Source organism: Grampus griseus (genome assembly GCF_964374135.1).
Source record: "Grampus griseus genome assembly, chromosome: 11".
Taxonomy (NCBI): domain Eukaryota; kingdom Metazoa; phylum Chordata; class Mammalia; order Artiodactyla; family Delphinidae; genus Grampus; species Grampus griseus.
The window spans coordinates 98,126,750-98,268,016 of record NC_139005.1 but is presented as its reverse complement, the minus strand read 5'-3'; the positions used below and the strand labels follow the sequence as shown (position 1 = coordinate 98,268,016).

The 141,267-nt window shown below is 54.8% G+C and overlaps 1 protein-coding gene across 3 annotated transcripts; it reads left to right on the top strand.

The window, feature by feature from the left end:
- Positions 1–37,141: 37,141 nt before the first annotated feature.
- PHF21B (PHD finger protein 21B) lies at positions 37,142–129,947 on the top strand (the record flags this gene model as incomplete). 3 transcript variants are annotated; one of them, XM_082666590.1, is made up of 13 exons in its annotated part: positions 37,142–37,195; positions 38,055–38,120; positions 106,299–106,391; positions 108,420–108,770; positions 111,098–111,238; positions 119,398–119,449; positions 121,806–121,882; positions 124,145–124,199; positions 125,285–125,307; positions 126,311–126,469; positions 128,063–128,138; positions 128,466–128,569; positions 129,729–129,947. In XM_082666590.1, 13 exons carry the CDS (start codon positions 37,142–37,144, stop codon positions 129,945–129,947), a joined length of 1,470 nt encoding a protein of 489 aa, XP_082522716.1. The 3 variants fall into 3 exon arrangements, with proteins under 3 accessions (XP_082522716.1, XP_082522715.1, XP_082522717.1); XM_082666589.1 differs by having other exon boundaries at positions 110,963–111,238; XM_082666591.1 differs by lacking the exon at positions 37,142–37,195 and adding an exon at positions 37,868–37,885.
- Between the last annotated feature and the right edge of the window lie 11,320 nt (positions 129,948–141,267).

Sequence of the window (141,267 nt, the reverse complement as noted above, 5' to 3'; positions counted from 1 at the left end):
AGGAGATCATTCCTGTCCAGGCTGCCTTCCAGGGTGCATGCGAAGCTTTGTGAGAATAATGTGCTGTCCATCAGTAAACCCCCTTATCACGACTGTCCTGTCCTTCTTGACTGAGGTCTTATCTGATGGGTGGGAAGTGGAGGCCACCACATCACCCGAGGGGCCGTCCTTTGCCCCACCCGCCCCAACAGGAACCTACGGTGCTCCCTGACCTTGGGTCTGAGAACAGCACCAAGTGCTATCCTCATGGAGACGGAAGGGGCTCCCGTCAACCGTCAATCGCGGTCGGGGGGCCCCAAGGGGCAGGGCGTGCGGGAGTACAAAGCACCCTGAGCAGCATGGGCCTTCCTCATAAAGGGCCAAATGAAGTACTGAAAAGTGTAACCAAATGACTCTGAGAGACCAGTGACCGGAGTTGGAAGGAGAGTCAAAGGGTATCCCCTCCACCCTGGGAAGGGCGGGATTGCTACCCGGATGCAGAGATGCGGCTCGGAGGCCCCCTGGACTCGGCCCCGCTGTGCCCCACTCCCTGACCTCCCTCCTCGAGAAAATCCAGAAGATGTGGGCTGTAAGATCACTCTAGTCACTTTTAGTAAACAGGATCACTTTAAGATTCTGATCATTACTAACAAGGCTTTAAACCCAGCCCTGCTATTAACTAGAGCAATCCAACAAGAGAAAATGATAAAATCTCAAGCAGACGGAGAGGAGAGGAGAGGGATGGGGCAGGGGAGGTGGTGGAAATGGGTGAGCACAGAATTCAGGTAACAACATGCATGGCGTCTCTACTTAGAATGAGGATTTTAACTGATGGTTTAGCTGATGGTTGCTAATATTTATTCAGCTCTTACCGTGTGCCCGGCAGACTCTAGTGCTTTCCTGGGTTCACAAGTTTAGTCTGATTAACGACCACCCTTGTGGCCTCCACATCTGCTCTTATCCCCAGCCCTCTGATGAGGTAACTGACGCTCGGAGACATGAAATGAATTACCCAGCATCATTCTGCCCATAAGTGGCTGAGTCGATAAGATCATCTGTGTGTGTGTGTGCGTGCGCATGTGCGTGAGACAAAGAAAGAGAGCTTGTCATTGTCTCTTGATTTCCAGAACCTTCCCCTCTGAAACTGCGGTATCCACAATGCAGCTGATGAGAATATGAATGTACTTCTTGTGGATTTATTTATTCGGTCGATAATAGACTTGGTATCTTCTTAGGCTGTTTTTGACTCTCATATTGCTGCACTCTGCTTCATAATCATTAGATTCGTTTAAAAAAAAATCCAGGACTTCCCTGGTGGCGCAGTGGTTGAGAGTCCGCCTGCCGATGCAGGGGACGCAGGTTCATGCCCCGATGCGGGAAGATCCCACATGCCGCGGAGCTGCTGGGCCCGTGAGCCGTGGCCACTGAGCCTGCGCGTCCGGAGCCTGTGCTCCGCAACGGGAGAGGCCACAGCAGTGAGACGCCCGCGTAATGCAAAAAAATATATATATATATATACAGCCGTAAAGAGTTAGAGATGGGGGGACTTCCCTGGCAGTCCAGTGGTTAAGACTTCACCTTCCAGTGCAGGGGGTGCAGGTTCGATTCCCGGTTGGGGAGCTAAGATGCCTAGGGGCCGAAAAACCAAAACATAAAACAGAAGCAATATTGTAACAAATTCAATAAAGACTTTAAAAATGGGCCACATCAAAAAAATCTTTTTTTTTTTTTTTAGCTGTGTTGGACCTTCATTGCCGCGTGTGGGCTTTCTCTAGTTGCAGCTAGCAGGGGCTACTCTTCGTTGTGGAGCACGGGCTCTAGGTGCACGAGCTTCAGTAGTTGTGGCACGTGGGGTCAGTAGTTGTGGCGCATGGGCTCAGTAGTTGTGGCGCATGGGCTCAGTATTTGTGGCACACGGGCTCAGTAGTTGTGGTACACGGGCTCAGTAGTTGTGGCTCATGGGCTCTAGAGCACAGGCTCAGTAGTTGTGGTGCACGGGCTCAGCTGCTCCGCGGCTTGTGGGATCTTCCTGGACCAGGGCTCAAACCCATGTCCCCTGCATTGGCAGGCAAATTCTTAACCACTGTGCCACCAGGGAAGTCCCACACATCAAAAAATTCTTAAAAGAAAAAAACAAAGTCAGAGATGGCACACAGAGCAAGGCAGTGCCTTTGGAAATCATCCTGCCCAGACGTCCCTTATTTGAAACTTAGGGACGCTGGGGAGGCCGGGAGGAGGGAAATGAGGTGGTGAGGGCAGCCTGAGCCTGAGCCAGCGCCGATTCAAAGCCCCCTGGCTGCGCCTCTGTGACCTCCCTCCTGTGGCCCCTCCTGGGACCCCTCTCCCACCCCACCCAGCCAACCCCGCTCCTCCTGTGTGGTCCCCGCTGTCTGGCCCATGGCTGAGAATGCCTGAATCTACCCTAAATCTCTCCCTGCCGCTGAGACCTCTTCATTTATTCATGCAAGAGACCCTCCTGAGGTTGTTCCCTGGGTTGGGATCCAATCCCACACGAACAAGTGACTCCCCACCCAAAGGGGGCTTGAGAGCCCCTCGCAGTGCAGCCCTGACGCCATCCACCACTGCCCGGATAATCCTCGGTGGAAACCCCAGTGTCAGACGCCGCGCTCTTTCCCCTCTCCCCCGCCCTCCCACCAACAACCTCCAGTCCCTGCAATCTGCTTCTCTCTGGTCCTCAGTCCATCCACTTCTCTCCAAGCTGGGAAAACTCCTGGCATTCTCTTCAAGGCTCATCTTCACATCCCCACCTTCACAAAGCACAACCTTCCCACCAGGTGGGGATCCCCGGCCCCTCCTTTGGCCGCCGTAGCCCCTTATTTCTGTCTCTGTCCCAAATCCCAGTCAGGGTCTGTCTTCTTAGTGCAGCACCTGACACCCTATAAACACTGAGCAAACATTTGTTCCATGAACAGATGCGTGGACGAGTAGAATCTATGACTTCTAATGCTCTGTAAAAGCCCTTCCACGCCATTGGCTCTCCCGACATTATCATATTCTTGGTCGAGGTAATTGGGGAAGATGGTATTGTTCCCATTGTACAGGTGAGGTAAGTGGGTCCACTACACCTGGGAGCCAGGTGTGTGCCTTTCTCATCCTGCTCTGGCTGATGGTCAGACTAGAACGACACCTGCTTGGTCCTTGGTGGAGAGTGGACACCCTGGTTGGGATGTTAGTGTCGCTCATCGGATTTTTTGGTGAGGGTAAGTTCAGTCTGGACACGTAGATTTTGAAGGTCTTGTAACGCTCCGATCTGAGATTTTCTGTTGACAATTGGTACAGCATTAAGGTGCTTTCAGATCTTACATTTGCAAGTATCTGTTCATATTAGACTCGCAGAACCATGAGATTATACAACTTTATACTCAATAGATCATAAAGTTTTAACATAATTAAGAAAAGATCTAAATATACTCACAAGAATATGGAGGAATCTCCCAGAAATTATGTCAAATGAAAGAAACGAGACACAAAAGGGTACGTACTGCATTATTGCACTTATGTGAAGTTCCCAGACCAGGCAAAACTAATTTATGGGGACAGAACTCAGAACAGTGGTTGCCTCTGCAGGGGTCGGGGTGGAGGGGATTGAAGAGGCACGAGGGAACTTTCTGGGGTGGTGGGAATATTCTAGATCTTTATTGAGGTGTGGATTCTATGAGTGTGTACGTCTGTCCAAACTCATAGGACTATACTCCTAAGATCTGTGCATTTCCCTGTGTGTTGACATTTGTATTTGAAAGATAAAGAAGAAAAGCTCTAGGGATCCCCCTCCCCTCTATGTGAACGTGTCCCATGTCGGGGAACCCACTGCCTATGTCACAAGACACCACCTGGTGAGAGCAGGGACCCTCTGACATGGGCCCCAGGGGGCCTCCTCCTCTGCAGCCCACACCCACCCAGCCCCCACCCAGGCCCTTCAGGGGCAGGAGAGCCGGGGCTGCCGGATGGCTGAGGGACCAGCTTTGTGACAGCCAGGTGAGCGGGGTTTGGGCTGAGGGGCTGAGCCGTCCACGTGGGACTCGTGCTGTCGGTAGCTTGCACTATCTGTAGGACGCCATGTCTTCTGGGTAGTGAGTCATCCTTTCTACTTAAGTACATCAGTGTCTTTAGAACACAAAGCATAGCATGAAAACAAGTTCTGCACATGGGGAGGGAAGGTGTTTACATCCCAGACCAGAAACCAGTAACTTGGAATCCCGGAATTTAGGAGCTGGAAGTTTGGGGGCCACTGAGATCCCCATCAGACACACACACACACACACACACACACACACACACACACACACACACACACACACACACACACACACACACACACACACACACACACACACACACACCAGCCCCTATTCTTGTTCAAGGGGCCATGCAGAGCCTGCAACATATTCGGCTATCTCTTCATGGATCACGTCTTTTTCTTTGGAGGGTAGGTGTGACTTGGGGAACCGTCAAAAGAATGTAGATGAAAAAGAAACTCACGGTGTAGAACCCTGCATAGTGTGACCGCAGAGGGACACACCCAAGGTGACCCCCGCTGGGTCTGCCCTGGCTCATCCCCTCTCCCTGGGTGTAGGTATGCCCTGGGCCTCGCTTCTCCCCAGAATATGGAGACAGTGGCCGTCCTGGGATCAGGATAGTCATTTGTCAAAGGTTTCAGGATGTCACGCCCTTGGTTATACCCCCTTGCCTAAGACTCCCTCTGGGCAGAGGAAGTGGGAGACCCTCCCTCACTGGCTTTGGGGAAATAGGTTGCCGAGCTGAGAGGGTCTGCAGGGGATGCGGGATGAGAGCTGCAGGGGCCTCTGGGAGCTGAGAACACCCCCCGCTGACACCCAGGAAGAAGACGGGACGCCAGTCCTGCAACCACAGAGCACTGAGCGGGCCTGAGGCCGGACCCTGGCCTGGCGGGCACCTTGGTGGCTCCTGTGAGACCCGACCGGAGGGCCCACTGAGCCGGCTTCCCAGCCGCAGAAGCTGTGAGATAACCAACGTGCGCATCTTTGCCAGGTTCGTGGGATTCAGCACAGAGGAACAGAAAGCGAATACAGCAAGTTACCATCCTACACAAGGGGGCTTGGTGTTCGTCTCTAAATCCTGGGAGGATACGGAAGCTAGAAACCAGGAAACGCTGGTTACCTGTTGTGTGTGTGGCGGGAAGGTGACAAGGGCGCTGGCGGAGAGTCTGTACTCCACACCTCTGTTTACCTGGCTGATTTTGCAAAAAGTAAATGTCGAAACCTATTCAGACGTGAGTAAACTGGTGGTGATTGTGGTGATAGTGATCGAGCCACTGTCTGAGGGACCACCTGTGAAATAATTCATTTAAGCCCTTCACACCCCTGTGAGGTGGAGGCTGTTATCACCTGCCCTGGGGAAACTGAGGCCGCATAGCTTCCTATCGCCCCTGGGCTAACAGAACCCTGCCCCCGACCCCCCGTCCTCCGGAGCTGGGCTCTGGGCCTGTGTCCTGCTCTGCTCGGCCGGGTCTCAAGTCCAGGTCTTGCCGAGGATGAGGCCTGAGAGCCCGCCGTTAATGCAGGCGGGGCAGGGCGGCTCCCAGAGGCTGGGGAGGTGGGTGGAGGTCACCTGCAAGGCCTTGGGTGCCAGGGTGGCTGTCACAGCTTGGCAGACTCCAAACCTCACAGCCTGCCGTTAACTTTCAACAATCAGACCCGGGGGAGGCTCCTTCACATTCTGGATCCCGACCTTTGTGATCCACGTCTCTACGCGTTAGCATCCGCCACCGTCCCCTTCACTCATTCCTGAGTCTGCTTTGTTAAAAATTCCAGTGGAAAAATCTCCTTTGATTTTAAAAAAATGTTTTTTCTTTAAAAAGGAGTTTGTATTTCTCACCTTGTCATTTTACACATATGAGTTAGGTTTCGTCAGCAGATTCTTTGAGTTTCTGTATTTCATTATCCTTCACTATTTTTGGAGGTCCATACGCAAGGATTGTTTCACAGGTACCATGTCTGATCTCAATGTGTTTTTCTTTGGTTAATAAAAACCACAGTTTGAGGGCTTCCCTGGTGGCACAGGGGTTGAGAGTCCGCCTGCCGATGCAGGAGACATGGGTTCGTGCCCCGGTCCTGGAAGATCCCACATGCCGCGGAGTGGCTGGGCCCGTGAGCCATGGCCGCTGAGCCTGCGCGTCCGGAGCCTGTGCTCCGCAACGGGAGAGGCCACAACAGTGAGAGGCCCGCGTACCGCAAAAAAAAAAAAAAAAAAAAAATCACAGTTTGTAAATCAGGCATAAAAAAATGGCATTTCCCTCAGCTCCCAGGGTGACGCAACGGTAAATTCAGCAGTTTCTGTCTTCCTTAACTTTTGTCCTTTTATTTCTTTGTCTGAATTTCCCTGGGGAAAGCCCTCCAGATAATTTCTTTAGGGGATAAGGAGACCTGTGTTTCTGCTGGTTTTATTTTCATGTCCACGTGCGCCTGCAGAATATCTCCACTGTGTCAACCGGCTGTGAAGCATCTTTCTTAAGTACCCACCCCACCCATGGGGCTTTAATTACACTCCTCTTCTCTCTCTCTCTTCCCCTCCCTCCTGGTGGGTCGTCTTGAATCATGATGGAAAGGGCAGTGGAGCAGAGGGGTATAGAGCTAAAGACACTGAAGTTTGACTCCTGGGTTTGCCGCTATCCTGTTCGCTTTGTGTCCTTGGGTAATTGCTAAACCTCTCTGGTGCTTGAGTTCCTATTGTCAGTGGGATCATCTCTGCATCTGTATAGTGTTGCTGGGACAAAGGACCTCTTTACACGAGATGGTTGCTATCACGATTGTCGTGAATAATCCTTAATCAGTGCTTGGCACACAGAAACTAGCTGTTAGGCAAGCCTCCTGCAGTGGACCGACTGCCAGTGTGTCTGATGGGTCATCGTGAGATGGTCTACACAGTGAACAGGTGGTTATGGCCAGGCGCACACCAGCCTTGAGGTTGACTCTCCTAGTGGACCTGGACAGCCTGGAACCCTTCTTTCTTTACTGAGGCACAAAGGTGCTTTCTGCTGCAGCAAAACCCAGGTGTTCACATTGTTACAAGCTTCAGGGACTGCCAAGGTGAAGGTCCAAGGGGTTGCAAAGAAAATATTGTTGGTCCTTACACGTCTTGGTTATGTATTTAAGATGCAGTGGCAATTTCAGCACTAGATGAGGAAATTTTACTTGCCTGACATCTAAGTGCACACACAAATACTGCCACATGCTTGCTTGTGAAAATCCACATGTGCCTTTGTGCAAAGGTACTGGGAACCAGTCAATCAATGTACCAGCCCAGACTCTCGGCTGGGTGATGGCTTTGTCCGTTTGAACATCTGTAGGTTGGGTGGCCCACTCGGTTCACAGGCGGCTCTGGCACACTAGGGTGGTCCCTGGGCCCTGTGAGTGTTTCCTGTGACCTGCCTCCCTGGCCACAGGAGATTGGTCCATGGAGTGACCGACCGTTCACCCCCATTACCTCCCTTCCCTCCGGGTCTACGAGGATTAACGATGTACACTGACTGGTCACCACCGTCCCTTCGCTCCCCAGTCCTGGGTGATACAAGAAGATGGGCACCTGCCACTGAGCAAGTGATATGTGACCTGAGCCTTAGAGGTCGGGAGGAGGAGAAAGGAAGAAGGGTGAGTATCGCAGGATATGCTGGGGAGAAGGTGCAGAGATTCAGGGCCCTACACAGGTGGGCTCGTCACCGGGCGGCGTCTAACCTCGCCACGAGGAGGCCACCAGCAGCTCAGGCAGCGGTCGACCCAGGCCCTTTGCAACCTGAGCAACTGAGCAGCTCCCATGGGTCACAGGAAGGTCTGAATCCCAGAGCCCCACAGACCCAGCTGCCGCTCGGTGCAGGCAGGCTGGAATCAACTTGCTTTTTCCTGGAATCTTACGCTGAACAAGCATTCCTGGTCCTTTGCTCTCCCTTCTCCTCTCTCTCGGGGAACTGGCAAAGCAGAGGCCCCTGGGGTGTTTTTATTTTCCTGGAAGCTGAGAGAACTAACGTGTGCTATGTGCTTTAGTGTGTGATCTTCATAAAACCCGTAACTGTGTTAATTTAAAACCAATTTCATTTCCTTTTAAATGTGGCAAAGTCGCCGGTCTTAATTCAAGGACTCCAGCACCTGAGGTTTGATGTGGTAGGCGGGTCACAGGGACAGAAAGGAAAGAAAAAATGCCACTTGGATGTACTGAGACCCCCAGGGAGACCCCCGGGGGGGAGAAGCCCTGGGGGATTTGAGGTTTCCTTTCAGGTTAAGGAAATGTTTCTGATGTTTCCCTTTGAGCAGAGACCCTCACTGGACCAGAGCAGCGGGGTGGTCCAAGCAAAGAGACTTGGAGTTTAGTTCCCTGGGATTTGCTCTGAAGCCCCCCAACGCCCTCAAGCCAGGAAATGCTCTCAGGGGCTCTCCTAATGCCACATGGGGTCCCCAGGATGGAGTCTGGGTCACAGCCAAGTGTGTACAGTGATCTGGACTTGTAGAATCTTTGAATCTTAGACTCAGGAGGCAGGGACAGTCCTGTCTCTTGCCTGCTTGAAAACCAGCCCCGGGAATTCCCTGGTGGTCCAGTGGTTGGGACTCTGAGCTTTCACTGCCGAGGGCCGGGGTTCAGTCTCTGGTCAGGGAACAAAGATCCTGCACGCCATGTGCTGCAAGGCCGATAAGCTAAGATAGGAAAACAGCCCCTTAGCAGGGCCTCTTGTGCTTGCGGGACCTGGAACCAGACTTGCCCCACACCCCAATCCTCTGATGCTTCAAGTGCTTCTCTCCTGAACGGGCCAAGCGTCTGTCACCTGCAATGACTGTCCATAGCTTTTGGACCAGGGCCCAGGCTCTCCTTTCTCCCAGCCCCACCCTGCCAACTCCACACTCCCGCCACCCCCAATGTCTTTCCCTGCTGAACCCCCATTCTCAATTTCACTTTGGAGCCTTTTCTGTTCTTTTGCTCAGAACTTCTCCCCAGTCATCTTATATTTCAAATATCAATTTAAATGCCACTCCCTTGGGGAAACCCTCTCTGATCCCTGGAATCTATCGAGGGCTGGGGCCGGGGGCTGCAGACACAGTGCCTGGGCTCCAGGGGCCCGCAGCCTGGTGTGGCTGACAGAGCTGCAATGGGGCAATGACAGGGCAGCAGGAGAGGCCCCGACAGGGAGGCACAGGTGTGTCGAGCCCTGAAAAGGACGGGCGTCCCCTCCCTGGGAAGCCACGAAGTTGGCCCGAGGAGACGGATAAGGGACTTGGTGCCAGAAGAATGGCCCTGAAAGTGGAGGACCCGGAAATCGGTGAAAGGGACAGAAGCGCCTCCGAACCACTGGCCCCATCAGCTTGTGCTTGGGGCCGCCCGATTGCCATTCCAGCAGCTCGCTTTGCAGCCCAAGCTCAGGGTGCCTGTCACCTCGGGTGCCAGTCGGTGGGAGACACAGGGCTTGCAAACCGTGTACCTCACAGAGCCTTGTCCTGTGTCTGAAACACGCCGATGTCCCAGGAAGAGGAGATGCTGAGCACAGGTGACTTGGGAGGGCGACGCCGGCACTGCGGGAGCACCCACCCCTGGAGGAGAGCAGTGTTTTCTCCTGACGTCTTTCCCCACCGCAGTCCCTCCCTCCTCCTAACCTGCAGGAACCCTCTAAGCTATTTCCCCCTTTGCAAGCGACCCCACCCCTGCACACCCAGGAGCTAGTTCTTTCTAGGTGAACAGAGAACAATGGCACCTAATTAAGAGTAGACGTGCTGTTGCGGTTCTTTGAAACTTATTTCCCTCTGCAAGTTAATAATCCCTACCGATCACCCCTTTCAGGGCAAGTAATTCACCCTGGGAGACAGTGGCAGTGTGCACTGTACCTGATTCACCTTAAATGGTTTTGAACTTTTAAAGTGCCCCCCCTTTAATGGTGGTGTTGAAATAGCTCAGGATTCTTATAATGATTGTAATTACAGCTGCTGTTTAGTTAGTACCAATGATATACTAGACACTTCACTTCCGTTCTCTCAGCTTCCCAGAACACCTGTGCAAGTCAGGAATTATGAGAGAGAGAGAGAGAGAGAGAGAGAGAGAGAGAGAGAGAGAGACAGAGGGAGGGAGGGAGGGAGGGAGGGAGGGAGGGAGAGAGAGATTAGGGAACTTCCCTTGTGGCACAGTGGTAAAGAATCTGCCTGCCATTGCAGGGGACACGGGTTCAATCCCTGGTCCAGGAAGATCCCACATGCCACCAAGCAACTAAGCCCGTGCGCCACAACTACTGGGCCTGCGCTCTAGAGCCCGCGAGCCACAACTACTGAGCCCGCTAGCCACAACAACTGAAGCCCACGTGCCTAGAGCCCGTGCTCCGCAACAAAGAGAAGCCACCGCAGTGAGAAGCCTGCGCACCACAAGGAAGAGTAGCCCCCGCTCGTCGCAACTAGAGAAAAGCCCGCACACAGCAATGAAGACCCAACGCAGCCAAAAATAAATAAATAATTTTTTCTAAAAAAAGAAAAGGTGGAGAGAGATTAGGGGTGGATATCTGAGAGTTATCACACGGCTTAAGGTCACACAGCTGGACAGATTTGAACTAAACCTGCCGGCCATGCTTCCTCCATCCCAGAGTGAGTCTCTGATTCAAGCATCTCAGAGCTAGGAAGGACCTTAATCTCATCCCCATCCTGCAGGTTTTACAGGTGAAGGCGCCCACCGTCTGGGGGAGATGAGGACAACTGCAGAATTCAGAGTCGTTGGGGAGGGGGGCCCCAGGGGGCCATGCTGGATGAATGAGGATTTGGGGATGTCTGTGCTCGCTGAGTGGGGGCTGGGAGGAGGTGGAGTGATAGCCCGCTGGACCTAGGCCAGCAGAGACCTACATGCTGGGGCTGAAAAGGAACAGGAATGTGCCTGGAAGGGGACAGACTGCTGCCAGGCGGGTCTGCAGAAGGAGCAGGCGGGCCAGGGCCACCAGTATCACCCCCGAAGCTCCCGCCACCGCACCGCGCCCCTTCCGGCCACCTGCTGTGTCACTCGCCTTGATGTCACAGGTGTTTACAGCGCTTCCAACGGGCAGGGTCCATTGTAGATTCCTGTACTGTTGGGTTACCCAGATCTCTGTGCTCTGCAACGAAACCACCACTTAGCCAGAAATCAAATAGTAGCAGCAGCAACCAAGCGGGCGGGGAGGAGGGGGAGGGAGGGGAGAGAGTGCAAAGGCCCAGGGGTGACATGAGTGTGAGCTTGGGGAACATGAGGGACTGCTGGTGTTCTGTGTAGCTGGAGTGACCGGTGAGGCCGGGACGGGAGGGCGCCGGCTCTCAGAAGCTCTCCATCTGGGGGCTGATGACTCTGAGCCGGGGAGGGACGTGTTCCCATGTGGTGACTGAGCTGAAAGGAGGCGGGGATGGGGCAGCAGGGCCACAGGAGGTCTCCAGGTGAGAGAAGCATCTGGGTAGTCGTGGGCACGGGAAGAGCCCCTTTGCCGTGGGACGTGGGGCCTCACTGTCTGGCCCAGGCTACTGAACAGCATGGGTGGGGGGCCATTCACCCAGGTCCCAGATGCAGGGGAGGAGGGGGCTTGGGGAGAGGGGGTGTTCTGTTTTAGACACGTTCTGTTTGCTTCTCTGGGGTGACATCCTCACAGACATACCTGGAAAGTGCACGTGAGGGAGGCCACCTGCACAGAGACGGAAATCTGGTAGCAAATGGTCATTTCCCTTCCCCCGGTTCAGACAAAATCCTAACAGCCAAGCATGACAGCACTGAAAGCAATATTAACAATATTAACTTTAATATATATATCAACATGTAAATATTTATACTTATTTATAAATTTTTGTTTATAAGTACTCAAATTTAATATATTGTCTATTATATATTAATACATATTATAAATTCATAAATATTAAATAATCTTTAAAAATTTTAAACTTAGAGCAAGATTTAAAGAAATTCCTGTACACGATTTAGCTCCCTTGCCCGGAGTCTTGAGTTGGCACTACTCTGCTTAACCCCACACTGTTTGTTTAATCCTAGGCTCGAGGCAAACCATTTCCGATTCACTTTAGTTTGTTTTGTTTTGTTTTTTAAATATGTATTTATTTATTGGCTGTATCGGGTCTTAGTTGGAGTTCGCGGGCTCTTCGTGTGTGGACTTCTCTCTAGTTGCGGCGTGTGGCCTCAGTAGCTGCAGCGTGGGCTTAGTTGCCCCACGGCATGTGGGATCTTAGTTCCCTGACCAGGGCTCAAACTGGCGTCCCCTGCCTTGCAAGACGGATTCTTAACCCCTGGACCACCAGGGAAGTCCCCTGATTCCCTTTAAACTGCTCATCTCGTCCTCGCTCCATCTCAAGGGCCCCTCCCGCTTTGACTCCAGAGCCACTAGGACCAGCTTCCTCCAGGTGATGGAGGTTTGCTCTGCCATCCCTCTGGCTCAGCACTTCGTCTGCTTGTCTCCTGACGCGAAGCAAAATGAAATACTCTGGAAAGCAGGGGCCTCCTGGTGATCCCCCGAGCGCTCTTCACATCAGCTTTGGACAGATATCCCAGAGTGTCCTGGGGTAAGTCCTCCTAGCCTAACCCACCCTTATGGCACACCATACAGGCTTGGCTTTCCTTGTTTCCTCCCCGGCTTTGCCACCCGTGGTGGGTAGAATGGTGGCCCCCGAAAGATATGCCCACATCCTAACCCCTGCGTCCTACGAAGGTGACTGAAAGTTCTGGGACCGATTCCGACGTGGAGCGGGGTTCCCACCCCTCCAAGCAGTGCCCCAACACCAGCGGGGCATCCTAAAATTCACCTCAGTTCTGACACTATCTACCCAGAGATGGCAACGGAGGTTAAGGCTCCGTTCCCCAAGGCCGCCCCACTTCAGTGCCAATCTCAAGTCCAAGTTCTTACCTGTGCTTCCAAATCAGAGGTTCCCGTGACCCCCTCCTCGGGTTCAATTAATTTGCTAGAGTGGCTCTCAGTACTCAGGAAACCTGCTTACCCGCTAGATTACCAGTGTATCACAGAGGACATTAACAGATACCAGTCAACAGCCGGATGAGGGGATACACAGAGCGAGGTCCCGAGCAAAGGAGCTTCCGTCCTCATGGAGTTTGGGGCCCTGCATCGTGGAAGCCTTCTGGTTCCCCAACCTGGATGTTCTCTGCACGCTCTCCTTCTGGATTTTTATGCTTTATTTTAAGCTTTATTGCTTTGGCACGGTTGATTACATCATGGCATTGGGCGTTGATTCAACCCTCCAGCCCCTCTGCCTGGTCCAGAAATCCTGGATGTGGGGCTTGAAGTTCCAACCTTCTGACCACGCACAGTTGGACCCCCTGGTAACCAGCCTCAGCCCTGGGTTTCCAAAAGGTGCCTCATTAACATGGCAAATTATGCCCTTAGTGATTTTGACGAAGGGGTACGTACCGTCAAGCGCACATCCTGGAAGAAGGTTACCGCTATTCTCGAGGAACAGATACCTTAGTTAATGGTTTTAGCGCTTTTCTGAGTATGGGAAGATGCAAGAATCCAGGTTCATAAAAAATTTCTCCTGAAAATATCGAACTCTCTGAGGGCCACTTCCATCAGTTTTCCCAGAGCACAAAGGGCCTCACCCCGATCTTTGCCCTGAATTCCTTTCAGGGTGTATTGTGGCCACTACAGTGCATAATGCCTTGATTCTTGTAGAACTGCAGGGTGGGCAGCATCCTTTAGTTTATAATCCCTTCCCTTTCGATCTTAATCTCAACCAAAGTTTGGGAGACATTTCTCCACCCGTTTGTCCCACTGGCCTAGGAATGCTCACTCCCAGGTCAGGTGAGGATTTCATTGACGGGCCACTCGATGTGCTATTGGCACCAGCCTCTGAACCACCTGTCTTACGAGTCTGTCAAGGAAATGGTTCCCTCTCGTTGCCTCGTCCCATAGCTAGAGTTCCACTATGACAGTCATTGATCTTATAGGACTATGTATTTGGTCAATCATTGCAAGTCGCCTGATCATCGTTAATTTTATCTGAGGCTTGGCCACACATCTGGTGATGCAAGAAACAACAGCCATGCATTTGGTGATGCAAAATAGGCAGAATACAAGTAATACAGCTGGTGACATTAATTAGGTCATAAGGAAGTATTGAAGCTGAGAACTTCCGTTAGGTGCAGCCCAGTATCTCCCCAGTCATCTGACCAGTCTGTTCTGCACCCGTCGTTATCTTTAAGGGAAATGTCATGTTGGCGCTGTATGTAAAGGTCCCCAGAGATATCTGCACGTACAAGGTGAGTGCTGGGTCATCGCGACCCCATCACGATTGAGAAAGGAATGTTATCTCCTAAGGAGTTGCATGGCTGGGGCCAGAGGAAGGAAAATGGATTTTTGTGGTTGAGCAGGTATTTCTGCTGCTGGGGACGTCTGGCTAATGCAGATGCGCGATGCACACTAGAGGACAGGCAGGAGGCCCAAACGGGCCGAGTAAAATGTTATGTTTAAATATTTCTTGTGTTGCCTTAAAGTATGAATTTTTATTTCATCACCTAACACATCGCCTGTCACAGTTAACCTTCAAAAGAGTTCACTTTGGGGGTGAAGAGTGGGATACGTACATTCTCATTCTTTTGGTATATCTTTAGCCAAACAGACCTTAGACATTTTTTATTAGAATTTGAGGAACGCCCTCTTGCGAGCTGGCCTTTCAGCAGGACAGGTGCCCAGATTACTTCTGGGTCTAGCTGGGATAAACGCCTGCAGGAATCTGCATGTCAAGAAATGAAAGTTTATGCAAAGGCAAGAACAGACCTGTGGAAAGAGCACAGAGTTATTATAATCTCTAACTGAATAGAGAAATAGAATGTAACGCATATGAGTTGTTTTGTGGTGGATAAATAGTGAACAGGGTATAACTAAGATCTATATTGATGAATTTTTTAAAAATCCACAGATAAGTTGTCTCACCAAAAACTTTTTTTTGGGACTTCCCTGGTGGCGCAGTGGTTGAGGGTCCGCCTGCTGATGCAGGGGACATGGGTTCGTGCCCCGGTCCGGGAAGATCCTGCATGCCGCGGAGTGGCTGGGCCCGTGAGCCACGGCCGCTGAGCCTGTGCTCTGCAACGGGAGAGGCCACAGCAGTGAGAGGCTCACGTACCACAAAAAAAAAAAAAAAAAAACTTTTTTTTAAGAAAAAAGCTTTCTGTTGTAAATAGAAAAGTTTGAAGTCAGGAAACAAGGGACAGAATAATCAAGCAATTCTCTGGAGAAGCCTCCAAGAAGTATGGCTGTAGGAGGACCCTTCCTAGTGATTAACATTTAATCCAGTCTCGGGAAAAACCTGAGTTCCTGTTGCTCTCTCTTCTGGGAATGACCTGCCAAGCCAAGAGGGAGAAACTCAGTCAGCCTCCTAAGGATGCTGCGGGGTGGGGAGCTGGCAGTGGAGCCCCAGGTCCGCAAGCATCACTTCGTGGCTTGAGGGGAAATAACGCCGTCCTGCTGATAAGATGATGACGCTGAGCTATCAGTTATGACTCAACAAAGAGCGTCCAGAACAATGGCATGTGGGGTGATGGAATTCTAGAACTGGAAGAACATGCCGACGGTTGGATTTGATCTCTGTTTAACAGAGAGGAAGCTGTGTCCTAGAGAGGTGAACTGACTGGCCCAAGGTCGTCGTGTACCAGAATCAGGCCTCGGCCAAGGCGGGTCTGGCCTTTGTCCCCGGCAAAACTTTACATTTCTTCTGAACCCTAGGCATTTCCCGAGGGTAAAATTTTATTTTTATTTTATTTTACTTTAATTCTTTTATTTCCCTAAAGAAATATAAATTTCTTTCTTATTCCTGGAGTTTCCCTCAGACCACACCTTGCAGTTTATGGTGATAAAGGAAGCTCACGATGGGCTGCAGAACGGAGCCCCAGTGAAAATCCTGGACGCTGAAGCTTGGCTGGGCTTCCCAGGGTGACCGTGCTACGTGCGCATCGTCACACGTGGATGCTGGGCCAGCAATGCATCCTGAGGCCGATGGAAGCTTTGAGTTTGGAACTTTCCTGGACTCCACCCCACACATCTCTTCCTGGGGTCAGTCTGTATCCTTCCCCTGATAAACCATAACCATGAGTATAACAGCTTCCAGTGAGCTCTGCGAGGCTTCCAGGGAATTATCGAAACTGGTGGGGATTTGGGGAACCCCTGAACTCGCAGTTGGTGTCAGAGGGGAGGGTGGCCTTGTGTAGCAGATTCTCTCATACTCTGTAGTTGACCTTGACTCCCTGAGGTTGGGATCAGCTGTCCCGGGCAGACAGGGCCAACTCCGGGAATTCACGTAGTGAGTTTTGACTGAGCCGGGCTGGCGTGCGGAGCAGAAGGGCCCTTTAGATGATGCCAAGGCCAGTGGTGGGACGGGGTGGGCAGAGGTGGAGAGCCTTGTGTGCGCAACTGAGTGGAGTTAGAGGACGAGAAGACAGGAGCCCCTCCCAGAAAACAGTTTCCACGTTTGCAATGCAGAGGGGAGCCAGGCCAGCTCCTCGTGAGTAAGGCTCTCCAGGGTGGTCAGAATTCCAGGGAAAGGCAACCTTGGGACTGAAGGGTGTCCACGGTTTGCAAGGGCAGAGGCTGGTGACTGCGAGGTGAGGGGCTGCCCGAGTGACCCTAAAACCAGGAAGGACACACATAGTCCACATCCAGTCTGGACCCCAGATCTGTGTTTGTCTCCTATTACAAATTATCCAAAACAGTGGCTTAATTAATACAGCATTGTAAATCAACTATGCTTCAGTTAAATAGTGAACGAATATAAATAGCTAAAAACATAACCGAGTCATAGGAGTAGAACCATTAGTTAATTAAAAACACAAACAAACAAACAAAAAACCCCACAGTGGCTTAAAACAGCACGAAGATATTCTCTTACAGGCCTGGAGGTCACAGGTCTGAAATCAGTTTCATGGGGTAGAGCCGAGGCGTTGACAAGGCTCCGCTCGGACCCTCTCTCATCTCAGTGCCAATGACATTCATCATCGTCACAGTCTAGTGTTGAGAGCGACACACAGTGCCTCCAGGCAGCTCCCGAGCCGCGGCAGGACTCCGCTCCGTGGGGTCCTGGGAGAAGGCTCGCTCAAACCTCTTCCCTTCCTGGTCAATCGCCGGCCTCATGGGTGTGCACCCTGGACAGTTACACAGGGTCTGGCACTCAGAAGGAGTCCATGCTGGATTGAATGCTCTGCTGTCACTGCCTTGAAATTCTTAATCATTTTGTTTGTTTGTTTGTTTTTTGCATACGCGGACCTCTCACTGTTGTGGCCTCTCCCGTTGCGGAGCACAGGCTCCAGACGCGCAGGCTCAGCGGCCATGGCTCACAGGCCCAGCCGCCCCGCGGCATGTGGGATCCTCCCGGACCGGGGCACGAACCCACGTCCCCTGCACCGGCAGGCGGACTCCCAACCACTGCGCCACCAGGGAAGCCCTCTTAATCATTTTTGAACAAGGGGCTTGCGTTTCATTTTGTACCGAGCCCTGTATATTATGCCACTGGTTCTTGCCCAGCCCTAACTCCTTACCTCCAGCAAAGACACCTAGAAATGAACTTCATAGTTTTTTGGACACTTGACGTAATTTTGGTAAATGTTTCATTGCATTTTTCTGGCCTAAGCATTCATAAGTGTTATTACTGTCCCTGGGAATAAAGTTTCTGGCAACAAAGGATGTCCTTGTAAGGCGTTCTTTTCATTAAGAGAGGCAATATTGTCAATGAAGATACAAACACAGGCACCATTTGAATTAGGGAGTGATTATTCCCATTAAGAAGACGTTCTCATTTTTAGAAAATGATTCCCTATGGAATTCCTTTAAATAGCCCGCTTTCCTAATGCATTTTTAATGTGTTTCAACATATTAAAAATTATTTACACGCCGTCCTCCCAGGTCTGTTCATTTAACCAGCGCGCTGACTCCCACTCGGTGTCGGCCCTGCAGTGTTCTGGAAGGACTGTGGCGGCAAGGCAGGGGAAGAAGGCGGTCCCTCCCAGAGGAGCTCCGCCTGTTGGGAGAGGCCCGCCCTGCGGTGAGCAAGGGGACAGGGGGGCGTGTGAGCCCAGGGAAGAGTGCAACTACCCAGGGAGCCCGGGACGTTTTCCCAAAGCAGGGGAGATGCAGATGGGACCCGATGGGATGCCCTGGAGCTTGCCAGACGGAAGCGGGCAGGAATGCGAATTCCGGGGACAGAGGAGCTTGTCACAGGGGCTGAGGTTTGAAAGTGGGTGGGGACTCTGGGAAGACCCCAGGCCTGTGTGTGGGGAGGAAGGGGGTCGGCTTGGTTGGCTGCAGATCAAGGGTCCTCGTGGTAGTCTGAGGAGGCAGCCATAGGGCAGTGGGGAGAGAGGAGTGTCACCCCCAGAGCTGTGTTCCAGGAAGAGAACTGCCCATGGGAAGGCAGATCAGAGCCTCAGGATCCTGGATCTGCGGGCAGCTGAGAGGCGCTGTAAGGTCATCGGAGAACGGTGGGGCCCGGGCTGGCGGGCGCCCTGGGGGCTGGCACGTAGGAGGCTGGCAAACAAGACCTGCGGATGGCTGACCCTCAGAGGGTCCTGAGGGTAGAACGCGTTGAGGGGAGAAAAGACCTTACCTGCTGCCCGCCCCATCACATCTCAGCATCGGGGCAGGAGGGACAGGTGTCAAGGGAAAAGGGGTCCAACGGGCCTGGTCCAAGTCAGGTCTCAGGGGGAGGAACTGTGTCCCCGGTGTCACAGAGAGCCTGCTTTGAGGGCCCCAAGCCAGAAGGCCCTATTCAATGGGTCAGGACAGCACTTGTTTCATTTCCCACAGGTGCTCCTCTCTCCTCCAGCCAGAGTTCCGTGTGACCAGAGCCTCTTGCAGACCAGACGGGGTGGGAACCCCGGACGCCATGGGACAAGCAGGGCCATCTCTTCCCCTGGGTGGGGGAGACCCACATCTGGCTACGGCCAGTCCATCGTCAGAGATGCGGAAGTGCTAGAGCATCACTACCCTCCCCGGTCCTGGGGTACAGGCTGATCTCTCCCCTTTTCTTTTTCATTCAGAAACAGCTACTGTGTGTCCGCGCTGGGCCAGCTCAGGGTGTCCCTTGTCTGTTCCCAAGCTCCGTTTCCCTGTCACTGGCCAGACAGTGAGAGAAATCCAGGCTGGCCTGTGGGGCTGGGGAGAGGGCAGCCCGTGGTTTGGGGGGAGCAGGCTGGTCTGAGAAAATGAGGCAGGGGTGGCTATGGCCACGGGGAGGGGTGATGCAGCTTCCCTGGTGGTGGCCAGGCCCCTTCCTGTTACAGACGAGGAGTCTGGCTTGGGGAGAACAGCAGAGCATTTCAAAAGTCTCCCAGCAAGGAGGGTATAGGGACCAGAGGGGAGACCCTGAGCTCGGGGTCCGCCCCCTCGGTCCCCAGCTGTGTCCTGCAGTGGGAGGTACCATGGCCTCGTGCTGGCGGAAGTTGGAGGTGCTGCCCCCTTCACCTCTTACCTGCAAGGACCTCGGCAAATGCTTTCATCTCTCGAGCCTCAGCGTTGTCACCTGGACCGCAAGGCTCAGAGGCCCCTCCGGCTCCGAACCCTCGCGGGGTCACATGGGGATCAGACCAAACGGGGTGCCTGGCGGTCCTCCGTGCAAGTTCCAGACCAAAGCTGTCCAGGCCTCCCCCAGGGGCCGGCTAGTGCCCTGGGCCACCCGGACAGAATGCGGGGACAGGCCGCTTCCTCTGGTAGAGGCAGCCAAAAAGAGAGGACACAAAGGGCCGGATGCAAACATTTGTTCCCAAGGGAAATGGGTGTTGCTGGCAAACTGGAGTGTTCTCTTCTGCTCTCAAAGCGCACCAGGTCAAGCAGACCCAGGATGAGCCGCCGGGCGAGTTATTGGTGTGACACGCATCTGTGGCCGCCCAGGAAAACAGCATGTAAATATCACCCAAGATCAAGGCCGTTCACTAGAGGGCCCGGAGCAGGGGTCCGCCTGCACCTGCCGAGGAATGTTCTTCGCGCTGGGACAGGCTGTGGGGCCAATGATCTGGTTTCCTTTGCGGAAATTTGCAGAATGTGGACAGAACTGACTTTCCTTCCGCGGGCTGAACAGAAAGAGCACCTGACCAAGATGCTCCTGTTCCGAGTGTCTCCGCCTTCCCGGGCAGGTGGGAGACTTGGGCCCCCACGTGAGACCCCACCAGGGATGGGTAAGATAAGTCCTTACAGACGCTGTGAACACAAGTGCCCTGGGCCAGCCTGGCTCCAGCCCCCTGCTCTCGTTCACCCCTTAGCAGCCATCAGGAAGTGAATTCAGTGTCTACCCCAGACCTCCGACGGCCATGGGGTTCAGCAGCCCCTCCCTCCCCCAAAGGGGCACAGAGATAACATTTTGATGAGTCCCTCTTATGCAGCAGGCCCCCTGCTCACTGATTTCATTTTGCAGAGTGGACACTGGGGCTGAAAGTTCAGGCAGCTTGCCCAGGTGCCCCACTTCATCGGGGAAGGCTGGTGTGGTAGTCCAAGGGGAGGACGGGGTGTGGGCTCAGGGGAGCCCAGACTCCGGCCCAGGTCCACTGTCAGCTCACTTCGAGGACATGTCAGCATCCCGGGGTCTCAGTGCCCTTGGATGGTGAGACAGAAGGAACTCATTCCAGACTCCCCACCTCACAGAGTATTGAGAGTTTCTAGCGAAAATAAGGTCACGGCCGCCTCAGGACATCTTGGTTCCCAAAGCAGTTTTCATTTCAACCCTCACTGTAGTCTGTGGGTGGGAGGGGGCAGGAATTATCCTCCCCTTCAGAGGTGCCCCAAGCACCCCGCAAGTCCAGGGACCAGTCCAGCTCACCTGATCCCAAGTGTGGGCCCACGTGTGGGTCCACATGACCCGCCGGGCACATCACTGCCCCAGGTCCTTGTCCTACGCACAGCTCAGCCTCTGAAGGCGGTGATGTCCCTGCAGCCCCGAGCTGCAGTCCTGACTCCATCTCTCGTAGCTCTGTGACCTTGGACAATGACCTTTCTGAGCCTCGGTTTCATCACCTATAAAGTGAGGATAAGAACTCTGAGCTGGGGACTTCCCTGGTGGGTCCAGTGGATAAGACTCCGCACTCCCAATGCAGGGGGCCCAGGTTCGATCCCTGGTTGGGGAACTAGATCCCGCGTGCATTCCACAACTAAACGTGCCACAGTGAGGATCCCATGGCCCGCAACTAAGACCCGGCGCAGCTTAAATAAATATTTTTTAAGAAATGATGAATATTCTCTTTCTGACTTACTTCACTCTGTATGACAGTCTCTAGGTCCATCCACGTCTCTGCAAATGACCCAATTTCATTCCTTTTCATGGCTGAGTAATATTCCACTGTATATATGTACCACATCTTTTTCATCCATTTCTCTGTCGATGGGCATAAGTCAGAAAGAGAAAAACAAATATCGTATATTAATGCATATATGTGGCGCCTAAAAAAATGGTACAGATGAGCCGGTTTGCAGGGCAGAAACAGAGACACAGACGCAGAGAACAAAAGTATGGACACCAAGGGGGGAAAGTGGCAGCAGCAGGGGTGGTGGTGGGATGAACTGGGAGATTGGGATTGACATGTATACACTGATGTGTATAAACAGATAACTAAGAAGAACCTGCTGTATAAAAAAGAAAAGAAAATTCAAATAAAACAAACAATGAACGTTAAGAAAAAAAAAGAACTCTGAGGTGGCAGGGTGGTTGTAGGGAGGCATGATGAGTACAGAAGTCCCAGCCCAGCACCTGGCAGACAGTTGGTGCTCAATTAACAGCTGCTTTGGTTGATGTCTGCAAAGATGACACTTGCCATGAACACGGAGGCTTTCTGACAGCGGCTCGGGGCTGCTCAGAGGGTGCTGCTGCCTTTGCGCGCCCTCCCTCCCTCCCTTCTCCCTCTCCCCCTTTCTCCCTCCCCCCTTCACCCTCCCCCCCTTTCTCCCTGCCCCTTTCTCCCTCCCCCCTCTCCCTCCCCCTTTCTCCCTCCCCCCTCTCCCTCCCCCTTTCTCCCTCCCCCCTCTCCCTCCCCCTTTCTTCCTCCCCCTTTCTCCCTCCCCCCTTTCTCCCTCTCCCCCCTTTCTCCCTCCCCCCACACACCTCTCTCCACCTGCCCTGCTTCCTCCCTTTCCTCCTTTCACACATGTATTTGGAGTTCTAACTTGCCAACTTGTAAAAAGGAGTCAAGGTGGCCATTAATAAAACAAAACTAGTATAATCACTACAACGGGGGGAAAAAGAGAAGCCAATGTCCCTGGAGAGGGGCAGTGAGTGACACTGCCTTCAAGATCCTGGTGAGGTGTAGCGTCCACCCCTTTACACGGAAAGTGTTTGAACGCAGGGCTGTCCACATCTTCTCCACGTAGAACCAGGGTGCCTGGGGCAGGTCTGGAGCTGGGAACCTTTTCAGGCCTTCAGGTCTTCCTGTCACCTTCTATTTCCAGGTGGGAAGGCTGAGTCCCACGGTCAGCGTGAGATGGGACCAAATATCACGGCTCTGGACGGTCTGAAGCACCGTGGGCGTTGGCTGTTCCTGGCTTAGCAGGCAAACACCTGAGACAGGAAGGGGGCACGATTTCCCGTGTGACGGGGCAGCTCTGGGGAATCTGCTTTGGTGAGAATTCAAGTTGCAAAGTCTAGAGAACATGACGTGGAGTTGCAGTTAGTGGGGATTTGCGGCTCTCGGCCACTCTCTGGGCTGGAATTCACGCGTCATCCAAGCCCCACCTCCCACATCGTCCATTTAGAATCAGACTTTGGGAAAATCACACTGAACCTGAATCTTGGTGGGGTCTTTCCTGTAAAATAGAAATGATACTTCCTCCATCTGCTCACGGGACTTTTTGTGAAGGAAAGGAGAAGGATGTTGAAGTATTTCTTAAAGCACAACACTGCCGCCAAGGGTAGGATGTCACCAGCCTCGCTTGCCTTGTCCGGGCTCCCCTACCCCATCCATCTGTCCATCGCTTGTGACTGAGAATGCCTGGAAGTTCTGGTTCCGCCTTGCGCCCTTCCGCCCTGGCATCCGTTTGTGATTCTTGCCCCAGGTTTCTCTAAGACTTCCTTACGTGCCTCTACTTGGTAGCCTATCCACACGTCATTTCATTTTTTTTTTTTTAGATTTTTTTTTAATGTGGAACATTTTTAAAGTCTTTATTGGATTTGTTGCAGTATTGCTTCTGTTTTATGTTTTGGTCCTTTGGCCGTGAGAAATGTGGGATCCTAGCTCCCTGACCAGAGATCGATCCTGCACCCCATGCGTTGGCAGGCGAAGTCTTAGCCACTGGACCACCAGGGAAGTCCCGACACGTCCACACTGGCTGCTTGACTTGGATTTGTGTAAATGGACTGACTTCTACATTGTGGTTCTTCTCCGGGTACGTGCTGTCACACATCCAATATCCTACGGAGAATATTAAGCAGAAGAAAGGCTTTAAATAACGTAAGAACTACCAAATCTCTCTGCCCTCATTTCTTTTAATAAACTAAATTCCTTCCCTCCCTCCTAAATATAGTGCCGACTGTATCCACTCCTGTTCACCTGGAGTTAGGGAAAAACAAACCCTTTGATAACAAGCAAACTCCTGTTAAAATTTCCACCCTGTACTTTGGGGCTACTCCCCAGATTCTGAGCTCAAATCTCAGAGTTCGGCTCCGTCGAGTTTAGCAATCTTTGCCCACAAGGCAGGAACCGAGCATCATAAGCCCCACCCCCTGAAAAAGACCTGCCCCGCCCCCAGCACGGCTTGGAGAGGAGGCCGCTGCGAGGGAGTGGGCCCTTCCCGTTGGCCCTGGGCAAGGGTTTCAACCTGTGTGTACCTTTGGGGTAATGGTTGTATCTGCCTGGTCCAGTTGGTCTCATCAATAAGTGGGGCTCCCATCCTGGCACTCGAATTCCGTTGCAACACCTGAATTCTTGCTCCAGGGATGCACTAGTTTCCCAGGACTGCCTTTAACAAACTTTGTGGCTTAAAACAAGAGAAATTTACTCTGTCACAGTTCTGGAGGCCAGGAGTCTGAAATCAGGGTGTCTGCAGAGGTGCACTCCCTCTGGAGGCTCTAAAGAAGGATGCTTCTTGCTCCTTCCGGCTCCTGGGGCCCCAGGAGTTCCTTGCCTTTTGGCTCCATCAGGCCAACTTCTGCCTCTGTCTTCACGTGGCCTCCTGCCCTGCTCCCTCTGGGTGTCTCTTACAACGACACTTGTCGTGGGGTAACCCAGGCTTACAATGACACTTGTCGTGGGGTAACCCAGGATGGTCTCATCTTGAGACCTGTAAGTTAATTGCATCTGCAAAGACCCTTTCTTCCAAATAAGATCACAGTCACAGGTTCCAGGAGTTGTGATGTGGATACCTTTTTTTTTGAGGCTACCGCTCGACCCACTACGGGTACTATGCCCAAATATCCTCCTGTTGACTGCATGGTACCAACCTGGGCTAGTTCCGGTCAGAAACAATTACTTACCAGCTGTGCTTCCTTAGCTAAGTCATTAGATAAGTTGGCCTCAGTTTCCTCATCTGTATAATGGGGTTGCTAACACCTACCTCAAAGGATCATTGTGAAGGATTAAAATGAGACAACACGGAAAGCCCTTAGCATGATGTCTGGCATTTGACATGCACTTCATTCAATAAGCAGCTTATTCTTATGATAACTTTAAAAGCCTGTCAGGTACTTGGCACACGGTGGGTGCTAACAAGGGCTCTCTAATTTGGAACCTGCGTGCGAGATGAGAAGCAGGGAGACAGGGTGGGTGAGACAGGAAGCAAGGCCCTCTTCTCTTCTGCTGCTTTGGCATTCAGCTAACTGAATGGGTAGAGAATAAAAGAGATTTTTTCGAAAGTCCTTGAAAGTTTTTGATGAACTATGGAAAAAAATGTGTGCGGAATATGTGAAGGAATAATTGAACTCGCCTTCTAGGCCTGCATACGTCAGCCACCGAGGGAAGAGGGGGCGGGATTTGAGGACAGCAGAGTATCCAGGCTGAAGATGGGAGAACGCCCTCATCACGACCAGAGGCAGAATGTTAAACCCAACCCTCTGGAGAGTATGGGAAGTACCACCTGACGAAGCCAGGCCGGGGTGACACTGATTAGGAGAATCAGGTCCAGCCTCAACCCTCCAACCAAGGAGATTTAGGACTTTGATCAGGGTGGCTCCGAGAAGGAGGTGGAATTCTCAGGTAGGGTGAGGGGTGAGCCTTGGTTCAGGAAGGAAAGACGGGGAGTGTATTGGTGCCCTGGGGTGGCCATAACGGAGTCCCACAGTGGGCAGCTTTACTTTATTTTAATTTATTTTATTTTTTGACTGAGCTGTGCAGCATGTGGGATCTCCTTTCCCTGACTAGGGATCCAACCCGCGCCCCTGCATTGGAAGCGTAGAGTCTTAACCACTGGACCACCAGGGAAGTCCTCCGGTGGGCAGCTTCAAACAGCGGAAATGTATCCTCCGAAGGTTCTGGCGGCCAGAAGTTTGAGATCAAGGCGTTGGCAGGGCCATGCTCTGTCTGCAGGCCCTAGGAAGGAATCTGCTCCGTGCTTCTCCTTTGGCTTCTGTGTTGCCGGCAGTCCTAGGTCTGATGTCACGTGGCGTTCTCCTCGGTGTCTGTCTCCGCGTCTCTCCTCTTCTTGTAAGGACACCAGTCATACTGGACGAAGGGCCCACCCTACCCCAGGACGACCTCATCTTAACTTGATAACATCTGCAAAGACCCTGTTTCCAAATAAGGTCACCTTCTGAGGTTCTGGGAAGGTTGTGAGTTTTTCGGGGACATATCCGACCCCATGCAGGAAGGAACGTGAAGGAGAGAAGGAACAAGCGGGGCTGACCACAAGTCTTGCTCCCCCCGTGCCTGCCCTGCACCAGGACCCGGCCGTGTGTGGTTCACAAAATGTCCCCCAAACAAGCTTGGGGTAGGGTGGGACCATAGCACCCCAACCTTGTCATCTCCTCAGCCTCCCCTTCCCCACTCACCCAAACCCGCTCCACTGTCCCCTCTCCCAGGTCAGAATCCTGAGGCTGCCCTGGACGCCCTCCTCTCTCTCGCTCCCCTCCCCTCCCCTGTCAACCTGTGTCACTTTCACCCTTCCTACCCCATGGGCCCCACTGCTTTGCTCCATCCTGGGTCCCCGTCCCAGCCTCCAGGGTCGGGGGCTGAAACCCCTCCATCCAGTGGTGGCCGAGTGACTGCTGATGACCGGGCAGGTCCTCGCCCCAAACCTTCAAGGCCTGTCCTCTTGGCCTTTGATGCCGGGACCTCCTCCAGGTGGCTGCTTCGCAGGGGTGCCATGTGCGCTTTGGGGATCCAGCTGAACCCAGCACTGGCAGTTCAGGGGTGGGGGCCACCTTGCCTCCCGCCCACTGCAGTCCGGGCACTGGTCCATCCCAGCACCCACTGCACAGCTCACCTAGCAGTGTTGCCCGGGAGGAGGAATTCCATTCGCTTACTTAACGTTCCCCCGGCACGCAGTGCGCATCCTGTAACTGTCTGCAAGGGCACGATCCCCATTTTATACGGAGAGATGGACACTCAGAGCAAACAGCTCACATCATTCAGCCAGTGGGTGTGACAGCCAAGCTTCAGACCCCCCAGCCTCAGCCAGCGGAAAAGACACGCGCAGGATCCCAGAGTGACACCGTGGGGCCCCGTCACCTGCCCCCAGGAGGCTGACGTCTGGGCAGATTTGGGGCAGCACATCAGGGACCAAAGAGAGTTACTGAGCTCTTCTCTCGGTGCTCAGACCAAACTTGCAGCCCCTGCTTGGGATCCCACCCAGGTACCCTAACCATCAGAGTCTCCCTTGGCCGCAAACCCTCCCTGACCTGCCTCTCGGCCCATCAACCTGGTTTGTTCGGGGCAAGATCACCGTCCACTTGGGCTCACAGGTCAGACACGCAGGAGTACTGGGGCGTCCCCTCTGCCCCGCGGTCTCGCCTGAGGTTGGCCTCAGCTCTAAGCACCCCCTCAACCCACCTGCCTCTCCACCTGGGCAGGGCCAGATCTGGCCCGTCCTCCCAGGGCTGCATCCTAACCTGTCGCCCTGACCCACATCCCCTGACACCTGGAATCTGCAGACAGTGACGCTGTCACGGCACTTTACATGTCAATGGCTCCCCTCACCTACTGACCATCCCAAGTGCTTTGGGAAGCGTCTGGCCTCTGCCTCTGTTCCTGGCATACCTCCTATCCTCTCCATAGGGCAGTTGCCGCCCTGCCCTGTCCCTCCCGTGCCCCCTGAGGCTTCTGTGATCACCTGGGACGCTCCAGTCTCCCGAGTGGGCGTGGCCTATGGGTTCAGAATCAACAAGAGAGAAGTAGCTCAGCTCTCTCCCCTTGAGTAGGACAAGTCGGGAACCCTGGGTCCCATCGCGGTAAACTGCTCCTTAAGTCACCTTGCTTGCACTTCCTTCTTAGACCCCACAGGTGCTTCGTGGGATCACCCCCGGGGATCACCTCCCAGCTAAACTCCTTCAATAGAATCCTAGTTCAGGGCCAGCTTCTGGCTTAAATCCAAGCTAAGCCACCACCTCCTTCCTCTCCCGGCATAGCTGTGTCCACACCCACCTATGCATTTATTCCTCCACGCCAGGGCTCACGGGGCCCCTTGCCCTGCAAGGCCCTGCCCCACAGCTATACTGTGAAAGCAACGGAGCTCAGACTCAAGCCCAAGCTTCCAGGATCTCCATCGTCACCGACATCCACCAACTAGGTGACTTGCAAGTAAACTAACCGCCTAGAGCCTCAGTTTCCCCGTGCAGAGTGGAGGTGACGACAATCACCCCAGGGCGTCGTGAGGGGTTAGGGAGATCATAGAGTGTGAGGCTCGCCAGTGGAGATGGGGGCTGCCTTCTCGGTGCTCCCCACCCTGTTTATGCCTCTTGCTGGCATCTATCCTGGGCCCTCTTCTGAGGTGCTGGGTTGGCGGTGTCGTCCCCGTCAGCCTGGGAGCCCCTTGAAGGTACCAATGTCCCCATAGCCTCCAGCGCGACACCTGTCACGTGAAGCAAGAGCACTCCGCTCCCTGATAATCGCCCCCCCGGAAGCACTTCGGCTTAGTCCACGGAGAGGAGAAGCAGGCTTGGGGTGAGACAAGTAAAAAAGAACTTCCTCTCTTGCTCTGCAGAAAGGCTCCAGGCTCAGAATCACGGCTGGGTCATAAGTCTGGAAGTAAAACCATCAGCAAATGAGAGAGGAAACCAGAGAACCAATTCCACTCTCGGCTTCGTTCGGTCTCGCACGTGCAAAGGCGAGAGAGACCGAGGGCTTGTCCCCCTTCCCCTCTCCACCTGCGTGTTCGTGCAAAGGCGAGAGAGACCGAGGGCTTGTCCCCCTTCCCCTCTCCACCTGCGTGTTCGTGCAAAGGTGAGAGAGACCGAGGGCTTGTCCCCCTTCCCCTCCCCGCCTGCGTGTTCCCTTCCTCCTTATAAGGGTCATCCTCCATGTATGTGCAACACACGGACACGTTCTTGAACAAGAACTGCACAGCTGACTTAGAGACTCTGATGATGTGGGTGTGAAAGTACTAATTAGGATGGAGCTCTAATAATAGGAGCTTTGGGACAGAGACAGTGTCAGGTGGGACCGAGGCTCGGCTCCCGTGGGGACTGCACTTGCCTTTGCGGTATCCGCAGTGGGGCTGCAGGGCATCAGGGGTGCACCCGGGGGGCACCTATCCTTCTCTGGGCGCTTTCTCACTTGATGCACGTCAGCCACTTTTACCAGGGGAAGCAGGCCTTGAAAGCAGTTTCTGACTCCCAAGATGGCCAGGTACCACCTTCCCACTCTGTCCTTCCCAGAGAAGTTTGTGCTGGGAGGTGGTGCGGGGATGCTCCCCTGAGGCTGTGGGCATGGCGGCCGCACCTTGCGTACAACCCCAGTCTCTCCAGTTCCCCGCGCTCCTCCCGGCGGGGGTCCCGGAGCGTCTTCCTTTGGGGCTACCTCCCCTCGAATTACTGAGAGCTGGCATTCGGGGATCTGGCAGACCCGGGTTCAAATATAGGGCTCCCAACACACAGCTGGGTGGCTGGGTTAGTTCACATCGCTGCACCTCAGTTTTGCCATCTGTAAATGGGGCATCATGTTACTATTTCCCAGGGCTATTATGAGGAGACAATCAAATAACATACGTAACAATACCTAGTCAGTGCTGGTGCTTGAACGTCCTCTGCAAGCGCTAATTCTAGTCTCCTCCCCAGCCCAGCCGCCACCTTCCTGGTTCTACTCCTCTACCTCAGCCCAGCCGACATCTGTTTTGGGGGAACAGAGGTGTCCACTGGGGCCGAGGCAGAGGAACAGATTGGAGGTCTGCTGTAGCACCTAGCACCTATCATTGGCAGTGCTGTAGGGAATACTTAAAATTCTGCCAACAGGGTAGATCTGGTGTCATGTGCCCTTACCACAAAAGAAAAAAGTAAGTGAAAAACAAGTTTTTAATAAAGGAGGCGGAGGGAAACTTTTGGATGAATAAGTTCATGGTCTCCATTGTGGCGATGGTCTCATGGGTGTATCCCTATCTCCGAAACTCATCAAGTTGTACACAGGAAATATATACAGCTTTTTGTATTCCAGTCATACCTCAATCATGTGGTTTCTCTGGGTTTTAAATTCGGTCTCTGAAAATCATACTGTTGCTTGCAGCGTAGGTAAGAAAATGCATGTGTAATAGGAAAACAGCCACCCCACCTCTGCAAAGCTTTTGATCCTGAACCTGTAATAACACCAGGAAGGAGACCCAACTAGAAGGGCAGGTGGCCAGAGGTGGTGGAAACGCCCTGGGTTTGGAATCAGCCCTGAGCTGGAATCTTTTTTTTAAAATAGACTTATTTATTTTTATTGATTTATTTTTGGCTGCATTGGGTCTTTGTTTCTGCTCGCAGGCTTTCTCTAGTTGCGGCGAGCGGGGGCTACTCTTCGTTGCGGTGCGCGGGCTTCTTGTTGCTGTGGCTTCTCTTGTTGCAGAGCACGGGCTCTAGGTGCGCGGGCTTCAGTAGTTGTGGCACGTGGGCTCAGTAGTTGTGGCTCACGGGCTCTAGAGCGCAGGCTCAGTAGTTGTGGAACATGGGCTTAGTTGCGGCACACGGGCTTAGTTGCTTCGCGGCATGTGGGATCTTCCTGGGCCAGGGAAGATCCTGGACCCGAGTCCCTTGTATCGTCAGGCGGATTCTTAACCACTGTGCCACCAGGGAAGTCCCCTGAGTTGGAATCTTGACTCTAGCCCACTCTGGCCAAGACCTGGGACAAGTTATTAGCTTCCCTGGGCTTCTAAAAAGTCCTTTACAAGAAGCGAGTAATTACATCTGCCGCCCGGGTGCGCAGGAGGCATGAGATTTACTTAGATGATGACGTAGTGAAACAGTCTAGTCGGCCTGGGGGGGTGGGCACATATGGTGATGGGTAACCCATCCGTGTCGGTTTCCTTTCTCATCTCTCCCTCTTTAAATACCCAGGGAGCCTCAGCCTCAGACCGGCACCCTCAGGACCTCCATCTCAACCCATCAGAACCTCCCCCATCCTGCCCCTCCAGGGCAGTCTTGCGTGTGTGTGAAGCGACTTGGGACTGCAGGAACAACCTGGTCTGGTTGACTGTCAACCTATAATCCACAACACAGAGGACGCGTCCTTCCTTGTCAGCTGACTTATCAAGAGGTGTATAGTGTAGAAATGCGACTGTGGATCAGCGAAGGTTTTTGCAGGGAAAAGCTTTGAGACTTCTTGGAATAAGTGTATTTGAAACAAAACTTTCAAACTGTAGTCAACCAATGTCTGGCTGCTATCCATGAGGGGAACCCAGGAGGCCGGAGCTCCAGTCCGTCTCCCCCCTGACCTTGAACAAGGTCTTTCCACTGAGTGCTGGGGCAGGAAGGGCCCTTACAGGTCAGAGAGGGGAAGCACCACCCAGGGATCCCTGGTCAGGGAACTAAGATCCCCCATGCCGTGCGGCGGGGCGTGGTCAAAATAAATGAAAAAAAAAAAAAGCGTGGGGGGGGGAGTGGGTGGGATTTGGACACAGGGTGGAGGCCACGCCAAGACCTAGGCAGACGTCGGGGTGACGCGTCTACAAGCGAAGGAGCGCCAAAGACGGTCAGAAAACCTTCAGAAACCAGGGGAGAGGCCTGGAACTGTCTCCCTGGGAGCCCTCGGAAGGAACCTGCCCTGTGCACACCTTGATCTCGGATTCCGGCCTCAGACTATGCGAGAGTACGTGTCTGTTGTTTAAGCCTCCCTGTGCGCGGTGCTTTGTTAAGACGGCCCCAGGAAACTTCCACAGGGGCCCCGTAGTAAGTGTTAATTTCTGCTCTGGACCAATCAGCCACACAGAGTTCCTCAAACTCACTTGAGCCAGGCTGCATCCAGGGTGGTTGGATCCCTCTACTGAGAGGCTGCGGGAGGGATTAAGTGAGCACCAGCAGGGGACAGATGCTCAAGGGAAGAACATCCTTTCTGGAGATCATTTCCTTTTTTTTCTTTTTTTGGAAAACAGCACTTTTAGGAAAAAATATATCTATAAGTCTGCGTTCAGAGCAGAGGCCTTGAACACTGCAGGGTGAGTGGGTCCTGTCTGGCGCCTGGAGGAGGGGATGGGCAGCCCTCCCTCCAGTGCGTCAGCGAGGGTCCAAGGGGTGGGGACTGTGCTGTGCTGGACGTGTGTCCAGGGCATTCGTGGCGCCCCAGGTCGTGTCCCCGTGACCGTGAACAGGTCCTGGTCACTCCTCTGTGCCTGCGTTTCCTCACTCGCTGGGGGGTGGCCATCACTCCTGCCCTCCCAGGCCTCTGCAGCTGCTGTGTTGGTGGCGTCAAGCAGACCCTCCAAGGGCCGGGGCGTGGAGTTGACAAGGGATATCGACGCGTTTCTGGCGAGCCGTCCATGTGCACAGCCCCCCGGGGGGGAATTCTGAGGCCCCAAACGTCCTGAGTTTCCTCCACCACCAAATGTGATGCTTATTTGGCAGGAAACCCTGCCCTGAGCTGACAGGAGGCTCTTCACTGCTCTCATTGCACTTCTGGTGAGTAGAAGTGCATCTGGCTGTGGAAACACCGAGGTTTGATTATTGAGGAATGAGGTGACCCGCTGGAGAGGTCAGGAATGTTTGGTACACGCTTCGGGTGACTATTAAAATCTGAGAAATTTTGGTCAGTGTGTATCAGAACGTACCTGGCCCCGTGCTGGGTGCTTGCTAGACCTCGCGCCGTCTTCTAATGAGGAGACGCAGGAGCGAGGGTCCCAGAAGCCGCCCAAGAGGCCAGAGAGCCGCGGGGCAGTGGGACCTGGAGTAGAGCCTGTGCCTGCTCGTTGGAACTAAACTGTGTGTGGGATTCCTGGGGCCACTGTAACAAGGTACCACCGACTGGGGAGGGGGCGCTTAAAACCACAGAAATGTTTTTGTTCACAGTCTGGGGGTCAGAAGTCCTAGATCAAGGCGTCAGCAGGGCTGGTTCCTTTTGGAGGAGAATCCTCCCGAAGTCTCCTCCAGCTTCCTGTGGTTCCGACAGTCCTTGGCGTTCCTCGGCTTATAGACGCCAACCTCTGTCTCCGACGTCACAGGGCCTTCTCCCTGTGTGTCTCTCTCCACTCCCCTACTTATAAGGACACCAGTCACGTTGGATTTAGGGCCCACCCTGATCCAGTACAACTTCATCTTAACTAATGAGCAGAAGTGTGTGTGATATGGGGCTGGCGAGAGGAGAGGATGCCTCCAGGAACTGATGAGTGGGGCCGATGCCCTGTGGGGCTGCTGAGCTCACACTGGCATGTGTTGCGTGGAGATGCCCAGCAACCTCCAAGGAGATGCACCGGGGCAGCTGGGGCACAGATCCGAGCCCGCCAGCGTCCGGCAGGTGTCTCCCAGGTACGATATCGTGCAGCCTCTGAGCTGGTAGGCAAGTGACTGGACAGGGTCTGGCCACCCACTTTGCAGGAAGCAGAGTGACAGTCTGTCATGCTGCTGTTGGCTCTATGGCTCGACGCGAGTGAGGCCTGAGTCTTCTGCACCAGCGTCCCAGGCTCTAGACAGCACCGTCCCTGACCTCTAGCCACTGCTCTGGACCAAGGGGAACTGTGCCAGGGTAAGATGAAGTGGAGCATTGGGAAGACAGCAGTCCCTGGAGTCACGAAAACTGGAGGGTGAATCCTGTCTCCATCCCTACAGCTGGCGGACCCTGTAATTCATCACCCAAGCAGGGACACATTTGAGAGTAGAAGGGGGCACTGTTAAATATTACCCAGGGCAATAGGCATAAACGGGACAGTCCTAGGCACCTGACGTGTGTGGGTACCCCATCTGCAGCTCAGGGAAGTTACTGAACCACTTTGAGCCTCAGTGTGCTTATCTGTAAAGTGGGCATAGCTGGACTCACCTTCATAGGATCCAATGAAATACAGGACGCCTTCTAGAGCGGGCAGAGGAAAGGCTCTCAATAAATGGTGCCTACAACAGTAACACTCATGGAAGTCAAATCTGTACCCTCCCTGAGAACTCACTCACATGCCTGTTCAGACACTCAAGCCCCCCCAGACCCTCACTTCCTCTGTGCCGAGTCTGTGGTAGCCCCAGGAATCTGCACCTGCCTCCCTGAGCTGCTTGTGAAGTCCTTTTTCAACATGCACCTTGGCCTTTTAGGAATCTTTCCCAGGGGGAAGAAACTGAAGACTCATTCTTTATTCTGAGAATATTCACGAAGATGTTCGGTTCTTTCCGGTGGACTAAGGGCTTTTGTAGACGGGCTCTCATTAACCCTCCCCAGAGCGCTGCGTTATGAGAGCTACAGCTATTGCCCTTCTGAGTCGGGTCCTTCCAAAGCACAGGGCAAATCGCGCTTAAAGTCTGTTTCTGAGGTGCAATCCCAGGGCAGCAGAGTAAGGGAAAGAGAAGGAGAGAAAAACCACGGGGACGGATTATTGGGCTGTCCGCCACTTCCCACGAATGACAGCTGTTCGCTGGGTTCTGTGGGACGTTTAACAGGCCTCCTGGTGGGCCCACTGGGCCCCAGAGCATTCTAACCAGCTAGGGACGGAGCGATGTTGCTTTGCTGGCTCCTTCCTGAATCCTGTTTCTAGTTGGTCCAAGTTCATTTGATGAAGTAACTCGCTCCCCTGGACTTCTGAGTTGTGTTTTTCAGCCCGTTGGTCGGTCCACCCCAAGGTGCAGAGCTTCACACAGAAGCCAGAACAGGCGGGAGCAGCAGGGCCCCCAAGGGTCCACAGGGTTGGACACGGTGCTGGAGCCACTGCAGCTCCCCCTGTGGCAGGAGCGTGGCCGAGGCTGTGCTCCGGCCCTCACTTCGAGGCCAGTTAAGCTGCGGGTGGGCAGAGACTGTGATTGGGGCTCTCCACTGAGCAAGCAGCCAAGGTCTGGGGCCGGGAGGCACCGAGTGGGTCTGGGGGTAACTGTGGTTGGGTGGATAATTCCCGTTTTACATCCGAAGAAATGGAGGCTGGGAGATGCTCAGTAGCTTGTCAAGAGGTGGACCCAAGTCTCGAACCCAGATATCCAGGCTCTAGTCCAGGCCCCCGTCCACCTGACCACAATGCAAGTAAGAGAAATGTGGACGCTGGGATGAACTGCAGACACGGCTCATGTCTATGGCCATGATTAACAGCTCACCTTTCCAAAAATGGAACCTACCTTCCTTTCAGCCTTCATTCATTCATCCCCTCGCTCACTTATCCATCAGGTAAACACCTACTTGACTCCAGGGCCCTGTGCCTTCCGTCAACACTCGTATACTATGCTCTGCCCACAAGCCAGACCCAGAGTCGGCTCAGGCTCCAGCGGGGAAGCAGTTACCTTTACTCTGGGGCGGAATGTCCCCCTTGCTAAGTAAGCTCTTCACGGCGAGTCTTCAGAGGGAGGAGTGAAGAATTGATGTGTAGAAATTAGAAGAAGTTCCCAGAAAAGGTGGCATTTGAAGTGACTCTTGGGGGATGAAGAGGATTTTAAAAAGCGGGTTCTGAGAGAAAGGGCATTCCAGATGGACAGCATGGGCCAAGGGAGGGTGTCCCGGCGTGCAGGACGCTTTCAGGGAAAAGTGTGTCTGAAGCAGCAGCACAGGACTCCTTGTAGGTTTTGTTTTTGTTTTCTTTTTTCTCCACATAACCAGTTCCCTCACTGTCAGAGAGCACCCAGCCCTAGGCCTTTGTCACTTGCTCAGGAATTAGGTAACTGAAAACAACAGAGAAGAGGATCATTGACGGAAACTTGCCAACAGCACCATCCCCCCAGTCCGCGTCTGCCTGAGGCTGTGTAGGTCATGGACAGCTTGAATATCCTCTCTGTTGATTTAATTACATACATGGTCAATGAAATGATTATGAAATTTTACTAAAAAGCCAGTGACATTTACAGAGATTACAATAGGAACCCTCTCGCATGCACTCTCCCTCTGGCCCTGGGAACACTGGTCCCTGCGCAGTCCACTTTCCCTGGCTGGCGTCCAGGCCAGCTCAAGTGCTAAGTAGAGGGGACACCATCCAAGTTGGGCTGAACCTGGAGTGGAAGGAGCCAGAGTCAGACTTTTTGTTTTGCATTTGGTGAGCCCTGCTTCTCCCCAGCTGGCGCTAGACGAAACCGATGACAGCACTTAGCACACGCATTAGTTTTTTGAGTTTTTAACAAAGCTCACAAAGTAATCAGTGATTCCTCACTGAGTGTTTCCCAAAGGCTAGGTGCTGGGGGTGGGGAGAAGACCCTGGTGTTCGGGGGGGCCCAAGAAACACAGCAAGTCACTTGTGGCAAATGTCCTGAATAGGAGGTCAGAACAACACTGGGGTCCCGACCTGAAAAAAATTCCAACAACTTCTGCTGACAGTAGAAGCAAGGGGCGGCTCGTTGGCACATGCTGAAAGGGGCCATTTGTTAACTGCCTGTGCCTGGGTATTTTTTGTGCTGCAGAGGAATACGAAGCTATAATGATTTATCGGTGTAAACGTTTAACGTTTACTTTGAGTAATACGGTTGCACCATTTCTCCCCAGCATCTCTCAAACATACCAGGATGCTACCGATACGGCACAAAACTTTCCGACGTTAATTGGTAAAGATGGTAACTCCACGATGCTTATCGACTCGGAGACATTAACCTCCTGGCTGCGGGACTGGGAGTTTTGAAATGCGATCTCGGCAGCTGTAGTTATAATTGTTTAATGTCACATTGACCGGGCACGTTTACGATTTTTAACAAGTCTTAAAAAGTCCAATGACATCTGTTGCGAGTTTAATTGTGAGTGTAAAAAAAAATCATTAAAGGAACAGTCAGATCAATTTTCATACTGTTTAAATAACACGGTGGCCATCAGGCGGTGGCGGAATCTGGCGACATGAGTAATTTAATCTCCCAAGTCGCAGCGCCAGTACACTGGAGGCAGTAGGGGAGGGAGGCGGACGGAGAGAGAGAAAGAGGCAGCAGCGGGAAAGAGGGATCGGCGAGAGCCAGAGGAGAACAGAAATGGAAAAGTGGACATTTCCCCTCCCACCGGAAAGTATCTCCAACCCCGGCCTCAAGCTGGGCGTCCAAGGTTTTCCTCGGGTTTGGCTGGGGGCGGGGGCAGAAAAGAGGAGGAGCGGCCGGCGTGAGCGGTCCGGGGGCTGGCGCCCCAAGCCGCGGGCTCGGGAGTTTGCGCCCCTCCGCGCCGCCACTTTTGTTCTGCGCTCCAGGCGCCGGGCCGCGGCGGGGCGGCAGTGCGCACGCGCGGGCGGGGCGGGGGCGGGGCGGGCGGCGGGCTCCGGCACCGCCCCCCGCCGCCCCGGCCCGCTCCATCCGGGCACTGCCGAATTAGCATCGTGCCGAGGCACAACTTTGCCGAGGCCCAGCGAGATCCAGGCGCGCGCTCCGCAGGAAATATAGTCCCTGCTGGCTGGCGGCTCTCGCGGGCGGCGGCGGCGGCGGCGGGGCGGGCGCGCGCGAGGCTGCGCGGGGCTCCCGGCGCCGGGGGGCCATGCGCCGGGCCGCGCCGGCAGCCTGGGGACCCGGCGCAACTTGCCGGGCAGCCTGAGGAGTTGGGGCGGCCGCGGGCTCGGCGCCGCGGCGCCCGGCCGCCTTTCTTCCCCCTTGCCAGAACCCGCCTCCCTTTTGGCCGTGGGGGAGGGGGCTCGTGTCCCCCCCTCCTCGGAGACCCGGTCGGCCCCCGTCCGCTCCAGCCCCCGCGGAGCCGCGCAACTTCCCCGGAGCTGGGGCCAAAGTGAGCGCAAAGTGCTGCCCAAGTTGCCGGGATGGAGCTGCAGAGCCGGCCCGAGGCGCTCGCCGTGGAACTCGCGCGCCACCAGGTAGGCGGTCGGGGGCTGCGGGCCTGGGGTCGGGGCTCCAGGCGCCGGAGACCCGCGTCCTCTTCCCCGTCGCAGGGTCTTCAGGGCTGGAGGGGCTCGGAGGGGCCCCTCCTTGAGCCTGCCCCAGGGGCGGGGGGAGTATGTGCATGAACGGACCCCCCTTTGGGCTTCCCCTCTGCCCCCTCCTTTCGTACAATCCTGCACAGTTTGGGGGTCGAGGGCCCTTGGGACCCGAGCCTGGAGTCTTCTCTTTCTCGAGCAGGGTCTGCAGGACAGGGGTCCCGGGAGGGGACCCCTTGGTGCGCCTGCCCGGGGTGCGTGTGAGAGTGTGTGCGCCGACCCCCTCCGGCCCCCATCCCCCGGTGCAATCCTGCACAGTTTGCAAAAGTAGTTTTGGCGATTGTTGCTCGGGCGAGCAGCGGCGTGGCGGCCGGAGCCCGAGCGGTATTGCGGCGTGCGCGTGTGTGTGTTGGGGAGATTAGGACGCGACTTGAATATTTATGAGCTTTGCTCGACACGGACTCGCCGTGTTTACTTGGCTCTTTGTTCCTCCCCCCTCCCCCGGCACACACTCACACTCACTCGCACACGTACCCCGGCCTGCAAACTTGCACGGCTCGGGCCGCGCCGCCGGGTGGCCACGGCCCCCGCCCCGCCCCGCGAGCTGCCCAGATGCGGCGGCAGCCACAGGTAAGCGGCCCCGTGCGGCACTGCCCGGCCGCCGCGCGTGCGGGACGCGGCCGGGGGAACTTGGGGCGCGCGGCTGGCGGCCCGGGCCGGGGGTTGCGGCCCGCGGGGCTCCGGGTGCACTTGACGCCCGGGGCGGCCGGCCTGAGCCCGCTCCTCCGTGTTTCCGCAGAACGGCGACCTCAAGAAACAGCTCCACGAGAGGCAGCCGCGGATCGCCGCGCTCAGCGACAAACAAGTAAGCGAGCTGGAGCCTGCCCCCCGCCTCCCGCCCGGGGTGGGGAGGAGGGGTCGCCGGGCACTTTGGCAGCACCCTGAAAAGTGCCGGCCTCGGCGCCGCGCGCTCAGACTCCCAAAGGAGTCTCTCCAGCCCTCAAAGTTACCCGCACCCCCTTTTCTGGAAAGAAAGAGCCGGATTTTTGGAGGCCGAGGGGGGAGAGCGCGGCTCCCGCGGTGGCCGAAAGAGAGAAGCTGCACTTAAAAGGCGGCGAGCAGCCCGGCGTCCATTTTGAGTTGGTGGACATGTTTTTGGAATGTGGAAATTCTCCCGGCTCAGTGTCCCCCGCCTCACGCTGTTGTGAGGGTGGGGGGAGAGGGGGCGGTAATTCGGGCCTGGACACCAAACTACTTGGAAGCGATTTCTGGGTTCCGTTGCAAATCTTATTTAAAGAATCGTTCCTCCGGGCCCCCCTCCCCTCCACTTCTCCAGCATCACTTTTATTCTTGGAACCTGACGCCAGCTCCCGGGGAACAAAAGAAAGGCGCCCCCAGGACCCCCCCAGTTCTGCCCCAACTTTGGTCTCCGGGCATCAGGTGTAGACTGGGACACGCAAGAAGCTCATTGCGATGGGGGGCACGGCCGCCGACCCCTCCCGGCCCCTCGGCGAGGAAAAGTTGTCCATTGTGACTTAGTTGCGCTGAGCTCAGCGGTAGCGGTTTCAGCACCACGAACAGACGCCGCCGCCGGAGCGCGGCCGGCCGCGCGCCCCCGCCCCCTCCCTCCCCGCCGCTCGCTCCCCTCCTCCTCCGCCCCTCCCCCTGCGCTCCCTGCCGGCACACGCACTCCCGCCCCTTCCCCGAGCCGCCCCGAGCCGAGAACTTTGAGCGGCACAGCCAATGGCGCTCTCGGGGCTCCGAGGCTGGCGGGGGCGGGGGCGCCGGCGCCCTCCCCGCTGCCCCCTCCCCTTCCTCCGCCCGCCCCGCGCGCCCGCCCCCGCCCCGCCGCGCCCCCGGGCCATCGATCGCGCTTCCTTCGGAATGCCGGCCGCCGCCGTCAGCATCAAACTTGGCCCGCGCTGGCCCCCGCCCCCCCACCGGCCGCTGAGCTGGCCCCCTTCTTCCTCCCTCAACTCCCGGCGGGGGCGGCCCGTGCAGAAGCCCCCTCCCCGGAGGGATTGCCGGTGCGGGGAGAGACGTGGACGAGACTGGCGGGGGAGAACTCGGAGGCCGAGTGTTCATTTCGAGTCTTTAAAGTTGAAAAGTGGTGGGAGGGGGCGTGCGGGAGAGGAGGGGGCCGGGGGTTGCGGAAAGAAAGATGGCTGTTCCCGCGGGTCCGCGCCTGGTCGGGGGCGCCCGGCTGGACGGGAGGGTTGGGACGAATGCATTAACCCCTTTCTGGCGGTGCCGCGGCCCCCCTCCCCGGCCGCGCGCGCCCGCCCGCCCGGCCCGCGCCCCCGCTCAGGAGTGGAAGCTTCCATTCCCGCCGGAGGGTGGGGGGGCGGCGCGCGGCCCCGGCGAAGTCGGGGAGTTCGCGGGGGGAGGGGACCCAGGCCCGGCATTACCATTTTGATTGCTTTGATGCCATTTTTGGAGGGGGAGGGGTTGGAAGACCCTTCTCCGCTGAGCACAAAGATGTTTAATCACGGTATGGAATCAAATCAAATACTTTCTTTAAAAAAAAAAATCCACCACCAAATCTGGTACAGTGTGATAGCCGAGGGTTACTAAGCCTTTTTTCCACTGGGTAAAACGGCAAGTTGTTGACTCTTATGCTCGGAGTAGAAGATTTAAAAGAGAGAGAGAGAAAATCCAATAATCCGGCAGCTTTTATCGCAACAATGTCTCTTTATGTGTGCTTCTGCATGGCAGTAGTTTTACTGTTTGGAGTGGCTTTTCGGAGCTTAGGTTTGATCATTTCTGTATTGTAGCCAACTATTTCAAGGCTGTTTAAATTTTTATGATGATAGTAAATGAGTGGCGATTTATTATCTGTCATGCTTGAATTTAGACGAGGCAGAGAGAAACATTTGAAAATCATGTTTGAAGGTTGCGGTGCCGCCCGGCGAAGGAACTGTCCTACTCCAGGCTGCCTTTCCCTTTAAAATTGAACTCGGAGAAGGATGCTTGTGAACGGCATGTACCTCCATCTTTTTGTGTGTGTGTGAGTGTGTGTTTAAAAAAAAGAAAGAAAGAAAAAAAACAGAAACTTTTGTTTTCTGGCCTTTTAAAAATATTTCTCTTTTAAATGACTAAAAATAACATCCGGTAAGTATCCGGCGTTTGTCCTGGCCATTGGAACTTGTGTTTGTAACTGTAAGTGTGGTGTTTTTCCTTTTTCCTTTGTGGCATTTTATATAGCAAGGGCTCATAAAAGAGGGAGGGAGGGCCTGGGGCTGTGGTGTAGCATGTTAATAAAGCTGCCTTGTCTCTCCCACGCTCCGCGGTGAAATCCTTCAGAGGTCACCTACGAAATGAGTTGGGCAGACGTAACATTTACTGTCTTTCTCTCCTTGGGAGAGTTTGGTGGAGATTGGCAGCTTGGCTGGGGAAAGGTCGATGCATGAGCCCTTGGCGGTGATTGGGGCTGCACCCAGGGCTTCGAAGAGGAGAAGCAGGCTGTGCTTAGTCACCCCAGCGCCTGCCCGGGAGGAGCGGAAATGCCGGATCAGGGATTAAAAAGCCAGTGTTTCAGAGTTTGCTTTTAACGCAACAGAAGAGTAAAGGTAGTGTCCCTTTAGTGATGTGCTTGGGGAAGAGCTCACACCATCTTCCTCTCGGGAGATGTGGTTTTTTTGTCCTGCTCCCGCTTGGAATATGGGGTAGAAAGGTTACGTTTCAATTAAAGGTGTACACGAGGAGGATGAGCTTGATAGTAAAACGGACAGATGACCCCATTATCCACATTTGTTAGAGGTACAGTAGCGGCGAGTGATACCTTTTGGTGCCTAGCCACCAATTTCCCATTCATGCCCTTGGCACTGGACTTTACTTAGTTACTTCTAGAAACATGGACAGGTGCTTAAAGATGTTTATCAAGGACTCCTAGAAGAAGATGGGTTGTTTGTTGGTCAGAAGTAGAGAGATACAAAGTCTGTGTAAGTGTCCAGCGTTTCTCCCACCATTGGTGGACTAGGGGATAAACAAGAAACCAGCTTCCATAGGACCGTGCTATTTGAAAACAGAGTTCATATTTTTTCCTTAAAGAAAAAATAATGAAGAGAGCTGTGGGGCAGGTGGTCGGATCTGAGTTGTGGGCCAGCCCACTTTGGCCAGGCTGCATTCCCAGGTGTGGCGGCCCCTCACCACTGGGTTGTGATTCCGGTGGAAGATGGACCCCGTCCGTGTCTTTAACAAGATATGATGTGTGAAGACTTCATTAGTTGCTCCAGTGGTTTTATGCCGTGAATTTGCAGCACATGCAGAGAGGCAGTAACATTTTCATCTAAATTGTCAAGCAACAAGCACATCCGTGTAAATAACAGACCCGTCATAAATCCTGGAGGGTTTGTGTTTTTTTCCTCCCTCTTTGGAGTTCTCGGCACAACATGTAGATGCCACGGGAAGCAGGCGTCTTCAGACCTGAACTTCACGCAAGCCCAGCTTCCCCACAGAGCGTGAGAGGAGCCTCCTGTCTCAACTGCAGTCCGAGCTGGCGTGGCAGAGAGAGCACCGGCCTCCGCCCCAGTGAACTTGGGGCCTTGTGTGCCGCTCCATCCGTCGACTTGATGGACTCCGGATTCCAAGGGGATGTCCTCAAGTGCAGCAATAAAAATGTCTTCTTGAAAGGTATCACGTATGTGGCATTCGCCCAGGCGCTGAATCACATCTTCACAGTGATTCACTAGCTGTTGTACCTTGGACACCAGAGGGATTCTACAGTGGAAGCGTCCACCAAACAAAATTGCAGGGTGGGTTTATTGTGAAAGCTCCCCCAGTTGTTTTCAGTCCTTCAGTAAAAGGATGCGCCATTGTCCAAGCTCTGCCCCCGAGTCTGCTCTCATCCAGGAGGCCAAATTTTAATCTTCCTGACCTAGAGTTCAAGATCGCATTCTTAAACTAACACCATTACATGTGAAAGAGAAAACTAATGCTGTCTCTCCAAGCTCCGCCTTTCATATTCTGGAAAAGAGCATGGGGTTGAGACAGCAGGGGCCTAGTCCTGGCTTTGCCTGCTGCCACCTGCTTGGCCTTGACCCCTGACTCCCCCCTCCCACAGCCAGAGTCTCCCAGACCCACACTTTGATCTGAGCCATATTCCTGGGGCCCCTCTTCCCCTCCATCTGTCCACCCCTCTGGTCCCTCCCGCATCATCTCTTAGCTGGAAGATTACAGTAGCTTCCACACTGCATCCACTTAAAAAAAAAAAGCTTTTTTGAAATATAATTCACATATCACATAATTCACCCATTTAAAGTTTACAGTTAAGTATTGTTTTGTACGTTCACAGATATTTGCAGCCGATCACCACCATCGATTTTAGAACATTTTCATCATCTCAGAAAGAAACCCTTTGGGTGTCATCCCCGCTGCACACCCCACCCCCAGGCCCTAAGCAACCGCTAAGCTACTCTCTGTCTTTATAAATCTACTTTTTATCGCTATAGAGTTACTCATTCTGGACTTTTATGTGAATGGAGTTATATAACGTGTGGTCTTATATGACGCGCTTCTTTCACTGAGCGTAATGTTTCAGGGTTCTTCCAAGTTGTAGCGCGTGTCAGTACTCGATTCTTTCTTATGTCTGAGTAATAGTCCATTGTATGGGAGACGGCGTTTTGCATCCGTTCACCAGCTGGTGGGCACTGGGCTGGTTTCCACCTTCAGGCTCCTGTGAACAGTGTACTGCGTTTTCTCATGCCCCCTCTGGCTCATCCTCCACCAGAGTAAGTGTCTTAAAACTTGAACAGGATCACGGCGCTCCCTTGCTTGAGACCTTCCAGTGGTTTCCCCGCTGCTCTCTGCGGGGGCTGACCCTGCCCCCCTGCTCGGCCCCCAGCAGTGCGGCTCCTTGGCTGTTACCCAGCAGGGCCTCGGGTACCGCAAGCATCTTCCTGTCCTGGAGCCTGCTGACCGTCATCCGTCCTCATCTTTTCCTGAACGTCCGACGTCTCTGCTGGACCGTAAGCTCCCTGAGGAGCAGGGGCCGCGCTGCTCCGCCCCTCCCCCTGGGATCCGAGAGCAGTGCCCTGTCGGGCTGGATGCTTATGGGGTGAACGAGCAGGTGACCGTGAGAAGATAGGTGTGCGATCGGTGGTGGTGAGCAGCGGGGCCCAACTGGAGTCCCTGGGAGCCGTCCTTTTTAGGCCTGCAGTGAACAGAGTCTTAAAGTCATATGTTTGGAACGAGCAGGCAGAGATGAATAAGACTGGAAGCTCCCTGGTCTCGGAAACCTCACAGGAGAGTGAGGTGTAGGTAACCACGTGTCAAGGAAATTCCAGAAAAGTTCTGCGAAAACCACGCCTTGTGGCCCTTGGGGATAGAAGACAGCTTCCTGGGGGAGGGGGGTCCCCAAGGGCGCCTGGGGTCGTGGACAGGAGGAGCCGGTGGCCCAGCTGAGGGCTGATGGCCTGAGGAAACCTGCAGGTGCTGGCGAGTTTCTGGCAGTTGAACCATGGGAGAGAGACAGACAGACAGACAGCAGAGAAGGCAGGCTGGGGCCGGAGCCAGGAAAGCACCGAATGCCAGGTGAAGGGCCTGGGTTTTGTGCCAGGGCTGGGAAATGGCCGGGGGCTTTCAGGGCTCTGGTGCTGAGGGGAGATTAGAAGGGGGAAGCGTGAAGGAGGCCTGAACCCACTCCCAGCTTGGCCCGGCCATGTGAGCTCCCTGATGCCTGTCACCTGCGTAGGAGGCTCTTGCAGGGATGGTGACACCCGCGTGTGACGTGGGAGAGGAGAGGAGGCTGCTGGACCCTGGGTGACCGGCACATAACAGGCTGTGAGGGCAGGGACTTGTGCGGACCCTCCCCCTCCTGCCTTCACCAGAGCTTCTTAAGGCTGAGAAGTTAGTGGGGGGACACTTCTGGAACCCTCTAGAAGATGACTCGGTGGGCATCTCTGCGCGGTTGGTTTAAGGGAAAAAAAAGTGTGTGTGTATATAACATATTTGCATGTATAGGTTATATTTTTATTGTTGACTTTGGTTTTTTTTTTTTTTTTTTACTGTTTATAGAGTGTATGATAACAAATAGTAATTACAGTTGACCGTTGAGCAACGCGGGGGTCAGAGGTGGCGACCTTCTGCACAGACGCTGTGTATATAGTTGGTCCTACATATAAGGCAGGGCCTCCGTATCCGTGGATTCAACCACCCGTGGATCACATAGGACTGCAGTATGCACTGCTGAAAAAATCTGTGTGTAAGTGGACCCGCATAGAAGTGGACCCGCGCAGTTGAAACCCACGTTGTTCAGGGGTCAACTGTGTATTGATTTGTGCCGGTAAATACGCGTGAAGTCTATGCAGTGTATATGACATCGGTTGACAGTTTGTCCAGGATTATATTACTAAAATGAGAGGAAGAATTTGTTGAAATAAGACAAATAATTACCATGCCCCTGCTAAAGTAAAACCTTGCTGAGGAAGGCGGTGATTCTTGTTATTATTTCTGTAACATTAGGAGCTAAGGAAGAATTCGACTTTTAACAAAGGTTTTATTGTGAAAGCAACACCTGCTCGTTGGGGGAAAATTCGCAGCGCAGATGTGAGAGTCATAAAGCGTGACCCCTCTTCTGCCCCGTCCTACGCATGGACGAGAGCAGCGCTGGCTCTGAGGTGTGATCGTAGGATGTGCTCTGTGCGCACGCGGCGTCTGTAACATGGATAAACGTGCTTAGTGGATACGCTACTAAGCACGCTATGCCTAAACTTGCTTTTGACCCTTGACATTGTGTTCCGGACATCTCTTGAGACCAACGCAGTTGAATTCCACAAACGTTTAATGATGGGCTCCTGCCTGGCGGAGGATGCGGGGGTGACGGTGGGTGATGTGCTATTGTTAGTAATCGCAGCATCGCATGTTATAAGGCTTTACCCTTGCGAGGTGGTGTCGCTTGGTCTCTGCTTGCAGAAAGTTTCACATGTAGTTCGGGAGGCTGGCGTACCCACCGTTACCCCTCCCGTGAGTTCTCTGCAGGAGAGGTTTAGCTCGGGGGCTCAGCCAGCAGCAGACGGGGTGATGTGCTGTGATGAGGTGCATGGGATTGCTCTCAGGAGGTGACATTTGCACCTGTGGGGAAGCAGAGACCTTGCACACCCAGCACCCTGCTCTGTGCAGCACTGGTATTCTTCGGTGGGTCTGTTCCATCGTGTCTTTTAATTTGATTGTCGTGATCATCTCACGGCTTGGGTCAGGCGGGGCAGGTGAGAGAAGGGCAGCTTACCAAGGTCAGACGGCTTGGGACCCCGGAGAGGGTGCCCTCTGTTTCAGTCCTTGCCTGGCCTCTAGCTGGCCCCCTGCCTCTAGGGTCTGACAAAGCATAGCTGGAAGAGCAGAGGCCGGACAGTCAGGACACCAGGGTTCCTATCCCAGCTCTTTGCCTCCGGCTGTGTGGCCTCGAGCAAGTCATTCTGCTTCCTTGAGCTCTGTTTCCTCTCTGTAAAGTGGGTGTAGTAGTTGTAAAAACTACCCCACCGGGTTATTGTGATGAAATCAGATCAAAGATGAGAAAGTGCATCTAAACTCCCGAGCAGAGCAAAGGGGTTGATTTGAGGAGAACTGTGTTGGCTGCATCAGTGACCCCAGGACACTCCTGCCACGCCCTGCCCTGCACCTGGGGGGCTGGAGCCTTTGCACTGTCGCTGGTCCCTCTTCGGGGCGTATGCTGTTCGTCCCTCCTGGTAGAGGTTGACGGTGACTGCGCCGCCTTCCTGCCAGTCCAAGGAGTTGGCTCTGATACGTTAGCCTCTTAAAACACCTGCTGTCGGAACTGTACAATTGATTTCAATCAACTTTGAATTTTTTCAAGGCGATGACTCTGATAATAACTTTGGAAATCCCATGATGCCTCATTAGAGCTGCTGGCTATGATGATTAGCCCTGTGATTTAGCAAGTTATTCCTCCAACGCCTTTGTCTTTTCAGGACCGAATCGCGGGCTTGCCGCCGTTTCTGCTCCACTTGCGCGAGCTGCTGCCTGAACGTGGCTGCTATCCGGTCCGCCAGCGAGCCCGGCTCGGGGCCTGAGCACGTGGGGGGCCCTGCCCGCGGGGCAGCGTCCCGGGCACACCCTGGTCACGCACGGAGGGCTTGAGGAGGCCCCTTTGCGGGGTGTGTGTTGGCTCGCCCTCCAAGGCCCTTGCCGCAGACACGGGAGGGCTTTGGGGGCAGAGGCGGTTTTCTGGAGGAGGGTGCAGCTGCTGTTCACCTTCTCCACACTGTTGGAATTTACAGCTTTTCAGGAAATAGGACTCTGGGTTTGACTTCACTTGCAGAAGAGTCCCGCTAAGAAGGCTTTTCACTTTTTTCTCCGAGGAGCACGTAAGAAAGAGGTTAAGCACCGGCTTTACAACTGGGTAGACTGGAGTTGTAAACCCCGCTCCGCGCTTCGAAGGCCGTAAAATGGGGTAACAGTGCAGCGCCCGTGAGACAGCCGAGTGCTGGCGTGTGGGGTGCTCGGGGGACGACACGCACGTGGCGCTGGCGGGATTAAATGAGATGAGACGTGACCCTCGGGCCATGGTGAGCCCTCAGCAGGTGGGGTGCAGGCGTCACAAGTCACAGCTTTCCCATCTGATGCTGACCCTGGGCCAGGCCCCTTCTAGCTCTCCAGGGACCAAGTCGGTCACTGTTCACACAGCCCTTTAGGGAAGGCCCAGGGGACGGCTGAAGCCCAGAGAGGTTGAGTGGCTTCTTGTCATCACACAGCTGGCAAGGGAAGGAGCTGCAGTCCAGTTCTGGGCCCTTGTGGCCTCACTATCTTAGCGCCTACACTGGAGCATGTGGCGGAGACATGACAACACTGTGCCCTGCGTATGAAAAGTTTGGTGTGTCGTGTAACTCCAGGGCATGTGTTCCAGTAAAAGGAAATGGAGATGGTACGTCAGAGAGAGCCACCAGCAGGCTAGCAGCTGTTCGTGATAACGAGTGGGAATTTTACCCTGAAGTGCAAGGTCGTGGAACTTGGGAGGGGGCCTGGGTCTGCATCTGGTCTCTGCCTCTGGCACCGGGCTGGGGAGCGTGGGGCAGGCTGGGTGAAGTGAGGGGTCTCGGCAGTGCAGAAGCTGAGCCGGCGGCAGGCGGGAGGTTTGGACTTGACCCCGAAGCAGATACTCCTCCACCCCCTGCTTTGTCATCCCTGCTGTGGCCTGCGCTGCTCTCTGGCTTGGCTACTTCAGTATTTCCTGTTATCACTGTTGCTGTTGTTTTCTACTTTAAGGTGGAGGCATCTTTCTCATTTGGAAACGGCCTGTATTCTCCAAAGGAACGAACATGCTTCTTAAGTTTTTTTCCCCCTTTGGGTCATTACTTATTGTTTGGTAGTAGTTTCCGAGCGTGTGATGAGAAAGGCTGATGCAGCTTCTTCTGGTGATGACCTCTGACTGCCACCAGCGGGCGTCCCTGAAGCCTCAGATGGGCTGCGCTTTGCTTTTTTTTTTTTTTTGGCTAGGCACCTGTGTCGGTCTTGTTAAAGTGCAGCAGAAGGAAGTACATCCATGGGGGATTTTTTTTTTTCTTTTTTAGTTCAGGGTTGAGCGGTCCTTAGCCCCCAGGTAAGATAAGGTCAGGTTGTGTGGGTCCTTGTCTCAAAATGGGGACAGTGCTACTTCCCAAGCAGGGTTGTCCCAAGGGTCAATGAGGACGCGTGTCTCGAGTGCCAGGTGTAATTCCTGGCTGGCCTGCAGCGGGGCAGCTGAGTAATAGGGGAACTGTTATCAGCATAGTTTATTAACAATCTTACGAGAAGCAGCGATCTGGCTGTGCCCCAGAGATGCTACTGCCATGGAGATGTAGACGGGCAACTGTAGCTTTTTGTTGGGACAGAGACCTCTGGGTTGCTTCTTTGTCTCCACGGATGGGTGTGTCCGCAGTTGGGACTGGGCCCTAAATTTGGGATTTGGTCTTTGTACCCGAGACTTGGTCTGACGGCGTAAAACATAGGATGTGCAAGGCCGGGGGGGCCTTTGCGGGGCGCCTCCCCAAGCCCCCTTTTTCCAACTGGAACTACGGCCCTTAGTAGAGGTGGTGATGACACCCGGGGGCCCCGGGGGTCCCAGGGCTCCAGTCGTCCTGACCGCGGCGCAGCCACACGAGAAGCCCGTGGTTCTCCTTTAAGCCATTAAGTTCTGTTCGCTGGTGTTTTGTTTCAGAAGCGGCTTGCCCACGAGGGTGGCCGCTGTTTGAGACATGCTGGGGTCCCACACACGATGTTCTCGTGCCGACAGTAGGGCCGCTGGGGGCACAACACGGTGGTTTTCAGAAGGTGGTCGTACTTTCAGAGCAGCTGGCTTCCGGTTGGCACAAGTCGGGGTGGCAGCTCTGGCAGGACACGGTGCATTCCGGAACTGTCCGTTTCATGAAACTTACTGCATCAAATTGACTGTCGACCTCTAGGTACAGGTACATTGCAGGAAGATGAGTACCTGCCGAGCCTGCTTGCCGCCCAGGCCGCCTGCACGCGCGTCTGCACTGGGGGGTGGAGACTGGTTGCGGACGTGTGTATGGCCGAGGCCGTAACCTACACGTTCACAAACAGGGAAGCGTCTATCAGATTCTGCAAAGTCACCCTCCAAAGTAGAAAAGGTGATAAAAAACACTAATTTGGGGGGGATCCATCTTTAGGGGAAATAATGGCTGCCTTTTGATCTCTTGGGTGGAGGCAGCAGAAAGTTACTTGAAATGGCAGATGGGGGGTTGGCTGTTGGGGCCTCCCTGGGGGACACATCCCAGCAGGCCATCGTGGGGGACACCGTCATCAGTTTGGGGAGAAGCTTTTTGCCCCAGGAAAGAGAACAAGACAGGGATGGGGCAGGCAGAGAGGAAGGGAGAGGGGTGTGTTTCTTTTCGATGTAACTCAGGCGGAAAGCGAATCTGCACCTGTAAATGAACTTGAAAATGCAATTAAAAATATATACGTATTAGAGACTGTGATCCAGAATTTCCTGCGAGATGCAGGTTACCAGGTGACAAGCCGCATTCCTTACAACCAGTGGCACCAACTCTTCTCCGTGATTAATGCGTCTCAGTGGTGACGAACGCACCCCAGGTGAACGCCGCTTTATTCCTTAAGCTACGGCCCCGCTGAGTGCAGGGTTTTCTGTACCTTCAGCACCAGCGTCCTTCTCCCAGCTGTCACTGCCAAGGGGACACGGGCTCAGGAAGCTTCCTCCAAGGGCCTGTCCTGGCTCGACGAGAGGTGACAAAACAGTCAGCCGTGTTGTTGTGGACAGAGGTCAGAGGGGCCCTGGACGCTGTTACGGCTGCAGGCGCTGGGAAGTGGGCACATGGCAAAGAGTGCCCGGCTGGGTCTTAGAGCAGGATCCGGGGCCTGGGAGTCCAGGGAGGTGCGGCGTCTGGAGCTGGAAGGGGACAGGGTGGCAGAGCCCCTGTGTCTCGTGCTCCTTTGTGTTTCCTCCGGGGTGTGCCCACCAGCGTGTGCAGAAGTGAGCGCTTGGGTGGTGAGGGTGGCAGCCACAGCTCAGTACCAAGTTGGGACGTTTGGCACGTGCCACTGGGCACCCAGTCTGTGCTGGGCACTGGGGACACAGCAGTGGACAGAAGAGGCCCTTGAGATGTGCTCACAGTCCGAGAGGGGAAACAGGCAACAGGCAGAAACCATCGTAAATGAGTTACGGAGTTGGTGGGAAGGTGACCAGCGCTCTGGCAGAGGTAGAGCGGGCGAGGCGCGCGGAGCTGGGGGCAGGCGGCTATTTTAAATAGTGTGTTCGAGAGGGGCCTCGGGCCTTGGAGCCAAGGCCTGCAGGAGTAGCTGGAGGAGTGAGCCCTGTGGCTCTCTGCAGGAGGAGTGTCCCAGGTAGAAGGAACAGCTCGTGCAAAGGCCCTGAGATGGGTCGTGCCTGGCATTTCCCACGGAGGCCAGTGCGGCCGGGAGAGTGAGTGACAGGTGAGTGTGGGGGGGGAGGTCAGAGAGCTGATGGAACAGGGCGGCGACTGGTCTGTCCAGCACGGCTGACCCCCACCTTTAAATCACCGACTGGCCGTGATGAAGAAGCGAAAGCGGCCCTTTCGTGGGGCAGAATTTTGACTAGAAGCTGGAAGGTGCTAGAAGGCCAGTTTCAGCTCCAGGTCTGGCGGAATTCCCTTACAGAGGGATCTGCCTGGGGCTAGAATTGGTTGTTCTGAGACCTTTGACCGCCAAGCCAGCACCTCATAGCAAAGGGGAAGTGGCACCAACGCCAGCTGGATGGGAGGCCCGGCTGGCTGGCCCTGTGCTGAGGTTCTGTGGTTCAGAAAAGCCCAGGCTCATCAGGGTTCCATCCCTGACCAATCCCAACCTGAGATGCTCTGACCTTCTCAGGATCACAGACTCTGACGCTGCGGGCAGGCCGGAGAGCGGTCCTAATGAGGGCTGGGCCTGCTGGGGAGTCATGCCCTGCGGTATGAGGGGACGGGGTCGGGGCAGCCAGGCCAGCGCCACCCCTGCCATCACTTGGCGGGGCCCCAGGCAGCCTGCTTTTTTGATTTTTTTCAAGAGGAGCCAGAAACCCATGCTTATGAGAAATCTGCAGTTTAGATGTGGGTGGTACGTTACGGCCTTTTCTAGACGCATTGGCCCAAAGGACACTCCGCAGCCCAGACCGAACCTGCATCCTCTGGTCGCCCTTCCGAGTCCCCTCGTCCGGCTCCATCAGGCTGGCCGTGATCTGGTAATTCCCTGCCTCCGTGTCCCCCGCTCACCATCCCGCGTGGTACCTACATTCAGAGCTATGGGGCGAGTTGGAGTCAGATCGTGAGCCCTGAGGTCCAGCGAGCCTGCCGCCCTGGAGCCCCCAGCGCTGTTATGGGGGGAACGGTCGATGATGCTGCGACTAGAGGGCCGCTGAGTTTCTTCAAGAGCCTTCATCTCTCATTTAGATAAAGAAGTGGCGCTCAAATATATTTCTGTAAATAAAACAGTCGCGCCCCCAGCCCGGGCCCAAGGCGGTGGCTTGTTGAAGTTACTTTATTAATGAGCCTGCTGAGTGGGCTTGAATGGGGGCTGCGCTCTCATATCGCGGATCTAATTATAAACACGAGGGACGGTACCAAATAAGCAGGCTTTAAAGGGAGAAGAGTCTGACAGCTTGGTTTAAAGTGTCCTTTAATGAACTTCTTTGGCACTTGTATCTTAGCAACACATATTATTACGTCCCGGTGCAGCTGGACTCGGGCACGGTAATTTATCCCCCCCCCCAGCTCCCCCCACTCTGACTTTCTTTGGTGACTGGAGGGAGGAATGTACTGACCCGATTTTTCATGGCTGGGCTTGCATCCCTTCTGCTTTGTTTAGTTGATGAAAAAGGCAAACAGGGTGCCAGGAGCAGGGGACCTTGCAGGCCGGCAGGAGGGACGGTGGCCCCAGCCTGGAGGGTGGGCGGCCGCCCAGCTCGGATGCCGGTGTCGCAGGCTGCCTTGTGGACATGCTGAATCTCTCTCCAGCGCACCCTGGGTTTGGGTATTTTTATCTGGACTTCTTTCCTGTTTTGACACTAATTTGGATACGGCGGAAGTAGGGACATTTGCAAATCTTTCCTCGTAATCAGCAAGCCTGTAAGTGGGGGTGGGCAGCGTTCTAGATGAAGTGGACATGGGGGAGGGCAGCACAGGAGCGGGGCTGGGGCACTGGGCTGGGGGGACCTTCCTGCCTGGCTGCTCCTGAGCCCAGGAACCTCGGCCGGTACTTCCCTTCCCTGAGTCTCAACTCCCTCTCGTCTGCTGTGTGAGGCTCCTGCGGCTGCTGTAACAGAGCGCCACGTGCCGGGCAGCTTACACTTACTCCTTCCTGGTCTAGAGGTCGGAAGCCTGAAATCAAGGTGCCTGCACGGCCGCGCTCCCTCCAGAGCCAAGGGGAGGATCCTTCCTGCCGCTTCCAGCTCCTGCGGGCCGCCGGCGCTGCTGGGCTTGCGGCCGTACCACCCTGGTCTCTGCCTCTGTCTTCACGTGGCCGTCTTCCCTCTGAATCTGTGTCTTCTCTTCTTACAAGGACCCAAATCATTATATTTAGGGCCCCCCAATCCAGTATGATCTCAACTAATTATATCTGCAGAGACCCAATTACCAAATAAGGTCACACTCTGAGGTTTTGGGTGGATGTGAATTCTGGGGGGGACACTGCTACCAGTTGAAGCTAGTCACGCCTGCCTCAGGTTATGGTTGGGGGTCCAAGTAGGTGGAGGCTGCTCCCTGCTGACCCTGCCAGGGCCGCCTTCCCTACAGCCAGGAGCCGAGATGGAGAAACAAAGGCAACCTGCCCCATTGCGGGAGTGGGCTGGCTGTGTCTGCTGAACGCATTACCTTCTGTGGGTGGGAAGATGGAGCCTGCACCCCGCTGTGGCAGGTGAGAATGTGCCTTTACTTCTTCCAACAACTGTACTGCCGTCCTCATTTTTCTTACTTTTTTTTTTGGGGGGCCGCACCGCACAGCCTGTGGGATCCCAGTTCCCCGACCAGGGATCGAACCCAGGCCCCCCTGCAGTGGAAGCGCGGAGTCCCAAACACTGGACCGCCAGGGGATTTCCACCGCCCCCCGTTTTTCAGGGGAGGAAACTGAGGCTCAGAGGGGTGCAGTTACTCATCCAGGGGCTTAGCTTGGGCTGACACGAACCAGGGTGGTCTGGGTCCCCGGCCCCTGCACCGACTGTGTATCATACCGGCTGCCACCGAGACAGAACACCCGGCAGGGCCAGCGTGCTGCCAGCCCAGGGACGCCACACGTGTGTACGGCATCTGAGGTTCACCAATGCCCCCCTTCCCCGCATCTGATGCCATGTGGCCCTTGGCACCTCGGGGAGTGGCGGACTGGGGGGATCCCTGTTGCACTGAGGGTGAGGATGCCAAATCCCTGCCACATCCCCAGGGCTGATGGAGAAGCTTTGATCTTTCTGAGTCAGTTTCTGCATCTGTAAAATGGGCTAACACTTTACCATCTTCCTCAGAGGGTAATTGTGAGGGTGAGATGAAAAAACACAAGGGGAAGTCCGGCCTGTGGGCTCGGAGGGCTGGGTGTGGGGCCCACAGGATGAGCAAGGGCCCCAAGGGTCACGTGACAAAGGGCGGGATGTCATCCTGCCAAACTGTGTAGCTGGTTGCCCAGCAAGTCGCCTGCCCAAGTGGCTCCTTTGCACATGTGCATCCCATTCCCCTGAAAGGTCCTGGAGTCCAGGCGAGACTCAGGATGAGCTGTGGGAGTTGCCTCCCAGTGGACACAGGTGGGTCCACGTCCTGCCTCTGCCTCTGCCGTCTTGGCCGTAGAGACCTCTTCTGCCCTGTGCCCCGGGCCGCGCGCACGTGTGCTCTCCTGGCTCCCAGATCCTGCCAACAGGTCAGGGTTCAACCGTCGTCCTTTAGGCAGTGCCTCCCTGACACCCACTGCCCTGGGCCCCTGTTCTTTGCCTCCAGTACCGCCCCCCTCGCCCCGATGCTGCTGCTCCAGTGATTACTAGAGAGTGGGAGCTGCGTGAGGTAGGGCCCCCCCGAGGCCTCTCCTGTCCTGCTGGCTCTGGGCACACTGCAGGAGCTGGCCAATGGCCTGGCCCCTGGGGGACTGGCCGTGTGTGGTTTGTAAAGGAATCCTTTCCCCCTGGGCCACTCTTTAATCAGCTGCTTCAGTGTGGACCTGCGGAAGCATTTGTTGAAAGACCATCATTGGTCATTCAGTTGGTCATTCAGCCAGTGAGTGACCATCATTTCCTCGGCGCCAGGTGACCGTGGCCTGAGAGAGAAAGAGGAGGAGGTGGCTTGGGGTCATCGTTACTATCAATATTGGTGTCATCAGTCAAAGTCTGCTTTACCCCATGTGGGTGCTTGTGTGTCCTTTTACCCCTACCCCCGCCCCGCTCAATCCACCCCTCCTAATTCTCTAGGTCCTGCCCTGTGGCAGATGTCAGGGACTTGGATGTGTACGAGACACAGCCTCTGAGAACAAGAGTGAGAGGGAGATGGGGGGAGAGGGAGGGAGGGAGGGAGGAAATGAGGGAGGGGGAGCGAGCAGGCCGACAGCAGCTGCACCCAGTTGTCACGGGGGCTCCGGTACAAGCCTCTGGGGTGAAGCTGCCGGTGGGGGGGGTGGCGCTCAGTTCTTGCTGGGAAGCATTAGGGTGTGAATCTGCCCATTTGACAGATGAGGAAACCGAAAGGTAGAGAGATAAGGCGACCTGCCCAAGGCCCACAGCGAGTGAGGGGCAGCACCTGGATTCTGGAAGCATCTGCTTGACTGCAGGAGGCCCTCTCATCCCCACTTTGCAGATGAAGAAACTGAGGCCCTACGAGGCCAAGTAACTTTCCCACGTCACCAGCTCCAGGCCCCCAGCCAGGTCTTCGACCCCAGAGCTTTCCCTTCCCCTGGGCTGTGCTAGAGGAGGAGGCCTGCAGCCGCGGTTGGAGGAGGAGCCCTGCCGTCCTGACCTCGAGCTGGCTCGGCCGTGCTCACGCTGCCTGCTCCCTTCCCTTTCTGCTGTCCGCTCCCCTCCCAGCTCAGAGTCCAGCTCGGGCTGCAGCTCGTTCGCGTTGCTCTGCGCCCATCACCACGGTCCTCCTGAGCGTCCCCTCTGACCCGGCAGGCAGGGCAGCACTGTCCTTCCATGCCACGTAAGCTTCAAGTGGCTCTGTCCAAACCCTTGCAGAATCCTTCCCTGGAGAAGTTAGTGGTACTTCCTGAGACTGCAGAGGGTGTGGAGGGACGGGAATCGCACGGAGCTGAATTTTGTCCTAACCTCAAGGACTTTCTAAGGAGCAGGGTGTGCATGGAGAGAGCTGGCCACCCCAGGAGGTAACAAGCTTCTGCCACAATGAGGGATGCTGGGGGTATTTGCACGTGGGGTTAGACGGGGCCAAGTGGGATCCCCTCCGACCAGGAGTTGGCGCAGCAGCCTGTGGCCCCGGCCCCGGCTCCGTTCTCTAGCTACCTCATCGACCCGTTACTGAGTGCATTCTGGGAGGCACCAAAGGAAGGGAAGTCCAGGGTTCTTGGCAGCCCCTTCCCTCTCCAAACCCAGCTGACCCCCTGGCCAGCACAGAAAAACCAGTGGGGACGCTGTCCCGTGTCCCTAGGTGAGTCCTCCTGCCATGTGCCTGGATGGAGGCCAGCAGAGCCAAGAGTCAGGCTGGAGGAGGGGCCACATGGGGCACAACTGGGAGGCGGGGGAGGCGGGGGAGGCGAGCGGCAGCACAGAGCCGCCAGCCAGGACACGGCCTCTGGAAAGACCCTTCTTTCTCCAGGCAGGTTTACTCATTCTCACTTCACATCCTTGGTGCACAAAGGCGAAAATTACAAACGTTCATGACTGACTTGTGCCCCAGCTGGAGTAAGGCCCGCTTGCACTGCTCTGGACAGCAGCTGAGGCTGTCCCGTCCCCCGTGACAGCCCCGAGGGGTGGGCAGGCCCAGAAGTAGGCTCAGGAGGGGGACCTGTGTTGACCCCACCGTTGACCGTTGCAGCGTCCCTTCGGAGGTGCACAGAGCTCGCCTCGGACGGGCAGTTAGTGGACTTCTGCCGTTTCTTTTTTTGTTAACACGCCATGGATTTGTTAAGTAACACTGAATATTCCATTGTGGAAAAGTATATAAAACGTAAGGTTTACCATCTCAACCATTTTCAAGGGGACAATTCAGTGGCATTAAGTACATTCACAATGTTATGCACCCCTCACCGTCATCTGTTCCCAAACTGAAACTGTGTCCCCACTCAACACAACTCCCCCCCCACCAGCTCCTGTCAACCGCCATTCTACGTTCTGTCTCTGAATTAGATGAGTCGGTCCCTCTCTAAGTGGGATCGTGCAGTGTGTGTCCTTCTGTATCTGACTTATTTCACTGAGCGTAATGTCCTCGAGGTCCATCCGTGTTGTAGCCTGTATCAGGGCTTCCTTCCTTTTTAAGGCTGGATGACATTCCATCCTATGTATACACCACCTCTTGTTTATCCGTTCACCTGTTGATGGACGTTTTAGTGATTTCCACCTTTTGGCTCCTGGGAATAATGCTGCTGTGAACGTGGGGATACAGGTATCTGTTCAAGTCCTCGCTTTCAGTTATTTTGGGTACATACCAGAAGTGTAATTGCTGGGCTGGACTTTCGCTTTTCATCCTAGACAAACCCATGGCAGAGAGAAGCCTGAGCAGTTGCCCGAGTCGTCCCGAGCGTAGACAGTCTAGGGTCAGTCCCTTCCATCAGACCGACGTCCTGTGACCTCGGGATCCCTAGTTTCGACATCATCATCTTCTAGAGAACTTGGGGTGTCCCCGCTGGCTTCCCAGTCCCTAGCCAGTCTCTGCACCGTGGAGGTGGGTGTGGGTCATGTGGGTGCAGCAGAAGCGTCCGTGAAGCCTGTCGGCTCCTTCAGAGCACACTTTACAAAGGGGAGTTCGCGTCTGCAAGGATTTCTCCTGCTGGAGTTTTGTGTTGACATTAAAAACATGGACAGTGGGCTTTCCTGGTGGCGCAGTGGTTAAGAATCTGCCTGCCAATGCAGGAGACACGGGTTCGAGCCCTGGTCCCGGAAGATCCCACATGCCGCGGAGCAACTAAGCCCGTGCACCACAGCTACTGAGCCTGCGCTCTGCAGCCCGCGAGCCACAACTGCTGAGCCCGCGAGCCACAACTACTGAAGCTTGTGTGCCTAGAGCCTGTGCGCTCTGCAACAAAGAGTAGCCCCCGCTCGCCGCAACTAGAGAAAGCCTGCGCGCAGCAACGAAGACCCAACGCAGCCAAAAATAAATGAAATTAAAAAAAAAAAACGGACGTTAAACATGTAACCTGCTTGTGGTAGTTTGTGCAAACGTTACAGTATGTGATTTATTTTCCATTTTTTTCTCTTACAATGATTAGTTAATGCAGATATGGGACCGATTCCCTGGAGTCCTCTCACTCATTAACGACTAACATCTATACAGCGGTGTTTCGGTGTATCCAGCACTGCCACATATATTAACCTACTGGAAGGTCACGTTTCACGGGTGAAAAAGCCACGTCCACGGCCCCCATGGGTAAGAACCCAGAGGAAGGAGGCCCGTGGGCTTGGGAGGCCGCTTCCTGGAGCCACTGTCACCACGGCCGAGTCTTGCCCATTCCCTGACCAGGGGTTCAGAGGTGTCATTGTTGAAAGGTTCCCCGAGTCTGCTAATGAAGTGGCTGGCTCTTTGAGGGAACCCTCAGCTGGGTTCCCTCGCTGTGTTGGCCTGGCCTGGCCCAGGGTGAGGTGCGCCCCCGCCAGCTTGTACACAGGCTCCTCCCGATGTGCAGAAGGGAGTAGCGTGCACAGACTCTTCGCAGTTAAGCTTCTTTTTCTGGCGTTAGTGTTGCTTAAACTCTTGTTGTTTGGGCTCTAGCGGAGGACAGAGTGACGTAAGTAGCGGACAAAAACGTACAGTTGGCTGCGATTATTTTGAAGACTCGGAGGATGCCTGTTTTTACGTGTAGATAAATGCAGTTCTGTTTTCTACAGTGAAGTCTTTTCTTGCTGGGATTAGGTGTGTCAGTAGTTCATGGTGTTCTGCAGTACGTTATCTCCAGGCTCTGCTTTCTAGAGAAATTTGACAGATGCTGACCAAGTTCTCCAAGGATTCCCTCTTCATCGTTCCCACTGGTTGAGTCCTTTCTGTGACGGGGAGCTTACTACCTCCTGACAGGTCCACCCAGGCCTGGACAGCTCTGAGTTTCAGGGCAGTCCACCTTGTTTTGAGGCCCATCAGTTCTCATACTTCCCATCCATCCATCTACCCACTGGGGGAGACGTTTATGATCCACGGACTGGTAGGCAATGGAGTGCGTGTGTGTGCGTGTTTGTGTGTGTGTGTGTGTGTGTGTGTGTGTGTGTGTGTTGTGTGTTGGGTGCTCCATAGAATTAAGAACCGTAAGCCTCAATGTCTGCTGTCAGGGAGCCACTCATTACCCTGGAGGGCAGTTAGGCAGCAGCCTGGGATCAGGATGTGATGACCAGAGATGGCAGCCAGCTGTGCTCCAGGAGGTCAGAAGACGGGGAGACTTCTTGCTCTAAACCTTGACCCTGAACAATTCCGTGTGGTTTCAACTCTCAGGCCCCATCTCTGATTCTTGTTTGTCTTGTGACCTTGAGCAGGTTATTGACTATCCTTCAGCTTCCTTTTACTCACCTGAGAAGTAGAGACAATACGAGCAATTGCCCGTAGAACTCGAAGGATGGGGCAGGGTGATGGGTGGTAGGAGCTTAGCAAAGAGCCTGGTGCACAGTGAGGGCTCCGGAGAAACGAGTTCTCACCCTGTGTCTCCAGGCCAGGCCGTTATCCTCTGCTGCTGAGTTTCGGAGACACCCATCTCTCTGGAGTCCCACTGGCCTCAGCTCTCATCCCTACCACCGTCTTGCCAATTTCACCTCCTAAATATTTCTCTCACTTTTTCCTGCCTCTGCTACTCCAGTTCACCTCTCAGCAGCCTCCTGACTGCTCTCTTTGCCTTTGGGGTCTGTCTTCCACACCACCACTAAGGTTGTCTTTTTAAAGTATAGTCCTTAGGTGACTTCTCTGTGCTTAAAAAGTATGTCCCACACCCCACTGCCCACAGCAAGAGCTTCACGTCTTCCTTAACCTCTTGCCCAGGTGAGCTGAGTCAGACAGAGGAGCTGCTGTGTTGAAGCTGGGGCCGGGCCTAGAGCCCCACCATACAGCCTCAGGTCCAACTCCAGGACCACTGGCAGGTGGAGACACCTGGGGCAGCGGGGAACACAGTCTGTAAGTCAGTAACTTGAGGAGGAAGGTTCAGAAGTTCTCTGCAGTCAATAGACAGGGCCTTTCATTTTCTGGTTTCACATAACTTCTTCACCCTCATCTCCCAACACGGAATTGTTAACCATTTCCCAGACATAATAAATGCCTGTGGGTCACGGGTCTTAACCTAGGGCAGCGCTCCTGCCTGGACTGCCCTTTTCTCTTGAACAAGATCCTGCCCACCCCCCAAAGCCCAGATTAGCTCCTTACCCTCAAGGAAGGCACCTCTGGATTCATGTGGACTGGGTCCTACTGGTGGTAATGATGGTCACGGTGGTGATGGTGGTTGTGGCAGTGTTGGTGATGGTGGTGGCGGTGTTGGTGATGGTGGTAGCGGTGTTGATGATGGTGGGGCCAAAGGGGGTGGCAGGGATGGTGATGCTGGTGGTTATGGTGGTGATAAAGGTGAGGATGGTGATATTGGTGGTAAGGATGGTGAGATGATGGTAATAAAGGGGATGGTGAGGAAGGTGATGTAATGATGCTAGTGATGATAAAGGTGATGGTGATGATGGTGATGGGGATGATGATGATAACATCAGTGATGCTGGTGGAACTACCATGTACTGGCCACTTCCTGTGGTAGGTCTGAGCGTTTCCAGTTTAACTTACTTACCGTCACAACACATCCCTATGAGGAAATGTCGTCTCCACTATACACTGGAGAGAACAGAGACACGTATCGGGTACTAGTGCTGCTCAGTCTTGGCTTTATTACTTCGTGGCGATCAGACTCCTCAGTAAAATGTCTGTGTCTGACACACAGGCTCACGGCAGTTACGTTTGAATTAATGGATAGTGGATGTGCCTTAGAAACTGTAAATGTGATGGAAATGTTGTTGCTGTTATATTATGTCCTAAAGACAAGATGTTTGTGTAAAGAAGAAGGAAAAAGCTTTAAGAGTTCTAAAGTCACTGACGTGGACACCCACGCAACAAAGTCCCTTGTGTCCCACCCGGGAACCCCCTACAGAGTTAAACACAAGATGACATAAAACACGAAATGCTGCCAACATTACTTTTAAAGACTGTGGGGCTCAGATTGCGTGTCTCAATGCAAACGCATCTTTCTTTGCAGTTATTTTTGTGACATTTGATGTCACTCAGGTCTGAACATCCCAGGTCAGCTCCTTGGAAGCTGTCTGTCCCTCTTCTGTCTGAGCCTGCAGCTCTGTTGGCCGCCAGTGGGCACCGCTGAGGTCCTGGAAGGAAATCATAGGCGTGGAAAATGGTGTATGATTTTTCTTGAAAATTAAAACTTTAAGTGAAAAACAACAACAAGATAAGTAATCCTACCACCTTAAAAATGTACTTGATAAATTGTGGAGCAAGATTTAATACAGATGAGTATACGGGACAAGTATTTTCACTGATGTAATTGCTGCTTAACATTTTTTAACTCTCAGGTGACCCTTTACTCTTGACTAGTGGTTTCAGGCTTGGCAAAGACTCGGGCCCTGCTTGAATCTTCGCTCAGGGTCCCTCAGAGCCTGCCCCTTGGCTGCCTGCATCTGAATCTCCCAGGATTTGCCAGCAGATGCCTGGTGTCACCCCACACTTGTGGAACCAGGAGCTTCACCACTGGGCCCAAGAGTGTGTGTGACAGGCTCCCCTCAAGATTCTGGAGCCCCTGAAGTGTGAGAACCAGGGCTCAGGGTGAGGATAACCCTTCCCCTGGCCACCTGACCAAACGGAAAGGTATGGACAGCATGCTTCTTCAGCCCTTATTGGGTCTTTTCCTCTTCTGTGCTGATCATGGTGATTATTGTGGTGGTGGCAGTGTTGATGTGATGGTGGTGATGATGTGATGGTGATGATGATGGTGGTGGTGATGATGATGTGATGGTGGTGATGATGGTGATGGTGGTGATGGTGATGATGGTGGTGATGGTTGGGGTGGTGGTAATGATGGTGATGGCGGTGTTGATGGTGATGGTGATGATGGTGGTGATGGTGGTGATGGTGGTGGTGGTGATGATGTGATGGTGGTGATGATGGTGGTGATGTCATCCCTTGCTATAACCTCAGGGAAAGATTGAGGAGATTAGAGCCTGGAAGGAGAGGCCAGCTGAGTCCTCAGATTACTCGTCTCACACACTTGGGTAAGGCGTGGAAACTTCCTGAACCGCATCTGCCCTGCCTGCAAAGTGGAAGTAGCAATATCTTTACTAGCTGTAAGGCTTCTGCAAATATTCGTGGTTTTATTATTCAGACTCAGAGGACTGTGCTCGATTCTAATCATGTGACATCTTTGCGTAAAGAGGGAGAGGTGGAAGGAGGGCCAACGATTTGTGAACGGTCTGATGTCAGGCTGTTGTCCCTTATATCTGATGTATTTAGACATTTCTCTTCACTTGCATTGGTCCCTCTAGGTTGAATTTTAAAACATATTCCTTTTAAAACTTTAAAAAACAAACACAGACAGTGCAAAAGATAATCTAGAGTCGTCGTCACCTGCCTTTTGGCCTGGGTCCCGTGTCCCCTGTCCTGGCCCTTCCAGGCTGGCCGCTGGTACCCGCGGGCCGCCCCTCCTCACAGCCTCGGCTCTGCCCTCCTCGCGGGGGCCTTGCCGCTCACGGTGCTGCCACCGCCGCAGCCTCTGCCCGGGTTGGTGTGGTCCCCGTGCCGAGTGGCCTGGGCGGCCGGTCGTCGCCAAGAGTCACCAGCCAAGGCTGAGGAGTGAAAGCAGCGCGGCTCTCTTTTCCCCTTTTAGGTTATTGAAAAGGTTTCCCCCCACTTGGCCTTTGCTCCATCCAAATCAGATTTTGTTTCGTCCACTGGAGCTTCATCCCCTAACTCCGCGGGCTTTGATCTCGCCGTCGCAGTTGCGGCGTCTTCTCTTGCTGGCCTCGCCCCCCGTGCCTCCTTCCTGACACAGAGCACGCTGCTCCCGTCATACGTACTCACCCCTGATGAGCTACTTAAAAAATAAGCATTGATTTCCAGATAAAAATCACAATTAGTTTTAAATGTCCTCTGTAAACCTTGTTACAGATAATTGCCAGAAACGCACAGAGTCTGAAATTAATGAAAATCGACGGCCTCATTTGACGCAGGCTGTGCTGCTAATTTTTTCAGTTCTGTATCTGAGCCGTGTGGACATTGCTTGGGTAGAAGCCGTGCCTGCGAGAGGCCGGGTGGGGGCGTTTGCTGGAGGACACCATGCAGGAGTGGGAAGAACATGGGTTTGGGGTTGCCCAGTCGCTGCTGGCAGCCCTGCCTCCTCTTCTGGTGGTTGGATGACCTTCTGAGCCTCAGGCTCCTCATCTGTGAAATGGGTTTAGGAGTAGCAGCCTCCCAGCATCGCTGGCCAGCGATGGCAAGGATGTGCCTGGTCAGAGTCGGTGGTCCGGGCTTGGTCTCACCCGTCTCCCTCCCCACTCTCCCTGCGGCAAACCAGCCTTGCAAAGTCTCCGTGGTTTCATTCATTCCCTCCCTCCCTCACTTCTGCTGCCAGATAAACAGAAGCTGACAGGAGGCAGAGAGGACAGGGATGCCAGACAGTTCCTGTCGTCTGGACACAAGCACTGGCCTGGGGGTGGGGGAATGACGTGGTCCAGGCCGGGCCTGCAGACCCATCCGTGAGGACCTGTTCCCACCAGCCCCACTCCTGTGCTCTCGAGGCTGGCGGGGTGGTCGGAGTTGGCGTTTTCCGAGGCAGAGGGAGCCGCTGAGGGCCGTGGCTGGGAAGCTCTGTGATCACCTGCCCGTCTCTCAGCACTGGGTGGATGTGTAGGGTGAGGAACTTCTTCTGCAGGATCGCTGTAGTAACTGGGTGCCTTTATATTAAGTTGCATTCACGGTCAGCCCTTTGTCAGTTTCCGTTCCGGAATTCTCAGAATCGCGCGGTGCGTCCTTGGACAGAGCACCCTGGAGCCTTCACTTCCTCATCGGTCCCTGTGTGGCTACTGTTGAGGCCCACGGAGGGGCCAGCGCCACCTTCCTCCCCCTTCCCCTTCCTGAAGGAGCACAGGTGCGGGGCGGACCTGCCCAGGACTGACTCTTAGGTCCTGCTCTTTACTGGTCACAAATGCTAGGCGGGTACTTAGCACCTCAGTCTCCTCAGTCTGCAGGCAGGTAGAGGGGCGTCTGCCTAGTCGTGAGGCTGTTTGTTCGGTGCTGGGGAAGCAGACCAGCAGCACGGGGCCCCTGCCCTCGACAAGCTCACAGCCAGGTCTGGCGACAGATCAGAGCAGCCCCACTGGTGAGTGGCAGTGGGGGGCTCAGAGGTCTGTGGGGTCCTGAGAAGGAGCCACCGGTCCAGCCAGGGGTGCAGGAGACTGCATCCCCGAGAGGGTGAAGGTGACACAGGAAGGGTGCTTAACGGATCATGCAGGCTCCACTGTGACAGTTTCTTGCCTCCCTTCCTTCCCTCCCTCCCTGCCTCCCTCTGTGTCTGCTCCCCGCTCCCCTCCCAGTCCCCAGGTGTGTCTTTCCCTCTGTCTCTTCGGAAGCTCTGGACGGTAAACGCTGGTTCCGCATCAGATTCCTTCTATGCCTTTGGTCCCAGAGACAAATAAATGCCCCCCCGCCCACGTCTCTGCAGACAGGGGCTACAGAAAGGAGAGAACAAAGCTCGGGAGTTACTTACTTATTTCTCGCTCTGCAGAAATGTTTATTGGAAAGCAGCGCGGCAAGGTGGAATGGTTTGATTTGATTAGCAAGTCTAACTGTATTAGCAGCAAGACAGAAACGATATTACAATTAGCGGTAATTAGCGGTGCTGATGACTCTGGGTGGCAGTGCCGGGTGACAGATGTTGCTTCCTGGTCCCGGGTTAGACTGGGAGGGCACTTCTACCCTTGTGAAGGGACTCGGCTCCCCGGAGCGCCTAGGACCCCAGCCCAGTTGTCAGCAAGTCTGAGTAACAGCTAATTAGTCACATCACACAGACGTATGCCAGACCTGCTGGTGCTGTGTAAAGTGACTTCGTGATGTTTGGGGGGCAGTGGGCTTGACTTTGGGGGAGTCTGAGCCCCTCCCAGCCTGCCCTGCGTTGGCACCACTGATGACAGCAGCCGTGGATGGTTTCGTTCCTTTCACATCTCTTTATAGGTCCTTTGTCATAACACAGCCCCTCCCAACGCTGCTCATTCAGGTTTACCTGTGGCCTCTCTCCCCGAGACCAGGGCCCGGCCAGGGCTGCAGCGAGGACCTCTGGGGTGCCTTTGCTGATGCGTGGTGCACGCCAGTAGTGCTTTAAGGTGCTGGCATAGACTCAGAAGACACCAGGAGCTATGTAACTGCATGTTTACAAGTTAGTTGACCTCAACTTGTGTTGTCAGTCACCTTGACAAAGATGGAGGATGGGATGGAAATGCCCAAGACTCTACCTGTCCTCCAGGAGTTTCCAGACTTGCGATGGGGACGCCAGAGAAGCAGCCATCCTGCAGAAGCAACCGAGAGCTTCTTGCTGAGAGATGAAAATGTTGTGGAACTAGATGGGAGGTAGTGGTTGCCCAGCTTTGTGAATGCACTAAATGCCTCTGAATTGTTCACTTTAACTTTTTTTTTTTTTTTTTTTGTGGTACGCGGGCCTCTCACTGTCGCGGCCTCTCCCATTGCGGAGCACAGGCTCCGGACGCACAGGCTCAGCAGCCATGGCTCACGGACCCAGCGGCTCCGCGGCATGTGGGACCCTCCCGAACCGGGGCACGAACCCACGTGCCCCGCATCGGCAGGCGGACTCTCAACCACTGCGCCACCAGGGAAGCCCTAAAATGGTTATTTTTATGTCAGTTTCACCTCAATTTAAAAAAAAAAGTGCCAAGAGATATTTTGGAAGTCCAAACACTAAACTGGGCGCATCTCAGGGGCTTTAGTGAGATAAAGTTTCTGAAAACTCAGCGCTCGTAAGGGGAGATGATCATGGATGCCGAGTCTGCCTCTGAGGTGGGAAAGAGCTGGAAGGGAGAGGAGGGGAGAGGCGTGTCCGTGAGGCCTGGGGTGCAGGGAAGACCCAGGCGCAGAGGTGCGGTGCATCCTTTGGGGGAGAGGTGGAGAGAGAAGCCGGCAGAGGTAAGACTGTGTTTCCTTTCTGCTCCTGGCTGCCCTCCAGGGACTGCAGGAAGGGAGCAGTGTGGGCCATCTTTATGGCTGGGAGGAGGCTGCCCCGATGGCCCCAGGCTGCCTGGGCACATTAGGGACCAGAGCAGCCTCTGGAGTGTGGCCACCCTTTTCCCTGGCATCACGGGTGGACTTGGCCTCAGCAGCTGCATCTGCCAGGGCTGCTCAGAGGGGCGGCCCCCAGACAGCATCTCCCCCCATCCCCGCAGCCCCCAAGCCATCAGGAGGGTCCGGACCGAGTGCAGCAGAGAAAGACAGATGTGGTCTGCCCACGGGAGCCGGGCAGGGGCGCTGTTTGTCCAGAGCTGCCCGAGGCCATGTGGTGGGAGTGTCAGGGGAGCTGGAAGGGGTACAGCTTGAGGAAATGCTTTGTGAACTCAAAGTTCAGTTTCAGTTTAAGGGATTATGGGGGGGCAGCGAAAGGAATGTTCAGCTGTGAACTGGGAACATGAGTTCTCCTGTAAAGCGAGGTCCCTAGGGTGGGTGGGTGGCCTGCCTCGCTAGGGGACTCTGTGCAGAGCCCACACAGAACCCTAGCCTGTACAGTCCCGCAAAGGACACGTGTTTGGTCCCTTGGAATGAAACCGTGGTCCAGAGCTTTCCTACCGGACCTGGGGGATTGGACAGGCCTTCCTAGAAGAGGAAAAGCATAGCTGATCAACATGTGAAAAGCCCCTCGGCCCTACCTGAGTGCAGGAAACGCCGGTGAAAACCACGGTGAGATTCCATTTCCTCCTCATCACGTTAACCTCGGTGGAAAGTGCTGACAGTGTCCAGGGCTGGTGGGCGTGTGGACCACCTGAACTCTATGCAGTGCTTGTGGGCCAGAAACTGGCTAATTTTGAAAACAATTTGGAGTCGTCTAGTAAAGCTGAAGATAGATACACACACCCTGTGACCAGAAATCCTACTTCTAGGTACATACCTTAGAGAACTTCTTGTACGGTGTACCAGGAGGCCCGCACATTCCCAACAAATAAAAGCGGTGAGAACTTGGATGCCCCCTGACGGTAAATTGATACACAGCTACATGCCTGGCTCGTGTAGCAGCAGAAAGGGATGAGCCGGGTTACGTGCGATGACACAGTGAACTTAGGAAAGTGTACTTGAGTCCAAAAAGGAAGTTGCAGAAAAATGCTTTGGTATGAGTCCATTTATAGAAAGTTCAAACCGTGTAAATATATATATGTTTATATATTTATGTGTATTCATAAACATTTATAAATATATATGATATATAAAATGTATACATATAAATGTATATTATATGTATAAACATATTTGGTAAACTATAAAGAAAAGTCAGGGAATGATAAATACGAAATAATAGTTACTCATGTGGGAGGGAGTAGGGAGGGCAGGCAGGGGTGTTTCAAAGCTAGTGTTCATTTTCTTTTTTTTTTTTTTTAATTAATTTGTGTATTTTTGGCTGCATTGGGTCTTCATTGCTGTGCGCAGGCTTTCTCTAGTTGCGGCGAGCGGTGGCTATTCTTCATTGCGGTGTGCAAGCTTCTCATTGCAGTGGCTTCTCTTGTTGTGGAGCGTGGGCTCAGTAGTTGTGGCTCACGGGCTTGGCTCTAGGGCACAGGCTCAGTAGTTGTGGCGCACGGGCTTAGTTGCTGCACAGCATGTGGGATCTTCCCAGACCAGAGATCGAACCCATGCCCCCTGCATTGGCAGGCGGATTCTTAACCACTGGACCACCTGGGAAGTCCCTCATTTTCTTTTCTTAAGCTGGTACTTTGTACACAGATGGTATTATTATTCTTTAAATGATATGCACTTTATTATCTCTAGGATCTCTTCAGTACTTAATAAAAACCTTAATAAAGTGAACCTGCGGAATGGGGCATCCTGCCTCAAACCCACTGTGAGATTATGTGCTTTAGGCAGGCAGATGGGTCAGGGCTGTCCTTGGCCGTAAAACCTACAGGGACAGGGCACCTCCAGCTTTCTAGAGGAAAAAAGTTGTGTAACTTTTGGAAATAAGGCAGAATGGTCAAAAGTGTATGAAGCCAGCTGCGTATATGGTGAAACATAAGTCATAAGTTTGCTTTTTTCCCTAAAGTAGCGTAAAGGCCACATTTTAAAAGTTTTGTTTTTAACCAAGATGTATCTGGAAATGAAGCAGAACTGATTAGCGCCCCCTCCTGGGCAAGGTGAGAAGGAGCCTTGGCGACTCCAGCGGGAGGAGGGCTGTGCCCGCGCTGGTTCAGCACCACGGACAGCGCCCGCGACCCCGCGTCCCTGCTTTGGCGCAGGCGCACCTTGCCGAGTGGGGCAGCTTTGCCAGTGAGGATGCCTGGAGCCCGGAGCCCTGGGTTGGCATCCTGCCTCTTGCGCTTGTTAGCTGTGTGGGCTCGGGCATATTTCTTAGGGCCCTGGAGCCTCAGTTCCCTCCTGCCTTCCTTGGAGGGGAGATAAGCCGGGTCCCCAGCGTGTGCTCTGGGAGTGGGCGTCCTGGTTAGAAAACCCTTTGTGCTGTGGGAGGGGAAGAGGCTCCTTTCCCCAACACAGGTGGGTCCAGCACGTGTCTCTGTGAAGTGTCTAATTAGGTGACAGGATGGTTATGGGGGCTAGGGTGAGCACGTCAGGGTGGGAGAAGCCAGATTCGTCCTGCCTCTGGGAGTCATGTGACATGTGGAGGACACTATGAGTGGTGACTAGTGTCACCAGGCTCTTCACACACTTCCTAGGCTGCTGGCACAGGGGGCAGGGGCGGAGGGGAGCCCTGCTGTCGCTCTGCAAGGAACCTGCCCGTCTGCCACCTGCACTTCCTGCTCAGGACCAGCCTCAGGGTGGCCAGAGGAGGACGAGGCCAGGAAGGTGCCAGCACCGCCTCGGGCTTGTCCCAGGGGTGGGGCAGGTGCAGGGAGCAGAGGTGTCTCGGCCAGGAGCTTGGACCCTTGACCGTCAGTCTCCGGAGAGGGTGGCTTGATGCACATGGCGGCGGTGGTGGCAGCAGCTTCTGGAAAGTTCTCTGCTCTTTTCTCAGTGAAGTGAGAAGCAAGGCCCTCGACCATGCGTGCGGCTGGGGAGCAGGTGGAGGAGGCATGAGGACAGAGGCGAGGGTGGGGAGTCGTCCGTCCAGGAGGGGATTCTCTCAGCTTTAAATTTTGGGGCATCTGCTTCTAGTCACAACAACACCCATCTGTTAATGCACACTTCTTTCTTATTTATTTGTTCAGTGATTGGGTACTGGGAGTATTATATGATCTAGACTCTCAATAGCAAGGAAAACATTCCATCAGTTGAAACAAGTCGGTTGGCATCTTCATCTCCATATCCCACCCTGGCCTTATGAAGTCTAAATCACATTCACACTGGGCAGCTCTGTTTTGAACTCTGAGCCCAGCATGGGTGCAAGGATTCCTGCTGTTTGAAGACCTGTCCTCCTTTCTCCTTGATTTCTGGCCTGACGTGTCATACGCTGTAGTCAGAGCTGGTGAGGTGGTGACAAGGGCTGGAAGTGACCAGCTGTGGGCAGTGTTTGTCTAGCGATAAAACTCAACCTAAGTCCAAGGGAGCAGGTGCTGTGTGGCACCAGCACATTTGGGTGTGCAGGTTGTGTCTGTGAGAAGGTAAGCGTGGGTCACGTCAGGGCGTGTTCGTGAGACCCCTGTGTCCTTACACATATGCGTGTTTACACCATCGCACACCAACGCTTCAGGGCCAAGAGTGGAACTGATGTTTCACTCCTGTCTGTTGTCATAACTGCTGTGACCCCAGCCCAACGCTGATGGTGCTTTTTGGGCAGGGAGGGGTCACCTTAGTCCAGGGCTCCACGGACACAACTGCCCCTGCCAAGCCATAGATTGGATGATTCATCAAGTGTCCAAAACATATACACCCGGTGCTGTTTCTGCTCATCCTGCCTGTGTTGTCTCTTTCCTGCCTTTTCTGACATACCTGCTAATCCTTTTTTTTGTTTTTTAAATTTATTTTTTGGCTGCGTTGGGTCTTCGTTGCGGTGTGCGGGCTTCTCATTGCCGTGGCTTCTCTTGTTGCGGAGCACGGGCTCTAGAGCGTGGAGTCAGTAGTTGTGGCGCACGGGCTTAGTTGCTCCGTGGCATGCGGGATCTTCCCCGACCAGGGCTCGATCCCACATCTCCTGCATTGGCAGGCGGATTCTTAACCACTGAGACACCAGGGAAGTCCCCCTGCTAATCCTTTAAAAATTGATTTGGCACCTCCTCTGAGAAGTCTTCCCTGACTGCACGGTGCTGGGCTAGGTCTTCCCCTGCTGGTTTGACCGCTCTGGGAACAGGGGCCACATTCTTTTCCCATGGTGCCCCATCCACCTCTCATGGTGCCTTGCCAAAGCTGGGAACACGGTAGGTGCTCAACATGTGTTCGTTATATTTTGGAATAGTTATTTTCCCCCTCCCCTTGCCAAACGTGAGAGGACTTTTCTTCAGGTTCACTGTGAGAACCTGATGGGATTCCTGGAGGTAAAACCCAAAAATGCGGGCCCCACTCTTAGACTGGCCCCTAGGAGATTTTAGCTCTCAAACTCTTCTCCACTCAGCTTCTAGCAACTTGCTGAAGTTACCTTATCAGTGTTCCTGCCGGTACCCAGTTGCCCAGCTTCTGCTCCTGGTAAGCTGTGATTCTTTGTAGCCACCTGTCTGTCTGTGTGTCCAGGCAGCCTCCTGCCTCCATCCCCTGCCTCCCCTCCTTTGACCTGCCAGGTACCAGGCTGTACTAGGGCCCCAGTTGTCTGGCAGCAAAGACACCATCCCTGCTGAGTAAGGAGCTCCCTGTCTGTGGGGGCAAACACCCACACAGCTCTGGTGGAGCTGGTGCACTGCTTTGGAGAGGGAAAGGACTGGGATCAGATTAGTCCCGGGGGACAGTTCCACCAGGGCCAGGCTCAGAGGAAGTGCTCCTTCAGTGTCTGTTGACTGACTGAGTGAGGGCTTGCCGGCTTGCACATCCCAGCTCTGCACCTGGCTCTGCCCAGAGCACCCCTGAGCTGTGCCCTGTAGAGAGAGGAGTTTGGGCTCAACCCTGTGGCCTGTAAGAGCCCCACCTGTTTCCTCCACCCACTCGGAAAGTCAGCTCAGCCAGGACTAGGTTCCAGACTTGTTTGGCTTTTCAGGGTTCCCCCTCCCTTAACAAAATGATGAAAAGCGTAATAGGTCAAAATGCCTAAATCCACAACTCATTATACATGTTCCCAAAGTAAAAAAAAAGAAATAAAACAAGAAAGAGGAAAACAAAGAAAAGGAGTTCTCCTTAATCACCTTTCATATTTTCATTAACAACATCAAAGCGATTAGTTCTGGAAACACCAACCTGAGGTCGTAGTCTTCTCGGAAGAAGTTGGTGAAGAACGCAAGGCATTTGAATCGCAGAGCCCCGCCTTCATCTCTCATTGACGTTTTCTGCTCTGAGGGCTCCCCAAGACTCAGCTGTGGTCCGTCAGGGAGCTCACGAGTGTGAACGAAGTGGCATCAGTGCTCACTCTGAAGCGTCGGCTGCCGCAGTGTGGGCAGCGCCGTCGTGAGCCCGCGGGAGCCTCTTGCTCACCCCTCCCCACCGCCCTAACCTGGGAGTGCTTAGCCTCGAGGATCCGAGCCGGCTTCCTTTCTGTCTGTCTGCAGCTGTGGGGCGCCTGTCCAGTGCCCAGGGGGGCTGCGAGGCTTGTGGGATGTAGCACCTCTTAGGGCGCCCTCGGTCCAGCGGGGAGACAGACCCGACCCCTGTGTGTGAAGGGTCAGCACAGCCTCAAGTCACGGCACACTGGGACCCAGGGGACAGAGTGTCTACTGGGCACGTGGCGGGGGCATGGGTGGGTCTGTTCTCCAGCGGGCAGGCGGGCGGGACAGCGTGGGGAAACCAGACTGCCCGAAGGCCAGGCCCCCTCTCGGCTGCCCGTCCTGTCCTGGAGGTAATCAGGGCTGCGTTGGGTCCCTCGGGCGCCTGCAGGTACCTGCGGTCAGTGGTGGACACACTGTGGACACGCCCAGCGTGGAAGTGTAAAGCCCCTTCTTTCCATCTTCCCGACTCTGGAGGGTGGGTCTGCCTTGCATGCTGGGTGCCTCGGGCCAGTGCGGCCAGTCCTCATTGGCCCCTGCAAGAGGCTGAAATCCTGAAACCAGCTGCAGTGTGTGGAGAAGGGCCACGTCCCAGGGACTTGTAACAGGCTTTGTGGGCACGGGGTGAGGGGTGTTGAATGAGGAAATGCCATGAGTGGAAGACCCCCAGGGTGTGTTAGCACCCCCTTCCGTCCCGTCCAGCCCTGGGGGCAAGGAGGGGAACACTTGAAGTGGAGGCCGGACCCGGACGCCAAGGCGTCGTTCCCCAGAGCAGCCGGGGGAGCCTTGACCACACAGGTGCCCAGCTCCACCTTTGCCCGCCGAGCCCATAGCTATAGGGAGGGCGGGTGAGTCCAGCCTGGGAATTGCTGCTGCTGAGGGTGCCAGCGCTGCAGAGGTCACTCCTCTGCGCAGGCAGGGGTGGGGGTCACCTGCACGTGTGACCTGCGCAGGAGAGGTGGGAACGGGCAGCGTGGTAGGGGATGTGCTGTCCAGGGCGGCAGTGCAAGCACAGCTCCCGAAGGACCAGCATCTGGTGGGTGGGGAGGGGCCGGAGGCTGGGGGAGGGGAAGTCCCACAAAGCCCACCTCCAGGCTGGGGGTTCAGGCCGATCCGCGGCTTCCAAGGCTGAGACTCAGAGCAGCTGGGGCGTCCGCACCAGGCGAGGCAGCCTAGCGGGAGACCCACCAGCCACAGAGGAGAGGAAGGGTGGTAACGAGCCCTGCGACGCATCGTTTCCCAGCTGCCTCATCTCCGCCGTACGGACAGGGAGCTGAGATCAGCGAGGGTAAGGCGCTTGCCCGGGCTCACACAGCAGAAAGCAGCGAGAATAGGTTTGAGCCACAGGCTCCGCTCTGAGAACCGTGCAGAGAGGCAGCTCCAGGCTCAGCGTTCAGTGAGTCTCCGGGACGCCCAGCGGCACGTCTCTCCCTTTGGGTGACTTGGGCCTAAACCGGGGATGGAAGAGCTTTGATCCTCCCACCGCCACATAAATAAATAAGTCGAGGAGACCCGTTTCTTGTCTAAAGCCACATTAGAACCTTTGCTGCAGGCAAGAACTTTCTCCCAGGAAGCTCGCCCTGGGAGGTATCTCCCTTTAAGACGTACTTATTACTCACTGTAGCTGAAATTAGCATAATTGGTTCGTTGGAATGCGGGGCACAGTGACTGGGGCTCTCTCCTGTGGGGTAGGGGGGCTGCTGTCCTACTGCTGGAGGCGGCGTGTGGAAGGGACGCCCAGAGGGAGGGGTCAGGGCCAGGGGTGGGCCACACGCCGTCCCCGCCCTCTCTCGGGGCTGGAGCGCTCCGTCAGCAGAGGGACTCGACCTGCAGAGTGTGTCTCGGGGGGTTCTGTGTTTTGAGGGAGATGATGGTAAACACCATGCGGGGAGGACAGGGGCCTGGGACCTGCGTCAGGAATCATGTCATCTGGCGGCAGCCCAGCCAGATGCCTTCTCGTTGGCCTCGTGGTGCTGAAGGGAAGCTGAGACCTCCAGGGCCCTTCCCGACACTCAGCTGGACACGACGGGGCTTGGGTGGGAACGCAGGCCATCTTTCTCTGGAGCCGGTGCCCTTTCGGAGAACTCTGAGTGCCCTCTGTCTGCCAGGCTTTTCTCCATCACGAGGGATTCAGTGAGTTGAGCTGAAGGCGGGTCACACACATGTTCACAGAATCGATCTTTGGGGCTGGTCCTTGGCATGTCCCTCCACGTGGAGAGAGAAGCCCTGAGCAGAGGGCTCGGGCTGGGCCCTGACTTCGCGGGTGTTTGCGCTTACAAGAGTTTCCTGGCTCCCGTGGTGCAGACGGTCAGGGAAAGGCCTCGGGGTCTCGGAATTAAAGCGGAGTCTTTGGTTAGCAGTTAGCGTCTGAACTCTGCCGGGCTGTTTAGAAAGCACCGTCCTTCCTCGAGCAGCACTTTGGGCTTGGGATGATGGTATTGATGACAATGATTGCCCCAAAGACTCAGAGAAACAGCAGTTGAGCCATCTTGGGGCCACTGGACCGGCTCCCTGGAGGGGCCTTCGTAGCAGTCGCTTTTTTCTGGGTAAAAACAAACCCGTAGGCACTGGAACAGCAAGAGTCGCTTCATCCCGAGTGCCCTGCATGTCCAGTGTTCCCGTGTGACATTCACCCTGTACTTCTCAGCGGTTGCCTCACTCCCCGGGCCACCGCCCAGGCTCACGGGACCGTTCCCTTCTCATCCCCACATGAAGAGGGGGCCGGGAACCCATTTCACAGCTGGCAGAGGGTCCCTGTGGAGAAAGTACTTGGCTTGGGGCAAGACCTACGAGGTGAGGCCTGGGGTGAGCGCCTGCCACCCAGAGAACCCAGTTTCCTCATCTGCAGAATGGACTTAGTGCCGCCTGCTCCCTGGGTTGCCGAGAGAACCAAATGCACATGGAGGAGCCGGTCCTCTGTCAACCACGAGACGCTGCACAACTCGCAGGAATCGTTGCCGGTTTTATCCCCGTGGTCACCTTGGCGCTTGGAAGAACAGCCCTGCAGTGTGTCGATCTGTATCAGGCCAGCAAGGCACTCCTGGGAGACCTCGGTCCTCTGGCCACGTCGTGAATAGGGTCTGCCTTCCTCTGTCCCCTGCCCTGCACCCCAACCCCTGTTCTATGAGGAATGAGAGCAGCTCTCCTTGTATCCACCCAACATGGTGTCCCCTGTGAACGAGACACGGGGGTACAAGCGACTCAGCTTGTGTTAGCTTCTCCAGGGAAACGGGACCAGTAGAATGGGGATAGATAAAGTATAGATATAGACGTACAGCTGACCCTTGAACACAACGCAGGGTTAGGGGCGCCGACCCCCTGAGTGGTCAAAAATTCGCTTGTAACATTCCAGCCGGCCCTCTGTTTCTTTGGTTCCCCATCCACGGACTCTGGCAGCCTCGGGTCATGTAGTTACTATGGTCTGTATTTATTGAAAACATCTGCGTATTAGCGGACCACGCGGTTCAGACCTGTGTTGTTCAAGGGTATGTGACTTATGAGGAGGAATTGTCTCAGGCAGTCCTAGAGGCAGAGAATTCCCAGATCTACAGCCGGCCAGCTGGAGTCCCAGGAGAGCTGCTGGTGTGAGTTCCACCCCAGAAGCTGACGGGCTCGAGATCCCAGAAGGGCCCACGTCAGTTCAAGTCCAAAGGCAGGATCAGGCCGATGTCCCAGCTCAAACGGTCGGCAGGAGGGGCTCCCCGTTTCCCAGCCTTCTGTTCTCTTCAGACCCTCAGTGAATTGGGTGAGGCCCACTCACATCGGGGAGGGCGGTCTGCTGTCCTCAGTCCATGGAGTCAGGTGTGAATCCCAACCAGAAATGCCCTCACAGACACCCCCGGAATCAGGCGTGACCCCCTGTCTGCAGCCCCACAGCCCAGTCAAGCTGACATATATTAACCATCACACAGCTTTTGGGGGGACCGGGCCTTCGAAAGAGCCAGCAGCCCCGGGGGTGCAGGACACATCCCCTACTGCAGCCCGGAAGCGTGGCCAGCCACAAGTGACTTCTAACTGGCAGAGGAGAGACGGGGGCTTGGTGGGGGCGTGTTGCAGACAGGGGATGGCCTTGGGCCTCGAGGGACGGGAGGGCCCGCCGTGTCTGCACGGTGCCAAACCGCATCGCGCCGAACAGATTTCCTTAATCTTTAAGGCAGAAAAAGAAAGGAAGTCTCGACATTCTCTCTCAAAGCCAGCGTTTGACGTTGAACTTAGGTAGCCGAGGATGGAGGTGGGCGGGGGATCGTCTCTGCAGACCTAGGACAACTGGACGTAATCAGCAGAAATACGTTCGGGAAGTAGGTCCCTTGGCTCGTGGAGCCTCCGAGGATGTCTCGGGATGGTGGTTTCTTCCAGGTGGACGTTTATTTAGCATTTACCCTGTGCCAGGCCTCGTGCTGGACATTGGCTGCACGATGGTGAGTAAGCGCCCTTGGAAGTGGGCTTTCAGTGAGGGTGGCACGTGGAGAGAAGCGTGAGGTTGCCGGAGCACCTTGGGAGGGCGTGCTCCCCACTGCACACGGGCGGCGCGTCCACCCTGCTCCGGTCCCGGGGCTCCCGTGAATTTGGGGAGCTGGCCGGGCTCACTTGTGCCTGGCTCGCCCCATGCCCTTGCCTTCGCTCCAGTTGGACCGCATCCCTGCGTATCCCTAAACACACTGGCCTTGTTCCCGCCTCTGGTCTTTACCTAAGCTGTGTCCTCTCCTAGAGCGTCTTCCCTCCTGTTCACCCGTCTACCATCCGCACGTTTTTCAATTCTCAGCTCTTCGTAAAGACCTTCTGGCTCTCCCTTCCCTTGGGTCCTTCCGCTGCACCCACCACGCTGCCCTCCAGAGCCCCTGGGACCTCTCCTGCCTGTCTCTAACACCTGCCCACCTCCCCACCCCTACCCCCCGGCTTCCTCTGGGGGTCCGAGCCACTGCAGCAGGTGTTACAGATGCCTGCTGAGTGAGTGGACACTTCCAGAGGGCTTGGGGTGGGATCCTTCATCTGGAGCAGTTAGAAGAGGAACCACAGCAGGAGCAAAGGCACCGAGGGGCCCAGGAATTGTGACAAGTTCCGTAGTTGGAACATGAAGCATCCAGTGGGCACGTGAGAAGATGGATCAGGGCAAAGGGCCCCCATTTTGTAGAAAACTTTGATGACCCAGACAGACCCCCAGAAGGCTTTCCAGTCCCTTGTTCTGAAATGGGAACATATAGTCAGTGGTCACCGTGCATTCAGGGGTACTTCTAACAAGGAAGAGACCAAGACAGACAGAAAACAGGGTTGAAGAGGATGAGGAGAGGAGCTTCCCTGGTGGCACAGTGGTTAAGAATCCGCCTGCCAATGCAAGGGACACAGGTTCGAGCCCTGGCCCGGGAAGATCCCACACGCCGCGGAGCAACTAAGCCCGTGCGCCACAACTACTGAGCCTGCGCTCCAGAACCCGCGAGCCACAACTACTGAGCCCACGTGCCACAACTACTGAGCCCACGTGCTACAACTACTGAAGCCCGCGCGCCTAGAGCCTGTGCTCCTCAACAAGAGAAGCCACGACAATGAGAAGCCCGCGCACCACAACTAGAGAAAGCCCGCATGCAGTAACAAAGACCCAGCGCAGCCCAAAATAATAATAAATAAGTAAATTTATTTATAAAAAAAAAAAAGAGGATGAGGAGGCCATGCAGGAAGCAGGAGAAGCTCCCCCAAACTTTCAATCAAAATCCTCCAAGAGGGCTTCCCTGGTGGCACAGTGGTTGGGAGTCCGCCTGCCGATGCGGGGGACACGGGTTCGTGCCCCGGTCCGGGAGGGTCCAGCGTGTTGTGGAGCGGCTGGGCCCGTGAGCCATGGCTGCTGAGCCTACGCGTCCGGAGCCTGTGCTCCCCAGTGGGAGAGGCCACAGCAGTGAGAGGCCCATGTACCTCAAAAAAAAAAAAAGAAATGGGAACCACTGCCCTGGGAGGGCCCCGCAGTGGCCGTGGGGGCGGGCTCCCCGAGCAGTGAGTGGAGGGTCCCCCAGGGTTCCAGCCCCTGCTCGCCTGGCCAGCGGCTGCCTCGTGGAGAGAGCCCACCAATTCTGAGTCCCGTGATGCGTGATAAATCCCAGGATGTCTGCCATTAAACAATAGCATCACGAGGGCTGCCTTGCCACCCGCAATGAGTAAATTAAATATTGACAATTTCATTGACTGTTAGATTTAATTTGGAGCCATCTTGCTGGGGCTGTAATGGGGCTGGAGGTGACTTACTATTTAATCCTGCTGTCATCCCCGTTAAGAGTTGAGTAATGAGGAAAAGATGTACTTGTGACGGTGACACGGTCCTGACTGTCAGGCGCCTGGTCAGGCCTCCACCCCATCGATCTGGTGCCCGGGTGGTTGGGCCTGCTCTCCATCTGGACAGCCCCCGTCTGTCATTCCTACTCAGCCCCTGCCCAGGCCGGCTCGCAAAACCTCGTCCTCCTCCTGGGAGATCTCGCCTCACTTTAAAGTGTTTCCCACGGAGGAGCCCAGATCGCTGGCCTTCGGGAACAGCCTGTTGGGACTTAGCATCTGCTCCATCGTTTCCTGTATCATGGCAGTTAATGGTCACAACCGCCCTACGATCGCAGGTCGTGATTACCCAGATGAGGAAACTGAAGCCCAGAGAGGTTCCTGATCTTCCCGAGGTCACACAGCCAAGGAGTAGTGAACGGGATTCTGCACCAGGCTAAGTCCAGAGCCATTGCTTCTGACCAGGAACCGTGCCACCACCTTCTGCCCACTCAGGCCTGAGCCAGCTGGATCGCTGGCCTGTGGTCCGTTCTGCGGTTGCTCTGGGCTTAGCTTGACCATGACTGCTGGGCTGCCTGCCTGCCCACCCCACCCCATGGCACTGCTGTCCTTGTTGGCTCACACCTTGCCTTGGACATCCCTTCTCTTGTTCCTGGAGGGCAGCCCCTGTGCCATGTGTCAAGATCTGCCCCTTCTTCAAAGCCCGACTGAGGTGCCCCGTCCAGCGCCACCTGTACGGTTGGGTGGGACGGCTCTTCCCCGTGGCACACCCTTGGATGGAGTGGATCTGGTGTCAGAAGGCCCAGGTCTAGCCAGATCAGCTACATCTTGCTGCGTGGCCTCGGGCAGGTCACATCACCTCTCTGAATCTATTTCAAAAAATGTTAACAAGGATAAGAATACTTAGCCCACTATGTTGTTTGGGAACTGAGCTGAGACAGCCTGGTAATAAGAGCAGCAGCTACGATGTCCTGAGTACGTGCCCTGCGTTGGCATTTGTCCTTCTGCTTCACGTCCCTTCTCTCTATTCCTTACAGGAGTCCTTCAGAGTAGACAGTGGGGGAGATGAGGCCCAGGGGGCGTGTGCCCTCCCCAGACCCTCGCAGGTACGGAAGGACAGAGCTGGGAATCAAACCTGAGCCCATGGGATTGCTTAGCCCAGGCCCGGAGCCCCATCCCATCATGGTCCAGGCTGCCCTCAACTTGTCACAAGGCCACCACACTCCTCTGCTGTGGAGGCTTCTCTGTTTCCAGCTTCCTCAGTGCTGTGTAGATGTTTGCGTTCGAAAACCCTCACGTCCCTCCCGACACTGGCAGCCTGGCTTCTGAGTAAACTGTGTTTCATAGTAGCTGTACTGTGGGTGGCCTGTCCCTCTGGCTGTCCTGTCTGGAGCCCTTGGTGCAGTCAAGGCTCTTCCTCCTGAAAGGAGTGGATGGCGAGGCCCAGCCACGAGCTCCAGCCTTGTTTGACCCCCAAGTGTCCCCGGAAGTCACAAGCAGCCCCAGAAAGAAACGCATCGTCTGCACGCACATACACACGGTTGGGTCTGGACGTGCCCTTCATCTCGCTTAGCTGGGGTGGTCAGCAGACTTCCTGAAAAGGGCCGGACGGTGCATCTTCTCAGCTCTGTGGGCCGCAGGGCCTCTGTCGTAACTACTCAGCCCTGCAGCTAGCTGTCAGGCAGCTGTGGACAGTACGGAGAGAACAGGTGCGGTTGTGTTCCGGTAGGACTTCATTCGTGGACACCGAGTATGTGAATTTCATGTAATTTCCACATGACACAAAATATTCTTTTTTTTAATTTTCTTTTTGGCTGCGTTGGGTCTTCGTTGCTGCACACAGGCTTTCTTTAGTGGCGAGCGGGGGCTACTCTTCGTTGTGGTGCGCGGGCTTCTCATTGTGGTGGCATCTCTTGTGGAGCACGGGCTCTAGGCGCGTGGGCTTTAGTAGTTGCAGCTCTCGGGCTCTATAGCGCAGGCTCAGTAGTTGTGGCGCACTGGCTTAGTTGCTCCGCGGCACGTGGGATCTTCTCAGACCAGGGCTCGAACCCGTGTCCCCTACATTGGCAGGCGGATTCTTAACCACTGCGCCACCAGGGAAGCCCCTGAAATATTATTCTTTATTTGATTCCCACCCCCGCCGCCGCCACTGCCGCCGCGAACCATTTGACAAATCCTAGCTGGGGGGCTGTACAGAAACAGGCAATGGGCCTGATTTGACCTGTGAACCGTAGAAGCCTGGTGGCCTTCTGGGGACCCATGGCCCCCTCGTTAAAGACGGAAGGAGCAGAATCCGAGTCAGGATTCCTCGCTCTCCCACGTGTGTTCTGCAGGTGCGCTGTGGGAGGGTTTGAACCTGACGGGTAGACTCCATGGACTTGGTGCGGGAAAGGATGTTGCCGTTGGTGAAGTGATGGTTTTGTGCTTCTCAGTTAATCCGGAGACCCGAATGGCCCCAGAGAGACCAGACAGATGCCTGCGGAGAAACAGGTGTGACGGGGTGGAAGCTGGTAAAGTCGGGGCAGGACCTGACACGGGGATGCATCCCGTGTGGTTCAGGTTGGCTGGGTTGGTCCGAGGGGCCCCTCACCGCGGAGGCTCTGCTGGGGAGGGGGCAGCTTCATTCGCTGAGACCGTATAACCCAAGTCTTCCCAGGACCAGAGAAAAGAATTCGGCAAGATCCCTGTGTGTGCGGGGCTCAGAGGTGAAGAGGAGCCGCTTGCTCACAGGAGAGGCGCGAAGTCCCCCAGCGTCTCTGAGATGAAGGTGCTCGGCCCCAGAGGAGGGAGGGGCCGATGTGTCCTGGTGGCTGCGGACTCTTTCAGGGGCAGGAAAGTGCTGAACGAGTATCTTGCAAGGGGATTTGGGAAGAGAAAGGAAGAAGCTGTGGCGGATCAGTGCCTTCAGGGAAGGCGCCCTCGACAGCACTGCCTTCACCTCATGGGCTGTGCGGCCTCCCTCGCTCCCTGCAAAAGCAGAGGCCCTGCCAGGGGCCAAGGAAGCTCCTGAAGAAGGTGGGCCGAAGCTGGAGGGCCGGCCTGAGGCCTGGGAGCAGTGACGGGAGAAGGGCGGGTCCATCCGGGAGAGGCAGATGGGGAGCCCCAGCTGAGCGGGGAGGGGGCACCTTCAGGGCCAAACAAGACAAAGTCGCAGCTTGGAGGCAGCGTAACCCCGGGAAGCCAAACCCGCACACCTGGAAGCTGCGGGTCTTGGGCGGGGTCGGGGCGGGCTCCCCCGGGGAGTCTCCATTGCAGCAGGAAGCCCCCGCTCCGCTCCGCTCCGCTCTCCTCCCCAGCGCCCTGGAAGAGAAGCAGTCAGAGGCGTTGGCTGCGTTAGAGGATCCTCTCCGGGGCGGGATTATGCTGCGAGCAGAGAGACCAATGAATAACTCAGAGCAGGAGACATAAAACGAAGGGAACATGGGAAACCGAAAAGTGGTCACACCACCAAAGCCCAGTGGGTGCCTGTGACTGGTCGGGTCTGCGGAAGGCTTGGGGGCGACTGGAGGGGGCCCTCAGGAGCCCTCGTGTTACAGTTTCCAGTTAAAACCAAGCAAACGGGGAAGCCACACTGAGATCAGCAAGCGCCTCCTGTCCCGAGGTGCGGGACCAGCGTCCCTTCCCCGGGACCAGCGTCCCCTCCCCGGGACCAGCGTCCCTTCCCTGGCAGGGGTCCTCGGTGTCCTGAGGAGGTCACAGTGGGGACTGTCTCCTCTGGCTCCAGTGCTCAGGCCGGGGTCCGGCCTGGAACGTGGGCTCCTGGCACCCAGCCCACCCACCCCCCGCCCTCCCTGGGCTGCTACGGAAGAAACCCCAGGGTCTCCAGAATGGGGAGGAGCTAGGTCAGTAGGCTGAGCGCCCCCTGCTCAGCTTTCCTGAGGGCCGGCCAAGGGGGGCCCTGAGAGTTTTCAGTGCCCCCAAGATTCCAAGCCCATCCCCTCGCGCAGTGAGTAAAGTGGTGATGTAGGCAGAGTGAGGAAAGAGTGATCCGGGCAGAAGGCACAACCGTCAGCCTTCTGTGGAGCCCCAAGATTCAGGTGTGTCCAGGCTGCCCCCCTTGTGCCTGCCCACAGCTGTCTGCCAAGGTCAAGGTAAGCAGGGACCAATTAGCCCTGCCCCCATCCTGCCATCAGTGTTTGGGGGAGCCTTGTCGGGTGGCAGAAGATGGGGATCCCAGGACCCCCACCACTGTCCCTGCCTCCACTGCAGCCCTCTCAGAGGTGCTTTGCCCTGAGCCCAGGTGCAGGAGCCCCGAGCAGAGCAGAGATCTGGGGCCAGGGCCATGGATGAGAGACAAGCCCAGGCTGCCCGCTGCTGTCCCGGGACCCAGGCCACATTCACTCACGAAGCAGGGGGTTTGTAGAAAGCAGAAGCTTCACGAGCTCTGGGTTCCCTCTCGGGAGTGGAGGAGGTGTGTGTCTGCATGGGAAGCACCAGACCTCACATCATCTGGCCGGAATGAAATTGCCCCATTTCACAGAGGAGGGGGGAGCCGGATCAGACCCCCATCTCCCTCACCCTCTTCCTACCGGCTCCTGCGAAAACCACGTTGCCTATTCTTCCCGGAGAAGCACGGAGCCTACGGGCCTCCCAAGATGCGGGAGAAAGATGGAAGAATTTACTCGTGAATGAGAGCTTGAGTCCTCCTCCTGCAGCCCTTTCTGCGCACTAAGGGCTTTTCTACTCGTTGTGTTATTCAAGCGTCGTCACCGGCAGTTGACAGGAAATTAAGGCAGGAGGAGGTAGGAGTGGGCCATTAGTAAGCAGGTTCTAGACACACAGTCTAACCTTTATGCAGAAATCTCGTGTGATCCTATGGGGAAAGCATCTTGCTCCGGCTTACAGGGGAGGAAACTGAGGCTCAGAGAGGTGGATGTTGGACAAGGCGAGAACGAGTGAGTGAGCGAGGGTCCTGCTCTGCCTGACCCCGAGCCTGATGTGCTCTTCCCCGTGTCCTTCTTTGCACGTCCACGGCTTTATTTTTGGCTTCAGAACACGTCGTTCCTGGGCACTTCCTGGTGGCACTGTGGATAAGACTCCGTGCTCCCAATGCAGGAGGCCTGGGTTCGATCCCCGGTCAGGGAACTAGATCCCACATGCATGCCGCAACTAAGAGTTTGCATGCCACAACTAAGGAGCCCATGTGCTGCAACTAAGGAGCAGGCCTGCCGCAACTAAGGAGCTTGCGAGTCGCAGCTAAGGCCTGGTGCCACCAAATACATAAATAAATAGATATGAAAAAAAGAAAAGAATGCGTCTTTCCTCAAGTCACTCACTCACTCACTCACTCTGAGGAGCCCTGCCCACTTCCTCCTCCCCTGCCCTGAGGACCCCACCCACGGTCCTGGCGTCCCACACCCATATCCACCGATGCGGAACCAGGGTGTGCCGGCCTAACCCAGGGTCGGGTCAGCTCGCTGGTTGGCAGGCTGGCTTTGGAGCAGGCAGGGGCCGGGTGAGGCTGGGCATCCTGTGTGACTGTCAGTACATCTTCCAGCTCTGCTCATGCCTGTCTGTGGGTCCCTGTACTGAGGCAATAATGCATTCGTGTTCCTGATGGCCAGGCCCTTGTCAGGGCCTCCTGGTGGCCGTCATTAAGTCATGATCATTCCCAGAATCCAGAGGGCCTTTAAGTGACTGGGGGAGGAAGAACAGCTTGAAATGGGTTTTAGAGGCAAATATATGGTCTGGAGGCACGCCCCCCGCCCCTCCCCCCCGGCCCAGGACGCCATCCCTGGTGCCACCAAGGCATGAAATGAGATGCACGTGGGAATGAGATGCACGTGGAAACGAAGCTTGTTTCCTCCTGAATTTCCCTGGAAGGGATGTGGTTTTAGAGCACATTCGTTGTCAGAGTTTACGCGGCCCGATGATGCGAGTGATAGGTCAAGCTGCCTAGGTTCAGAGCCCTTCACAGCCTACAGAACGTCCTCCACATCCCACTTGATTCTTACCAGTGGGTGGTGGTGTCATTCCCACGTCACAGATGGGAAAACTGAGGCTTGAAGGGGGCTCAGCCTGTTACCGAAGGTGAAATTGTCCGTAGGGGACAGAGGATGGACGGTGAGCCCTGCACACCTTCTTCCTGCATTGACCCTTCACGTTGGACCTCAGGGCCCATCATACAAATGGGGAAACTGAGGTCCAGCCAAGACGAGGGCTTTGCTAGAAGTGAACCAGGTCCCTGCACACCCACCTCCTTCCCCGGCTGGTCTCCAAAGACGTACTTGTGTGTCCCTGGCAGCTCGGGCGGTCCTGCCCCTCACGCGGTTTCTCAGCTGCTGCCCTGGGTCTCAGCTCAGATGCCAGGCTGTGCCCGAGCTGCAGGCGCACAGCTGTGAGAGCGGTTAGAGCAGCGGTCAGAGCACAGGCCCTGCGGCCAGGCGCTGGGTTCAGACTCAGCCCCCTACCCCTCCCAGCTTGGGCAAGTCGCTAAGCTGAGTTTCCTGTATGTTGAGTGGGGATGAGACCGGTGCTTTTTCAAAGGGCTGTCGGGGGAGATCAGCCGCGCCCGTGACGGGCCTGGACCAGGGCCGTTGTGCCCCGTGTCCCTGTGGCTGTTCTGACCCAGGTTCTGTGTTCCGTGGGGCCCGGGGCACTGCCCTGCGAGTGGTGCTGGCGCTGTGTTACCAGGCCCCACCTCCAGGTTTCAGGTGAATGTCAGTCTCTTTTGTGAGTCCAGCTGGGAAAGGGGAGTGAACCCTCGGGCAGTGCCAGCACGAGTGTGGCCCCTGAGCCTGGCCTCCGAGGCCCTTCTGGCCCCAAACTTGCTGCCTGGCGCAGGCTCCTCCCCGTCCCCGAGGGCCCCTGCTCCTGGCCAGGCTTTTGCTCAGCTGTGCCCTTTCCTTTTGTGGTCTGGTTCACTGTCGCCTTCTCTGGGAAGGTGACATGCTTCCTCTGCCTCCCATGAACAGAGCAGACGGTCTGTCCACACTGAACTGCAAGCCCTTGAGGATGGGCTGCACGGAACAGGATGCTGCACGAAGGAGGGGAGGCAGGAGGAAATCGATGAAGGAGTGAGTGCAGCTCCGAAGGCTGGGCAGGGCCTCCCCACTCCCTCTGATACGGCCCCCAGTGCCCTGACCTTGGCCTGTCACCACGGACTGGACCAAAGGCCTGCCCACAGCCCCCGTGCCTGGCACACAGTAGGTGCACAGCTCAGGTCTTTGAATGGGGGAGAGGCTCTGAGAGTCCAGGTTGAGGTCCCCGCACCGTTAGTGTGGCTGGTGGAGTTGGCCAAGTTTCACTAGTCTACACTCCGTGTCCAGCAGCAGGTCAGAGAATCAGGACATTCTCGGCTTCCATGGGACCTGTAATCTCTGGTCTTTCTGCCCACCAACCCCCCCCCCCCCGGTCTCCTATGCCTGCTGTTGTTCCGAGCAATTGAGATGAAAAGCAGGGCTGCAGGAGAGGAGGGGGCGAGCCTGCAGGTGCAGGACCTGAGCCACAAAGGGGCAGGCTGGCCTGACCCACTCGGGCAGACCGCCACACCTGGCCCTTGCTGTGAGCCCAGTGCCATGCAGCTCGTGGGGAGGCCTGGTGCCGGGGACATGGGGAGGGGCTGGGAGGCAAGCCTGCAGCAGGGACCTGGTGGTCCTTGCTGCCCCACGACCCGGGGTCTCTGGGATTTCCCTCAAGTGGATCGCGGGCTCAAAGCCGAGTGACCTTGGGCAAGTCACTCAGCCCCTCTGGTCCTCCGTGTCCTCCTGTGTGAAAGAGAACAGTCGTCGTGAGTGCTCTCCGGGGTCCTGAAGTAGTAAATAAATTCCGGGCTGCGTGACACACGGCAGGGGCTTGGTAAAGATGCTGGAATTATCATTCTCTAATTCCTCTTCTCATTCGACAAATATTTGTTGAGCTTTTAAAAATTGGAACAAGTTGGAGTGTTTAGAAGTTGGCATACTAACACGAAATTAAATTCCACGAAATGGCGGTAAGCTGGCCAGTCCCCCTTTGCAGGTCAGGTGGACGCCCCCCTCCCAGCCATGCCCTGCAGCCCTGCCCCCGCCCATCGCTTCTCCTCCCCCTGGACCGCAAGTCCGCCTCCCTGGAGGCCTCGGGCCCTGGTGTGTCCCACCCCACACCACCCCGGCCCCCCGGCCTGGCTGGAGCGAGTGGGCGGGAAGCGGAGGTCCCAGTGGTGGGAGAGCCCCCGTGTGTCTGCCGCGCCACTGCCCAGCCGACTCCTCAGCAGGGCGATTCGGGGAGCAGGTGTCCCAGGTGCACAGAGGCCTCGCGAGGGAGTTTGTCTGTTGGTGTCTGTTCCCGCCCTGGCCTCCCGTCTGGTCCTCTCCTTCCTCGAGGGCTGCTCGTTCACTGTTTTCACCCTCGGCACTTTGGGGGACTCCAGGGCACCCACCGTCTGCACCGGGGACAGGTGTGGGTGCGCTTGGAGGGCTCCCTGGCCAAGGGCGGGGGTCATGGCTGAGAGCGACCCTCCTTTTCCCCCTGAGTGAGGGCCAACGAGATGGGCTCCCTCTGAGCTGTGCCCCCTTTTGTGTCCTGGCCCCCCGGGTGTGCAGGGACAGACCCGGGCAGGGATGGTGCGAGGGGCCCACACATCTGTGCAGCTTGAACAGAAAGCCCCCCGCCCCCACCCCAAGAGCCCCGCCTCGCATCCCAGCCTGGTCCCCGACGTCCTCCGAGAGCCTGCCGGACCCGGGCAGTCTCTCGGCCTCCTGCTCTGGCCCCCTGGGGTCGTGCCTGCTTCTACCTCTGGTTGTCCCTCATAACGCGAGACCCCAGACGTGAAATTAAAATCTCTCTCTATCCAGTGAGGCTTGGCGCTCCGCACGGCCTCGTTATTCCGGCTTATTAACACGAGGACGGGTAGGATGCAGTGCTGGACCACGGCCACCTAGGAAGTCGCTCGCAGCAGGAGGGCGGCAGTCAGCAGCGCTAACGCCGGTAATTAGAACCGCGCCGAGGACGCAGGCTCCCGCGGAATCTAAGGACCGGGTTTCCTGTTTGGAGTGTGGAGATAATTAAGTGGACCGGAGGGTTTGGAGCGGGCCTGCCCAGAGACCGCAGGATCAGGCCCTCTTGCCGTGAGGAGGCGTCCGTTTCCTTGTGATCTCACCGCATGGTGCCTGGTGCAGGATGGTCATGTTTTGGGCACGTCCGCATTTTACCTTGACGGTTCCCTTTTACAGATGGGGAAATCGAGGCTCAGAGAGGCAGTAGTTTGCCCACACGCTGTACTCCCCCAAGCCCTGGTTGTGCGTTTCTTGAAGACGGGGACTTCACTTTTTTCATAGCTGTGTCCCGACCAATGAGCTCTGGGCTCTCGCTGGGTTTTTCATGACTTGTGTCACGTCCTGCTTGAAACACGCCCAGGTCTCCATGCTGCCTTGTCCGTCATATCATGTGGCCTCCCTGGGGCCCCCTGCACCTCCTCCCTGGCCTCCCTGCCTCCACTTGTGCAGCCTCTGGTCCCTGTTGCACCTCCGAGCTGTCCCTGCACTGCGGTGCTGCCGTTGACTGGTGCCGCTCTGCGCGTTTGCTGCAGGCATCGCGTGCCCGGCCCAGGAGCCTGAGTGAGGTTTGGGACGTCCTCCGTCCGTCTTAGTCCTCAACCGGCGTCCCTTCCCTGCTGTTTCAGGTGCTTTTGATGCTGTTCAGAGACATGAGAACAAAAGTATATAACAGGACAGTAACGTCCTGTCCACGATTGTGAGTGCCGTCCGCATTTTATTTCCATAAATGGCCCACGTCCATTCCAGTGCTTTCCTCCGCGCTCCCCAGAAATCATACCGATCCGATTCCAGTCCTGGGTTCCCTCCCGGAGACGGGACCTTGCTGTCCAGGCCCTCACTGGCAGAAGTAGGACTGCGGGTTCCTATCCAAATGCAGCCGGGTGCCTGTGAAGCCTCTGGAAGGCGGCAGGCGGGTGAGTGGGGTGATCTGGTGATCCCAGATCCGTGGGCGTGGGGGGGTCTGCACTCGCCTCCGGGGCACCGCCCCCCTTTTCCTTTCTTCCCACGAGTGCTGGAGGTACAGCTCTCGCTGTTGTTTTCTTAAATATATAATTTTTTTCTTTAAGATATAATTTACAAACTTTGAAATGTACAGGTCTTCATTGTACCGTTTGATGAATTTTGACAGTTGTATACGCCCGAGTAACTTACACCGCGATGGGGATGGAGATGCAGACGTTCCCATCTCCTCTGGAAGTTCTCTCAGGCACCTGCCCCATCAGCTCTCCCCCAGGGCAGCTGCTCCTCTCACCTCAATGAACTCCGTGTGGATGCAACTGTCAGTAAATGGCCCTCCTGTCCCCCTGGGTTCTCTCGAGGCCCCTCCCTGATGCTGGCATACCCACCATCCATTCCTGTGCGTCCCGCGGCCCTGCTGTGTCACCACGCTTGTCCACTCTCCAGTTGATGGACATTTGGGTTGTTTCCACTCTGGGGCAATTATGAATGAGGCTGCTCTGAGCATTGGTGCACACGTCGTTTTGAGGACACTTTTTCATTTCTCTGTGTCAGTACCTAGGAGTGAAATTGCCGGGTCCGAGGGCACAGGGTGTGTTTAATTTGCTGAGAAAACTACCAAATTCTTTTCTAAAGTGTTGCACCTTCTCCCACTCCCCAGCAGTTTGTGAGGGCCCCAGCTCCCACCTGGCCCGGGGAGACGGAGAAGGCTTCCAGGACAGGAAGAGGGGCAGGGATGAGCCCAGGTGTGACACGGGCAGAGAGGGGCAGTGAGGGGACCCCTTCCTGCCGTGGGAACCCAGGAGGAAGAGATGTCTTGAGAGGAAGGGGAGGGTCTGGAGCTCAGAGGAGAGGGGTTTGGGGATGGGTGCGTGCACAGTGAGAAGATGAGGGCTGTCGGCCAGGGGCCGGCGTTTCTGCCAGGTCAGGGGGAGAGCGTGTGGCCTTGTGGTTGGGTGCCCACGGAAGCCTCTGCACGGCGATGCTTTGAACTGGTCTGGTTGCTAGTGGCTTCTCCGTCCCTGTCCCCGCCGCCCCGGCAGCCCTGCCCCAAATGGACGCTGCTGGGAGGAGGCCTCCAAGGGCCCTGTAAGTGGGGGCAACGGAACAGGCCCAGCCCCGTTGCCGTAGCGCTCGCCATTCACCCCAGGAGTGAAGACAGCAGCGCTGCCTTCCTCAGGACCCTCCCACTGTTTTCCACTACATTTAGCCTATGAGGATCTGTCCCTCCCTGTTCCCCACTCCCCAGCACATTTACCTCAAATTCTAGAGCTTATTTTTAACACTTTACTCATTTCCAGCCGGAAGTACTGTTCCCTTGTAAAAAAGACCTCAGCGGAGAGGACAGAGTGTCGAGTGTCCTCCGAGGGCGGCGGGCTGGGGGCGCCCCATCCCCAGGCACGGCACAGCTCAGCAGGTCACTGGGTCCAGCTCGGCGGGCTCTGCGTGAAGCCTGGGTGTCCTGGGGGAGGGCAGAGACGGGGCAGGACCACCTCTTGGCGAGCTGGACTCCTTACGTTCGTGATCTCACTGACTCTCCACCACCCTGTGGAGCTGCTTTCCATACACCCATTTTATAGGTGAAGAAACTGAGGCTCAGGAGTGTAGGGAGCCTAATCAAAGTCCCGGCTGCCCGAGGACGTGTCGTCCTCCCTCTCACGGTAGCTACCGTTTTTTCCGGGACTCCTGGGCTCCAGGTGTGTGCCACACACTCCTCTGTTACCTGTCACAGCAGACCTGGGTGCATGTTACGTGTCGCTGCTTTGCAGATGAGAAAAGCAGGGGATCTGAGTAACCTGTGCAGGGGCTCATAGCCCTGCGGTGGCAGGACCGGGCTCTGACTACAGGGCCCCAGGCCGCTTTCCTGCTGCTCACCGCTGGCCTCCTGGGGAGCGTGTTGGGGGCGCAGGTGACAGTGGACTCTTCCTGGGAACCATCAGTGGCGGCTCTCGTCCATGTGGGCACTTGGCTGGAGTGGCATTTTGAAGGCGCTGCGTTTTTCCTTGATTCAGAGTAGGTATTTATGTTGTGTGGGCGTGTTTAACCAGGTGTCAAGATTTCAGAGGCCCCAGGAATTTCCCCTTGGGCGAAGCAGGCACTGCTCTCATTTCTAAAGCATAGAGCCGCCTGTACGGGGCTCCCATCCTGTGTTCTCCCCTCTACTCACTGTGAACCAGCCCAGTGGGGATGCTCTGGGGCCCCAGGGCTTGGGGGACAACCTCCGGTCCCTGAGCAAGGAGGACGGCCTCTCTCTCTGTGTCGGAGAATCACTCCCAGGGAGGGATTCTGATTGGCTCTGCTGGGTCACATGCCTACCCACTAGCCCATTAAGGGTTCCCAGATAATCCATTGTTGTGATTGCCCAGGCTGGGTCTGGCACGTAACCGTGCACTGTTGTACCCCAGCCTGTGTGTCTGAGATGACCGCGCTGAGCCCCGCAGGGACCGCGAGCTCCTCTCCGTGTGTCCTGCCTTTCTCCTCTGGCCTGGTCTCATCCTGCGGGACAGGGTTAGGAGGAAGCGTATAGGAAGGGCAAGGTTGACGTAGTGGAAGGACCATCCACTTTGAGGGCCAGGGCCCCCCTCAGGTCCCCTCCCACGTGCATCTCAGCAGCCTGTCGCCTGGGGCAGGTCACTTTGCCTCCTTCCACTTTCCTTGTCTGCACGCCGGGGTCCTGAACTCACCTCCCAGAACCGAGGAAGCCACCTAGACACAGAGGTGCTTTGTCAACGGCGGTCAGCACCCTCCCACCCCTGCCTTCCTGGCGGGACCTCCATCCACCTGCATCTCCACTGGCCGAGCACTTGCCTGGAGCTTGTTCCCCGCAGGCAGGGCGGCCACCTTGCCTCGCTCCCTTCTGTCCACATGGGGCCCGGCGCAGGGTAGCTGCTCAATAAACGGTGCCCATTAGCGCCAACAGGTTGAGAAAGTAGTGGCGATTTAATCCTGTTTTTCTGTTGGCTGTTGGGTCAGGCAATCAAACCAGGAGCCGGTTGCCAAGGGCAGGACGTTGCTCCCCCAGCCAGACCCTCTTTGCAAGGCTCTTGGGAGCCTCCAGGGTTGCTAGTGTGTCCTGGATCTTGGTCTAGGTGGTGGTGACTTGGCTGTAGGCATTTGTCAAAATCCTTCGAGCCATACACTCAGTTCTCCAGTTCACAGTGAGTAAACTGTCTCAGTCTTACCTGTGGGCCCCTGCTTTGGAGAGCCAGGCGCCGCTGGGGGACCGGTGCTCCCCCACCCCCCGACTGCCCACCTGAGGCTCGCCACAGGGGGCCTCTCCCGATAGGGGAGCGAGTCGTGGCCGTGAGCGGGCTCCCCGGTGCGCCGTGCAGATGTGCGTCCCCTGAATTAGATTCCGGGCCGTCGGAGACGGCAGGATGATGAAGCCGGGGCCGGTGGGGGCGGGCGCCAGCCGATCACGCGTGGAAATTAGGTTTCCTAAGTGACTGCTTTCCGGACGTCCAGGGTCGGTGGGGGGCGGGCCGGGGCAGGCCGTTAGGACGCTCCTGTGGATTGCATTTCGCCGTCACTGTGATTCATGTTGAGGACGTGTGGTGGGCGGTGGCTGCCTGTGGCCCCCAGGGCCTGGGGAGCAGCTCCGGAGCCTCCTGGCGAGGAGCAGACACGACTGCTCCCAAGTCTGGGGTAGCGGGTAGCGTGAGGCCAGGGGCCAGGCGGTCCGTGGGCCCCGGGGAGGGAGAGGGGCCGGCACCCGCCACTCGGTGCCTTCCTTTCGCCCCAGGCCCCGGGGGCGGCCCCTCTCCTCCGGGGGAGGGAGCAGCCCCGGTGACCCCTCTGCTGAAGCCCTGGACAGGAGCCCACGCCCTTCCGGTGTCGGATTTTGCTGCGTCGTTCCAGGGGACGGACAGAGTAAGGAGAGCCGCCCCCAGGGTCTTCCCAGGGTCCCCGTGAGGCTGCAGCCTCAGCCCCTGGGTCCTCTGTGGGTGACACCACCTCGCCCCTCCTGCCTCAGGGCTGAGAGGCTGGCCTCCTCCCCAAGAGGCAGCCCCTTCAGTGGGGACGGGGGAGCTTCCAGCCAGGGGCTGCCATCCAGGACTGTCCGCCCCCCATCCCTGTGACTTTGGACGTGCCCCACAGGCGGAGCCGGGCAGCAAGGCGGGTACCTCGCCCTCGGGATACAGGGACCCAGGGGGCCCGAGTAGGGGGATTCGACAGGGGGTCCTGACCGGCTCCAGCCTCCCCCAAGTTCAGTTCTCTTTCAGACCCGGCGTTTGCTTCCCATCTGAGTTGATGGGACGCGGCCACGTAGCTGGCCCTGTGGACACCTCCACCCCAGATCCCGCGTTGCTTCAGAGACTGCCGTCTGTGGGGGGGCTTTCCGGCGTGCACCCACCCCACACCTGTGGTTGCCAGGGGCTCGTGGCTCTTTTTTTCTCCGCACTCTCAAGATCACAGCCCCCAATACTTAGTCCACGATGCCATTTAGAGTGTGTGTCTCCTACTAAATAGCATAAAATTACACCCTTTCAAGTTAATTAAACCACTTTGCCACACTGGGGGCTGCTGAAAGGGTGTTTTAAATGTCAGCGCCGGTAGCCACTTGTGTTTTCTGGGGCTTTCTGATTAAGAACGGCCTCCCCTGTAAAGACCTCTGCATTGGTTAAGTGGCCCCGGGCAGCCTGCCTCGGCTGGCCCCGCTCGGTCGGGGTCACCGGGACCCAGCCTGGCTGGAGCCATCTGTGCCAGCAGCTGGTTCCCCCAGGCGCACTCAGTAAAACTCAGTTGGCAGCAACCCTGGGATCCGAGCTGCAGAAAATGACTCCCCTCGTGAGGCTTGAAGAAGCGGGTTTTGGACGAGGGTTCTTGTTTTAAAGACCCAGTGTTATGGTCTCCCGAGGGTCCCCTGGGTATAGCTCCCTTCCCCCAGGAGCTGCAGTATACTGGGGACCACTCCGCAAACCCCGGGAGAGAGCAGGATGCCCAGGGTGTGGGCGCCCATGGGCAGGAGCCTCACGACCATGGCCAGCACCAGGAGGGGACATCTAAACCGGCCTCTGCAGCACTGTTGGCCACTTTGACCCCTTGCCCCTCCAGGGAGGCAGCTGGCATGTCCCAACAGGTGAAGATGCGCCCCAGCCCCCCGCTCCCCCAGCCCCAGAGGGCTCCGCCCTGGGCCACAGTTGGCACGTCACACCTGGCCTCGGGTCCTGCCTCCGTTGCAGCAGCCCCGCTCGGCCCCCTACACCGGCCAAGAGCCTGCATTGGCTCCCCGTCACCCTCGGGAAACGGCCCGAGCTCCAAGTGCGGCATCCAAGGCCCCTACTCACCAGGAGACGCACGTACGGTGGTTCATTCACTGTGGCGGCTGGGCGGCTTCCCGTCCTGAGAACGTTCCCGTCGATCGGCCCCCTGCTCACCAGGAGACGCACGTGGTTCATTCACTGTGGCGGCTGGGAGGCTTCCCGTCCTGAGAACGTTCCCGTTGATCCGCCCCCTGCAGATGGGCCGACGGCTCTGTTCCCAGTCTTGTCCGTCGCAGGTGCTGTCGTGAGGCTGCTCCCGTGTGGTCCCTGTGCACGTGGGCGCGGGTGGCCCCGGGTGTGCCCAGAAGGGGAGCCGCAGGCTTGGGCGTGCTGGTCTTCACCTCATCAGGAGACCCCACTGCCCTCTGGGGCCAGTGCTGTCCCCCTCGAGTCCTTCCCTCCCCCTCCCTTGTCACCAGGACACCTGGTCCCTGATGTGCATGTGGGAATCGAGGACCCATTGAAGGACTCACACCAGTGGCTCGGTGCCCGGTGACCCCCACCTCTGGTCCTGGGCACAGGGAAAGGGGTTGGTTTTGGGTTTTTTTTAATATTTATTAATTTTTTTGCCTGCTCCGGGTCTTAGTTGCGTCATGCGGGATCTTTAGTTGCAGCATGCGGGATCTAGTTCCGTGACCAAGGATCGAACCTGGGCCCCCTGCATTGGGAGCATGGTGCCCTAACCACTGGACCACCAGGGAAGTCCTGGGAAAGTGGTTCTTGATCCTCTTGCTTCGGAGGTGAGGACAGGGGTGCTTGGTGTGACCCAGGCCAACAGGGGAGTGGAATTCAAGTGCAGGTTGGTTGGTCCCCAGCCAGGTATGTGCTGGGTCCCAGCTGTGGACCCAGGCGTGGGCCGGGAGGAGACATGGGGCAGCAGAGGCAGACGTGCCTTTCCCTGGGTTTTCACCTGAACCCCCAGAGGCCTCTGAAGGTCCCATGTGGACGAGCTCGGGGCCAGTGGAGGCGGAGAGCAGGCATGGGGCCGAGGAGCTGGGGCCCGCAGCACAGGGAACGTCTCAGTTCCCGACAGTGATAAAGGCGGCAGTCGGATTTCATCTGAGAATAATAAACTGGTTTCACACGACAGTGAAAGTGGTGCTTACGTTATATTAATACTTGCGGATGTCGCAGCATCGTTGTTACCTTTGCCCCACATCAGAGTGATTCCATAAAGATACGAGAAAAATTGCAGCTCGACAAGTTGCCCAGTCGCTCAGTGGGCGCAGGGCGGGAAGCAGGCCGCCTTCTCCTGGGGCGCCCGGCGTGGTTCCTGGACGTCTGGGGCTACTGCCCCACTTTCCTCACCCAGCCGGACAGAGGCAGGAGCCTCGTGGGTGTGGAGAGCAGGGGCCCCTCTCTGGTCAGCTCAGCACACACTTTCCCAGACGGCGGAGGGGCTGGAGAAGCGGCCACTACCGTCCTTGAAGGCCCGCAGACCTGACGGCGAGCGTCCAGGGCCCCAGCTGCCCTGACCTGACCCCAGGGCCCACTGTGGGACACCAGCCTCCCAGAAGGGGTTAATCGAGGTCACGGGCACTGTGCCCGGATACAGGACGCTCAGGACACGGGGCATTCCTCCTCCTGCTGGGAGCCAGGCTCCCAGGGGACTCCTGCTCTGTGTCCACACTGCTGGCTGGATCCCGGCCACCCAGGTCAGACGAGGAGACAGAGGAGCGTGTGCTGTAGAAACGTTCGTCCCTGTGTGGTTAGCGTCGTTCCTCGGGGACCACCGCTCCAGTGATGAACTCTGAGCCCCTTAAGGGTCAGGCTGTGACCCGGCCTCAGCTCTCCCTGCCCAGCCCGGAAACCCTCCACTGGCTGATCGCGCCACGGGCTCCCGGCTCCCGGGCCGCGCCCGCTGGCTCTCCTCCCCACCAAGCTCCGAGTCCCGAATCCTCTCCTCCGACACAGCGTCCCAGCCCAGGGTTCACCTTGCACCACGAGGATGTTTGTGGGCATCTCAGCAGGGGGTGATGCCAGGGAGGGGCCAGCAGCCCACCTGGGATGAAACCAGGGGACAGATCTGCAGGGACATTAGGGACTGAGGACACGGGAGCCCCAGGAACCCCCCCCCAAAATTGTCTGGGGTTCCCACGTGGTGGCCAAGGGCTCAGGCTCTGGCGAGAGCCAGGCCCTACCACAGGCTGGCCGTGGGGCACCGGCCCCCTTTCTCGACATCCCTCGGTGGGGAAGGAGGCGTGGCAGAGGTAAATGGGAAGGGAATCGGCAGTACCTGGCTGGCTGCCTTTAGCGAAACTCAGCTTCTGCTTTTTCTTTCTTGGTGGGCGACGAAGAGACACAGAAGCCCTGGTCGAGCTCCTGCCCGGTCCAGGCATGGCGCGAACCCCCCTGCAGCAAATCGCTCCTGTGCAGACGACCGTATCCCCCACCACTCAGGAGGCAGCCCTTTCCCGTGAACTGATTTGGGCTGTGCTTCCGGAAGTGGGCGGGGTGGGTGGCTGAAGGTGACCAGCTGGACGGCTGCTTTCCCTGCTCTTTTTTTTTTTTTTAATATTTATTTATTTAGGCTGTGCCAGGTCTTAGTTGAGGCATGCATGTGGGATCTAGTTCCCTGACCAGGGATCGAACCCGGCCCTCCTGCATTGGGAGCACGGAGTCTTGCCCACTGGACCACCAGGGAAGTCCCTGCTTTCCCTGCTCTTGAGTGATGGCTTCCCCTCCCCCTCCCCCCCACCTCCCGCCCCCGGGAAGGAACCAGGAAGCATATCCTGGGGTGGGCCCCGGGGGCACAGACGACCTTCTCTTACACCTCGGCAGAGGGCAAAGGCTCAAGCCTCTGGGTCAAGAGCGTGGCCTCGGGACGTCCCTCTCCAGCCCCAGGGCCTCAGTTGACAAAGACTGCCCCGCTGGCTGCCTTGTGGTAGCAGGTGAGCCCTCTTAGGAGCCTTGCCCACCGTGTTCAACGCAGTCTCGACAGGAAACACATCGTGTGATGTCATTTCTTTAGGACAGCTTCCCTGTTGGTTTTTCTAGAGTTTTATCTGCATATCTGTGTTGACATAGACACTGGGCTTCATACAGACGAGGAGAAACCCAACCCTCCTGAATGTCCCACAGCAGCGGCCTGGTGCGGAGGGGGCTGAAGACCAGAGACACCGAGCTGTGGCCACCTGACCAGCGCGTTCCCTCCCCAGGGTGGTGGTGCCAGTTTCTGGGGCTTAATCCCAACGTCCGTGGCCAGTGCCGCCCTCCCCTTGAGGGGCCGGGGACCCGCTTGGAGCTCCACGAATATCACTGCCAAGTCTTCAGAAGCCCTATGAGAGGGGAAGGCTGAGCTCCCATTTATCAGATGGGGAGACTGAGTCCCAGGTCCCACGGGCAGCACTGTGCGTGGGAGACGGGAGTGAAGGCTGCATCCTCTCCCCGGGAGGCCTTCAGGAAGGACCTGGCTTAGCCGGAGACTGATGTCCAGGGCCACCGGGAGTGTCCTGTGGGAGCTGGCCCTGCACAACCTTCTTCAGCTCCCACCTTCCACCGCCCGCCGGCCCGGCACCTCCTTGGATGGATGGACTCTTGACGTCTGAATCGTCCATGGCTCGGCCAGTCATCCTAACCTCCTGACGGCCTTTCTTCCTGCGTCCGCTGGCGCTCCGGGCTCCGAGCGAGGTTAGCGGACGACGAGCCGTCGTGGCTTCCTGTGTGTCCTGTGTGTCCTGCAGCACGGCGTGGCCTGTCCGGGACGGGGCGGGGCAGGGTCCAGCCTTTCTCCAGCTGCACATTCCTTCTCTTCTCGCGGCCGCCTGCTCTTAGCCGAGAAGAGACCTGAGCTTTCAGCCGAGAGTCCCGTAGCCTTAGGAAAACGCCTTCAGCCTCTGGGCCTGAGTTCCTCCACCTGTAAACCGAGGGGGGGACTGCGTGGTGCCCACCAGACACTCGCTTCGCGTCGTTCGGTTTCTCTGAAGGGAAAGCAGAGCTCCCTTGGCAAGTCCACTGAGCACCGATTGAGAAGTTTCTGTCCTCTGGGTTCTGAGATTTTAAAATAGAAAACTTTTCCCTGGGTCCATACCCCGCAGCCTCTGAGCGGCGATCTGTGGCCCTTTCTGCCCAGCGATTGGGTCATGCCACGTGGACGGGAGTTCAGAGGGCGGGATGTGTGTCTCTGGTGACTGTCGGTGAGGACAGTCACTGCTGTTGGAGCTCACGGGGCAAGGCGCTCCGCCCCCTCCACGTGGGGACAGGAGCCCGGGCTCCCGGGAGCGTGAGAGCCAAGTGTCCCCCACAAGGTAGTGCGAGACCGCACGGCCACTACCCGCCCCAACTGCATTCCCAGGTGGCTCTTGCCATGGCAACCCCCCTCTGTGCGGCCAGCTCTGCCAGTGCTGCATGGAAATAAGTTTTTTAAATTGCTTCTGGTGTCCCGGGTGCAACCGGAAGCAGGGTTGGGTCTCCTCTGGGGGCACGTGTCTGAGGGTCGGTGGTTTGGGTTCGGTGGGTCAGGCTGGGAAAAGGCGTGTGGAAGCCCTCAGTGTCTGTACATGCCCCCACTGCACCAGCCTCCCAAGCTCACACCCCAGGGAAGCCCTCTGTGCCACCAGCGTTAAATCGAAACTGTGCGAACGTGGCCAGTTTGGGGATGGGTGCTCGCTCCGAGCGTCCGGAGGGGCTGCGTGTGGCCTGTGTTTGGCCCAGGGCTGGGCTTGGTCTGCCTCGTGCTCTCCCGCCCGCTGCGACAGTTCACGCTGACAGCCGTCCTCAGAGGTTGGCGTGAGGTTGTCTGTGGTTGACAGCTGTGGAAACTGAGGGACGGAGAGGCTAGGGAACAGCCCCCCAGGGCATGCAGCTGGTCAGGGTCGGAGGTTGGGTTCAGGGTCAGGAGAAGACGCATAGTGTGTCCAGGGACAGGCCAGATTAGAGCAGGCGTCAGCCCTGAATTGTGAGTCCCGTGAGTGGAGAAAGTTCTGGAAAAGGGCGTCCAGGTGGGGCATTGCCCTGCGTCTCTGCCTCCCCAGCTGTGAGGCTTGGGGAACTCTCTCTCCTCTCAGCCCTGCCCACGTGGCCTGGGGGGGGGCCATGAGGCCACGTGGAGCGTGGGGCAGGGCTCAGTGTGGCCCCCATCCCACTGCTGCCCTCCTCTCCTCCTGCAACCAGGAGAGAGGACTGAGTTCACCGACCTGCTGCATGTCGCAGGGCCAGGGCGCGTGGGAGACACAGCCGGCCGCGCGGCTCTGGCGCTTCTCGTGCCGCGGGCTGTGACTGCCGCTCTCCCTGCTGCCAGCATGCAAGGCCCTTGGACTCAGCTTAACAGGCCCATCTGGAAAGCCCGGGCAGGAGGCCTGCTCACGGATGGTGCCCGAGATGTGGCAGACGAAGGCCAGGGTGGACCCTGGCTTGGGGTGCCGCGTGGGGTTGTCCTGTCCAGTCCTGGAGAGGGGCCGGTCCCCAAGACTGGCTTTCTGCCTGCTTTGGGAACACGTTCACATAGACAGGACCGGGCCACTTCAAAACCCATTCACACACGCCAGGGGTCCCGCTGAGAGGGGGGCTCTGTGAGGTCTGGGGTCTCGCTGGGCGCAGGAACTGGAGCCAAGCCCAGGGGGTCGGGGGCAGGCTTGCCTCGTGGAGTGGGGCTCTGGGTGACTGTGTGTGCAGGGTTCAAGGAGTCCTGCTCCCCTGGCCCTCAGCCGTTCCCTGAGCATCTCCTGCCGGGGTCCCGGAGTTGGACCCTGGGGGTCCGCGGCCCTCCTTGTCTGACGACATCCATCAGTCACTTCACCAAGCTCCTGCTCGGGCCGGTACCTGGGCTGGACTCCAGGATCCGCCATCCAGCAGGGCAGCAGAGATGAGAAAGGCCAGTTCTGAGCCAGCCATCGGGTCGGGGTCTGGGATGAGAGCAGCCTTTGTGAGGCCGGGCACTGCCCGTCCTGTTCACCACCCTGTTCCCCTTCCTGAGCCACACAGCCTGGCTGCAGGCTGGCTCCGGGGTCTGTCCCCTGACGAGGGAGAGAGCTGTTGAACCGAGCACAGCAGGAAGCCTGGGACACCCGTTCTTACTTCTTCACGCTTTCTCACGTTCGTGTACTTCACTCCGGTCGTTGCGCGGGAGGTGAGCACGTATGCCCCGTGTTAGAGACGGGGAGGTAGGAGCTGGCGAGCAGAGGGGGCTTCCCCATCAGGAGAGGGGCCACTCCAGGACTGGCACCTGGACAGGCTGACCCCGAGGCGGTCCCTGCCGGGACGCCAGGGTTGTACGTCCCTCCCAGGCACCCGCTCAGTGCCCCAGTTCCGGGCACAGCCGGGTCTCACCCGCTTCCTCTCCACCCGGGTCTCACGGAGCCAGACGTGCACCAGGCTTTGTGCTCATCCTTGAGGCCCATCCCTTTAGCCCCCTCCCGCCCCTGCAGCGGGAACTCTTCCTGTCGTGGACGAGGAGACTGGGGACAGAGAGCAAGGGTGCCACACATGGCTGGTGTTAGAGCCAGAACCCGAGCCCAGCCCCAAGCCCAGTCCGTCCCCACCCCGTGTACAGACACCTGTCTCCTGGGGGCCTCCCACCTGCCTCTGCCGCGACCGAGCTTCTCCAGGGTTTCCCAGGCTGCCCCAGGGACTCCACCGATGCAGGAAAAATGTGAAGTTATCTTTGACTTTCTTGCCCCTTTTTGTCCCCCTTAAAATGCTTAGAGCTGTAACCGCAGTTATAAGGAGCTCGTTTTTTTTTTTTTTTTTTTTTTTTGCGGTACGCGGACCTCTCACCGCTGCGGCCCCTCCCGCTGCGGAGCACAGGCTCCGGACGCGCAGGCTCAGCGGCCATGGTTCACGGGCCCAGCCGCTCCGCGGCATGTGGGATCTTCCCGGACCGGGGCACGAACCCGTGTCCCCTGCATCGGCAGGCGGACCCTCAACCACTGCGCCACCGGGGACGCCCAGGAGCTCGTTTATCTCGACAGAAGTGTGGCTATAAGCTCTCCGGTGCTTGTGAAATAGTCTCTGAGATGATTGTTTCTGCTGGTATCGATAAATTCCAACACAGAGCAGAAAGGTCAGGCCCTGCCAGGTAAAATGTCTCTTCGACTTGTTAATTAAAGGTTTATAAGGATGTGGAAAAACGCGCTCTGGGGTAAGTCTTGGAGCAAAGAGAAGCAAATAGACGGCGATCACAGGATGGACAGGGGCTGGAAGGGGGCTTCGGTGTTCCCGGAAGGAACCCACGGTTCCCAGAAGCGGGGTGGCGGAGGGACCCTGCTCAGCGGCCTCTTTGTAGCAAACTCCTCCCCAAAGCCTGGGACTTCGGCCTTTGACCCAGGGAGTCATCCGTGTTCTTCCTGCTGCTGTGGCACAGAGGGCGCCCCACACACGGTAAGGTGCTCCTTAAAGAGCCGTCGGCCACCCCGCGTCCCTGGCAGTAGTATAAATGCCAGCCGTCGGGTTGGAGTCAGCAAGTGAACCATCTTTGTGCTGTGAACATCCCGCAGGCGTTCGGTATTTCCCCCGTGGCGGGTCCTGTTTCTTTCTTGGTAACTGAGTATTTGAGAACAAGGTCAAAGTAAAGCTCCCCCTATCTTCCCCCCTACCCACTCTGACCTCGGGGGCTCTGCCCCCCCCAGCAGCCTCCACCCACCCCTCCCTCTCGTGGTCCCCTCCCTCCCCCTCCCTGATTGCAAATTTCTAAAGTGTGTAGATAGATGTCCCCCGTGTCCCAAGTCAGGAGAGAGGACTGAGTGCCGACCTGCAATGAAGGCTTAGAACCACAGACGGTGGCATCCGCAAGACACACGGACCAGAGCAAAAGAGGTACCCAGAGAAGAATCCATATGGAAACACACAGGACACAGGCGCCCACGTGGATGCCAGAGAATGGAGTAGCTGGTACGAAAACACACCCGGAAACAGACACACAGCAACCCTCACGCCTTTCTGTGCAGAGACACACGGACTGGAAAAACACACAGACGGCACACACCCCTCGTCTGGAGGGCTTGACTGGGCATCTTAGCCAGAAGGGAGTCCCCAGGGAAAGCAGCTTTGCGCCTGTTCCCTGGCTCCTGTAGGTGTTGGGCATGGATTTGCCCTTGTGTTCCCGGGGCCCTGGAATCTTCTGGCTACCCGTCACCCGCGCAGGAACCCCTGCACCCAGGGGACCACACAGCTCCGCTCACTGATGGAGTGAAGTGCCCGCGTGGGCCTTTCATCACAGAACCTGCTGGACGGACAGGCCAGCTTCTTCTCATCCTGTGGTCCCCAGGTTGATGGAATCGTCTGGAAGCTTGTCAGTCAAATGGTGCTCCCTTCGTGCCTGCCTCTCACCTGCCCAGGTCTGGGCCGGGGCCCAGGGGCTGTGAGGCCGATGAGACCGCAGGTCCAGGGGAGGGAGAGGGCACAGCCTTCTACGCGCATCCCTTTGCAGAAGGCGGGCAGAGCCTTTAAAACGGGCATTGGGCAGGGCTCGCCAAGCGGTGCTGGAGAGGGACTGGAAGCGGCGCTGTGGATTGGGACGCTTCCTCTTAAACTGACCGCGTCTGTTTGGGTGCTCGCTGCATTGCATTTAAGCTCTGTTCCGGCAAATGTCCACAGGGACTTTCCAGTTAAATGTGGATAACTTGGCTTCATGCAGAGAGGCAAGCAGCTGGCCGGAAGGACGGGAGCCTCAGAGCTTCGCCCACTTTCGGGCAGGTGGAAAATTCCAGAGGAGGGAGGAGCCACCCCATCATAATCGGGAGAAGCAGCCCTGTGGGTTGTGGGGCTCTGCTGTGTCATTTGGAGAAGGATGACGCTCATTCCAGGGACAGAGAGCTACAAGGGGGGAAGTAGGGGTGTGCAAGATGTTTGACATAGGTCTACACCTGTGAAACCATCACCGGAATCAAGATAGTAGACACACCCTTGACCCTCAAAAATTTCCCTGTGTCTTTGATCCCTTCCTCCGATCCCCTCATCTCCACACAACCTGTGATCCCTTTAGATGAGTTTGCCTTTTCTGGAATTTCCTATAACTGGCATCATACAAGAATAAGTCCTTTTTTTGGTCCTGCTCCATTCAGCAAGATTACTTTGAGTTTCATCCCCGTTGTGTGTATCAGTTGCTTATTCCTTTTTTATTTCTGAGTCATAGTCCATTGGGCGGATCTGCCACAGTTCGTTCATCTGTGGACCTGCTGATGAACATCTGGGCTGTTTCCAGTTGGGGCGATCGCAAGTAGAGGTGCTGCGAACTGCTCTGGAACAAGCCTCTGTGTGGGCGTGTGCTTTCATTTCTCTTGGGTAACGCCTAGGGCTAGAATGTTTTAGCTGGGACTGCTATAACAAAACACCACCCACTGGGGGTGGGGCGGGGCTTCAACAACAGACATTCATTTCTCACAGTTCTGGAAGCTGGGAGGTCCAGGATCAAGGTGCTGGCTGATTTGGTTTGCGGTGCAAACCCTCTTCCTCATTTGCAGATGGATGCTGTCTTTGCCCATTCGGGCTGCTGTAACAAAATACCACAGACCGGGTGATTACTGTAAACAGAAGTTTATTGCTCTCAGTTCTGGAGGCCAGAAGTTGGAGATCAGGGTTGCCAGCATGGTCAGATGAGGGCTCTCTTTCCGGCTGCAGACTTCTTGGTGTATTCTTGCCTGGGGGAAGGAGCTAAGATTCTCTGCAGGGCTTCCCTGGTGGCGCAGTGGTTGAGAATCTGCCTGCTAATGCAGGGGACACGGGTCCGAGCCCTGGTCTGGGAAGATCCCACATGCCGCGGAGCAACTGGGCCCGTGGGCCACAACTACGGAGCCTGCGCGTCTGGAGCCTGTGCTCCGCAACAAGAGAGGCCACGACAGTGAGAGGCCCGCGCACCGCGAAGAAGAGTGGCCCCCGCTTGCCACAACTAGAGAAAGCCCTCGCACAGAGACGAAGACCCAACACAGCCAAAAATAAAAATAAATTAAAAGAAGGCTCAACATTTTAAAAAAAAAGAGTCTCTGCAGCCTTTTTTATAGGCACGAGTCCCATTCATATCATCAGGACTCCCCCCTCCTGGCTTAAGCACCTCCCAAAGGCCCTGCCTTCTAACACCATCACATTGAGAGTGAGGATCCCAACAAGCGAATCTTAGGGGGACACAAACATTTAAACCATGGCGGACTCCTTGCTGTGTCCTCACGTGGCAGAGAGAGGGGGGAAGCAAGCCTTCTTAGGTTTGTCCTGATGAAGACACTAATCCCATCATGAGGACCCCACCCTCATGACCCGATCACCCGCAGAGGCTCCGTCTCCAAAAGCATCACCCTGGGGATTAGCATTTCAACATACACGTTCTGGGGGGACGGACATCAGCATTCAGTCCATAGCAGTAAATGTATGTTTCACTTTCTACGAAACTGTCGGACTGTTCCAGTGCGATTGCACTGCTTTACGTTCCCAAGAGTAGTGCGTGCACCTCACCAGCCCTGGACTCGGTCAGCCTGTTTTATTGTAGCCGTCTGAATGGGTGCATGGTGGTGTCTTACTGTGGTTTAATTCGCATTTCTCTAACGAATGATGTTTAGTAGCTCTTCATTTGCTTATTTGTCATCAGCATATCTTCTTTAGTGATGTGTTCTGTTCAAATCAGTTTTTAATTGGGTTGTTTGTTTTCCAGTTATTGGGTTTTGACAGTTGTTTTATACATTCTGGATACAAGTCTTTTATCAGATAGGTAATTTGCACATGTTTTTTTCCCAGTCTGTGGCTCGTTTTTTCATTCTTTTAACACTGTCTCTCCAGCTCGGGAGTTTTTAATTTTTCGAAGTCTAGTGTATTAATTTGTCCTTACATGGATCGTGCTTTTGGTGTTGTATCCAAGACACTGTGCCTAACCCGCAGCCCCCAAGATTTTCTCCTGTGTTTTCTCCTAGAAATTTTACAGTTTTAGGCTTTACATTTAGGTCTCTGATCCATTTGGGTTTTTTAAAAATCTGTGAGACGTATGGATTAGTTACGTCTCGTTTGTTTTTAACATACGAGTATCTACTTGTTCCAACACCATTTGTGAAACTATTGTCCTTTCTCCACTATGTTAATGGAGTTTGCAGCCTTTGCTGAAAAATCAATTGACCATATATGTTTGAGTCTATTTTTGGACTCTCTTCAGTTCCATTGATCTATTATTTGCATAACTTAACACCTATACCACACTGTCTCGATTACTGTAGCTTTATCATAGGTCTTAAAGTTGGGAAATATAAGTCCTTCACTTTGTTTGTTTGATGTTGTTTTTTGTTTGTTTCAAGTTGTTTTGGCTATTCTGGGTCCTTTGCATTTCCACATGCATTTAAAAAGGACCTTGTCATTTTCTACCCTTTTTGGGGTGAATTTTGATGGAGGCTGTATTGAAGCCATAGGTCGATTTGGGGAGCATTTACATCTTAATAACACTGGCCTCTGATCCGTGGTTATGGTATGTCTCTCTCTTTATGCAGGTATTTTTAAAATTCCTCTCATCAGTGTTTGAAAGTTCTCGGTGTATAGCTCTTATACAGCTATTGTCGTATGTATCCCTAAGTATTCCTCATTTCTTGATGCTGTTGCAAATGGCAGGTAAACATTTTTTAAATTTCTAAGAGTTCGTGCTAGTATATAGAAATACAGTTGCTTTTTGTATGTTGAACTTGTATCCTACAACCTCACTAAGCTCAATTATTAGTTCTAACAACCTTTTTTTGTACATTCTGTCAGATTTTCTCCGTAGTTGCTACTGCTATCTGCAGAGACAGTTTTATTTCTTCTTCCTAATCTGAAGGCCTTTTATTTCTTTTTCTTGCCTTATTGCACTGGCTAGGACTTCTAGTCCAATGGGAACAGGAGTGGTAAGAGAACATCCCTACCTCATCCCTGATCTCCGTGGAAAAACATTCATCATTAAGTATGATGGTAGCTGTTCATTTTTTATAGATGCCTTTTATCAGGTTAAGAAGTTACTTTCTCTTCCTAGTTTGCTGAAATTTTTTATCATGAATGGATGTTGAATTTTGTTCAATGCTTTCTCTGCATACATTGAGATAACCATATCATTTTTTTCTGACTGATTTTCACATGGTGATGCAGCCTTGCATTCCTGGGATGAGTTCAACTTATTCAAGATGTATTATCCTTCATATTGTTGCTGGAGTTGACTTGCTGACACTTTGTTAAGAATTTTGGCTTCTGAGTTCAAGAGAGAACCTCTCTGGTCACTGGTGGTTTGGCTGGCCCCAAGTGAGAGATGCCTCTCCCCATCAGGCAGGCTCAAGGGGTACAAACGTGGCCATGTGGAACCTCCCCTTCATCAGCTGTAGGTAGTGTTGATTCCTAGAAAAGGGACCTTAGGCAAACGGGCACCCCAAAACACATCCTCTGTATTTGTGTGGGCCTGGAGTCCCTGGGAGTGTGTCATCTCCCATCTCCACACCCTGAATATCCACCCTGCTGCAGGTGTGGCCATCCCATCATGCATTGGAAAGAGCCCTGACTCGGAGGCTGAGATTTGAGGGTGTGTTGGGGTGAGCCCTGGTCATGGCCCCTCCTGAGTTAGCACAGTGGGGACATATATCAAGGGCCCAAAATAGTCCTACCTTTTAAAATTTCTACCCATTGATGGACTTCCCTGGTGGTGCAGTGGTTAAGAATCTGCCTGCCAGTGCAGGGGACACGGGTTCAATCCCTGGTCTGGGAAGATCCCACATGCTGCGGAGCAGCTAAGCCCATGTGCCACAACTACTAAGCCTGTGCTCTAGAGCCCGTGAGCCACAACTGCTGAGCCCAAGTGCCACAACTACTGAAGCCTGCGCATCCTAGAGCCTGTGAGCTGAAACTACTGAGCCCACGTGCTGCAACTACTGAGGTCCACATGCCCAGAGCCCGTGCTCCGCAACAAGAGAAGCCACCGCAATGAGAAGCCCCCGCTCACTGCAAATAGAAAAAAGCCCGCGTGCAGCAGCAAAGACCCAATGCAGACTAACTAACTAACTAACTAAATAAACAAAATTCCTACCCATTGATTCCTGTTTTCAGACCCTGTGCTACAGAAATACTTTGTGACGTGGAAATGGCTTTATCCATAGAGATGTATATTGCACCACTGTTTATTAATCAGAAAAGGATGGGAATAAAACCCAAATTCCTAGGAGGATGGGATTGGCTGAGGAAATAGCATTGATGTCTGCTGAATGAAAGACTCTATAACCATTAAAGGGTGATTTATGGAGATTCTAACAACTTCAGGAGACCTTACATGTGTCCTTAAGTACAAGTAGAAAAACAGGTTACACATCACATTCTGTTTGGTGTGAGTGGTGCTGGGTCTTTGGGTAAAATGAGAGTGGATTCCACTCTGGGGAAATGAGAAAAGACAAGTCCAAGGAAACTGGGAAGGAAGGAAGCTCCAAGTTTAGCATGATTTTTTTTCTTAATTAACCTTCGCTGGTTCTTATTAGTAGCCTCCTTTATTTTGTCAAGATATACATCATGTTTACTAAATAACCTGTCCTGAAATTGGACAGGATTATTGAGGTCACAACTATAGGCAAATTGAGCTGTGTGTGTTTAAGGTGATTTTTATAAATCGAATAAACTCCTTATTCTCCCTTCTCTGTCTTTCCTGCTCTATTCTCTCTCCCTCTTCTCTGTCTCTCAGACTCTCTCCTTCCTTCATTTTCTTTCTGCCCCTTCCTCCCTCCTTTTCACTTTGCATGTTTGTATGTTCATAGGTCAAATAAAATAACAAAAAATGTTTGCAGGGAATCAATATGAAAAAACCAAACAAACAGGTTACAGAATTCCATGTACAGCTATAGAGAAAACGTACTTAAAAGGAAGCTAATGTGAGACAGTGATAGTTTTCCGGGGATGCCATTCTCTTTCTGGTTTCCAAAATTTCTTGCATGTTACATATTACTTTTGTGATTTAAAAGCTTACCATTAGGGCTTCCCTGGTGGCACAGTGGTTGAGAGTCCGCCTGCCGATGCAGGGGACACAGGTTTGTGCCCCGGTCCGGGAGGATCCCACATGCTGCGGAGCGGCTGGGCCCGTGAGCCATGGCCGCTGAGCCTGCGCGTCCGGAGCCTGTGCTCCGCGACGGGAGAGGCCACAACAGTGAGAGGCCCGCGTACCGCCAAAAAAAAAAAAAAAAAAAAAAGCTTACCATTAAGAGAGAGGAGAGCAGAGCAGAGTTCGCTGTCTCCAAGGCACCCCTGTGCCGCCAGGCTGGGGAGAGTCGCCGGGTGCCGGCCGGGTGGGGTCGCATGAGTCCCAGTGCCGTGTCCTGTCTCAGTGCCACCCTCCTCTTGTCTTCCAGGCTTTGGGAACCATCACTGCAGTGCCTGTTACAGGTCCTCAGGTGAGCTCCTTGCAGAGGTTGGCCGGGCAAGGAGCGGCAGTGCTACCTCAGGTAAGCAGCCTGCGGGTGGGCCCCGGGCTGTCTGTCTGTCCTCAGCCCCTCAGCAGTGAGGTTTAGGTGAGCCCTGAGCTGGGTGTGATGTCGTGGGAGCCCCTTTCCTCTCCTGCCTCCTCTGCCTGCCCTTCAGAGGAGATGTTTGGACCAGACCCAGTTTTTCACACAGTGAGGAATTGAGAAATCAATTTAGTGGGTCATGACCAGGATTTTTTTTTAATGGAATAAACTAGGCTGGACTAGAAGACAGCAAAAAATACCAAGACGCGTCATAAGCATTTTTTTGTGAAAAATTTGTTTCTGGACTGGATCACGACGTAATGGAGATTTTTTTAATATAAATTTATTTATTGATTGATTATTTTTGGCTGCATTGGGTCTTCGTTGCTGCACGCGGGCTTTCTCTAGTTGTGATGAACAGGAGCTACTCTGCGTTGCGGTGCGCGGGCTTCTCATTGCGGAGCACAGGCTCTAGGCATGCAGGCTCAGTAGTTGTGGAACGTGGGCTCAGTAGTTGTGGCTCGCGGGCTCAGTAGTTGTGGCTCGCAGGCTCTAGAGCACAGACTCGGTAGTTGTGGTGCACGGGCTTAGTTGCTCCGCAGCACGTGGGGTCTTCCCAGTCCAGGGCTCGAACCCGTGTCCCCTGCATAGCAGGCAGATTCTTAACCACTGCGCCACCAGGGAAGTCCTAATGGAGATCTTTGAATATGGGTCACAGTCAAAAAAGTGTTAGAAGCTTTGGACAAAAGGGTGCATTTCAGGAGACGGCACAGACGCCAGGCCTTGGGCCTGGGTTCCAGCCGGGGTCCCCGGCCAGGCTCTGCACTTTGGGCAAGTCACCTGGGCTGCGTCTCCTCGTCTGCAGAGAGGGTGGTGCCAGTGCCTCCCTGGCGGCCGTGAGAACTGAATCGGGGCACAAAGCCTTTGTAGCCGGGCCTGGTCTGGAGCAGAAGCCTGCTGGGTACCGCCCGGCACGCAGCTTTGCGGGGCACCTGCTGCTGAGCTGCGAGGGGCTGCCGGCTGCACAGGCGACAACGGCTCCTGCCTGTCCTGGGGCCGCAGGCCTGGGCCGATGCCCCCAGCTCGAGGACAGTGAGCGGCGGCTGCCCTGGGCCCGCTGGTCCTTGTGGCAGCCTCGCTGAATGCCCACCTGTGCTGAATCAGACAGGATCCTGTCCCCAAGAGGCTCAGATTCCAGGAGGGGGACAGACAAGGAGCCAGACGATTTGAACCCAGAGTGATTGGCCTGAGTCAGAAGGAGTCACGGGGGCTATGGGAGCCTCGAGGAGGCTCATAGCCTGCCTGGGGGTCAGGGAGGGCTTCCTGGAGGAGATGGTGCTAGAAGCAGGGCTCCGAGGGTAGGAAGTCTTGGTAGTCCAAGGTGGAGGCAGGCCTCAGGGGACGAGCACCCCAGAAGGATACTGGAGCATGCGGACACGGGGGTGAGAAAAGGAGGCAGGTGGCAGTGGGGAGACCAGAACCGCAGGCCTGGCGGCACTGGAAGGGGAAGTGGGAGCAGGCATAGCTCTGGAGACGTCAGCAGAGGCCTTCTGGGGGCCTTGGATGTGGAGTAACGGAGCTGCGCTTTGCCTGTCCGTGACTTAATGGCCGTGGGGAGCTACGGAAGGCTTTTGAGCAAGGGAGGGTCAGGACTGGGGCTCCAAGGAAAGGCTTCTGCTCAAGGCCAGTGCTGTCTTCCTAGGAGTTTTCACTCCCACGTACACCCCTCAACTGTAAAAGTCCAAGGGCCACCTCTCCCTCTGCCCCAATATATGCGCACGCGCACACACACACACACACACACGCACACACACGCACACACCCGCGACCAGAGCCCCCAGGCCAGTCAGTGCACGCCCAGGACCCGGGCAGCCTTGGCAGGTCCATGGTTTCTCCGCTGCCGTCTCCTCACCTCTAACGTGGGAGTCCCTGACCAGGTCATGTCTGTGCCCCTGTCATCTGCCATGGCTGTCATCACCCCGTCTGTGTGTCTGTCTGACCGTGCCACTGTCCCTCCCTCCCCAGGTTAGGCCAAAGACTCTGATTCCAGACAGCCTCCCCGTCACCCCGGGCCGGGACCGGCCACCCAAGCAGCCCCCAACCTTCCAGAAGGCCACCGTGGTCAGTATCAAGAACCCCAGCCCAGCCCTCCCCACTGCCAACAACACCGTGAGCCATGTGCCAACGCCCGGCAGCCAGCCCCGAGCCCTCGCCGAGCCTGCCACCGTCACCTCTCCTCTGAGCAGTGCTGGGGTGGCCTACGCCCTCATCTCCACCGCCCCCAGCAATGCCACCGCCATGGCCCCCAGCACCGCCGTGTCCGTGGTCAGCGACAGCGTCAAAGTCCAGCCCCTCCTCATCAGTGCCGACAACCAGGTGAGGGCGCCCGCGGGCAGGCTCCCCAAGGGGCCAGGTGAAGGGGGCCCGGGCAGAATGAATGACCAGATGGCGGAACGATTAGGTGGCCAAAGGAATGGATGGAGTGTGAACAGAGGACTGAATGAACAGCGTGGGAATGAACAATAAGTGAATGAATCGGTGCATAAATGGGGGGGTGGGGGTGGGGCGTGTACAAATGAATGAATGAGTCAGTGGTAGAATGAACGGTGTGTGAATGAGGGTGTGGATGAATGAATGAATTGGCGTGGGAATAATGGGGGTACAAGGGAATGAATATGTGGACAAAAGACTGTGTGGCTGAATGAATTAATACCAGTAGGAAAAGAATGATTGGTCGATGGATGAATTACTTCACTTGTTGGAATAATTAATTAATAAAACGTGTGGCCAAGTGGACCACTGGAAGAGTCTCTGCCAATGGAGGGAGATAGTCAAGGACTTTTTGGACCCCGGGTGCCTGAACGGAATATCTATGATTTGTTGCCAAGATTTAAAACTAAAACTAAGATCCTCTTCCTGTTCCCGTCTGAGCTCCTTGATGATGTGTGAGGTGTTTGGGGCTGCATAGGAGGTTCCATTTCCTCTCTTTGGTCTCTTTTCCTCTGTTTCCAATTCAGGGGTCCACCAGGCTGCCCCTCTCTTGCTTATGGCCCGTGTCCCCTATTTCCCAGCCCTAGTGTCAGCCACTTTCCTGCAGCCGTATGTTATTGCACTCAGTACATTTCTGGGTATGTTTTTGAGCTCTCCCACTTATGGACAGTATCCCCAAGGATTCTCCAAGCCTAAAGAGTTATCGCCAGCCAGGGTCGGATGGCAAGTTCCAGTGAGGAAACGCGCACCCCAGGATGGGACCTGGTCCAGAGGGGGAGCTTAGCAGACGTTTGTTGGTTGAGTGTGCTTGTTTCACTGCAACCTCACTAGCATCCAGTGTTGTCATTTTAAAATGCTTTTTGCTCCTTTAGTTGATGCAGACAGATGCTGGTCGTTGAAAGCGGAATTCCTTTGGTTAGTATTGAACTTGAAGGTTTCCCTGTACTTTTCAAGAATCCTGTCTCCTTCCATGTGACTCATCTGAGGGTATTCTTTGCCCCTTTTTCTGGGGAGATCTTACTGTTTTCTTCCCATGGATATAAAAAGGGAGCATTTTTTTCCATCCAGAGAATTCTGGGATTTCAAAATTATGTTACAAAGAAGAACAAAGTCCTTTCCCTTAAGCCAGCAGAAAAACGGGATGCATTTTCTCTTCATGTGTAAGAGGTTCAAATTCACAAGTCACAGAAAAAGAAAAAAAGAAAAAAAAAAAGTCTGCTGCAAGTATCCGAGGAAACAATTCACAAGTCACTATGTGTTCTTAGGAGGGAAAAACAGTTCGAGTCACTCCTGGTTGAGGCCAGACCCAGGGCTGCTCCTGGTAGATTCTTTCACCTAGATCCATGAAAAAGATAACGATTGTTTCCCAGTTCAATGTCCAAAAACATAAATAAGCTAGATGATTCACAGGTGAAGGCGATTGTGGCCTAGGGAGAGGCCGGGCAGCAGAAGTCAATCTCAGACTTCTCAGCTCCAGGCACCTCACCCCAACCAATGAGCCCTGAGCCCCATGAGGACCGCTGGATCGGGGCTGCTCTGCCTGATGCTGAGTGGGGTCTAGACTCCCCTCCCCCTCTCCATCCCCCCAGGGTTGGCAGCGCCCCTCAGAGTGAGCAAAACGGGACCTCCTTTCTCCCACCTGCCCGAACCCCCAGGCCAGGTTTGAGCACCTCGGAAACAGTGGCCTGGGGAGGGGGGAGCAGGGCAGGCAGCCAGACAGACCCGGGAAGGGTCCCAGCTCCTCTGCTACCTAACCTGATGAGCTCAGGCAGGGAGCAGTTCTGAGCCCTCTCAGCCTCAGTTTTCCTGCATGTGAACTGGGGAGAAAGAAACCAACCTGCCTTGAGTGTTCCTTCCGCCTGAATCTTCACATCCTGCCTGGAAGTAGGTATTGCGAAGGTGTTACTGATAAGGAAGCTGAGGCTCAGAGATGTGAAGTGACCTCCCCGAGGCCACACAGCCGGGAGCCAGTAGCACAGGATTGGACCCAGGCCTTCTGGTTCCTAAACCAGGACCGTTTCTCGTGCAGACTCTCCTTAGGGTGCAGGCACCCCGTGGACTGGAGAGGTGGGTGCAAGCCTCCTCGTTCCTCTGTGATACCGCCGTTCGAGGCCCCGTGCCCGTCTGGGGCGGACACACCTGGCCCTGGGCTCTGTGGGCCTGCCCTCCCTGGGCCCTCCCGTTCCCCCCTCACCCCTCTGCCCCGTCCCCAGGTCATCATCATTCAGCCTCAAGTGCAGACGCAGCCCGAGAGCACGGCGGAGTCGCGGCCGCCCACAGAGGAGCCATCTCAGGGAGCTCAGGCCACCAAAAAGAAGAAGGAAGACCGGCCCCCGAGCCAGGAGAACCCCGAGGTGGGTGGCTGTGGTCTGGGGGCCGCTGTAGGACACGGCTGCCCAGGGAGTGGGGACGGGCCTCACCCCGACAAGCCCAGAGCACAGGCGCCCTGGGCCGTGGGAGCTCCAGGCAGCACTGGCCCAGTGAGCTGAGGTCTCAGCCGTTGTGTGTCCGGGATTTGCTGGCTAAGCGGCAGCGTGGGGCAGTGGTTAGCACCAGCCGTAGACCAGACCGCCTGGATTTGCATCGCAGCGCAGGTGTGGCGGGGTGCGCGGGGGTGGGGAGCAGATCGCGTCCATTTCCTCATCTGTGAGGACGGCACGGATGAGTCTGCCTTCCTGGCGGCGTTTTTGGGAGGATCTCGTGAGTCAGTGTCTGCCGAGGCCCCAGAACAGTGCCTGGGCACTGCTGGCTGTGACCCACCACCCCAAGCCCCCGCTGTCCCCACCCGTCCCCCTGTCCTCAGGACCCTCCGTCCAGGGGACAGCGCTGCTCTTGGCACATGTGGCCCTAAAGCAGCCCTGCTCCTCCCTCCACCCCACTGTTCACTGAATGTCTGAAGGTGGCACAGCAGGACCCTGAAGGCCTTAAACATCAGCTCTTTGCGGGATTTTTGGTCACAGCAAGCGACATCCTTGTGTTCCTGCTTGCATCCTCAGCCGTCCTGGGCCCAAATCACCACCCCCTGGGCCCTTCTCCATGTGACTGCCCCTGCTTAGCCCCCATTTCTCTCCCTATTGACTGCTTTATTTTATAAGATTCCCTTCAGAAACCATCTCCTCCAGGCAGCCTTCCCTGACCACCCATCCCCAGCAGGCAGAAGAGATCCCTCTGGGCTCCTCCCGTTCCTTCTGATTCTTTTTATCAAAGTGCTGTCATCCAAAGAAGTCATTCATCCATTCATTTATTTGTCAATCATGTCTTAGCCTTTGCTGCAGGCCAGGCTTTGGGCTGAGGGTGGGGACACTGAGACGGGGCAGATGTAGTTTGTCCCGGCTCTAGGGAAACTCACTCCTACTGGCAGGCACAGGCACGGCCACTAGGACTTGAACTTGGGTTAAAAAATTGTCAGGTGTCATCAGAGAGTTACAGATTCTGAGCTGTGGGAGATCCAGGGAGAGGGAGAGAGCCGTGTTTCCATCTGGAAGGACTGCAGAAGGCCTTGCAGGGGAGGGGCACAATCGAAGGGACATGGGGAACAGGTAGGGTTTCAGTAAAAGAGCAAGAGGCAGGGGGAGGGCACTGCCCGGGCAGAAGGGAAAGGACTCAGCACTCCCAGGAAAGTCAGCTGGTCTGTTTGGACCGTGGGTAGCATGTGTGCCTGAGAATTTCTAGACATGGGGTTACAGACGGACATCGGAGCCCAGTCCTGGAAGACCCGATGCACGCTACTCAGGTGGGACTTGATTCCGTGGGTAGTGGGGAGCCATGGACTATCTTTGAGCAGGAGAGTGACTTGGCTATTGTCTTTTGACATGTCTAGAAAGCCTGCTGGGAGTTCATAGAGTCGACCACTCACGGAGGCTGAGATGGAGCCAGTCTCCTCTGTGGCCTGAGGCCCAGTTTTGTCTCAAGAGAGACAACCCATTCCATTTGGTGGCAATGTATGAGCTCCTACCGTGTGCGGGGTGAGGCCCGGGCCAGCTCGCAGCTCAGGCTCCCATGAGCACGCTTCTGTCCTCCCATGAGGTTTGCTGCACCCTTAATTTTCGGGAAGGTTTTCTGGGTACATTCTCTTTGTTCTTTCAAAGTATATCTTAGTCAATTATTGTGCATTTATACAATTAGTATAATTACAGCTAATTACGTAATTAGTGTAAATACGTGTAATGACTTAAATAGAACTTGCAATTACAACACGTCCTGGTGTAAAAATCCTTATTAAAGTTGCTTTCAGAAGAGGGCTGGGAGCAGTCGTGCTGCACAGACACGGGTTTCGTGGCGGCCTTCGAACCTGTTCGTGAAGGATCTGAGTCAGGAGCACCTGAGGCCAGAGCAGCAGCTGCCCCAGGACTTCACCAGCTGAGCCAGGCGCGGGCTCAGGGCCCCGGGGTGGGGCGTGGATTTGGGGTAGAGACACTGACGTTGTCTGTAAGGCTCAGCTGTACGGTGGCTTCTGGGGTAGCGGCTGTCGAGGTCCCAGTGTCCATACATCCCACACGCACGGCATCTCTGAGCCCGCAGGCGCCTGTGAGATGAGATGAGATGACAGTGCCCACCCGAGACATCGAAGGGACCCGCGCAGTGAGCCCCCCTCTCTGCCGAGTGAGCCTGCGTAGCTAACTGTGCTTCCTCCCCTTTTCTCCCGCATCCTCCCAGCAGCTCTGGGAAGCAGGTGGGGCAGGAATTACAGTGTTCATCGTACAAACGAGGAGGCGGGCTGAGAGAGGCCAGCGTGTCCGCCCCTCGACCCAGACAGAACCAGGGCTCCAGACTCCTGCCCCAGGCCCCGTAGTCTCCTTCCTGTCCCAAGTCCTCTGCCTTCTTTAGGACAGAGCCTGGCCTTTTCTGTGCTACTCATTATTCTGGCCTCGGGCAGCATCTGTCCAAGCTGGTCACCCTCAGATTAGCACGTGCCCTGTGGAATGACAGCCAGAGCAGGAGTTCCAGCCCTGTTCCAGCCCTGCCACACGCCAGCCCCGGCCGCCTCTCTGGGCAAGACCCGTGCACACAGATGCTCCCTCCTTCCATGCCATCCCTGCTGCCACAGCCCCGGTTCCTGCCCTGGCCCTGCCCAGGCTCCGAACCCCTAGATGGGTTCTTCCCTGCAGCTAGATCAGAAATAACCAAGTCACCCGTCTTCTTTTTAAAAACATTCTTCCATTTAGAATTTATTGAGATGTAATTGGCATATTACATGGTATAAGTTCAAGGTGTGTAACATAATGATTTGATATATGTATATATTGCAGAATGATCACCAGGGTAATTGTGGTTAACATATCCATCACCTCACATGGTTATTTATTTTTTGTGTGATGAGCACTTTTAAAATCTACTCTCCTAGCAACTTTCAAGTTTACAAGACAGTATTGTTAACTTCAGTCCAGTGCTGTACGGTACTTATTTATCATATAGCTGGAAATTTGTGCTTTTGACTTACCTTCACCCATTTCCCCCAAGCTCCACCCCCTGTCACTGGCAACCACCAATTTGTTCTCTGTTGCCAAGAGTTGATTTTTTTTCAGATTCCATGTATAGGTGAAATCATAGAGCATTTGTGTTTCTCTGTTTGCCTTATTTCTTTCAGCGTAATGCCTTCAAGTTTCATCCACATCATCAAAAATGGCAGGGTCTCCTCAATTTTGTATTGGTCACCCCCTTTCTTGAAAGCCATCAGAGCACAGCCCCCATTAGTATGGCTTTGAGTTCTCGCTTGGACCATACCTCTCTGCTGCAAACCCTCAGCAACAACAGACAGCATGCAGGAAGAGCCAGTAGTAAAGATGTGACTGTGCATCGCTGTGTCCCAGAAACACAGGCAGTGAGCATGACAGATGCCCCAGACCGTGGCCCCCAGGTTCAGAATCAGATGAGGGTGACCAGGCGGCTCCCAAGGGGCAGTGGGTCCCCTGAATTCTTCTGGCAAGAGAGGAGCAGAACCAGGCTTCCCTGCTAGTCCAGGAGCCAGCCTGTGCCTGGGGCCACCCCTGGGCTGGGCAAGGCCAGGGTGACTGCAAACTTGCTATAAGGCGAGGGTAAGCAGTAGGGAGGGAAAATGAAACATGAAACAGAGAAGAAAAGAAGCAGTGCCCGAGGTGAGTCTGCGGACAGAATTGTAAAACACATGATGCGATCTAATGCTAAGAAGGACAATCAATAAAATCAACTTTTGGAACGTGAATTTATTCAAGATGAAGCTAATTTTGTGGCGTATTCGTAGCAGTGACTTTTAAATATGTTTAGGATACTCAAAGAAGTTAAAAATAAAGGAATAACATTCACTTGAAATAAATAAGGAATAATGAAGCAAAAAGATCATGAAAATAAAACATCAGACAGTTACAAAAATTATTTGAACATCTGGTAATGAAAAACACGGTGATTGAGATAAAAAAAAATTACTAGACAGGATGAACAGAGGTAATTAGTGCTTTGGAATATGGTACCACAGAGATAGCACAGAGATGCAAAGAAGCATAAAAAATTATATATGTGTAATTTTATATATAAAATTATATATGTATAAATTATATATTCACATATATATATGAAGCAGCAGAACTGAGTGGTGTGGGCGGGGCCTTGCTGACAGCCAGGGAGCTGCAGGTTGCAGAAAGACTCATCCGTGCTGAGGATCACAAGTCTGTATTCAAGTGCAAAAGGACAGGCAGTGTCTGTGAGCCGCACTTGGGGTAGACAGGGCTGGGACCACACAAAGGGATATGGAAAGAGAACCTCCGTAAGGCCTCCAGGAGCAGAGAAGTTGCCACAGACCCTCCTTGACCTTGTTGGGCAGCAAGGAGGCGTGATAAAACAGAATCCCACTGAGGCACCGTATGTGAAGAGTGAAGTCAGTACAAAGCCACCGTAAGGAGAAATACGAGAAAGAGAAGCAATTTTTACCATAAATAAAAAACACTACCCCAAAGTCCAGTATTCTACTATGAATCAAAAGAAAGAAATCAATACGGTAATCACTACTAAGAAGGAAGCTGCAGTGCCGAAAGACAAGGGCTGAGGGAAGAGATGGCCATTTAGGCCGAAGTACTGGAGAGAGGGAAACGTGAGCTGGAAATTTTCAGGAAAAATTAGGAAGACCATCACATAACTACATAACTGGGGGAGCACAGGGCACCATAGTCACAGCAGAAGACAGGAAGACCTAGCAGGCAGGAGCGAGAGAAGTATACAAAACAAAAAAGAAAGAATGGATTTTTAAATATTAGGAAGTGGTACCTAGAGAAGACAAGCAAAGAAGATACAACAGGTGGATAATTGGAGGCTTTAAAGAAGAAAACCGGGATGACGGGGCAGAAGAGCTACAGTAAAACTTTCCCACGGTTCCCTGCGATATGAATTTGGCTATAACGTGGTAGGCAGTTTGCTCCTGTTATGTCGGTGATGGTGGGCTGAAGTTGTGTTCTGCAGAGGAAGGGCTGGAGGGAAGGGAAGGCCGAGTGGGGAACCAGGAGGCAGAGCATGGGCTCCACTAGTATTGGCCCAGCCCAGCCTTCCCAGTTCAGGCCAGTGAAGGGGGTGCCAGGACTGGCAGATTCCTAGAGGCCACTGTCCATTCAGCCACAGGACCCTGGAAGTGACACTGCAACCAGGTGGCACCAAACTGCAGCCTGCACTGGCATCGACTGGCTGGAGACTTGCTGGACCTCAGAACCCCTGTTTGAGCAGGTCTGCGGCCACCTCAGTCGTCTTTCGTAGTCTTGTGTTGACGTGAGCACACGTCTTCCAGGACTGAATCTGACGGGCCTGAGTTTTCACGGTGTGGTGTTGCTTCACTGTTTTTAGAAGGCAATTCAAGGGGCTTCCCCGGTGGCACAGTGGTTGAGAATCCGCCTGCCAATGCAGGGGATGTGGGTTCGAGCCCTGGTCCGGGAAGATCCCACATGCCACTGAGCAACTAAGCCCATGCGCCACAACTACTGAGCCCATGTGCCACAACTACTGAAGCCCACGCGCCTAGAGTCCGTGCTCCGCAACAAGAGAAGCCACCGCGATGAGAAGCCCATGCACTGCAGGAAGAGTAGCCCCTGCTCGCCACAACTAGAGAAAGCCAGCGTGCAGTAACGAAGACCCAAAGCAGCCCAAATAATAATAATTTTAAAAACTTTAATTAAAAAGTAATTCAAGAAAATTTACTGAAATGAAAGGAGACTTTAATTTCTATACTGCAAGGACACACTAGGTTCCAGGGGAAGTTGACGTGTGTGCTGGGTTAACATTGGGTCACAGCCCAGTAAAGTCATTGGCTTTTTTTTTTTTTTTTTTTTTGCGGTACGCAGGCCTCTCACTGTTGTGGCCTCTCCCGTTGCGGAGCACAGGCTCCGGACGCGCAGGCTCAGCGGCCATGGCTCACGGGCCCAGCCGCTCCGCGGCATGTGGGATCTTCCCGGACCGGGGCACGAACCCGTGTCCCCTGGCATCGGCAGGTGGACTCTCAACCACCGTGCCACCAGGGAAGCCCAGTCACTGACTTTTAATGGAAACGAGAGGATCCGTAGGCATCCAGGCAAAAGCAATCAAGTCGCTTTAGAGGGAGAACAACTGGGCCGGCTTCTAACTTTTCCACGGCAACATTCAGTCCAGAACACAGGAGAGCGGGAAGAGAGAAGGGGACCCAAGGTGCTTAGGTGCAGCCAAGATGGCCTTCACGTTGAAAGGCCACAGACTAAAGGTTCTAAATCTGCCAAGAACTCAGGAAATGTTGTTCCCATGAGCCATTCGTGAGAAACTACTAGAAACTCAACCCCCATCGACCACGAGACGCTTGGGAAAGCTTGGCACCAACGCTGGTTGAGCGTCGTGCATATTTAACTATGGAGTAAAACAGGATAAGGGTGCTGGCACAGAATGTAAATATTACATGTACGAGATGACACATAAATATTAATGTGTAAGATTCACCTAAGTGAGCAGAGAGCGAGGGAGAGAAGGGAGAGAGGAGGAATGAGCTCTCAGATTGTCGCGTTTGTGGAGTTGGAACTGTCAGTGGATCGAAGAATATGATTTAAAGGTGACAGATTGAGGCAAACTATTTTCAACAGCATTGAAGTAACTGGAAAGAAGGAGTAAACAGTCGCTATTTGAGATGCTGTAGAAAACCCAGGAGACTCTCACCGGAAAAACTGCTGCAGACAATGAGAGAATTCAGCGTGGCGGCTGGTGTGGTAACTTACAAACGTCAGTAGTCTTTAGAGAAACGCACAGCAACCTGTTAGAAGCTTTCTAGAGAACTGCATTTGCGATCGCAACAGAAGGATGAAATGCCAAGGAATAAACACGATGATCGATACCTGTTTGAGGAAAAGTTCGAAACTCCTGAAGACAAAGAACAGAAGCACCTTGTGGTTTTGGAGAGGAAAATGTAATATTATTAGGTTGTCATTATGTCCTAAGTTAATTTATAATTTTAGCATCATCCCAGGAAATATACCAACTGATTCCCTCGTTCTCAGAACTACCGAAGATGGTTTCTAAATTTCACATGAAAAAATAAACGAGAAGAGCCGAGGAAGCTCGGAACAGGAAAAAACAGGGACGGGATTCTAATGCCGTCAGATTACTGTAAAGCCTTGAGAACTACAAGTGAGGTGATAGCTTATGAATAGATGGGAAGATTTAAGGAACGGAATAGAGGGCCGTGTGTGTGTGTGTGTGTGTGTGTGTGTGTATGATTCACTCCTCAAATCAGTGAAAAGCGGAGAGATGGAATTTTCAATCAATGGTATTGGAAAAAACGAGTGGCCACGTGGGATAAAATGAATCCATATATACCGTATACAACGGGATGAATGCCAAATAGATCAAAAATTTAAATGGAAAAGTAAAACTCTAGGTACTAAGATAAAACGTAAGCAACTTGCTTTCTAAACTCAGAGTCTCTAGCTAAGATGCAAAAATCCAGACACTGCAAAGGAAAATACTGATCAATCCTACTATGTACAATTTTTTAATGGTCTATATGGCCAAAAAAAAAAAGCACCAGTGGGACCTAATCCCCACCTCCCTAGATGTGGGCCGTGCGTCGTGACCTCCTCCCAAAGGTGACAGTGTGGACGGTGGGTGGGGTAAAGAGGAACTTCGCAGAGCAGACGCCTGACAACCGCACCTCAGCCAGGTGACCAAGGTCAACATCACAGTGATCGGCCATGTTGACGGCGCGTGCAGCGCGCCGAGGGGATGGGACGAGGGCCCTTCACCTCTGTGGTCTCCCTGCAAAACCCAGGACCCCAGTCTAATCCTGAGAAAAGCACCAGGCGAATCCCAGACAAGGGTCTGCCTACAAAATTCCTGGTCAGTCCTCCTCAGACGGCCAAGGTCATCCAAAAGAAGGCAGTCTGAGAAACCGTCGCAGCCCAGAGGAGCTGAGGAGACAGGATGACTGACGTCATATGGGGTCCTGGGTGGGGTCCCGGGACGGAGAAAGAGCATGAAATGAAAACTAAGGAAACCCAAAACAGAAAAGCTGCGTTAACCCTTCTCTGTTTCCTTCCCTCAGAAAATCGCCTTCATGGTAGCGCTGGGCCTGGTGACGACGGAGCATCTGGAAGGTGAGGACCCTTGTGGCGGAGCTGGGCCTGGCCCACGGGATGGGGCGGGGGGTTGCTGAATTGGCATCAGACAGAAGCAGTGGGTCTCGGATTCCCGGTCAGATGGCAGCGCCCGGGTGTGACCCACCTTCTGCGCGGTGGGTGCCAAGTGCCAGCTGGTCATCACGAAGACCAGGGTGCCTGCCCGCTCTCCCAGCTTGTGACTGTGCACGAAACCCACTGTGTCTATTGAAGGGACCTTGGGCATTCCCGGCCCCCAAGTTGGAGGCAGCACAGTGAAGTGATAAGAGCAAGGTGCCCAGCTCGGCCGTTACTAACTACTCAGGCTTGGGCAAGTCCCCCAGCTCCTCTGGGCCTCAGTTTCTCTGTCTGTGTAATGGGATAACAACCCACCCTTCCTCCTGGGATTGTTGTAAAGAACCAAGAGGAATGCCCAGCACCACCTCCCCTGCTGTTGAACTGGTCCATGGGTCCCGTCTGCCCCCAAACCCATCGGTGGAAATCAGAACATTATTTGAGCAGACAGGTCAGTGTAACACTACAGGTGCTGTTTGACTTTACCGATGGGATCAATCTGTGCATCGTCATAGAATCTAAGGGCCTGGAAAGCATGGAAACCAACCTTCTGGTTGCACTTGTGGGGAAGCTGAGGCCAGAGAAGTTGATTCTCTTGCTCGAGGTCCCACAGCCAGTCAGTATCAGGCCCAGGCTGGAATCCAGGTCTCCTGACTCCCAGCTCAGGGTGTTCTCCACGATTCTGACCTCACCGCTAAAGATATTTTATAAAGTGAAAACATCCCTACACCCCAAGTAAATCTGGATTTAGGAAGGAAACTTCACTTGCTTTTCCTCCTTAAAATCGAGGAAAGGAAAGGAATGAACTGGATCCCCCAGTGCCCGAGGCACTTACAGGCTTTAATCTCAGGTGGAGGTTCTCTCCATTACAGCAGGTGAGTAACTGAAGCCTGGGGAAGGGAAGGGACCTGGGGAGCCCACACAGCTCGCCCGGGCCTCCTGTGCACAACTGAGTCAAACGTGCCCAGGAGGGGGGTCCAGGCCTTTCCACGGCCACCTCCATTTGCATTCCCTGGGTCTGACTCGCTCTCTGGCGGCAGCTGGGGTGTAGATCTGGGTGGAGAGGGACAGGGGTGTGGCCCAGCCCCCCAGGCTCCACTGACCTGGCCCCAGTGGGCAAGTCTCATCTGAGCAGCCCCTGCTTGCGGCCCCCTTCCTTCTGCTGTGCGGGGCCGGAAGGGGTTCTCTGAGCTTTCCATCTGAAGGTCTCAATACTCCTGCTTGAACTTGAGTGTAAGGAATCCAGCTGTGCTTGGTAGCCTTTGAGAGCTGTTTATGCTCTGCCTTTGGGGTCATGGAGGCAGCCTGGGGCCGTGGGACTGGCCTGCACATCCACGTCAGTAGTCCCGTGTTCAAGTCCTGGCCGTGCAGCTTACAGCTGGGTGGCCTTGCGCAGGCTCCTCCCCACTCTGAACCTCAGTCTCTTTATCTACAACGTGAGGAAAACCACATTTTCAGACTTTTCAGGGGTGTCGTGGCAACTGAGATAAAAACACTCTGCGAATACATCTGGGAATGTTACTATTTTTATAAATCATCCTCATTGTGAAAACTCTCCTCCCTCTCACCCATGATACCCTAAATACTTATTTATTTGGACCCTGCCTTTTCCCAAAGAGGGTCTGAGGTGCCTTACAGGAAACACACGAATAATATTGAAACAGTTTCAAAGAAGAAATCAGGTCCAAGAGACAGAGGTTCGGAAATAATGTCAAAACAGCTACAGGCAGAGGCAGGGCCCACCTGGCAGTCAAAGCAGAGGAAGGAAATGAAAACGAGAAGGGGGAGGGGAAACCCAGTTCTCAAGCTGCATGAGGCCCACCACGCCGGCCCCCATCAGGAGGACGCGTGCCTGGCGTCCTGGGGGTCAGGCTGCCGAACAGAGGCTGCCCCTGCCCTTCCCAGGAGCCCGGAGTCCCACCCTGCGGCTCAGCCAGGCCAGCGTCTGACCAGTGGGCATCTGCTGTCCCCAGGGTCCCATGAGAGACATCCCCGGGCCGGAGGATGGCACACGGGGCCTTGCAGAGAGCAGGTGCCTGGATTCTGGGTACCTCACACCCTCCCACCAGTCAGTCCTTCAGCCTGGGGCCAGCAGGTCTGTCCTGCCTCAGAGTGAGCGATTCCGGGGGCACCCACCCGCCCGGGGCCACTCTGGGGCGCGGATGCTGGGCAGAGAGGCTGCAGGGCAGGAAGGGATGGTGGCGCCCGGGGTTTGCGGAGGAGGCATTCAGGGTCCTGGGGCAGGAAGATGCCAGTAACTGCTGCGTCTGTGCCTTTCCAGAAATCCAGAGCAAGCGCCAGGAGCGGAAGAGAAGAAGCACAGCGAACCCCGCCTACAGCGGCCTCCTGGAGACAGAGGTGAGGGACCCGCCGTCTCCACACCAGCGAATGGGGAGGCTCCCCTGGGCTGGCCTCCCTCACCTGCCCTTCCAGGGATTAGAGTTCAGGGAGTGCTATCAGTAATTCTTTCTTCACCTCCTGGGCTCAGAGGCAGTTGAGAGACAGATGCAGAGGCTCGGGTGTCAGTGGGGCACCTCACCTAGGCTGCCCTGGGGGGGGTGTGGGGATGCCGGTTGCAGATTATCCGGCACGAGGTCTGGTCGCAGGCAGTGCTGGCCGCCTGGGCCTCCCGGGACCACTCAGGCCCAACTCTGGAGCCCGGCCGGCTCGGTGGAGCTCATGACTTGGAGAGCCGAGAATGTGAGGCCACGGAGAGAAAGGCCCGGAAGGGGCCGGGCTGAGTGAGGGTGGTTCCTTGTCTCCCCTGGGGAGGAGGGAAGGGAGCAGCCGTGACTCCAGCTGACTTCCCTCCGCGTGGAGGCGCGAGGCCAGGAACAAGAGATGTGGCCTGGCACGCCCGGCTTCCCCTCCTCCCGACGCACTGAGCCCAGCTCCCCTTCACACGGCGGTACCCCGGCTCCAAGACTGCTTCCTCATGGTGGGCAGCGTGCACCTTCCCTGGGTAGCCGAAACTGGTAAAATAGGGCATTAAAGTGAACTCCGAGGCAGGGAATCCCCTCCCAATCCAAATCCCGTCCAGGCTGCCCGCCCCGGGGCCCGCTGTGCCCCGTAAGGAGATGATGAGTAACCAGACACCAGCCAGCGATGCAGCGTCAGGACTTAAGGATGCCTTCCAGGGAGCGCCTTGGCCCCCTCCCATCAGCACATTCCCAGGGAGGACCTGAATCCACAATGAGATCTTCTTGCCTTTGCAAATTAAAGTCCACAATTCTAGGCTAAAATCCAGATGTCATCTCCCAGAAGCCGGCTCTGCAGAGGCTGCCAGCGGCCTGGGCTTTCCTAGGGAAAACTCCCTGGAATCTTCCCCTAGGATGGAAGCCGTTGCGTGAAGGCCCCGAAGTCGGGCAGCCCCCTGACGTGGAGCCACGTCTGCAGAGGCCAGGGCCTGGCACATTCCAGAGGGCCCGGAGGAGGGCCACCGAAATGCCGTGCTCGCGTCCCCGGGGGTGTTCGTCAGCCTGGGCCAGTGGTCCCAAATCTATGGCTCACAAACTGGCCCTCACTGGGAGGGGGGCTCCCGTGGGTGGCCCTGTGGGGAGAGCCCACCTGTGTCTGCGTTGCCTGCCTCCCCAGCCCACCCGCCTGTCCTTGCTTTTACTGTCCCCCGAATCCTGCTCGGAGAACACACGTGTTTATACCCGCTCACTTCCTCCCCAATTTTCTGAGCAAGCCATGTCCTGAGACAGGGCCCCAAGCACTGGGCCCCATTTGTGAGAGTCACGGAGCCGTTTCCGCATCTCCACCCAAGGAGACGGTGTGTCCTCTGTGCTCACTGATGGAAGCATCCCCTGCTCTGTGGGCATGGCCGTGACCTCTTCTCTGAAGCCTGTGGCCACGGCCAGAGATGACCTGATTAGCGAATCAAGAGCCGACGCAAAGCCCTGTGACCTTGAGCCCTGGACACATACGTAGCCCAGGAGCAGCCCTTCCGTGGGTCCCTCCCCTGGCCCTGAACGCGGCCCAATCACGTTGAGACAGATGGGTTTACAGCCCGTCACCCAAGTCTAGAACCATCTTCTTGCCACAGCCAAAGCCGTGTCGAACCACCAAAGTCTGAAGCCACGTGGCCTGTGGTTGCTAAAGCCACCTTCTGGAACACACCAGGAGCTTCCATCTACCCGTGATGTTTTGGGCACTGGGGGCCACTCTTTGTTGTCAGGGTTCCTGGAACTCATGCCGAGAAGTGGGGTTTAGCGAGCCAGTCCATAATACACCTCATTTCCCCACCTGACCCCAGAACCAGCTGAGAAAGAAAATACAGGAGGAACACAGAGGGACAGCCACGTGTCAGCTTTGTTACTGATTTGCCCCCATCGGAGAGCCCTGACTGCCCTTCCTGAATGAGGCAGATGTGCCCACGGGGAGCAGGGACGGACCTGTTGGGCAGAGCCTTGGCTGGCTTTTGCCCTGGCCGACCTGTCTCTCCCCCTCCCCACGGCCCTGTGTCTGTACCCGTTTCTACCTCTGGCCGTGGGTGTCCGGCTGGAGGCCGGAGCCCAGGATGGGGAGCCTGTGCTGGGTGAGCCCTGGGCGGGGTCAGTGTTGCCAAGGAGGGCTCCCCATGATCTGGTGGTTTGGTTTGGTTTTCTGTTCCTGCAGAGGAAGCGGCTGGCGTCCAACTATCTCAACACCCCCCTGTTCCTCACAGCAAGAGGTAAGCACTTCTCCCGCAGGGTAGCTGTGGGCTGGGCTGGGCCGTACCTCCCTCCACTGGCAGCGGCCCGGCTACCCAGCCTGCCCTGTCCACAGCAGCGGCCACATGGCTGCTGACCGGTGGATGGCGCATCACAGCTCACCAGGCCCTCTGCGCCGTGGCCACGCTTGTCCTCACGTACCACGTTACCTCCCTGGGCCTTGGTTTGCTGATCTATAGAAAACGGGCCCATAATAGTCCCGGCCTCTCAGCTGGGACAGTGACAGGAGGGGTGAACATGACAGCACTTTGTAAACCGTCGAGTGCTGTGTACACGCAGGAGCTGTTTTTGCCACTGGATGGTATGCTTTCCAGAAATTAAAAAGAAAACTGTTTTTTGTGATCATTAAAATATGTGGTTTGGCATCACTCACTAGAATGGAAGTGCTTTATGGCTGAAGACGAGTTGACAGTAAGTCACTCTGAGGGATCCCTGGAGCAATGTTTCCTCCGCAGGTCAGCTCACTGCTGCCATGTGCCTCAGGGAGCTCAGGGGCCACGGTGAACCTACCTCTGGGTGGGTCCTGGCCATGACTGCGGCAGAGACCTTTACTTCCATGGTGCCCTGGATGAGAACCCAGGTGTCACTGGGGCCTGTGATACTCCCATCAGGCCCTGGGTGAGGACCCAGGAGTCACTGGGGCCTGTGACACTCCTATCAGGCCGTGGGTGAGAACCCAGGTGTCACTGGGGCCTGTGACACTCCCATCAGGCCCTGGGTGAGGGCCCAGGTGTCACTGGGGCCTGTGACACTCCCATCAGGCCCTGGGTGAGGACCCAGGTGTCACTGGGGCCTGTGATACTCCCATCAGGCTGACCCAAGAGTCACTGGGGCCTGTGACACTCCAATCAGGCCCTGGGGGAGGACCCAGGAGTCACTGGGGCCTGTGACACTCCCATCAGGCCCTGGGGGAGGACCCAGGAGTCACTGGGGCCTGTGACACTCCCATCAGGCTCCTTTCACACTGGGCCTCGTGGACTCCAGTCCTGACTGGTGCCCCTCCCGTGCCCTCTAACATGCTCTCCACCCTTCTTCCCTGTGCTAGCCAATGAGGACCCCTGCTGGAAGGTACGTGTCCCCTGGTCTTCACGCCTGGTTGGGGGGGTGGCGGGCATGCTTTCCATACAGTTCAGGTAGGGTCACTCCTGGCAAGGGGCGCGGGACCCCAGCATCCTGCTGCCCTGGAGTGGAGCTGAGGGCCTCGGCCTCCGTCCTCGGTGCTGAGGGCTTCGTACACCACCAGTCCACTTTTCAGCCTGCCCGGCAGAGTTGGACATCACCACAGGGCTCAGCCCGCAGGTTCAAGCAGGAGCCCTCCAGACGCAGGGACACCAGGAGCCACGAAGGCCTGAATGGAAGCAGCTGATGCTGGGTGCCAGTGTGTTCTGTCTGGCCTTGCTGTGTGACCCTGGGCAGAGCTGGTCCTCTCTGGTCTTCATTCCCTACCTCATAAGGGACTGGACTTGGGTCTCAGGGTCTCACCCCACATGCCCACATTTCAATGATCGTGTGAGACCCCAGCCCACCACGCATGCACCACGTCCCCGCTTCCCAGGATGCTGGCTGGTCATGACCTCATTTGTGGGCGCGGCTTCAGAGTTGATTTTCAGTGTCTTGCTTTACTAAGTTTCACATCTGATTGTAAAAGGCATTTCCAGTCCCTACACGCCTGTAACAGTCAAACCACTGGAAAGCACCACGTGCTGAAACTCCGTCAGGCCGCGTTGTTTGCAGCCATAACCCTGCGGTGTCGCAGATCGCAGCCGTGGCGGGCAGGCGTTGTCTGCAGCCTCCCTGTAGCTGTAGGCCGGCCCGGGCGTGGGGACAGCAGGTGCCTTGAGCCCGAGGCCTGCTGCGCGGAGCCCACACACCTGCAGGGGTGCTGGCTTTGAGGCAGGAGACCCAGATGCTGCTGGTTTCCAGGCCTGTGTCCCCTTGGTCATCACCCCTTCTCCTCCCCTCTCGAGCTGCTGAGAACCTGGCAGAAGAGCTGGGCCCCAGGCAGGTCCTGCACCCCACCCCCCAACTCCCAGCCCGGCTGACCCGCCCCCCACCCTCCCGTCTCTTCCAGAACGAGATCACCCACGATGAGCACTGTACTGCCTGCAAGCGAGGGGCCAACCTGCAGCCCTGCGGTACCTGCCCAGGGGCCTACCACCTCAGCTGCCTGGACCCGCCCCTCAAGACAGCACCCAAGGGCGTGTGGGTGTGCCCCAAGTGCCAGCAGAAGGTACAGGAGGCCGTGCTCCTGGGGAGCGGCCGCACCCTCACCCTCACCATCTCCCGGAACCGCGGGGCCCTCCCTCACCCGGCACAGTGTCTGAGGCCACTCACCGTCTCTTTTTCCTGGGTCGTCCCCGCCGTGAGCAGAGGCGGGGAAGGCCGTGGAGGGCTGAGGAAGGAGCTGGGTGAGGAGCAGCCTTTTGCAACTTGGGCACAATTGCCGTTTGGCCCAGGATAATCCATTTTGGGGGCCGTCCTGTGCACTGCAGGGTGTTCAGCAGTGTCCCTGGCCTCCACCCACTAGATGCCAACGGCAGCCCCCATCGTGGCCGTCTCAGACACTGCCGGTGAGGACCACGGGTGCGGAGTGAGCAGAGGTTCCCTCTGCAGCTGTCTGACTTGGTGACTCCAGATTTCCCAGGGAAGAACCGCACTAACGACACAAACCACAAAAAACAGTGCCAGTTAGCACGTTTGATCTCACTGATGACAACATGCAAATGAAAAGCTATCAAATTAGCAAAAACGACAGCACTCCCTTCTGGCGATGGTGCGGTGAAGCGGGCACTCGTACGTGTTGCCTTAAAGACGTGTACACTTTTTAAACCCGGCGTCTTGCTTTGGGGAATAGAGTCTAAGGAAATAGTTCTATACAGGTAAAGTTCTGTGCAAAAAGAAGCCCCTCAGCCTTTCTTTATAAAAGGGAGAGAAGGAACCAGCCTGGCTTCCCCCCAGGAGTTGGTGGAGTAGATTCCAGCGCTTTACTCAGTGAGATGTGGTCACTGAAAATGATTTTTTACAAGGATTTTGAGGTTCTTTGGGATGTGTTCATTATTTGGGATTACGTTTAAAAAAAAAATAAAAATAGGACTTCCCTGGTGGTCCAGTGGTTAAGACTTCACGCTTCCAGTGCAGGAGGGAGCGCGGGTTCGATCCCTCGTTGGGAAAGATCCCACGTGCCATGTGGTGCGGCCAAAAATAAATAAATAAAACACAGGTTTTATAGCTGCTGTAGAGTTTGATCATCAGCTGTCTGAGAAAAAACAGTGTGCGGAATAACAAAAACCTGGGAGAAAATACCTGTGTTTGACTGGGTGGTGGGGAAGTTATCAGTGTTTTTAAAAGTAGGCTTTTCTACAGAATGTATTACTTGTAAAATCATTGGGGAGTCATCTTTTTTTCAAAAAACATAACTCTCGGGGCTTCCCTGGTGGCGCAGTGGTTGAGAGTCCGCTTGCCAACGCAGGGGACACAGGTTCGTGCCCCGGTCCGGGAAGACCCCACATGCCGCGGAGCGGCTGGGCCCGTGAGCCATGGCCGCTGAGGCTGCGCGTCCAGAGCCTGTGCTCTGCAACAGGAGAGGCCACAACAGTGAGAGGCCCGCATACCGCAAAAAAAAACAAAGAAAAAACAAAAATCAAACATAACTCTCGTGATTGCCTGTCACTCTGGGTTTTGTGGGGACCTAGGGAGAGGGTGGATATGACAGCCCAGGGAGCTCTTCCCCCACCCCGGCCCCTACCGCCAGCCCGGGTTACACAGCCAGGGCGTGGCGGGCCCCCAGGCTGTCCGCTGCCTCAGTTCCCCGTCTGCCCTCCAGGCCTTAAAGAAAGACGAAGGTGTGCCCTGGACCGGGATGCTGGCTATTGTGCACTCCTACGTCACCCATAAGACAGGTAAGAAAGACACCCTAGGGAGCTGGGAAAGGGCCCCGATTCCCTTTTGTCCAACCCCGCCCCTAGACCGCTGGACTCACTTTGGGCCCAGCAGAGGCTGTTCTGGGCCAAAGACCCCTGGGACTAGTTCTGTGTGCAGGGCAGTTACTGCGGGGATGGAATTCCAGTCCCCGTGCATCCAGCGAGAGCCACCGGCCCCTGCAGGAGGATGTGGCCAGAATGACCTATAGGCACGGGCCTAGGATTCTTTCTACCTCTCCTGCTCAGCCACGGCCCAGCCCCTGCTTGCCTGCAGTTCCCTGTGGGGCCTGGTCTTCTCTTTCACAGTCAAAGAAGAGGAGAAGCGGAAGCTGCTGCAGAGGGGCAGCGAGCTACAGAGCGAGCGCCGGCAGCTGGAGGAGCGGGACCGGCTCCTGGCCTCGGCAGTGAAGGTGCGCGGGGCGGGGGTGCGGCGTCGGCCCTTAGAACCACAGGGTGTAGAGCCAAAGCGTCGCTGTCTGCTTACTGAGGCCCCAGGAGGAGACAGACTCACCACCATCACTTAGCGAGTCAGCAGGTGGAGAAGGCAGCTGTGTGACTCATTCCACAACTAGTTGTCCAGCAGTTGAGCATCTGGCTCTGTTCCTTCTCAGCTCTGTGACCTCAGCAAGGCCCTGACCATCTCTGAACCTCAGTTTCTTGTATAAAGTGAACACAGTGATTTCTTCTCCGTAGAGTGGTGATAAACAAGATGATGATAATGGTGGTGGTGATGATGGTGATGATGGTGGTGGTGGTGATGGTGGTGATGGTGATGATGGAGGTGATGGTGATGGTGGTGATGATGGAGGTGGTGGTGATGGTGGTGGTGATGATGGTGATGGTGGTGGTGGTGATGATGGTGGTGGTGGTGATGGAAGTGATGGTGGTGGTGGTGGTGGTGATGATGGTGATGATGGAGGTGATAGTGATGGTGCTGATGGTGGTGGTGATGTTGGTAACAGCAACTGGTAAAACCCTTTAAATGTAGTATCCCGTTTAATCCTCTCCATAACTCTATGAAGAGCCTCTGTGATTATTCTTAGAGTTTGGGACTCAGACTCAAGGAGTTTATTTGCCCAGGCAGCAAATAATTAAAACTCTAACTTGAGGCGTCAGTCCTTAACCACTTCACTGTGTCGCTATGATATATAAAGGCTAGAAAAACCCATGAATACAGCAGGCAAGAGGAAGAGCAGAAAACTGGCCAGCGGCCTGGAGGTCTGCAGGGCTGCACTTGAGCCAGAACAGGCTCGGAGCTTCCTCCGGCAGCAGAGGTCGATGTGTCAGCTAGGCAGCCTCACAGCCGCGAGGCAGGGCGTTCCCGCACTCCTGCACGAGCACATCGTTTCCAGCCTGAATGTTCAGAACAGGCTTCTCCTGCGGGCCTGGCTGCCGTTTAATTCCATTTCTCGCTTCTGCCTGGTGTGCGCGAGGCCCTCTTCCTGGTTTCTTTCAGCCTCTGCGGTGGAAGGGAGGGGCTTTCCGAGAAAGCGCTGAGGGGTGGCTGCCCCAGGTGGCTTGTGTCACTGAATTCTGAGACCCTTCTCTCTGACACCCTCCCCCCGACAGAAATGCCTGGAGCTTAAGACGAGCCTGCTGGCCCAGCAGAGGGGCACCCAGTCGTCCCTGGACCGCCTGAGGGCCCTCCTGAGACTGATACAGGGCGAGCAGATGCTCCAGGTCACCATGACGACCACCAGCCCCGCCCCGCTGCTGGCCGGGCCCTGGACCAAGCCCTCAGCAGCGGCCATGCACTCTGCCCTCCAGCACCCCCCGGGGCACAACTGACCCCAAGGGACCCGTCTTCACACCCACGGAAAGTCACTGGGACCCTGTTCGCAAGACCTGAGGGTTCTGTCAGCCTTAATTCATACACACTATGAATTTCAGACAAAAATAAAACCAGACAGAGACAGGAAAGAAGGGAGAAGAAGCTGAGTGAGAGTCCTAGAGCCAGGATGGGTGGGGATGGAGTCCTGCGCCCTCCAGGTCAGATGGGACGCCCGGAAGCCAGGTCGGGGCACAGAGTCAACTCCCTGCTGTTGGGGGGCTGCCCGGGCCTCCGGCTTCTGGACACAGCTGTCTCCTGGGCCTCGTGCCACCCCCGCGGGAGAGAGAAGGGCCGAGGTGCCCTGTGGGAGGGGAGCTGAGGACACGACGTAGCCAAGTAGTAGAGCTAGTTGGGGCGAGAGGCGGGTAGCAAATCTAGGTAGACTCAGCCGCCCGCCCCCACGGGGCCGTCGGGCTCACGCCAGGCCTTCCAGAACGCCCATCCCTGTTGTCAGTGTTATTAGCGTTCAGAATCGCAGCTGTTTAACTTGAAGGACGCTCCCCAGGGGACGCTGCTGTGGCCCGGCCAGGCCTCCGTCTGCCCCCCGGTCTTGGGGGCGCCCTCGCCGTGCGCCTCCCTCCTCCGCTGACTTTTTGGACTCCTCTTGCCCTCGATGTCTTTTTCTCGTGGAGTTTCTGGGCGAGAGATGGAGCTGCAGCCACGCCAGGGAGGCGTTTGGCAGGTTTTCTATTTTGGGTTGAATCGTTCAACTTAACGACTGAAGCCTTTTCTTTCCTCCTTTTGAAGAGCCGATATAGTATTCCATTCCTCTTTTCTTGCCAGTACAGACACTATGCCAAAAAATAACTTTACATTTTTGTATGGCGTTTTTATTGTGAGATATTTAATGTGAAGGGGACACTTGGTGACTTCTATTCCTGTTCACAGTGGTCTCTGCTGCCAGGATGAACGGAAAACCCCTCGGGCGGGGGAGCTGCCAAACTGGAGGGACCCAGAGGGTTTTTTAAGAAGTGGGGGGAGGGGGAGGAAGAGAGGGCAGTGGCCTCGGGAGACTAAAGGGTCCCTCTTGCTGTCTCCATGAGAGCGAAGGGTGCCCGCCGCCCTGCATCCGGGATGGGCCGTGCGGGCTCGTCACGCCCACTGGCTTCTCCAGTCCCGAGGGACTTAGCACAACAAGATGAGCGTCCGGGAGCCACAGGACTCCCACCCCCAGCACATCACACGGTGCCGAATTGCATTGAACATACGTGTGCGTGTGCACACGTGGCCCCAGACACGCATGCACGCACGCTGCCAGGTGCAGAGCAAGGAGGCTGGCCGGAATCCCGCAGACTGCCATGGTCCCTCCTGTCATTTTCACGACTCCGGGAGAAACTGTGCTGTACGATACAGATCTATTTTAATACACTTAACACTGGGTTGAACAAGATTTTTATATTCTTTTATTGATGAACAAAGTGAACTGTAAGACACACGTCTTACATATTGGTTACCCTAGATGCCAATTACGTATTACCGCGTGGCTTGCGATGTAAATGTCTTCAGGTTCCTTCTTTTGTTGGTTGGTTTTTCTTCTTGGATGGATTGAATTAAATTTTTTTTAAAATGTAACGGGAAGATATGAAAGGTTGGACCCGGGAGGGGTAGCTGCCAGTGTGTCTTGAGACTTAGTTTTTTGGACCAAGGAGGACCGTCCGATGGATAGCGGGACTAGAGAAAAAGTGTCTGTCTTAAATATGCCGATGTAGTTCTCCTCTGTACGATGCATTAAACTCGATGGATGGTTTCAAAGCCCTGTGGTTCGTTTCCCTGCCTTCAACAGAGAGGCCTCTGGGAGCCCATGGGGCAGGCAGGTGGGAGTTGGAGAGGTTGAAAATCAGGGTCCTGCCTCCTGGTCAGGTCCCCACCCCAAGGGAGGGAGGGAGGGAGAGAGGAGAGAGCTCTGGGGCGCCCTCCACGCACAGATCCCCCCGCCCCGGGAGGTGCAGGCGCACCTGTTGGGGCCAGGATTGATGGTTGCGAGGACCAGAACCCAGGCCAGGTATTGTATGGAGCCCAGGGGCCGTGTCCACACTGGCCCCTCTCAGCATCAATGTGACCGCTTTCTCTGCCTCCCGGGCAGTACCAAGCTCCCACAACCGCCCTGGGGCTTAGTCAAACTGGGAACAGCCCAACTGGGAAGCCGGACCCTCTGCATCCCTGCTCCAGACATTGTGCAGACGCCTCTGGTTGGCCCAGCGGGGAGAGGAGCCCACCGCTGGACCAGCTGTGGCCAGAGAATGGGACTGGATACAAAGTGACTGCCCCCTGGAGCCCCCAGTGGGAGTCCTGTCCCCCCCCGGCCCAGGTAACAGAGTCGGACTGCTCCAGCTTTTCTGCCTGATCACTGAACGCTGTGGACCCCGGGTCTGTGCTCCCTCCAGTCCTGAATTCTCACTGGCCTTGTCCAGCCTCCTGGCTTTCTGTCTCTGTGCCAGCGGCTCCCCGGTCTTCATCTCCAGCCCTGACCTCTGCCATGGACTCGAGCTGCCCACGGCCAGCCCCACTGATGTCAGCAGACATCTCAAACGGCTCGGTCTCCACCAGGCCAACCCCTCCCTCACCTACCCCATCCTGGGGGGATTCAGCCTTCCTAAGATGTGGGCTGGACCTCCACCCCTGGCCACTGGCCATCTGTCACCTGTGCCCTCAGAATATTAGCAGGATGTGCCCATGTCTCACCACCCACACCACCACCTGGGTCTCAGCCATCCTCTCCCCTGGATTACCGCATGGTCACCTTCCCCTTCCCCCGGCAGCCAGTGTGACGGCGCCTCTGTTAAACCCCTGCTACCCCTCCTTGCTCAGCAGAAGCTGAAGTGCCCAAGGCCACAGGACCTGCCTCCTCTGACCCCTTCAGCTTCCCTTCCTGCTCTGCTCCACTTTCATGGCTCTGTTCCAGCCACGTGGCCTCCGGGTGCTACTTGGAACCCACTGGGACTGCTCCCACCACAGGGCCTTTGCACATGCTGTGTCCTCACCCGCCTGCTCCTCCCCAGCTGTCTCCCTCACTTGCTTGGGGACATGACCACAGCCCCCTCCCAGTGCAGCTGTCCCCAGGCTCCCTCAACAAGACCTGGCATTTTCTCTCCTTCCCTGCTCTGATTCCTGAGACTTTCATAACCTACTATGAGTCACCTTCGTATGGTTTTGGCCACTTCATGAAGGCAGGCAGTTTGGAGACTGGAGGTCCGAGATCAAGGGGTAGCAGCAGGGCTGGTTCCTTCTGAGGCTGTGGGACAGAATCTGTTTCTGGCTTCTGTAGGCTCATCGCCCCGTCTCTGCTCCACCTGACATGGCCTTCTCCCTGTGTGCACGTCTGTGTTCAAATGTCCCTTTTTCATAAGAACAAGTCAGATAAGGACCCACCTTAATGATCTCACTTAAACTTAGTCATCCTGTTTCCAAGTCAGGTCACATTCACAAACACTGGGGGGTTAGGACTTCAACTTCTTTTCAGGGGGACACAATTCAACCCATAACAGACACCTTTCCGTAGGGTGTCTGTAAGCAGCTTCCCTGCGGCTTCTGCCCCCCGGGACCACCCAGGGCTGCCCCCCTTGCCTCGTCCGTCCCCACAGAGCCCACAGAGTGGAGAGGCCATGATGTCATCCTGCAGAGGAGCCTGTTCCCTGACGCCCTGCCGTGTGCCCACCCCACCTGGCTTCTTCCTCGGACCTGCTCTGACACGTCAGCCCCTCCCAGGGAACCTGAAGCACAGGGACCTAAAGGGACACACCCAGGTCACACGGCCAGCAGGTGACTTTATCCCAGGTGGTGGTTCCCGGCCACTCTGCCTCTCTGGACACTGGACGCTGGGCACATCGTGGGGCCTTTGTGGCTGGCTGGAGACCACCCCAACCAAGCTGCATGCATGCGCACTCCTGACCCGGCTAGCGGGCCAGTCTGGGGCTGCAGATGGCGACCTGCCCTCTGGGTGACTCCACCGAGGCGTGAAGGGACAGATGAGGGAGCACAGGCTAGCCAAGTGCTACTGACACACACTGCCCTTCCCCACTCTTTCAGCCCAGACTGCGTGTCCCACGGTGGGGGTGGGGGGCGCAGGGCTTCTTAACTCTGCTCTGCCCCCAACCCATCTCTCAGACTCCCCCATGGCTCCCCGAGAACAGTGCCTGCAGTTTCTGGGGATGCCGCTGGGTGGTTTCTGGTCCCCACCTCGATGTCCCACCCTCCCCTGAGCAGCAGCTCTGACTGTGACTGGGGGCTCCCCCAGGGACTCCCAAGGCGTCCTGGGGAGAAGTCTGAGCAGGTGGCTGCCATCTGAGAGTGGTGTGAGACCACCTTCCAGGCCACACCATCCACACCCTGTCCTGCCTGCTCCGTCCCCTGGGAGGACCCACAGAGCGCTGGGTGCTGGCCGTAGCTGCTGCTACATCCACTGGCCACCTTCTGCATGACGAGGCCCCAGCACCCATCCCCAAGGATCCCCGGTTTCCGAACAGAACGGAAGGACTCCCACCTACCGGCGGGGCAGCTCCGAACGCGTCCCTATTGTTGTCAGGTGACAGAGATCCACTGGTGCTAGTAGCGGCCCGCAGGTCCCTGCGGGGTGAGAAAACCAGGCTGAGGAAGGCTGGCTCCAGAGGGTGTGTGCAGATGTGCTTCTACCCCCAGTTTCTCCCACACCTGGAGTTAGCTCAGCAGGAGAAGCTGTCCCCACGGCCTCCACTGCTGAGGCTCTGGTGCCATGGAGGCACTGACCGGAAGTGGAGGGGAGGCCCAGCCAGGGATGGGCCACCTCTGGAAGTATGGCTTGCGCCAGCCCCAGAGAATCACTGTGTGTGTCTCTTCCAAATCCTCATTCACTGACTTCATGGTTTTTTTTTTTTGGCCTCACTGTGTAGTAGGCAGGATCCTAGTTCCCCAACCAGGGATCGACCTGTGCCCCCTGCAGTGGAAGGGCAGAGTCCTAACCACTGGACCACCAGGGAAGTCCATGACTTCATGTTGATAGTTCATAATTGGCCATGGTGGGAGTATTTACACCATGGAAATTGCAAATGCCACAAATCGGGGCTTTACATTCCTAGAGAGCCAGTGGTTAAACATGTAGAAGCAGACTGCTCTCTGTATGCATGTGTGTACACGTGTGCAGATGAGAGAGAAGTCGAGGAGGGTGGGTCCAAAGTAAACTTGTGTCCAGCATTAGCCAAAGTTGATGGGTTTGAAAATGCAACCCTAGATTCCTCACAAAACTTCCAGACAGAAGGAAATTCTCTGGTCTTAGCAGTTCACCAAAAATGTATGTCTCTAAACCGCAACAGTTTCACAAGGAGGCCGATATGTGTTAATTAACACATTTTCCGGCACTGATGTGAATGAGTTTGGCCAAATACTACCAAAATGTAATTTGACCAGTTTTTTGGGGGATCAAGAAAAATTATCCAAAACTTGGAGGTAAGGTATGCCTTTAATGTAATTCTAGGGGAGCAGTTCTCAAACCTGAGTGGGAATCAGAATCATCTGAGGGGCTGGTTGAAACTCAGATTGCCGGGGCCACCCCAGCTATGCTGTTTTGTTAAAGGATGGGCCACACGACCCAAGCCATGCAGGGAGAGAGCTCCCCAGGAATTTCACTGACACCATCAGGAAAGAAGCATCTGGTACTCAAGGTCCACGTAAGCTGGAGTACCTGGGAGCCATCTCTTTTCTTTTTTTAAACTTACAGAAGTATTTAAAGCCCCAGTTCCCTCTGTATGAGCACCCACCAGCTTCCGCTTACCTGCAACCCTTGGGGTGTTTCCAGTATATCCAGTGACGGTGGATCAGCTCTGCCCAGGCAATACAGCAAACTTCAGCCTCCAGAGGGCTGCAACCACACTTTTCCAAAGGGGTCTGAATCCTAGCCTTGGGGAGGGGTGTTTTCCTTCCAGGTGTCCCTTCCTTGGGTACACTCTCTTGCACTGTTCTTTAGGGGTCACTTTATACCTTCATAGTTACTTCCCTGTTACACTTAGTGATTGTTTATACCAAACTTTTCCTTTTAAAATTATTGTGTGGTTTCTGTTTCCTGGTTGAACACCTTATACCCTGAAACCATGTTAAATCACTTATTAGTTATCATGGCTGTTTGGTAGATCCCTCGTGGCTTTCTACATAAACAATTATGTCACCTGCAAATAGAGACAGTTTTACTTCTCTCTTTTCAATCTTTATGCCTATTATTTTTCTTGCCTTATTGCAATAGCTAGGACCTCCAATATAACTTGAATGGAAGTGGTGGGCGTAAGCATCCTTGTCTTGTTTCTGATTTTAGGGAAGAAGTTTCAACAGTTTGACCATTACGTATGTTATTTAATAGAAAGAGGAAGTTCTCTTCTATACTTAGTTTGCTTACATTTTTTGTTTGTTTGTTTGTTTGTTTTTTGCGGTACTCGGGCCTCTCACTGTTGTGGCCTCTCCCGTTGCGGGGCAACAGGCTCCGGACGCGCAGGCTCAGTGGCCATGGCTCACGGGCCCAGCCGCTCCGCGGCATGTGGGATCCTCCCGGACCGGGGCACGAACCCGTGTACCCTGCATCGGAAGGCGGACTCTCAACCACTGCGCCACCAGGGAAGCCCCATTTTTTTTTTTTTAAATCATGAATGGTTAGTAAATTTTGTCAAGTGCTTATACTACATTTATTTAAAAACGTGGATTTTCTCCATTGTTCTCTATATACAGTGAGTTATATCAATTTTCAATGTTTAACCAACCTTGAATTCTTGGGGTAAACTCTATGTAGTCATGATGTGGTATCTGTTTTATATTGCTTTATTTGATTTACTAATATTTTTAAAGTATTTTTGTATTTATGTTTGTGAGGGATATTGACTATAGATTGCTTTGCAGTGTCTGTCAAATTATGTTATTAAACAAGTGGAAAGTATTCTATTTTCTGAAAGAGCATCTTTATATTTGTTAGAATTCACCAGTGAAGCCATCTGGGCCAGGAATTTCATTGTGGGAAGACTTTATTTTTAATTTCAACATATTTAATATACAAGACTATTCAGATGTTATGTTTCATTTTGTGTCATTTTCAGTTAAGTTGAATTATTCAAGGAATTTTTCATCTCACCTATTTTGAATTTTTGGTATAAAGTTTCTCATAATATTTTAATTATCATTTTACCTTCTGTAGACTCTAAAGTGATCATTGCTTTCTCATTCTTAATTTGTGGTTTATTTTATCTTAATATATCTGGCTAGGGGTTCATGAATTTTATTTATCTTTTCAAAGAAGTAAAGTTTGGCTTTGTTAATTTTCTCTGTAGTTGTCTATTTTTTGTTATTATTTCATTCTTTATCATTTTCTTCCTTCTACTGATTTGTGTATATATATGTGTGTGTGTGTGTGTGTGTGTGTATACACACACACACATATATATATAATAGGCCCAGTAGGTTGAGGACCCCAGGCCTGGATAATCAGCTGTGTCCAAAGGGTGGCGTCAAATATATATACAGGCAGACCTTGCCTTATTGCAGTTTGCTTTATTGCACTTCACAGATATTGCATTTTTTTTTTACAAATTGAAGGTTTGTGGCAACCCTGCATCGAGCAAGTCTATCAGCACCATTTTTCCAACAGCATTTGCTCACTTCGTGTCTCTGTGTCACATCTGGTAGTTTTCACAATATTTCAAACTTTCATTATTATTATATTTGTTACGGTGATCTGTGATCAGTGATCTTTGATGTTACTACTATGACTCACTGAAGGCTCACATGATGGTTAACACTTTTTAGCAATGAAGTATTTTTTAAATTAAGGTATGTACATTGTTTCATTAGCCATAATGCTATTGCATGCTTAATATACTATAGTACAGCGCAAACACAACTTTTATATGCACTGGGAAACCAAAAAGTTCATGTGACTCACTTTATCGCAGTATTCACTTTTTTGCAGTGGTCTGGAACCAAACCTACAATATTTCCGAAGTCTGCCTGTATGTATAGTTTCTTAAGGCAGAGCATTAGTCATTGATTTTGGACTGTTCTTTTTTATTTTTATTTATTTCTAAAATAAGCATTTAGATTTCTCTCTAGGTATTGCTTTATCTCTGTTTCCCAATTGTCGATATTTTGCATTACTGCTCAGTTCAAATTATTTTCTCTCTTCCATTATGATTTCTTCTTTGACACGTGGATTCTTTAGAAATGTGCCTCCTTTTTCTTCCCCAAATTTTTTTCACACATTTAGGTTTTTCCTAGATATGCTTTTTATTACTAATTTGATTTCATTGTTGTCTTCATGTGATTTCAGTTCTTTTAAATTTATTGGGACTTGTTTTACGTCCCAGAATCTGGTCTATATTGGTGATTATATCACGTGCCATTGACAAGATTGTATATTCTTCTGTTGGTGAGTGTAGCACTCTATAAATGTCCATTAGGCCAAGGTGGTGGTAGTGTTGTTCAGACTATCTATGACTTTACCAACTTTTTATCTAGTTCATCTTTCAGTTGATGCAATATAGTACTAAAATCTCCAACTACAATTACGGAAATCCCTTAAATCTGTTGGCTTTTTGCTTTATGTGTTTAACTTATGTTATTAGGTACATTCATATTTATGATAGTTACGTCTTCTAAATAAATTGACCATTTTATCATTATAAAAGGTCACCCATGTTTAGTAATATTCTTTGTCTTAAAGCCTATCTATTATTAATATAGACACCCCAGACTTCTGACGCTCACTGTGTGCATGGTATATATTTTTGCATCCCTTTACTTTTGACCTATCTTTAAAGTGCATGTAGTTATGCCCTTTTTTTTTTTTTCTATCCATTTGGACAATATCTGCCCCTTAACTGTAGAGTCTAGTACATTAACACTAGAGATAATTTTATCAATACAGATGGATTTAGGTTTACCGTTTATATTATTTTTTTCCTTTTGTCCCCTGTGGTTTTTTTCCTCCTGTTTATCCTTTTTTGCCTTATTTAAACTTTTCTGAGTATTTTTAAGAAGTCACTTTTAACTTAGCTATTTTTAAAGCTATATCTCTTTGCATTATTTTTTAGTAGTTTTCTAGGGATTGTAATATACATCCTTACCTTTTCAGTTTACTTAGGATTAATATTGTACCACTTCATGTAAAAGGTAGAAACCTTGAAATAATATAAGTCCCTTGCTGCTGTACTCAGTGCTACAGCTGTCATATGTATTACGCCTACATATATTATAAATCCTATCAGACAATATTATATATATTTGCTTCAAACAATCCTGTTTACTTCTTTTAAATTAAGAGGGGAAAGTACTCTTTTGTTTAACCCAGATATTTATTGTTTCCAACATTTTTTTTAACATCTTTATTGGAGTATAATTGCTTTACAATGGTGTGTTAGTTTCTGCTTCACAACAAAATGAATCAGTTATATATATACATATGTTCCCATATACCCTCCCTCTTGCGTCTCCCTCCCACCCTCCCGATCCCACCCCTCTAGATGGTCACAAACCACCTAGCTGATCTCCCTGTGCTATGCGGCTGCTTCCCACTAGCTATCTACCTTACGCTTGGTAGTGTATATATGTCCATGCCTCTCTCTCGCTTTGTCACAGCTTACCCTTCCCCCTCCCCATATCCTCAAGTCCATTCTCTAGTAGGTCTGTGTCTTTATTCCTGTTTTACCCCTAGGTTCTTCATGACATTTTGTTTTTCTTAAATTCCATATATATGTGTTAGCATACGGTATTTGTCTCTCTCTTTCTGACTTACTTCACTCTCTATGACAGACTCTAGGTCTATCCACCTCATTACAAATAGCTCAATTTCATTTCTTTTTATGGCTGAGTAATATTCCATTGTATATATGTGCCACATCTTCCTTATTTATTGTTTCCAACAGTCTTTATTACCTCCTAAACATCCCGGTTTCAATGTGTTGTCATTTCCATCACCTTGAAGAAATTCCTGCGGCATTTGTTTGTGATGCAGATCTGCCAGTGAAAGAAGTTCCTTGGTTTTCTTTCTTTTTTTTTTTTTTTGCGGTACGCGGGCCTCTCACTGTTGTTGTGGCCTCTCCCGTTGCAGAGCACAGGCTCCGGGCACGCAGGCTCAGCGATCATGGCTCACGGGCCCAGCCACTCCGCGGCATGTGGGATCTTCCCGGACTGGAGCACGAACCCGTGTCTCCTGCATCGGCAGGCGGACTCCCAACCACTGCGCCACCAGGGAAGCCCCCTTGGTTTTCTTTTACTTAAAAGGAGTTTTTATTTAACATTCATTCTTGAAGAGTATTTTTGGCTGATATAGAATTCTATTTTGAAACCTCTCCCCTCCTTTGTCCTTTTTTTTTTTTTTTTTTTCTTTTACGGTACGCGGGCCTCTCACTGTTGTGGCCTCTCCCGTTGCGGAGCACAGGCTCCGGACGCGCAGGCTTAGCGGCCATGGCTCACGGGCCCAGCCGCTCCGCGGCATGTGGGATCTTCCCGGACCGGGGCACGAACCCGTGTCCCCTGCATCGGCAGGCGGACTCTCAACCACTGCACCACCAGGGAAGCCCTCCTTTGGCCTTTTATTGTGCCTTTATTGTATTGGAACAAGATGTTGTTTTACTGTCTTTCGGCCTTAGAGTTTCTGCTGATAGGTCAGCTGACTTCCATCCTTCGTCCTCTGTATGCAATGTCTCCTTGTTCTCTGCATAATTCCCAGAAGTCTCTATATAGTGTGTTTAGGTGTATTGTTCTTTGATTTTTATCTATCTTGGGGTTTGTTGAGATTATTGAATCTGAAAATTTATGTCTTTCACCAAATTGTGGATTTTTTTGGCCATTAATTTTCAAAATTTTTTTGTGCCCTATTCTCTCCCTCCTCTGCCTCTGGAGCTCCAATTATGTGTGCGTGTGAGACATTCTGATATTGTCACACAGGTCCCTAAGGCTCTGATCAGATTCTTTCAATCCTTTTACTTTTTGTTATTCAGACTGGGTAATTTCTATTAGTCTAGATTCCAGATAACTCTATACTATAAACTCTATTCTCCTATTGTATACAAGCAATGGGTTTCTTTTTCTTTTCTTTTTAAAATAATTTTAGATACTGTATTTTGCTCTTATAGAATTTCCCTGTGTTTTTAATGCTTTTTATTTTTCACTGAGATTTCCTATCTTTTCATTTACTTTAATATTTTCCCTTATATACTTGAGGATGTGTGTAATAGCTACTGTAACATCCTTGACTGCAATTTCTAACACCGGCATCATTTTAAGATTGAGCTCTGTTGAGTGCTTTAGAGTGGGTTGCATTTTCCTATTTCT